The 144,179-nt window shown below is 29.9% G+C and overlaps 5 protein-coding genes across 9 annotated transcripts in view; 1 reads left to right on the forward strand and 4 right to left on the reverse strand.

Moving 5' to 3' along the window:
- Nucleotides 1-3,999: 3,999 nt before the first annotated feature.
- On the reverse strand, nt 4,000-67,637 carry Ret (Ret oncogene). Its single transcript, XM_065502071.1, has 8 exons — nt 67,227-67,637; nt 15,636-16,399; nt 8,306-8,471; nt 8,146-8,243; nt 7,684-8,069; nt 6,382-7,627; nt 4,722-5,053; nt 4,000-4,656 (listed from the first exon to the last, which is right to left on the reverse strand). The coding sequence occupies exons 1-8, from the start codon at nt 67,321-67,323 to the stop codon at nt 4,017-4,019; spliced, it is 3,729 nt and encodes a 1,242-aa protein (XP_065358143.1). The 5' UTR covers nt 67,324-67,637; the 3' UTR covers nt 4,000-4,016.
- Nucleotides 67,638-112,306: 44,669 nt separating this feature from the next.
- LOC135952543 (uncharacterized) lies at nt 112,307-112,994 on the reverse strand. Its single transcript, XM_065502545.1, has one exon. It carries the CDS (start codon nt 112,992-112,994, stop codon nt 112,344-112,346), a length of 651 nt encoding a protein of 216 aa, XP_065358617.1. The 3' UTR covers nt 112,307-112,343.
- A 7,526-nt stretch (nt 112,995-120,520) lies between these two features.
- On the forward strand, nt 120,521-121,399 carry LOC135950513 (uncharacterized). Its single transcript, XM_065500049.1, has one exon. The coding sequence runs from the start codon at nt 120,569-120,571 to the stop codon at nt 121,397-121,399; it is 831 nt and encodes a 276-aa protein (XP_065356121.1). The 5' UTR covers nt 120,521-120,568.
- Nucleotides 121,400-121,653: 254 nt separating this feature from the next.
- On the reverse strand, nt 121,654-131,078 carry Oscillin (glucosamine-6-phosphate isomerase Oscillin). 5 transcript variants are annotated; one of them, XM_065500519.1, is made up of 7 exons: nt 130,996-131,013; nt 130,696-130,758; nt 126,046-126,152; nt 125,853-125,980; nt 125,219-125,760; nt 122,154-122,245; nt 121,654-121,892 (listed from the first exon to the last, which is right to left on the reverse strand). In XM_065500519.1, the coding sequence occupies exons 3-6, from the start codon at nt 126,141-126,143 to the stop codon at nt 122,198-122,200; spliced, it is 816 nt and encodes a 271-aa protein (XP_065356591.1). In that variant the 5' UTR covers nt 126,144-126,152; nt 130,696-130,758; nt 130,996-131,013; the 3' UTR covers nt 121,654-121,892; nt 122,154-122,197. The 5 variants fall into 5 exon arrangements, with proteins under 5 accessions (XP_065356591.1, XP_065356592.1, XP_065356595.1 ...); XM_065500520.1 differs by having other exon boundaries at nt 122,150-122,245; XM_065500523.1 differs by lacking the exons at nt 130,696-130,758; nt 130,996-131,013 and adding an exon at nt 131,056-131,078.
- A 12,149-nt stretch (nt 131,079-143,227) lies between these two features.
- Lam (Lamin) overlaps nt 143,228-144,179 on the reverse strand; it is a 5,251-nt gene continuing 4,299 nt past the window's right edge. The window contains exon 3 of the mRNA XM_065499261.1: nt 143,228-144,179. This exon is cut by the window's right edge and continues 931 nt beyond it. The gene's annotated coding sequence lies outside the window, so the exon portion shown is untranslated.

Raw genomic sequence — 144,179 nt, forward strand, 5'->3', positions numbered from 1 at the left:
TACGCCTACGACAGTTTCGTACTAGATTAAAGAAACAGTTTGCATTTTATCTTTAATCTAGTACGAAACAGTCGTAGGCGTAAGACGTTTACGCCAACCACGATAAGGTTGAATATAGTTAGTTTTTAAGGTAAAATACGTCCGAAAAAACACAAAATTTATTCATTTCACTAAAATGTCAATCTCCAAGTCATAAGGTTTCCACCGATATCAAAAACTTATATAAAAAGTTTATATTTACTCTTCAGAAGCTCCACAAACCTTGCCCACTTTAAAAATTTTTGATTTTTTTTCATATCTTGCATCAAGCCGGTCTTGCGTGATCAAGATTGGATAAAGTGATGCGCCCGGATCATACCGATAATGATTTGCCCATTCTTCGTTATTCCAGCACAATAGAGAAGTATACACTCGAACATACATTTTTAACAAACAATTTTTGTTTTAGAGTCAAAAAATAGTAAAAAACTAAAATTTTTAAGCTACAAAGTGATTTTTGACAGCTATTTAGAATGCCTAGATTTTCAGAAACTTTGGGGGCCCATAAAAAAAATCGGTCACCAAAATGGACAAACTGAGTAAAGGGTTTTACTACCCTTTGGTAGCAGAGTTGGGGGTAGTGCACTAAATGTTGAGTGCAATCAACATTTCACTAGCACTAAATATTATTTTAAAAAATATAGTTTTAACTAATTTTCATCAGCTTTAGTGGTAGTGAAGCTTATATTTTTATCACTAATATTTTTTAGTGATAGTGATATTTTTTTAACTATAAATCAATTGAGTGGTAGTGTAGAAATAAGCACTAAACTCAAATAGTTAAAAAATTTAACAATAACTAAAAAAAAGCTTCAATAATTTTCTTTGCACTAATATATTCAAAATTAGTGATCGTGAAGTTATTCCAGTTTAAACTAGAATATTAAATATACAGATGTTTGTTGAGCAAGCTTCAAAGTGTTTTTCAGCATCCGAAGAAATAATAACACAAAAAAACACTGATAATGTAGGATTCTTAGATTTTGGGGAAATTGACAGTAAGTGAAAAAGTTATTGAAGAAATTACTTAGTTTATTAACATCTTCAATATTAGGACCTTCAACCTTTGTTCAGAAAGATGGCATAGTGAAATACGTGCATTCCTTTTAAGCTCGGACACTGATATTTGCAGTCTCAAAAAATATCCAATAATAAGGCAAATGTTTTTTAAATTTAACACGCCTTTGGCTTCTTCTGCTCCAGTAGAGCGTTTATTTTCTTTTAGTGGAATGGTGGATTCTCCTCCGAGAAATAAATTAAGTGATTCGAATTTCGAAAAGCTTGTTTTACTTAAAGCCAATAGTCGCTAATTATTTTATGTGTAATTGCTTATTTCTCTTTTTATTGTAATTTGTATATTTATATACCGCTTTTACGTTTTTTCCTTAAATATATTAACTTAAACTATGAATAGAGTAAAACATTTCGTTGTTGAAAAAAATAGTGCAGGAATATTTTTTTAACTAAAAATTTTAGTGTAGAAAAAATTATTTCATTAGGCTGCAAAAAAAATATTTTAACTATTTTCAAAATATTAGTTAAAAAATTTTAACTACACTATCACTATTATTGAGTGAGGCTTATATTTTTCAACTCATCACTAAACATTAAAAAAATTAGTGAAATATTTTACACTACCACTAACTATTAGTGATAGTTAAAAATTAGTGCACTACCCCCAACTATGTTTGGTAGTAGAGTCGAACCTATACTGTCATGATCTTGTGTTTTTCCAAAAGTCTTCATTTGTTGCATAGTGTACCAGGTGATTTTAAAGCCTTAAGATCTTTGATTGTCGTCTTCACGGTAGAGAACCGAGAGGTCCAGCGAAGGAATCACTAAAATAAATTCTCGTTTTATATTCTTGATTACAGCGAAGTCAATTAGATTTGGAATCTTATTGAGCTCTGTAGGCCAATAAGTAGGTTGGCATAGAGTCCTAAAATATTCGAGAAACTGCTCTCGATTAACATTATACTTAGGAGGACAATATATTGAAGATATTGTAACTCTACCATCAGGTATATTTATAGATGTGGCCAGGATGTGGTTCGTTTTATATTCTGGCATTGGGAAACGCCTAATATATTTTCTCACTAATATAGCTGTCCCCCCACATGCTCTATCTACCACTTGGATGTTTTGTGTCATAAGTATAGTATCTGTTAATTCTGAAACAGTTCTTTATGGTAAAGTGTGTACACTGTACATCAATTTCCTGAACCTGGAGAAATGGTTGTACTTCATTCTTATTGGCTAAGACCGTTAGCATTCCAAAAACAAATTCTTAGAGAATTCATATTTAACATTTCAGATACGCTTAAAGAAATTAGCGTATCTGAAATGTTAAATATGATTATATAAAAAGAATGATTAAAAAAAACAATAGTTCGTATATGTATGTACATAATTTTTATTTAAGCATAAATAAATACATATTTAATAGTTGTGTATATTTGATTAGATCTATAAATAAATGTATTTACATAGTTTGACTTAAATCTAAAAAAAACATTTGTTTTTGGCAAGCTAGAATTTGCAAAAGATATTTTTTTAATCATTTTGCTGAAATATAAAAATATAAAAAAATGTAAATATGATTCTAAAATGTTACTTAATATATAAAAACTAATATCTTAAATTAAAAATGAAAAATTTTATTATTTATTTAACTTCTTAGGTTTTAATTATAAATTAATATTATTATTTGTTATAATTTTTGGCAAATCTTTATAAAATATTCTCATATTTGAAAAATGGTTTTTATTAAGTAAAAGAGTATTTTTTTTTATTTGTGAAAAATAATTTAGTTTAAACAATAACAATAAACTAATACTAATCAACAGGTTTAAAACATACATAATGGCATACAACTAAATCATATAAATAAAACTAATAAATAAACTAAAAATATATTAAATTAAAAAACAGTCTTTTAAAACTTAAATTAAACATTTAGCATGAACTTGAATTCAATGAGATTTGAAGTTCGTTTTATATTCAAATACGGCATTGTTCTAATTATTTTACTAAGGATCACTTAATTTTACGTTAGATGTAATTATTTATATTTTTTTTAAGTTTCACAATCATTTTTAATTATTACAATATTTTGGACAATAAAAATGGACTTTATTGATTTTAAACTTTGTTTTTTGTTTTATTTTAGAAATTTTTTATTGGAATATTGCTGTTTTATGCTAAAGCTGAAGACAATCTCTACACAAATGGGGCAAAACTGCTTAAAACCTAAAAGCTTTTAAGATGTCAAACAAGTTGAAACCACAAGACGTAAGTACATTAGGGGATTTCATTTTTTAACTTTCAAGAGAAACTTAATTTTTGCGTTTTCCCGAAAATCATTAAGTTCAAATCGCAGTTACTGTAAAATTATGAGATTAATTATCCATATTATTTATTTGGATTTTATATTCGTATTTATTCTTATTAAAATCCTAAGAATTTGTTTAACAAATAATTAAAAAGTATGAAAATTGTTTATGGATCTTAGGACAGTGAAAATAGTTTTGCATTATAAAATTTTCCAAAAAATCAAAAACAATACATTAACTCATTTCTAAAATTTAGAGCCGATTAGACGAGCATTGACGAAAATTATAAAGAAAACGAAAGTTATTTTTATAAAATTAAATTTGGCACAAATAACTTTGATCTCCGTTTATGAGAAAACTAATAATAATATTTAGGTCTAGCTTAAATATTCTGAAATGTGTATGTATTTATTTCAATATTCAAATTTTATATATATATTCGAGAAAACTAAGTTTGTCTGGAGTGCCTAAGTTAATTACAATTTTTTTTTATGGTGACATCATCATTTAACTTAAAGCCAGCATTGTGATGAGAACGTTACAAATATGTATGTATATCTATTTCTAGAGCTGTCCAAACAAAAATCATTTTCATTAGAAAATTCTCCAAAAAAAGTTCTAAAAAAATTCTTGTTTTGAAAACATTTAAGCCATACTATCTTCTTGTTCGTTAAGATTCAAAAGACTTGAAAATCGAAATGAAATTGTCTTTGAAATATGCTTCTCGAAATCATCATTGTCCAAATTATCGCATAATAATGTTTTATTCGTCATGTCCATATACGAACGTCCTCGTTTTACGGGCATGGTATACGAAGCCAGAATATTCGCTGGCTCAGCCATAGATGATTTACGTATATTATAAGGAAATCTGAGATCATTTTCGTAACGTAATCGTTGTTCGGTAGTATGAGTCTCTAATAGAGGTCGGGGCATATCATAGCCTGGAGGTGGCTGAAAACTGCTAGAGAATGTTGATGTATCACGGCTATTGCAGCAATCTTGTAAATCATAACTTATTTTTGGTGGTCTCCAGAGATGATCCAGGGCATCTGGTTCACCCCATTGTAAATTAGTTGGTTTGCTTAAATCGGTTTCCTCTATATTGGAGGCTTCTTTAGTTACATCATCTTCAAGACAGTAGTTGGGATTGGAGAAAGCATTTGTTTCCAATTCTATATATTTGGCGTTATTGCCCAATAGTTTTTCAAACTCTGAGGCCAAGTACTTGAACGAAGGTCTGGCATTTGGCTCATCAGTCCAGCAGGATTTTACAAGATTATATCTATAATAGACCAAATTTTATTATTATTTATCATTATTACTATGTTTATTATTTAGAAAACTTACATTTCATCGGAACAATTTTCTGGCTTTTCCATGCGATAACCATTTTTAAGTAAATGATATAAATTTTGTGGTGGTATACCGGGATAGGGTGATGCTCCCAAAGTAATCAATTCCCAACAAAGTACACCAAATGCCCAAACATCCGATTTTGTGGTGTAAACATGATCAGCCAAAGATTCCGGGGCCATCCATTTAACTGGCACCCTATCTCTAGATTTTTTCATATAAGCATCATCCTCGTAGACATCACGTGTTAAACCAAAGTCGGATATTTTACATATTTTACCTTCGGCCAAGAGGACATTACGTGCAGCCAAATCACGGTGAACCAACTGTAATGTTAAAAAGAAAATTCAAATTTATTAAATTCCAGTAAACGTTGCATTTTATACCCTTCGTCATGAGTGGCAAGGGTATATATAAGTTAGTCATTCCGTTTGTAATTTCTACATTTTTCATTTGCGACCTCACAAAGTATATATATTCTGGATCGTTATAGATAGCGAAGTCGATATAGCCATGTCCGTCTGTCCGTCTGTATGTTGAAATCAACTTTCCGTAGCCCCTAAATAACTTACATACATGATTCATACAGCAATATGTCGGGAATCCTTCCGGCTCGGTTGCTATATAAAATCGACATAATCGGCTCACAAATGGCTGAGATATAATGGCTGATATACCGAGAAAACCTCGATTTTTGGCCTATTTTTGATCTATATCTGGATTACTAAGTCATTAATATAGACAATATGGATATTTAATGATAGATATTTTAAAGTCCAACGATGTATATAAAGCTATAGTAAGTTGGACCTACAATGGGTCAAAATCGGGAAAAATATTTTTAACCCGAATTTTGTTTTTCATCAAAAATTTTTTTTGTCATAAATTATTATTCCAAAAATAAAATTTTAAAAATTAAAAAAAATAAATAAAAAATTTAAAAAAAAACTTTTTTATAAAAAAATTTTGAAAAAACAAATTTAAATTTTGTTTACCTAAAAATATTTAAAAAAAAATTATTTTTATTTTTTTTTATAAAATAATTTCTAAAATATCTGGAACATTTGTTAATCCTCATTTAATTTAAACTATTCGGATTCAAAGTTAAAGTTCTTTTAACACTTGATATAATAACTCGAACAATTCTCAACCGATTTTTGGCTCTCATATCTTTATAGAATGATAATTCAGTGTAGATTGGGATTCCGTTATAACTATGTATATGCAAAAATTAAATCATTCATATCGGGGTTGGCGTAGGCGTTTTACGCCATCGACAGTTTCGTACTAGATTAAAGAAAAACATTGCATTTTATCTTTAGGAAACTGTGTGTTTTAAAGTACAGCTAGACCGTTTTAGAATCTTATGAGGACCCAGAATAGTATAAGAGATAATTCCACATATACTACAATATTCGGAATCCGGACAAAAGAAAAATTTTCCATTTTGCATTTACTCGAGGTTCTCTACTTGGGGCCTTGTGACTCCGACCCCCGTTATTCCTTAATATCCAATTTTAAAACTTCTATAGTCATGAGAAGTTTTATTAAAATCGCACTATCCATTTAGAAATTACACAGAACGTGTAATATTTCTTTTATAATAAGACTAAGAAAAGATAGATTTGAACACTTTGTTTTTTTAAAATCTTACCTTTATCTCCGTTAAATATATCATTCCTTTACATATTTGCAAAATGAAAGACAAAATATTGCGCACTGTCATTGGCTCAACTCCATCGGCAAACTCACAGCCGGCATTTTCGATTTTGCGACCCAGACGTAAATAACTGCGCAACGAACCATAACGAGCATATTCGATAATTATCATCGGGGCATCGCCTTTTGTACAGGCCCCCAATAGTTTTATAACATTTGGATGAGATACTTCTTGTAGCAGTTGAAATTCGGAGACCAAAGCCATGTATTCCACAGAATTTGCACCCTTCTTAAGCATCTTCACTGCCACTGTAGTAATGCCCGGACGTTGCGCTATATCAGTGGCATAACCTTTCATCACTTTACCAAATTCACCTTCGCCTAGAATACAGTCCAAGACCAATGACTCACGGGGAAACTCCCACTTGGTATCGGCAATGGTACTATCAAATTTGAAACTATTTTCCAATTGCATTAAGGGCAAATCACCATTTTTAACGTCACACTCTGATAAATGATCTTTTTTCTTATTTGTGGCACTCTCTTTGCTGAAGGCGCGTTTGTTGAAACTTCTTTTAGTTATAATCAAGCACACGATTAGTATAGTGAAAATCATGGGACAAGTAATCGCTATAATCACACATGTTGTGTCACATTCCCAGCCTGCTAAATTGAGCATTTCCTCAATTGAACCCTTATCAGTTTTGTCCGAATTTAAATTGTACATGGCACCCTCGAGTTTGTCAGCGTTTTCAGATCTGGTTTCGTTCTTACGCTTACGCTTCGGTTTGGGCTCCTCATCGTCTAAAGGAGCACACGAACATTTGCCATTATCTTCACATGTGCAAGTACCAGAGGCAGACAATATGCCCCTGCGATTTTCATTTGTGGAATGTGGTCCCATAATTTTATTGCTTGATGTGCAGTCTTGTGGACAAGCAGCGGCATTCAGTTCTTCCAGTGGATCACATATATTATCGGGACAAAATTCAGCATTTGGTACGCAAGACTTATAATTGCGGCCAAAAAATCCGGCATTTGAACCACGCCAAACGCAACTACCACCATTAGTGGCGAGACCACAGAATTTAGCACATTGCGAGGCATACTTGATTTGAGCACAAGTTTGTGATCTAGATTTGACTTTGTGCTCGCATGTGGCGTTGTCAGGACGTCCATTTACCAAATGGACATTTATCACAAACGAACGTTGATGTGTGTCATGCCAAGAAATATTTAGACTAGAAGATAGTAACTTGTTAATAAACGGTTGAACTTATTACCAACAAATACTTACAAATATACAGTTTCAGGAGCATTTTCCAAAGCTGTTGTATTCTTGACATAAATAATACCAGCTGCTGAAGTTATAGCAAAGGCTTTACTGCGATCCTCTGCTATAGTGTACCTTAATTCGGGCATTTTCATTAATTCCAAAAAATCTTTGGGTTGAGTCACGCGATACATTGCTTGGGCTGTACGATAAACATACGCATCTTTGGGATAGGTATTGAGTATACTCTGCGTAATGGTACGACCAAAACCTTCTGAATTCAGTATGGCCTCTTCCGAATTCATAACATTTGATTTGCGATGTTGCCGTGAACGTAAAGCCAACGCTTTTGGTCGATCGGCTTCGTGTATTTTACTAGGATCAGTCTTAATGCAAACATGGGCTTTGGCCTTAAAGGTAAGAATGGGAGTAAGAGTTATTAAGTTTTTTTTTATTACTTAAGGTGTCTTAATTATTTCAACTTACAGTATTAGAGATGTGGACATCAATTGTCTTATCGATGGCTTCCAATGTAAAACAATACGAAGGCTGGCTGAGAATTCCATTTCGAGCAAACACAATTTCTGAAATTAAATTTAAGATTTTTCAAGTTTACTATTTACAGTTGCACTTTAAATTAACTTACGACAACTTATTATTGAATTCCTTTTCCCAGTATGATCAGCTTCGTAGGCGTTACACATTGGTCGTATCAAATCATTTGTATCATTCAAAATTTTATACGTTTGATGAGCATTCGTTTCCATAGAGTCCTTGTCCACAAATATTATTTTTTCACCAATAGTGTTATTCTAAAGCAAAAGAAAGGAAGGATATTTAAACATTGTTTGTAGCTAATTAAATTACACATTGTTAAGAAGGCTTGTTGTACGAGACTATGCTTAATTAACAATTTTACAAATATTATTAAAAAAAAACCGTTGAGTCCTAAAGGAATACATTTATTCCCTCAACAGGTATTCAGCACCGCATGTTACATTGACCATTCAAGTATACGCACATATTACAAGGTCAATTTTTATTTAAATTTACATGTGGATTCGTTCATACGTCTATGTGTTTTCATTAAATAACTATGTTTAAAAAAAATACATTTGTACGCAGTAATTAACTGGGTTAAATTCTTTCCTCAAAGGAATGTCTTAACATCAAGTAATTTACTCAACGATTAAGTAATTAAGTAAAAGAAATTGTGATACATACAAATTTAATAATGTGTATGCAAACTTAATATTGAAATGTTTTATTTAATTACATGACATACCTACACGGCAGAGCTGTAAAAGATTAATTCATTTTGGAATCATTCATTTAATGAATCCAAAATATGATTCGTCATGAATTAAATTCTTCAATGCATTCTATTTACCAAAACAATGAATTGAATTAAAATATAAATGAATTCATCATAAATTCAAAAAATCTTGAATGCATTTAGTTTGAAAAAAATGTGAATCGAATTAAAATATGAATGTATTCATCATGAATTAAAATTATTAAATGCATTCGTTTATAAATTGGTATCGATATTGTAAAAAAAAAAACTGGAAATATGAAGTATAACTCGCTATATATAGGAGATAAATAGCACACGAGGGCTATTTGCACAAAATATAAATAGAATTAAAATATGAATGTATTCATCATGAATTAAAATTATTAAATGTATTAGTTTCATATAGCAAAAACATGAATAAAATAATAAAAGCGTCATGTAAAAAACTGGAAATATTAAAGAGTATAACTCGCTAAATATAGGAGATAAATAGCACACGACGGCTGGTCAATAAGTCCGTGACTTTTTTTGAATAAAAAAATCATTTTGGCTGACTTCATAAACGCATTTTGCAAAGCAAGACTGCAATGCATAGTGTTCATAAACGCAATTGATTTTGTTTTGGCAATGTCGCAAGTTCATTATTGTATGGAAATGCTTGTCCATGCGCAGCATCTGTCAAATTTGTGAACTGTTTTTATTTATGGTTCTTTACAAAACATTTATGCGTTCATGAATGTCAAAAAGTATTGCTTTGCCTTGTAATTGCTTTGCATTACTGCGTTTATGAAGTCGGCCTTTATTTTTCATCATAGTCTCCTTTGAGCTGTATATACATTGTCCAACATTTCTGCAATTTCTTTATCCCTTTCAAAAAATAAGATTTGTCTAGGTAATCAAAATAGGCATTTGTTTGTGAGAAGATTTAATCGTTGGAGTCAAATCTCTTTTCGCCGAGCTATTTCTTCAGGTTTGAAAACAAGAAATAGTGCCTCGGGTCTAAATTCGGTGAATAGGGTGGATAAGGAAGCAATTCGTAGCCTAATTCATGAATTTTTGTCATGGAGACCGCACATGTGTGCACCTGTGCATTGTCCTGGTGAACTAGAACTATTATTTTTGGCCAAATGCGGCCGTTTTTTCAAATCCTCATTAAATCAACCCAATGAGTTGGCATAATATTCGAAAATAGATTGTTTTACTCTTTTGAAGGTAGTCAATGTGCATTATATTTTTGGTGTTTTCTTTTCGGGCATAAATGATGCATTTATTCTGCCTTTTACCCTTCTTTGTGTTCTTTTCTGAAAAAAAATGTAGTTTGGTCGTGTTCTTTTCTAATAATGTTACCCTAAAACCCTGAATATATGCTACATGTTTCACACTCAATTTTATCAAAGGGTTAGAAATGCACCACTTTTTATTGTAAGCAAAAAGTATAGTTTTTTAATATTTAGAAGCTACATAAAAGAAAATTGCATAAATGCTAATGATTTTGTTCTATTGTGATCGTTAAAATGCAACACATTATGAGGGTATGGGTAACATTTAATAAATGGTACACAATATATAGACAACAAAAGAAAACAGCATTAGAGTTTTTATTTTCCTGCACTTTTTCATTTCCCGGGAAATCGGGATTCATTTTGAAATTTCCCGGGAATTCCCGCCTAGAACAAATTATTCAATTTTAAGAATGTAGACTTCGTTAAAAATCTAAAAATAAAAATTTAATATAAAGAGATAAACTGACATGATTTCTAATTTTGGTTATATACAAACTTGTCACCATTTGTCATTTGTATCGGAATGCCTGCAATCATAGAATAAACACATAGAACGGAAGGAGAGAGTAATATATATGGAAAAATTACTCTCTTTTCACACATACGGGTGATACAATAACAAAATACATGCAATACATTCTCATGAATTATCTAGTTGTTGTCTATGCCTGCAATTTCCATTAGATTTTGTTCCACCTTCGTTAGATTCCAATTATTTCTGTTAATTCGCAAAAAATAAATATTTTAATTTTTTTTCAATTTTGAATTGCATTTTTTTTACTTATTAAATCAAGAATTAAGTAAAGATGTTAATTAAAACTAGATGATAACCCAATAATATTAAACAAAATTCAATTCCACGGTTATTCCAAAAATTTTAGTTTTACTCTTTGTGAAAAAGCAAAATACTAAAATAATTACACTTTCGATCGGACAGAATTCTGTGACAGCCGTGAACATTCATGTGTTTTTGGAATAGGTATTTAGAATAATGAACTTGTTATTGGTCTATTTGGGTTAAATCTTTTTTCTTGTATAAATCTTCTGCATTTGTTTTGAAGCTTTAAGCTTCTTTTAGTGCAAAAAAATCTCATAAAACTAAGGAAATTAATTCCCGAGAAATTTCGCACAATTTTCCGGGATTGAAAATTTTGCGGAATTCCCGAGATTTCTCGTCCCGGAAATACCCGTGAAAAACTCTAATTATACTGCGTGCATCCCAAAAAACGGTCGCCATTACTTTATAGGCGGACAAACCCCACCTTGGCCTTCTTCGGCGCCGATTCACCCCGAGAAACCCACTGTTTTGACTGCTGTTTGGTCTCAGGTGTGTTGTGGTGGATTCACGTTTCGTCCTCCATGCGGTTGAACACCGCCAAACACTCTCTGCGAAGTTGTCACACGATTGCGTTTGTGGTCGATTGTGAGAAAACGCGATTGTGAGATCTTGCGGAAAACTTTCTCATACCCAAGTGATCATTCAAATTTGAAACCACTAAACCATGCCTATGGCTTCCACAATCTCTCGGACTTTCAATATCCGATCGGCCAAAACCACATTGTGAATTTGTTAAGTTGTTTCGGGTGTAGATACCTCAACTAGGCGTTCAGAACGTTCTTCATCTTCCATGCTTGTACGGTCACAATGAATTGCAGTAAACCACTTTTTTACCAATGAAATTGATGGTGCAGAGTTCCCTTAGTATCTATCAAGCCTTGGTTAGAGTGATAATAATGCTTAATGAGCAGAAGAAATTCACTTTTTTCCATTTTCTCCTCAAGTATCTATCAAGGAATCAAACACAAACTAAATGACACAGCTTGTTCAAATTTTAATAGGAGACAACTGACAGGTGCCAATTTACAGAAGCAGTGTTACCCTTTCAGTTAAGAGGCGGAAAATTTAAAATGTCACGGACTTATTGATCCGCCCTGCGAAGTTGTTACACGATTATGTTTGTGGTCGATTGTTAGCAAACGCTGCACCTATCTTACGATAAGTTTTCTCATACACAAGTTTAAGCCACTGAACCATGTGAGATGCCTATCGCTTCCACTATCTCTCGCACTTTCAATATCCGATCGGCCAATACCATATTTTGAATTTGTTGAATTGTTTCGGGTCCAGAACTTTCGTCATCTTCCGTGCTTGTACGGCCACAGCGAAATTCAGTAACCCACTTTTTTTCATTTAAATTGATTGTGAATTTATCAAGCTTAGCCTTGGTTTGAGTTTCTTTTTAATTTTCTCCTCACATCATGCTATCAATGGCTGACAAACACAAACTGAATGTCACAGCATGTTCAGCCTCTTGTCCTTTCAGTTAAGATGTGGGAAACACAGATTCGCGGAAGTTTAAAAATGTATGCCTGATATGCCCTATTTTGAAACCCCCTCTGCTGCTCTGTGTTATTATTGAAAAAGTGGTAGTTTTTATATTTAAAAATTTCCAAAAAAACCTCTTTGCATTAAAAGTGTGATAAAAGTTGGGATTAACCTTAAAAAAACGGGATAATCCATAATAGGCCCACACGTTTTAAAAATCCTATTGATCAGTGTTTTTGATACGAAATTCCATTTCAATATAAATAACCCTTAACGGAAATTTATGTGCATTAAACTTGCAATTTTATTTTATTAGGAAATGAAAAATACTCAACTTTAATATCGATTATGTTTTTATAAACTTGTGTGCGTTTTTTTTTTTGGGAATTTTCTTTGTCAAAGTCATGAGAATTCAAGGATTCGTTTTTATTTTAAAACTTATTATTTCTTTGTGCACCGCACCAAAGTCTGTTGATTCGAATGTAATTTTGGTTTATTTTTTTGTTTTCTTTTTTATTGATATCATGTCTAGGTTGATGTCTACAAACTTTTTTTTACCGTTTTTGGCTGCTTGGCTACCGCTTGTCTGCCAAATGTATTTTCCATTTTCATTGATATTTTACCCAACAAACGAAAACAACAAGAGCTAAAATTATAGTTTATATTTATGAAGAAAATTTTATATGTAATTTGTATGTAACTATGAATATAGTGTAGATTTCTCAACTACCCAACAACTAACAGCAATAATAAATGTTAACGCGTCACGCTACCGGTGTTTTTCTTTCGTCTATCGCCATTACCACTTGTTCCCACTCCATAGAGCAGTTAATAGTTTTTCTTTTAACAGAAAAAGAAGCAACACAAACAAAATCATTCTTATTTTTTTTACTCGTCAGCTGAAAACAAATTATAATTATATAGTCTACTACTTTGACCGCGGTTAATTCGTTTTCCACCATAACCTGTTAAAAATGGTCTATTGAAGGAAGTACTTGTATTTACGTACAATACGTAACGGAAAAATGTGTGGGTTGTAAAAATTTTTAGGTTAATTTTTTATTTTCTGGTTTTATCAGCATTTAAAAAACATTTTGCCTGGTATTATCATGTATTTGTGATTATTCTGTTTTAATAAAATGTTCTTAGAATGCTAGAAATTGGGTCAGGATAATTAAGGTTTGAACATGTTTAAAATAGAAAATAAAAACTGGAATGTAATTGAAACGTCAAAATGTTGTAATACACATAAACATTTTAATGGCTGAATGAATTAATGTTTGCTAAATGTTGGTAGTTTTTTTGTGTTCAAGTAAATCAAAAGACTAAACTTGAGATTAAAGACGAAACTTGCCCGACCTAAAACCTAACACCAGCACAAGTAAAAATAATAATTTATTGAACAAACTGTGTAAAGGAAACTTAATTTTGCTGAATTTTGTCTCGATAGCAAAATCAATAAGATTTTGTGACCGTTAGAGAGTGAGTCTTATTCTGGAGTTTAGGTCAAATAAGGACCTATCCTTACTATATGTAAGAAAACATTATCGGATGTGGGCTTATTTTATTTCAGGGGGGTTATTTACGCATCTCCAACCACAAAAGATAGGCGATGAATCGGAATGTTCCGGATCATATAATGATACAAAAACGATACAGATGAGCCAAACTTAGTACAAAAAAAAGAGAGCAGGTCAACAAAAAGGTAACCAACGGGATGCTCCATACCCATCTGTACTGAAAAGGTTAAGAGAGATCGTTCTCCGGAAGAGCACAACATGGTTGAAAAATCAAAAATGAAGAACAGCTCCCTGCTAATGTGTCTGGCAGTTCCCAACTATCGAAAGATCACTCTTCAGAGAATCAGATGGAAGAGCGTACCGAAGGCATCAACCTCTTAGCAAGCGAAGGAGAACTAAACTATAATTGAAAAATCGGCTAGGAAGCAGCCCACATTTGACAAAATGACGCGGAAAAATGTGGCAGAGGACGACTATTCTCCAATGGATAGTCAAGCGTTTATTAAAACCCTAGGAAACTATAATACTGAATTTCGGAACGTTTTACAATACAAGAATGAAATAAACTAAAACTATAATTGTGAAAATCTTAAGATAATATGGCATTGTCGGAAACAATTGGAATCGGCTGTCAATTTATCCATCATGGGATCCTGTATGAATAACGTAAATCTGTAAAATACATAACCTTTCACTAGGTTTAAGTACTAAGTAAAGGAGTGGAAAATAAACGAACAATACAGTCTTTTTTCCTTTGGGGAAACTTAAAGCTAAATAGAGCAAAGGAGATTCTGAACCTAAATAAGACAACACTCAGAAGACTACTGAAAACTGACCACAGAATGTTGATTGATCATCTGGCTGAAATTGGACTATTCGGCAATACGATTTGGAGTGTGATGAAACACTGGAACACTACCAGTGCCACTGTCTTGTATGTAGTCGAATGGGAGACGACAATTTTTTTGTCGGAATATTTTCGAAATTCTAATTGGAAAAACAAGGTTCTTCACCTTTTCGACCACGGTTTAGGGTCAAGGCAGCTCAAGATGCCGATATGGGCATATGTGTATACCAGAAATGGGTTCGCGCCATGTGACTGCTCCTCTACTACCCTGCCCGTAACCTTAGATTTAACTAATCTCTGTGCTATTTTATCTCGATATTATAATTTATCAGAATCAGAGAATTCAATTTCGAGATGTTGACCATTGATATCAAGTCTCCAACGTAATAGGGTCGAAAATCTTGTCAAAGTTGTTTTAGGGTTCTAGAATATAAAGGCGGGGAAATTAAATTGCTGACGAATGCAGCACTAAAGTATGACCAGGAATATTATAATAGGTATACTCACTGGGCTCTGTATTATTGAAAATAGATGTGTCGCTTGCTAGATTAAATAGTATTGGAAGGTTTACGTAATTTTAGAATTCCATCGCGATATTAATAGGATTTTGAAAACATAAGTCGTCTTACGTATGCAGTATCATACAATAGTTTACGTATGCAGTTAATAATTTCTAATCAAAAACAACAATAATAAAACTCACCTCTTTGAAATGTGGGTTGTCCAAATAAAAGTTGTAAATTTTTTTATTCTGCAACTCAGGACCATTGTCATTACGATCCACAATCTGAATATTAATATGTTTACGAAATTCTTTATATTTATTCGCTTCCACTTCCACGTGACAACTAACAGCAACCGATAGATTTGTTTGATGCGTTGAATTCAGCGACTCATAATCCAATGGAGCGCGTGTGAACAGTAGATTATTCTTTAGTATAAACATATCTGTGGCATTTAGAAGATTGTAGGTAATATTCATATACGGGCATAGGTATTTGGCTGCTCTGGGATTAAGAGAACCAATTTGTATGGGTTTGAAATTTCGTTGATCCTCCTTAACACTGACATTAACATCCTCCAGTATGGTGTAGTGTGCCGACGACCAAAAACATATATTCTCCATATTGGCACAATATTTTTGTTCTGTCATTGGTTTCAGTTCCAGTGACATGTGTGGTATTTTCGTAACATCTTCTGTACTCATGCTGAGGGCTGTTAAAATATATTTGGCTTTGTCTTTGATGGGCTTGTAATCATTTCGTATAAATACTTCTCCTGTTGTGACATTTATGTTCAGCAGATCGTTGTTTTCTAGGCTGTAGACGTAATCGGTGGCCACACTGTTATTACTGGCCGACAGGACTTGAAATTGTCCTATCGGTATTTTGGAGAATATACTTTGTGATTTTTCATTTAATGGCAGATTTAATTGAATGGCTGACATGGGAAAGTATACTTCAAATCCTGTAAAGAATAGAAATCAAAGGTTATATTGTGTTTCGGGATAGTTGAAATATAGTATCGGGTATAACATATGAAAGTTATGTGTTCTATTAATACGTAGGGTATAGCGACGCGAACATAGACATATAATTTAGGGATGAGAAATTAAGTAAATTCATGAATTAGTTGAATAGTTACCTTAATATAAGTAGAATGGCCCTAACTCGTGTTTTTTTTAAGTCGAGATTTTTGGCTAAATATGATATATGAGCGGACCATTTATCGAAATAAACGAAAATCTGGGCTTACAAAACAAACACGAGTTAGGACCTTTCTAAAAAGTCTTCTTGTCATAATATTAATTAATAATCAGGGCAAGGATTTCTATGTAAATGCATGTTTGTAATCAGTAACTCAAAATCACTTTTAACAATTTATCTTTTTGAATCGAAGAATTTGCAACAAAATGCCATCAATTTGTTGTTGCATATTTTGTTATAAATGCATATTTTGCATATTTTTCTTTAATATGCATATATTTAGCATATTTTTAAATTTTATTCCATTTTTAATTTTCTTTTGGATATATTTTTATAGCAGCAAATAGTCTAAAGGTATTTTATTCAAAACTTATTCATGTAACATGTTTAGCACATGGTTTACATCGAGTAGCCGAATAAATTAGATCTCAATTGGAAGATACAGATTTATTAATTTCGAATGGAAAAAAGTGGTTTTAAAGGCACCATCTCATGTTGCTAAATTTAAAGAAAGGTATCCAGAGATTCCTCTTCCACCTCAAATAGTAATTACTAAATGGGGAACCTGGTTAGATGCGGCTGACTTCTATAGAAAATATTTCGATGAAATTAAAAATATAATGCAAGAATTTGATAATAGCGATGCTCACTCAATTAAAAAAATTAAAAATATTTTATAAAAGAATAATATTAAAAGCCAATTAGCATTTCTGTGCTCAAATTACATCTTTATTTCTGATACTAACTATTACTAAACTACAGGGATTCAATGCGCTGAATGCACAAGTCAAATTAATAATAATTAAACGGAGAAATTTCTAACCAAATTAAAACAAAACTAAAGAATATGGCCCCTATTATGAGTTGCATTCGACAAACGATATTCGTTGGCTATCGAATATCGACTATCGAATGTAAAATTCGTATTATAAGTTAGCATCGCTGTCGAAAATTTCTTTGTGCATCGATTTTTTCAACGAACGCAATTTTGCTTTCGAAACTGCAATTTGTAATTGTATTTGTTTTTGGTGGACCAAATACCACTAACTGAAATATTTTCGTTAATTTTATGCAGGTCTAAGGTTGTAAGCAACGAATGTGCGCCATAATACCAAATGATAATTCGTTCGATCAGCTATTTCGACTACAGTACAGAAAATCGAATTTTGTTCATAATAGGCACCATAACAATAGGCACCTATTTTACAGAAAAATACTGGATTTCATATAATAAAAAAATGTTTGACACATTAGATAGCAATTCTCCAATTGAACTGGCTTCATTTAAATATGCACCTTTAATTTCTGTTCACGTTGAGCGTACATTTTCAATGTATATAAGCTTTTTTCGTCCGAACAGACAAAGTTTTCTTTTTGGAAATTTAAAAAAAAAATATTTGTTATACAAACAGAAATCTAAATTAAGTAATTTTATAATATGAAAATAAATAACGGACTGATTTTTTCGCCCATTTAAGCGACTAAAATTCACAAACAAATCGAATCTATGCAAGTATTTGTAAAGATCTTCCTATTTCTAAGTCAAGTCAAACAATGACCAATATTTTGAATAAATTTATGTTGTACAATTGTTTAAAAATAGAAGCTAAACATTTTAAAAAAATTCGCATTTTTAAGTCATATACTCAATACTTTTTATCTTTTTGCTTCATATCTGTCTATCAAATAATTTCTTTAATGTATAAGCTTTAGGCAAGACCAAAAGTGTGTTTTTTTCACAGAATTTCGATAAAAAATATACATTTTCTAGCAGTTGTTGATGCATCAGGATTTGAAGTCGTAGTAATTTGCTGTTTTTTATTTTCAGTGACGTTTTAGCGGTGAATAGTTTTGTTCCACTAGAACTGCTTACAATTCATCATACTTAAATAAAACAAGTTGAATGTTGCTAGTGTTGCATTTTTTCAGAAAATTCGAATTAAGGACATAATTTTTAGCAAGAAAATGAAATGCCATTATAAATCACAATTCGTTGGAATCTGTTCTCAATTGATGAATAATTTGAAACAAAATTTTCCTTATCTTCCCCTTAAATTGGCAATGATTGTTGAATGTTTGAATGAGATGATGAAAGAAAGAATGAGTGATAAAGTTACATCATTAATGAAATTGTATTAAATGGCAAACTTATCTAAATAAATATCCAACAAACAGTTGGATGATTATATTGGCCATTTACATCGTTTGTGAATGAATGAAGTTGACACACTTTTGGAGTTGGGCCGGTCACAAACCAATTTATTTTGAAAATCTCATAATGAACCACTTCTTTTTTTTTGTCACCCACTTATTTTCCTTATTTGATTTGATTTTATTATTAATAATAATAAATTTTTTGTTTAGATTAACAGCATGTGTGTGAGTGTGTGTTTGTTTTATTCTAATACATTGACAATCATTCGATATGATTATTTATACATACATATATACACACACACTTGTGTGAGTGTGTGCTCATCTGAATATAAATTAAAAAGAATGTGATGTTTATTCATGCTTGTGATTATTAAACTATCACAGCCATAGACGGACTTACATTAGGGAGGCCCCGAAACGATATGTCAATGTATCCAACTGGGTATTTCTTAAAGAATTTTCTGATTTATCTCATATTTCTTTCAAAGTTTCTTTACCCAACTTTGTTATAAATATCAGATTGAATAAAAAATTAATATAGAAAAATATAATAAATGACTTATAACTAGAAGAACTTTTTTCTGAACTATCCTAATGCATGAATGTAACATACACACACTCCCTTCAAACAATTCTATCGAACAAGCCTCCCAAATGTAAAATCTTGAAGTTGAAACTCTTCGAATATGATTACTATCAGAAGTAGCTTTATTCTAACTTCCAGAAGTAACATATGAGTTAGTTTTAGAAGAAACTTCTTCGACTATTCCAGAAGTGAAAAAATCCGTACGTTGAAACATTTTTGACACATCCAGAAGATTCGATTCGAAATATTCATTACATCTAGAATTCAGTAAAAAGTATCCCCATAGTTGTATGACTGTAGTTGTACACTTCATCCTGACTGGTGTTACTACAGGATCAGAAGACTTCATTCATTTCATTCGCAATAAATTTAAACATTAAGACGTTACGAGGCAGAAACTTCTACTATTGAAAATGCTGGCAGGGTAGTGTTTTGATAATTTAATCGAAATTTGGGTTAATCACCAATCGCTCCTCATAATTTATGATTTGATTTTTATCTAAATACAACGATTTTGTCAACTACGTAAAGAATGTGCACGACAAATATTTAACAATATTAGAAAATTTCTTAAGATCAGAAAGTGCAAATAAAATCCAGAGGACAACTCATCAATTGATTTAAATATCATATTTATACCCTACACCACCATAGTAGGGAGGGTATTATGCGTTTGTGCAGATGTTTGTAACCATAGTTGGGGGTAGTGCACTAAGGCCCTAATTTTATAAATCACGTCACCAAAGTGATATTTATGTGCAAACATTTCACACATTTTAAAAATTTGTTTTTGTTTTGTGTACACAATTTTCAAATTATGAAAGGCAAATCAACGCTTGAATTTTTGTGCGTTTGTTTGGTTCAGAATTTGTACATAAAACAAAAACAAATTTTTGAAATGTGTTATATGTTGTTTTTGCTTTGCAGATAAATATCACTTTGGTGAAGTGATTTACAAAATTATGTTGTAATGCAATGTTGATTGAAATCAGCATTGCACTATCACTTACTAAAATTGCAAAAAATTTAGTCTGCACTACTTTTTTATCAGCTTTAGTGATAATGCTTATTTCTTAACTAGCACAAAAAAAAATAGTGATAGTGATAATTTTTTAACTATCACTAAACAAAGATTTAGTGCAAAAATCTGCACTACAATTAATTAGTGCAATCAAAAAAAGCTGCATTAAACATACTATCAGCCCAATTATGAATAAAAATTCCACGGGAGTTTTTTCCCTTTTCTCATTTTTCCTATTCAATTTCAATGAGAAAAAACTCCCGCGGAATATTTTATTCATAATTGGGCTGTATAACTAAATTTTCAAAAATGAGTAGTCATGAAATTGTTCAATCCAAATTCGAAAAATAAAAACCATTTTGAACTTAAAATAAAAATATAGTGCACAATTTGAAGTTGCACTCAAATTAGTGCATACAAAAAAGTTGCAATAAACTGATGATTGAATTTTTTTAAATCAACTAATTTAATTTTGAGTGCAAAATTTTTTAACTCACTATCACTAATGTTTAGTGAGACTGATAATTTTCAACTCATCACTAAATATGAACAAAATTATTGAACTAATTTTGCACTATCACTAAGTATTAGTGCAAACTTCAAAATTAGTGCACTACCCCCATCTATGTTTGTAACGCCCAAAAATATTGGTCTAACACCCACCTTAATGTATACCGTCCGTCCGTCTGACTGGCTGGCTGTCCATGCAAACCTTGTGCGCAAAGTACAGGTCGCAATTTTGAAGATATTTCGATTTTTTCGGCCCAAGGTCCAAGCCTATTGAGACTGGCTGAAATCGGTCTATTATTTCACCTAGCCCCCATACAAATGTCCTCACGAAATTAGATTTTAACGTTCATAAATGTTTAATTTATATATGTATCTCCACAAATTTCGCCCCAAGTAAGTTTTATATATACAAAATTCATGTCACCAAATTTTGTTACGATCGGCCCATAATTAGTCATAGCTCCCATATAGACTCGCTTCCAAAAATCACTTTAACGTGCATAAATCTCTTAAAAAGTTTGATATACACATAAAATTCACCATAAATAACTTTCATATAGACATAAATCACACGACCTAATTTCATGGTGATCGGTCCATATTTGGTCATAGCTCCCATATAAGGCCTACTTCCGAAAATCACTCACGAATATAAATTATTGATATTTTAAAAGAAAAATGTTTTTACTCATTTACTTGGTGTAGGGTATTATATGGTCGGACTTGACCGAGCATACTTTCTTACTTGTTTTCAATTCATTTCAAATTCAAAGAGGAAACCCATATAGAATATCTTAATATTCGTATTAAAGTTATCTTCATAAACCATTCGAAGCCATTCTGAAAAGATTAATTCCTAATTCAATTTTCAAAATCGAATTAAATTTGATATCTTAAACATTTCCATTACAGAATTCATTACGAATTAATTCATAGACTTAATATCTTAGTACTTTAAATTAGTTCCTTTGAGATTCCATTCTTTATAGAGTTAATTTCATATTGAATCATTCAAGTCTTCTTTCTCATAATATAAAATTCAAAAGGTACCAGGTTGCATTTATGGATTCTAATTAATTTCGGATTTTAGATTCTAAATTATTCTGCACCATAGTTTAATTGCATGTTGCTAGGTGAATTATTAAAAAAAATTCAAAAAGTACCATTAGAGGAACGAAAAAGTAACATTTGTTCTCTTAATACCTTTAAGAACCATATCCATACTTCACTCTGAAGTATATCACCAATGTTTTGTGTCGATAAATTTAATAACTTAAAATATTAAAAAGGTACCATTAGAAAGTATCAATTTCTCTTTTCCCTTTTTCAGTTAAGTTTGAAATATGAAAATACTCCATTTTGGCGATTTATTTTGTAACACAGATATGTCTCAAACGCTTAAGAAAAACATGTTTTAAAAAGGTACCAAACTGTTTACCCGGGTTTAAACCAATCTGCGCTTTTATTATATTTATATTGAGGAATATGTACGTATCATATAAGTGAAAGGACTTTTTTGAATTTTCTCGAAAAAAGGGTCAAATTGACCCCAAAGAGAGGTGATATACAGTTAAGATCTTCCACAAAAATGATCAGACATTCTCTCAGACATTAACTTTTTTTCAGTTAGTATAATGCTCCCTTCAATCAAAAAATGAAAACTTTGACCCACTACAAAAAAAATTCAGACCAGCTGGACTATAAGTTTATTCTACAAAAATTATCTACTCAACATGCCCTTTCTATTCCAAAAATGCTGTTGGACTGTGGTATTTAACAATAGCAGAAAACTTCTTAAGAATATTACGAGAACTGACGAAAATCTAATCGTATACAATATAAATATTAACCAGTACATATTTGTTAAAAATATATTTTTAGGAAAGGTTTTCTTTTATGTGAATGTCAGAGCACATGCGGAGTCGTATTATGCATTAAATTAAAGCTTTCAGAGAAGCTTCCAAAGCCTCAAATCCTAACGGAATTAGATTATTTAATTTGAATTAGGGAGCGGAGTATTATATTATTTGTATCCAGGAAATATCAATTGTGTACCTAAATTTAGTAATATCCATACTTCACTCTGTAAATCAACACATTTTGCAGATACTAATTTTTCCTAAACTTTTATAAACAATTGGGGGATTCAAACGGTCTACTATTAGGTCGTATTGTCATAATGTTGTAAAATATTAATATTATGTTTATTGTTTTGTCATAAAATAACACTTTTTTTGTTTGCAGCTAAACAACAATTTGTTTAAACTGAAATAATATTTTACGACATTATGACAATACGACCTAATAGTAGACCGTTTGAATCCCCCAAATATATATCAAGCGATAAGAATATTTGTTAATAAACACTTCAGTTCTATTGACGTCTATTATATTTGTTTAGGTTAATTCAAATATAATGATTTATTGCAGTTCTAAATAAATGAACTCTTAGTAGTAGAGGAAAATTTCAAAATATTCATTAGAGATGTAACCTTTGTAGCGTACAAAATTAGGAAGAAAAGTTTCAGTGTTGATTTCATACATACATTTTTTAATAGCTCTTTTAATTAATTAGTGTAGCAAATGGGTTAATATTTCACCAAAATTCTATACTATACGCAAAAAGGAGGGCTTATTTAACAAGGAACATTTTTCCGTTTTGCACCCTAATTATGTTAATAATAAATGTATGAATTAAAAACAATTTTTTTTGGGATAGTTTTAAAAAAATCATTCCCTATGGAAAGTTTTGTTTCAAAATTATCCAAATAAGTGCTAAATTTGTTGTAATATAACACCTTTTAATAAAACCTTTTCCATAAAAAAAAACTACAAATTTTTAACCCCAAATTATTGTATATTTAAATAGTAGGTATGACAAAATTTGTTGATGTGTATGTTACACATTTTTAACCATCAAATTTTCACTTTTATTTAGTCTAATGAAAAATGCTAAATTGCTAGACGCCTGTTTAATGATGAAAATGTTTGCACTAAACAATTTAATTAATTCCCATTAACGAATTCCCAAAACGATGGATGATGCCTCCTTTGTTTTTGTAAAAATACATTGTACCACAAACAAACTCCTATAATTTTATCCAACAAACCCACACATACTTTCTCTTGTACACATTTTCATATTGAATAGAATTTCCCAGAGCTGTGTGGCTCAAAGTTAAACGAAAGATAAGTAAAATAATTATAATGAATAAGGCCTGACTGACGTAATTATTTAAATAAAACAACATAAAAAATTGTTTGCTAAAATAAACAATATTAAATATTTCATTGTCACTGTCTGCTGGTATTTGTGCTAGTAAAATATAAACTCAGTATTCGCATTAATAAAAAATAAACTTCCATTAAAAATATCAGAATTTTTAGTACTTACTGCCATTAAATAGAAAATATGTATATGAAAACCCAATTTATGTATATTGCTAAATACAATAAATTGTATGTTAATTTAATGGTTCCGATATTGTACCTTCTATAAATGTGATTTCAAAATTCTTATTGAAATCACTAACAATTTTTCTGTAATATGAATATAATTTCTGGAAAATTAAAATTTGTTTCGAAGCAGGGCCCGTTTTTATGATGATTTGTGTTAATTTTTACAATGTATTATAATACATACAAACTAAATTTGTCCTTCCGGTTGTAAAATATTTATCGCAGACCTATTGAATATATATTATGGGTCCTCATGAGATTCTATGATGATCCAAATATATCCGTTCGTCTGTTGAAAACACGATAATGCCCGTATGAAAATAGCTATCTTGCTGAAATTTTACACAAATACTCTCTGTTGATAAGACTTATTTGGTATTGAAAATGACCAATATCCTAGATTTCTCCAGGGCCCCATACAAATGTTCCCCTTGAATAATGTTACAAATAATTTGATTATGCGGCAATTTTGATTAAATTTTGCACAAATTAGTTCTAAGTACTATGAAATTAAACTGTAATAAAGTATGGCGAAAATCGGGTAACATTTATCCCTATTCCCCATACAAGGTCCCCTCAGAACATGACTTGAACATTCATAATTGTCTTATAATAATAATATCGCAGAGAAATGGGACATACACAAGATTTGTATGAACTGAAATCTTTCTACTAATTTTTGTGATTATTGGTGAAGCCAATAACCCTGTTTGATCAGCGACCAAAAACATGCCCAGTGCGGGCCATTAAGGCTCTTCCGAGCCATTTTACTCAACGCCATCATTGGGCATTCACACAGATCACGTGCTTAGTCTCATCCTGCATCTTCCAAAATTTGTACTGTTTTGTTTCAACATTACCTAAGGGAAATTGGTGGTATCAAAGACCGAGTTATAGCAAACTTTTGGTATCCTTGCCTGGACAGTAAAGAATTGTTGGGCCTAACTGATCTTAGATAAGTTACATCAATTGCGGGTCAATTTTGATTCAACCCAAAAACTACCAGCAGGAAGTCAAAGAAAGGTTCAGGCCTTTGAAAGCGCCAAACAATCAGTTCATTCGTTCCCAGCATGACCTTCATGACGAAGTACCCAGCACAATGACAGCTCATTGTACGCACTGAGTTCAGTCAAACATGTAACGCTGACCTTGATGACACCCAACCGTACCTCATAAGAAAATATGGCACCAATTGCTATCTGCCTATCCGCCATCATAACAATTTGAATGCCTCTCGATCCTCTTCTCAAACTTTCAACAGCTCAGACGAAGAAATATTGATGAATAAGCACGCAGTGGCAAACCCCTTTGAAATATGGGCAGATAAACACCGGCCCAGTGTCAACATTGAAAAGCTTGGAATCATCGGTGTATCACATATTCATGTCACCAAACCAGATTTTTCAGTAAACCCTTTCAGGTATAAGGACTCTAAAACTGCAACACCAAAGTCTGTAACATGTAGTTCGCTACTCAAATACTACTAGGGTCTTCCTTAAATATCCCTAGAATTCGAACGTGCCCAACCAGATCACGCGATTTCGCCTTGGATATACTTGGTGGCGTTGATGCAATCCTGTGGGCCTCTTCCATTACAGGTCCTCGGAAATGAGGCAGACGGAGTTTTATTTTGAGAACCAAAATATATATGGTAGACATTTTTGCATATTCTAAAAAATGTGGGAAAAATATTATGGGAAATATAATCCGAATAAGCATTTTTTGTGGGACATGAAGTGTTCTTGATGGGTGATTTGAAATTAAAAAATTAATAAAACATCAGAATATTATTAAATTTAGATGAAAGTATACATTTGCTTATTAATAGCATTTTATAAATGAGTAGGTAGATGCAAAACTCGTTCGATACAAAAATGAAAAAAATCGAGATAACCATTGATTCTGGCCGTCCTTTCGGAGCTTTATGGTAAGCAATATGGAGATTATATGGATGCATGTTCTTTTCTATATTTTTACATGATTTAAAATTGCAGTTAGCAGCAAAACTTGCTTGTTCCATTCATCAGTAATTTTCAAAACTCACTCATTACATATTCCGTAGCAAAAATCGCTCAATCTCAAAATTGAAAAGAAAAAGGATGATTATCAAGCCGCTTTGGGAAAAATTAAAGATGCTATAATGACCTACAATTTTATACTATGATCTTGGATAATAATAAAATTGATCATGATATGGTGGAAATTCATGTAGAATACAGTGAAGGTGAAGATTTCACCTTATCATTTTAAAAATTAAAATTTTTCTTTTCCAACACTTTAAACAATTTATTTTAATTACTGTTTTACTACTGTTACCATAACTTTAATAATTTAAAATAAATATCAAAATATAGAAAAGTAGAATGATAAAATTTCCTTGTGGAAAAAATCGTTCGATTATATATAATTTGTAGCAAAACTCGTTTGTTTTGAAAACTGGTTGCAAAACTCGTTCGTTCCAAACTTTTATCTATTATTTCTCCAAGTTGCATATTATTTAAATTTTTCAACTCTTGAGTTTTAGTCAAGAAATGAGTAACATCTAATAATTCAACTAATTTGGTCCATTAAATCAGCCGCTACATGTTTTTCGTTTTTTCCCCAAATAGCGAGTTTTGCATTTCACCTACTCAAATGTAATTATGGATTTAATTTGTGGAATGATTAAAAACACTTGCAACACAAAGCGTTGTTGTAGCCTGAGCATATCATCTTTGTACACTTTTCGATACCAAGTGAAGACCAATATGCACTACTGGCCCTCTGATATCAAAAAACTGGAGCAAGGTGGGTAAAAACGCATTTTTTTTCAGTTTTTGTAAAAATATTGCCATTAAATAATTACTTTTGCAATTTAATTTAAAATAATCGAAATGTGTACGTAATTGCCGTTCTAATAAGATATAAAAGATAAATCGCCAGGCCATTAACGTCTCTCAGGCCACTAGAACATGAAATGTAGGAACAAAATTAACATATTTTGAGAAATATTAAAATAAAAGCTTATTTTTACTTAAAATATATTCATATTTACTTGTATATGAGTTTTTGTCTTCTTAGGATACCGTTAACCTATTCGCAGGTATAACCAAAAAAAATATTTTTTTTAACGGCAGTTTCAAAACTCCAATTTCAAATTTTTAAAAATTTTGTTAAACAAATTTCAGAATTTTTTAATCATCACATGCGGATTTATTTACAACATAATAGGGAATAAAAATATGAAAAAAGTATGACAATACCTCCTATATTTTGTCCGTACCTGCGATTTAAATTTTGCAATTTTCGAGAAAATCTAATTTTTTGGCCATATTTTTCCGAATGTTAAGATTTTTAAGTGAAAGCTATTCAGAATATTATAGTCCAGGTAATTAAAATATAGTCTGAAAGTTTTACTAAAATCGGAAAAAGTTAACCCCTAAATCGTGAAGGTCAAAGGTCAAATTTTTCAATATTTCAAATTTCTCATGGAAAGATAGCGAAATGTTATATATTTTTGGGCCGATTTTGATGAAACTTAAGAAAAATATATAATATGACCCCAAACTTATAAAACCATTAAAAAATAGTCAATTTCAATAGTGCTGATGAATATTTGATTTTTATAGGAAACAAACTTCAAAATATTGTATGGTGTATTGGAAAATAGTATTACTAAGCCATTTGAAACATTTTCACATTTATGTTCAATTTTGACCACTTTAAAATCAGCAAAATGACTGAGATAAGAGGTAAAAACCTGGACGACCTCGATTTTTGAACTAAATATTTAAAAAAAAAAATTTTAAATAACAATTCGAAAAAAATTTTTTTTCTAAAATTAAAAAAACAACTTTGGAAAAAAAAAAAATTTTGTTTACCTAAAAATATTTAAAATTTGTATTTTGAAGTATAATTTGGTGAAGGGTATATAAGATTCCGCACAGCCGAATATAGCTCTCTTACTTGATTTTCCTATACCACTATGCTGTCGTCTTCCAAACTACTCAAATTTCAACAATGTTGCGAAATTCATTGTCAAGCTGCATGAATACGCTGACATGTACCATTATATTTTAATTCAAATATTACAATAAACTCTTAAATATGGTTTAGGGGTTATTTAGATAAAAAATTGCATTGAAAAAAAATACGAAAGTTTTAAAATAGCTGGAACGTATTATCCCAGTAGCCCTAGATCTAAGAATTATCTAATTCATTGAAACCTTTACTTTAAAGTTATAATTATGTTAAAGTTAATTAGAAGAACTATAAAACCACATGGTCAAACCATGAATCCCTGTAAGAATTATTCTTGCATATATACATTTTTTAGATCTAGTAATTATTTTCTGTTTCCAAACCCATGGGATAAATGGGATAAATAATGTTCAAAATCACATAATTCAGAATGAATAAACACAGTTTTGAATATTAAATATTTGTCTATAGTTGAAAGGACTAAATAAGTATGTATATCATTATTTAAATGAAGATTTTTTAAAAAGATTTACAGTTTAATAATGAATTTGTATAAATTTATGATGCATTTTTTAGATTAGTGAAAATACATATTGATTGTTAAAATAGTAAATGTAACACAATGATGATAGCGGCGACAAAGACTTTGTCAATATAATAAATAACAAAAATTCAAATCGTTAATTTACTTATTTATCAATGTGCTGTAATAAATAATAACGAAATAGAAATTGATTTTCAGTTGAAACAAAAAACCTCTCAGCCCTCCACTTAGTTTATGCATGTGCTGTTATTGAATCATATTAAGTATTAGTTCAAATACACTAGAAACAAAATATTCCCTTTGAATCTTGTTAGTCGATATCAAATTGAGTAGAAGGTTTTCAAATAATCAGATGATAAGTGAATGGAAAATAAATAATTAAACAAACATAACTGGAATTAACATAATCCTATGAAAATATACATAACTGTGTACTCGTATATTTAAGCAATGTTGGGCGTTTTTCTATTATTTTTCCACTAAACAATTTAAACATTTTGTTAATTTCATCAAATTCATATTTATTTTTGTGCTCATTTGCTGATTATAGTATTTTTATTTGATTCATATGGACCATCATACATTCATAGCTACATATGTATGTATGTACATTCATATGTACTCCTATGTATTTACCATTGTTTTTATTATGTAAGTTCTATATAAATCTAGCATTTCCGGTTCCGTTCACCCTCACTTTCTGGTTGTGTTTTTTTGTTTTATTATTTCTGCATGAAAAATAACGAATAAAACCAGCAAATAAGTTGCAATCTATTGGCGTCATATTGTCGTCATAAGTTTTTCAGTATTTATATTTGTTGTTATTGTTTTTGTTGTTGGTGTCTAAGATGTCATCAGGGATCAGAACTACCGCATTTTGTTTTTTGTTAAGTGTCTGTTCGTTCCATTTTGTGGCCAAGTGAAATACTAGTTTAAATAGAATTTGTTGAAAAGAATAGAAAAAAAAAATAAAATATCTTCACGCACATCACTCAAAATAACAACATAAATACTCATTCGTACTCGCATTTAAAACTCATCCTCGTTAGAAATACACACTCTACCATTTCCGCCCACCACCCATTTACACTTACATTGGCAATAATATTATGAAAAAACAAACTAAAATAAAATAAAAAGATGAAATTCATAATTGAATATTTACTAACTTTAACCACTCCAGCTGGGTTAGTATGGAGCGCCATAAACAACTCCCACTAATATTATGTCACATTCCAACATAAACACTTACAAACAATAAACACATACAGTTTACAGTGTGGAACAAATGAGGATAATCTGTCACTATTTCCGCATTCACTAGAGAAAATTATGTAGAGCCACAATGCTTCCAGTGGTGTTCAATCCGGTTTAAATTGTATGATATGTCAAATTTTGCACATGTCATCTGAAGAAAAGGATGAATGATAAATGATCAAATCAAAATGAGCATCAATACAAGTTTTTTGCTTAAAAAATAAAACCACCAAAAATTTATGGAATATTGATTATGTGGTTCCTTTAGTAACATATCAAAATACTGGTATAGGACCAATAGAATGAAATTCCAAGATGATGTCTGACCGGCGGCCCCTTAAATCTTAAAATCTTTATATAGCCTAAACGTGATGACCGATCAAAAATGTTTAAAATTAAAAATTGCAAAATCGGTTCTATAGGAATTCTTTAAAACTTTTTTTGTACACAGATTCAAAATTTCGATAATACGAAATCATTACATTTAATTTGTATAATAGTTTTAGTAGCCAAATGATAACACTATGCACGAAATTGACACTTTTTTTCTGTCAAGAGGGGCACCCAGCGGCTTAAACTTATTCGGATACACTGAATTCAATGGTGCTAACCGTATAAAAGTATTGAGATATACCGTTATTTCGAAAATGGAGGAGATCGCACAACATATATTCGCGTAACTCAAAAATGGTTTAGTTTATTGAATACGAAATTACCTTCAAGTAAAGCTTGACATGTTTTTTGGCAAACAAAAAAAAAATAAAAAATTTTATTTTAAAGTACCCCAAAAATTTAGCATTAGAAAAAATAGTTAAAATTTAACTAAAAATAACTAACATCTCTATTATTTTACCTTCGATACCAAATGAGGATAGTTAGGAAGTATTCATTAATTACATTTTTTAGCTCTAGGCAATTCCACTTCATTACCATACTTCCTATCCAAATTTGCTATCGAAGGTAAAATAATAGAGATATTAGTGATTTTTAGTTAAATTTGAACCATTTTTTTTTTCATGCTAGGCTCTCTTTTGTTATGTCTTATTTCTGACTTTCTGGTTGAATTTTCCATTTTGGTGTATTCAGGGACTTATAGTAAAATTTCACGGACAATATTTTTTAATGGTGTTTTTTGCTGTAAATACAATTATGTATACAAAAACTAAAAAAAAAGAAAATAGAAAATATACATTCGGTTTCAATAAACAATTTGACAATAGCAAAAAATAATCAGAGTCAAATTCATTTCATACTACAAGCAATTGGGAGCCTAGTTTTCGCCGCAATTTTAGCTTAAAACATACCTAAAACATTAAAAAATTAAATATAATCAGTTTAAACTATTATTTTTGTCTTTAAAATGTTGTAATATGATCTAAATACTTTCACATAGTAACATTTTATTATTTTTTTTTTCTCTTCAAATTATCTTGAAAAAAAGTTTCAAGGGTTTTTGTGTTTTCAGTCTTGGTAGCGATTCTCGTGGAATTGCCCATATATAAATTAAACATTTATGACCGATAAAGTCCAATTTCAGGAGGACATTTGTATTGGGGCGAAATAATGGACCGATTTCTGCCAGTTTCAATAGGCTCGAAAAAATTAAATGTACCAAATTTTATCAAAATACTAGTTGACCGCCCCGCCCCGGCTTCACCCGGTAGCATTTACTAATGTTAGTTCTTCAAGTTTCTCCAACCCACATAAACCTGCCTGTTCTTATTTGCAAATAAAATATCTAAATTTGTACTGCATACTTTAGGGAGCTTTTTTATTACAGTTGACTGGACTCAAAAAAAAAATCCGAGTTTTACCCGGAATTTTAGAATTTTTTTTCTTTACAAACCATCTCCTGAAAATTTAGAATCGAATAAAAACAAGTAAGAGTGCTATATTCGGCTATGCCGAATCTTATATACCCTTCACCTTTGTTGTGGATGCATTATTATTTTTTATAATTAGTATATATGTATGTATGTACATTGCCCACTTTCAGCGTACAGCATCCTAAATTTATCAAGAACACAAAAAACAACAACAACGCCAAACGAAACAAAACACCAAAAGAAAAAACAAAAACAAAATACGCAAGGCAATGAAACCAACACACATCCAAGCATACGTTTAATTGTATAAAAAACAACAACAACGCCAAAAGAAACAAAATACGCAAAGCATGCACATTCAAACATACGATTTGTTGTTTTTTTGTCAAAAAAAACAACACACAACCAAACTAAACTTTAGTTGTATAAAAAACAACAACAACGCCAAAAGAAACAAAACACAAAAAAAACAAAATACACAAAGCTTGCACATCCAAGCATACGTTTTGTTGTTTTTTTGTCAAAGCATGCAATACATTGTGTTTTTTGATGAAATTTTCAGAGGTTGTCTCGGATTTTTGCTCATATCTCCGTTATTTATGGACGGATTTTGCTGATTTTAAATAGCAAAATTCTCGAAAGTATGTCTGACAGAATTGTTGAAGATTTGGATCCCGGAGATATCTGGGGCCTTCAGAAAATTGATTTCAACAGACAGACGGACAGACAGACAGACAGACAGACAGACAGACAGACAGACAGACAGACAGACAGACAGACAGACAGACAGACAGACAGACAGACAGACAGACAGACAGACAGATAGACAGACAGACAGACAGACAGACAGACAGACAGACAGACAGACAGACAGACAGACAGACAGACAGACAGACAGACAGACAGACAGACAGACAGACAGACAGACAGACAGACAGACAGACAGACAGACAGACAGACAGACAGACAGACAGACAGACAGACAGACAGACAGACAGACAGACAGACAGACAGACAGACAGACAGACAGACAGACAGACAGACAGACAGACAGACAGACAGACAGACAGACAGACAGACAGACAGACAGACAGACAGACAGACAGACAGACAGACAGACAGACAGACAGACAGACAGACAGACAGACAGACAGACAGACAGACAGACAGACAGACAGACAGACAGACAGACAGACAGACAGACAGACAGACAGACAGACAGACAGACAGACAGACAGACAGACAGACAGACAGACAGACAGACAGACAGACAGACAGACAGACAGACAGACAGACAGACAGACAGACAGACAGACAGACAGACAGACAGACAGACAGACAGACAGACAGACAGACAGACAGACAGACAGACAGACAGACAGACAGACAGACAGACAGACAGACAGACGGACATGGCTTAATCGACTCCGCTATCTATAAGGATCCAGAATATATATACTTTATAGGGTCGGAAATGAAAAATGTAGAAATTACAAACGGAATGACAAACTTATATATACCCTTCTCACGAAGCTGAAGGGTATAAAAATCAGCCAAATCGCTCCAGCCGTTCTCACGTGATGCCATTACATACATGGACCATTTCATTTTTATATATATGTATATAGGTAGGCACATCCGAATATAGCTCTCTTACCCCCATTAACACGAAGTCTGGTTATGTTTTAACTAATAGTTATACTGACAGTTTTCATACAAAAATAATTTTAACCGACAGTATAACTATTAGTTAAGGCTTAACCAGACTTCGTGTTAATGGGGGTTACTTGTTTAATATTCATGTTAGATTTACTGGGAACTACAAATTCAATTTATTCTTTAGCGGGTGACAGTATTTATATTAGTATACAATAGTTATATATATATATATGTCACTCATATTCATTTGACCATAGACCAAATCTTTCGGAGTCTAGAATGAATATGGAAGGCTCGTTTAAACGTGAAATTATGAAAACATATTATTGAAATCATCCTATATTTGATGTGGCCAAAGATTCTTATATTATATATCGGATCGGCAAGGTCCAGTATGAAGTTATTGGACCGAGTTGAAATAAGGGCGGTGGATGTTATAGGGGACGAAAATGTTACTGCGAAAATTATTTCTAAGGCCTCTAATACACGGTTGTCATATCCTTGCAAAGATGTCAGAAAATGTTCAATAAATGGTTAACAACCATATGTTTCAACATCAAGTTCTCATGGCTGTGTTAACCACTTTCTGAGCATATTTCTGACAATCTGACAACCGTGTATACGTAGCTTAAGTGGCACCAATTTCCTGCCAATGTTTTCCTGGAGGAATATATAGTATTCACTAGCTTAAATTAAACTTCCACAAACACTACTCCCACTTTCCTCTCTATCACGCCTTTTTTTCCTACCATCAATATCTGAATATGAACGTGTAATTTTAATTACATATGTATGTGCTTTTAAGCAATTATAATGGAAACTTTTCGTTCTGTTTATCCAACAATACAAATGATTCTTATCTTAACTACATTTGAGCAACAAGTATTTTACCCAATAGTACCAATAAATTTGTATTTTTTAATAAACAGAAGAAACCTTATTTTAAATTATAAGCACCTTTTTTTAAATTATAAGGAAAACAATAGCAAAATTAACGCTTTTGCTCCTCACTGTCTGGATCTTGTATGTTCACAAGGGATGTTGATGTTGCTGCGGCTGCCATTGTACGGAAGTACTAAAGTTATTTATTATATACCGTTCGTTATTATCTCATATTCCATTCCATTCTATTCTTTTGAATTTCAGTTTGAATGTCTTTTATACAGCAGAGTGAAAAAAAGATTTTAGCTTTGATAAATTCAAATTTACTCGCATAATAAAATACAATTGCGAATAAAAACTGTATTTAAATAGTTAAGTTGTTTTTTATTTCATTTTAAATATGAATTTTTGTAAAGGACAACACATCCTTGCAGAAGTGTTTACATTAACAGTTGTGTAAATAATATGTTTATTATGGAGTATGTGTGCGTAGAATGAAGGAAGTATGAGTGAGATACTATATTGAATAATAACTGTTTATTTAAACATTATGAAATTGACTAAAATACAATGGATGTTTAAATATCTAAATACATATATGATGTAATTTAGAACTTTTGAATATGCGACTAGGATACAAAAACTTAATAACACAAGTTTATAAAAAATATTATTTTGTTCATTGAATGAAGCATATATTTTTCTGTTTCTCAAATATTCGTACGTCACAATTTTTAGAAAAATAGGTTTTTATTTTTTAATCATATTTCTTTTTTTGTATTTAAAAACTCTTAAAAAATCTCCGTTTAAGGTATTGCAATTATTTTTGAAATCTATAAAGATTTGTTAGGATTTTAATGAATAATAAAAATATTTGGTGTGTGACTTAAAAATGCGGGATTTACAAATGATAGATATATGTCATTTTGAAGAGTACGTATCTGTCATTTATTCCCAATTAGTCAGGGTGCACTAAGTAAGGTGAAATCAACAACACAGCTGATTTTTATTTATCTATTTTGAAAGTGCTTGAATTTTGTCAAACTTTAATAAATTTTATTTTCAAAGAAAAAAAATTTTAAATCAAAAAACATGAATGAAAATGTGAATAAAAAGATTTCATATAATGAAATTTGGATAAAGCACTATTTAACCGTTGTTCTTTTTCAAATATAATTTAAATTTAACGTCCGTTTTTTAGTTAATATGCAAAAATAACAAAAGTTTTGTGTTTAAATTGGTAACGGTTTTGTCAATGATTATTTACACTGTGTGTTGACATAAAAAAATAATAAATTTAAAAATTCTAACAAAAATTAAAATCTCTTTAATTTTGCTAAAATCAACGTTAATAAAAGTAATAAATAAAAGATACAAAATAATTAGGTGAGTATCAATAAAATTGAACTTAAAAAATAAACATCCCATTAAAAAATCTAAAAGATGCCAAAATAAAATTTGTTTATTTTTTATTTGACAAATTCAATTTTGACAAAACCTATGCACTTGTGAGCAAGAAATATTGTGTTTATTGTCGAAACGCTCTCTCCTTACTTATTACATCATGCAATTAGTTATTGATTATCGATAATGACGAATTTTATGCCAACAAAGCGTCATATGCTGGATGTTTTGCTTTACTTCTTTAATTTGAAAAAAGTGCCGCTGAAGCACATCGATTGCTAAGCGAAGCTGATGGTGAATGTGTTCCATCGGTTTCAACGTGCGAGAGATGTAGTTCAGAAGTGGTGATTTTGACACGGAAGACAAAGATCGCCCAGGCCAGCCAAAAAAGTTTGAAGACCAAGAAAAAATCATTGGGAGCTTCTCAAGCAAAAATTTCAAAACGTTTGCGAGCAGCAAAACATACGAATTGAAGCCGATAGAGCTTGAAAGATGATTTCGCATATCCGAAATGATGCTTGAGCGCTATAAAAGAAAATAATTTTTGCACTGAATCATTTTTTGCGATGAAAAATGGATCCATTCAGCCGAATCGATACCAAAGCCTAATATCCATGGCGCTAACGTAATGCTTTGTATTTGGTTTATTATTAGCTGTTGATTTGTTATGAGCTGTTGAAATCTGTCTAGACCATCACAGGTAACCTATACCGAACGCAACAGATTCGTTGCGAGAAAAACGCTCAGAATATGCGGCCAGACATGAAATAGTAATATTCCATCATGACAACGCTCGGCCACATGTTGCAATTACTGTTAAAAAGTATTTAGAGTGAAGTGGTTGGGAAGTTTTCTTCACACGCTTTATAGTCCAGACCATGTCTAACCCGACTACTATTTGTTTCGATCGAGACAGAACGCTCTCTCTCTGGGATACGCTCAACTTCAGAACAGAGTATCCGAATCTTGCATGATTCGTTCTTGCCTCAAAAGAGAAAGATGGGAAAAAGACATAGCTAATAATAAACAATACTTTGAATAAATTTATATTGTACATATCGCTCATTTGCTGCAACAACGTCATAACTCAAAATCAGGGTATTTTGAACTGAGTAATACAAAATATGCGCCGTTCTTTCATATAGTTTTATCAGTTTTTAAAAAAAGTCAATTATTTTGTGTATGAGAGTGTTTTTTTGTTGTAAACGTCAAAATGAAAATTCATGTTTCCTCGTATATTTGACAAGTAAAAATTTGGGTTAAATACAGATAAGAAAGATATTTGTATCTACTATTTAAATCAGGTTTTAGTTCAGAAATCGCATGATTTGTTGAAAATTTATTTAAGAAATAGTAAAATGTCATAAAACATTCAAATTATTATGTCATAAAACATTTTAATTATGACGTTGTTGCAGCAAATGAGCGATATGTGTGTATCTATTTAAAAATTTTATAATTTGACATTTGTGTTGCTAGTTCTTATTAATATTAAAATTTTTTAAATCTGAAGTTTTAAAAATTTTGTCTAAATGTATGCATTCACCTTCATTCATAGTTTTTCCACCGAGTTTTTTCTCCAACAATTCCTACTGGGACTCTCAGCTGCAATCTTTTGGTCAATTTTAACTTTCCACCATTACAAAACTTTCATTTTTTTATGCAACACAAATCATTTATAACAAACAAAAAGAATATGAAGAAGTAGAAATAGAAATAGAAAAAACTTCTTAATTTCCGCACAAATTAAATATTTATTTGCAGACAAAGGAGCGAACAAAAGAAAAAGAATTGTGTCGGAAATACATAGAACACACAATACAATACAGCACATTACAAACAATCACAATTGTTCTCATAAATAGTTAGTTGTTACTCGTTCAAACAACATCAAATAAGGGATTTTGTTTGTTTTGATTATGAATGAAAATAATAACAAAATCATACAAATACAAATATGATCTGATGAATTTTTGACACATCTAAGAGTTTTTCTAAAGATTAATTTTCAAATTCAATCACACTAACGGGGAAAGTGCAATAAAAATCGATTACTTTTCAACGAGTATTCTCATATTACATATGTATGTGTGTAGAAGAGAATATGAACATTCAATAATGTACATAAAGTGGAACCAAACATGTACATAATGATTTAAATAAAATTAAAAATATTTATAAATTCATTTGGCTTTTAAAGCACTTTCTTTTTACATAACAATACCAAGTAGCATCCCCGAGTTATTACGACTTGTGTATTAATATGCCGAAAGAACAATGTAACCGAATTCATAATGAATTATGAATATTTTACATGATTGTGGTAACCATAATACGGTTAATTTACGATTCTCATGATTGTATCAACCATATATGTATATGGTTATAGTAAGAAAGTATATGTTTGTGACAACCATTTTAATGATAAATGTTGCTCTCGGCTTATGGATATCATAATCTGAGAACAACATATTATGATATAATGATTCATCGTAAAAATGGTTGTCACAAACATGTACTTGCTTACTGTAACCATATACATCAGCGAGCATAAAAAATGCAACGATATGCTATGTGATTTTCAACAGCACTGATCAAAAAGGTATCAAATTGTCCACATCTGCTGTTTTTATATTCTTATTGATCATAGGCAATTATTGTATGACATTTTGTCCAATATTTTTTTACGTAAGGATAATTATAAATTTTTTAGTAAAAACAGCGGTAAAATTGTGCGAGCAAAAAAAATGCAACAATCATGTGAATCGTAAATTAACCATATTATGGTTACCACAATCATGTAAATAGTTATGATGACTATAAAATTGTTAATGTTGTTCTCTTTCGCAAAGAATTACGCAATTTTAATTAATAATTAAGAATTTAAGAAGTATTACTGGGTTTTGGCTTAATTTATAAAACGTTTTAAAAAGATCGCCTCATTGACGAATGGCAAATGTTTCTATCATCTATAAAATAATATACATTGAAAGTTTGACATAGAAAGTCATTAAGAAATAATGTAGGAGAAAGAACGCAACCTAACTTTGAACTGCTCTGATGAGATCCTATACATAACAACTTATATATATAAGTATAGAATAAAGTTATCGGAGACACCAACCGCAATAAGTTACGTAAAGATCACCATGGCAGGTGGTGAATAAAACGACATCATCTTTGTGATAAGAAGGCCAGAAAATCTCCCGTAGGAACTCCCCTACGAACGTCATACTGGCGGTCGTTAAGTAAATTGTTTGACTCCAAATATTCAACAAGATGATAATTTACCAAAAGTAGCTTTAACTTTAGAATGTGCTGAGCAAATCTATTGGGCGCCCTTTCGCTTTTTAGTCATTTGCCTTCCAACATATAGGAAATTCACCTGCACGATATAAAATGCAAAATAGGTTAGCTAATGTACGTGCTAGCGTCGAATGCTACGATATGACTGTAAGCCAGCATCCAGGCGCATTCTTCTTGCTGTACTACGACTGGTTTTAAATTTTTTGGCGCGATCATTATCAGATAAACCAGGATTTTGTTTAATACAACTCACTATTTTCGTTGCAAGGTCTTGGTCTCGTCTGCTAACTTTTTTGGTTTATTTTTTCTTACGATCCGTGCTTAAGGTCGGTCTGTAGCGTTTTATATCATCAATCACAGTACTCTTTGGAACCTTCAGTTTTGTTGCTATCATTGCCTTTTTTTCCTAGTTTGATTTTCCATTGCTCGCCAACTGTACAAGAATTAATATACTAATTTGAAATCTTGACAGAATAACGGTAAGTTTGTTTGGAAAGTCATGCCAAAAAAAAAAAAAAAAAATGTTGCCACTAGTTTCTTGTAAAAAGCTTCTACAGTGCGACCGGATTTTATGTGAACAATGTTTTGTTTCCAAACTTTAGACCTGATGTGGCATAACATAACACGCTAACAGTCCACAGCTCATATATGAGGCATATGTGGACTGTTCGTCCAAACTATTTTCAAACCCTCATGTGGTCTGTGAACTCTGAAAGTTCATTTTAAAAAATGCGGACTTGTGTGACAATTCTCAGTCGCTGCCTTGGACTGTTAACTTTCATACAAATTTAATGTTCATACAAAAAAACACTACCCTAATTATATATAGTAGATAATCTGTACTAATAATAATTTTCAACAAATGAATTAAATCTGATTCAAACAATTGCATAAAATTCTATACATAAATATTTATCCGTATAGTAATATAGTATGTAAATATGTATATTTATAATCCGACTTAAAGTTAATTGTTCCCTAGTCAAGGATTTCCGTAAAAACAAGACAACTTTTAGTTTTATTTGTAAAAGATTACGCCAACTAGTTTTCATTTTATTTGTTCACAATGCAAAAAAAAAATAATTGTTGTGCTGAAGGCATCAGACTCGTACTCTCCTACTTGAACTACATTTCACTTAAACACTCCTCGTACTTGTTCCATGTTCAATTTGCATTAAAGTGTTTTTTTGGTGTTGTCTTATTTTTTTTTCTTGTAGGAATACTCGAATATAAACTGGCTGACAAAGGTCAAGACGTAAAATTTTTATTATGTATTTGTATGGAAATTGTTTTTGTTTTTTTTTGGCTTTTTGGAAAGTAGAAGTAAAAGTTGTAGACAAACATTCTGATAAATTCAATTGAACGAGACGACTAAAAGGAATTTCCCAAATGTAAAAACAAAAAGCAAGTATGCACTTTTGAAATAATAATTGTGGGTATAAGCAAACTTAGGGACAACACTATAACGATGTTAGTCAAACAATTATTGATTTTTGCTTAAGATATCAACATATGCAAAAAATATGTTAAGAAAATAAAAATTAATGAAAAGTCATATTTTTGTTTCATAAAACCTTTTATCTTTTACAAATTGTAAAAGAAATGGAGGAATATACATGATAAGTTGAATATTTAACTATAATATTGCGATAAGCTAAACAAAATTGGAAAATTTTGTCTTTTACATGCAAAATTTTTTTTCAACAGGATTCCAAAATTTTAAGTAGGTTAGATTAGGTTGAAAGGATGATGTATTTACAGAACTACATACACTTAAGCCACATTGGGCCTGTTGTGCGCCCAAGCCATAGATGTTTTTATCATCGATCGACATTTAAAAACTCGGTTTCTTCAACAACATTTCCAGTCAAAGTTGCCGAGGAGCTTAAATCCGGTATCAGATACCGCATGAGGTGAGCCGATCTGAATCCGGCCAAAGCAGGGCAGCCGCTGAGAAAATATTCGAAGGTTTCTTTATCTTTTCCACATGCCCTACATTCATTCGATTCTGCAAAGCCAATTTGATATAGCTGTACACTTAAACCAGACTGCCCTGTCAAAATGGACTGGCTCAGTTTGAGAAGGTCCCTCGTCATATATCCCCAATTTTGTCAAATCCGCTCTTGTTGCCTTGAACGGTTTCGAATTGTTTATATACGTCTCAATGAGTTTCCTACCTCTGATGGTGAGGTCGTTAGTTTGTTTATTGTCCACTATACCAGAATGGCCCGGCACCCACATGATACGTAGCCTAGAATGTTGTTCTCGATTTAATCTTAACGATCATTATCGCCTTGATTGTTTTTCGACTGTCGCACAGTGGGGCAGAATCGAAATTTTTTGGAAATAAATCTGGCATTTCTAAACGGCTGGACCGATCGGGATAAAATTTGAATTGGGCGTAGCCAATGAGTATTCGAGTTATTAAAATGGGCCCTACAAATAATCCAGGGGCGGCGCTATGGGGGCTCAAAGTAGGGCTGGTGATACAATAACAAAATACATGCAATACATTCTCATGAATTAGGTTTTTGACAACAGACTTAGGTTTTTGGCTTTCAGTTACCTATCTAGTTGTTGTCTATGCAGTAAACAATTTAAGCACATACAAATTGTTGGACCTTCCATACATTAAAAAAATGTCATAACTAATATAGAAAGAGAAAATGGACGTTATTTGAATAAAAATTGTTAATAAATATGTTAATGTTTCACGCGCGCGTCCGGGCGTTTAAAAAATCATATATAGGGTTAAAGAGAATACTTTTAACTTTATCTGGGCGATGTATTGACGTAAATATAGTACTTTAACAAATATTTTATAACACATGCCATGTAGTATACCGTTTTCAAAGACTACAATCCAACCAATTTAGAAAGAATAATTCAGTTCATTATCGATAATAATTTAGCTATGATCATTTTTTTCTGATCAAATATAGAAAATTAACTTTTGTCCAAAATTAAATATTTATGTTTACATATTTTGGCTACCTTAGTTTTGATATGTTTACTAACTAATGGCAAAATTTATGTTTTTGCCAATGAAAATCATTTTTGTCCGGCGGCGTGTATAAGTTTTAGAATATTTTTTTTTCTGCATTGAGAGACATATTTGCCATATATTCACTTATCAAAATATTCTCCATCGAAGTTATCACAAAGGATTACTTTATACATAATTTGTCTTTCATATAAAAAAATTTGCCTAATTAAATAATTAAAAATTTTAGCCCTTTTTTAGCCACTTTTTAGCCCTTTTGTTCACCATGAATTGGCAACACTGGTCGTTTGTGTATATCCATCCAGTGTTTCGAGTATACACTGATGACGTGATCTGTAACTCATTTTTGTCAGTTTACCCAGAGCTATTATGCATTCTGCAGTGAGTATCGCCTCATATTTGACATTAATTTCTATTGGGAGGATATCCAGTAGGGTTTCCAAGGCCCTGTTAGATATGGTTCTCAGTGTCCTACTTATTTCCAAGCAGCATGTGCGCTGAACTCCCTGTAATAACAGTATGATAAATTTTCTGTACATATGAGTCCACCAGATTATAGCTGCATTGGTCAGAATTGGTCTAACCACGCTTCATTAAATCCAGTCTGTCATTTTAGGAATTAGGCACCATTTTGAGCCTATGGTTCTCCTACATTGTGCCCAGCACCGGTGTGCCTTGTAAGCACGTTTGGCTACCGTTACCTTTAAAATACCCTTTCATTTCAACTACCGTTAACGCTAAGCTACCGTTACCGATATAATCGTAAATACCGATATCTTTTTATTTTAATAGGGGCATTTACGTTATGACTTAAAGCCATTGATTCCTGTTTTTTGATATACATACTGCTTTGAGCTCTTTTCTTATTGGTTGTTTATGATGAAAAAAAGCAAACTAGGTTGAAAAAAGGTATTGTATAAATGCAAGGGCATTTTCGTAGGGGTTTTAAAAGAGAAACAAAAAAAAAGACATGACTTTAAATCAACATGTAAATGTCGTCATAATGGAGTTTATTGAAAAAATAAATTATCAAAGTTTTTGTAATTTTATCATTAAATTACCGTTACCGAAATAATCCAAAGTTACCGTTACCTTTTTAACGTTTTGAATAGGTAGCCTAGCTTGTATGTAACAAAAATATTTTTTGTATTTACAAATTCGGTTTTTAATTAAAAACTTTATTGTATTGACGAATATAATAATTAATATGACAATTGATTTGTTGTAATTTTTTTTTTAAACTTGATTTATAAACGTGTTTGTAAACTCTTGTTCAAAAAAACGTGTTAACATGCAATATTATAATAAATTTACTTGTTCCTTTGACATTTCAATCATCACGTAATGTAGAGTATTTACTGTCAAGAAAAAAGTTGTTCTTTTAGATAGAACAACTAAATAAAAAACCATTGAAAAATGAATGTAAAAACACAACATGACAGTACAGTTATATGACTCATATGAATGGATGCTGGCTGCTTTAGTTAAAACAAAAAATATTCCTTTAAACGACAAAAAAAATAAAACAGATTAAGACCAATAAATCTAAAAAATTTCTATGGTTTTCCACAAATTTCACCAAGAACACAGTCATTTGAATTCTCTCAAATTGAAAACTCTAACGTCAACTTAATGATGCAATACATAGTTTATAAAAACGTGTAATTAGTGGCAATTTCTCATTCACGTACTCGTATTACAACAACAGGTCACCACTTTATATTCCTTGTCATGGTGAAAATCTCGAAATAAAAAACTAATGAAGATTAATTAAAAGCCGCCATTAATTAGTATCCTAATAACTAACTCACTACATACATACATCCATACATACATGTGTATCTATGTATTTGATAGTTTTTATATGTATAAGTGTATTTGAATATGAAATTTTCTTTTGAATACCACACCTGTATGATGGAGTAGAACGACATTCAACCTGTTTGCTTAAGACACAAACAAAGATACATAAATATTTACTACATTCTTTTTGTTTGCCTTTATTGTATCTAACGATAAAAAGCCTTTAATGCCAAACATCAAACCAGTCCAGCGACCAAAATGAACTTTTCCTTCCTCCTTGATTCTTGCTTGTGCATCAAGTTCAGGAACAAAACTATAAACATGATATAAAACATTTTTATTGTATGTCTATGAGACAAAACATTAGGTGGCTGCATAGTTATACTGGTCAAACATTATCCTTATAAATTAAAAATAATCCTTTGGTGAATTTTTTATTTGAAATTGACCCAATTTCTAATCCGTGATATACATACAGTGGTGATCAAAACATATGCAACCAGCAACAGAATTTTATAAAAGTGGTTTAAACTAGTTTAAGATGTAAACAAAAATATTCATTTGCTTATAATATTTTTTAATTAATGCTTTAAAAATAAGAATATGAAATTTAATTCAGAATTTTTTGCATTGAAAAGAAAAAAAATTAAAAAAAACTACGTATGGGTTGATATTTCAATGGTCAAAACATATGCAACTAATTGCTTCGAAAACATTTATGTCTATAAAACTTAATATTTCGTGGCAAATCCAATATTTGCAATGACGGCCTTACATCGGCAAGGCTGTGAAGCTATCAAATTGGCAATAAAATTTGCAGGAATAGCGTTCCAAGCATCTACCAGTCCTTGAAACATAATATCTGAATTAGTGCAATTTTCGGTGTCGATTCTTTGATTAACGATTTCCCAAATGTTCTCAATGGGATTTAGATCAGGTAATTGTGGTGGCCATTCCATTACCGAAACTCTTTCTTGTGCTAACCACGATTTAACAACATGTGAAGAGTGCTTGGGGTCGTTATCGTGCTGAATAACTCATCGAAGAGGATTATTATCCTCAGAATTTGGAAGCATTACTCTTTCCAAGATGTCTGTATAGATAAATCCATCCATTATTTCATTAATTTAGAGCGATGGGCCAACTCCAGCAGCAGAAAAACAACCCCCATAATATTACGTTGCATCCTGCATGCTTCACCGACGATATCCCTACGCGCAAAAACCGCTTATATCAAAACGTAATCAAAAGAAACGTTTGAAGTTTGCTATGGAGTATTTAAATTGGCCAGAAAACAAATGGACGACTGTCCTATTTAGCGACGAATCCGAATTTAATATCATCGGAAGTGATTTTATGTGTTACGTAAGCCGACCACTTAACACGCGGCTTCAAGCACGATACTGCAAAAAGACACTGAAACATGGAGGATGCAACGTAATGGTATGGGGGCAGTTTTTCTGCTGCTGGAGTTGGCCCATCGCTCTAAATTAATGAAATAATGGATGGATTTATCTATACAGAGTAATGCTTCCAAATTCTGAGGATAATAATCCTCTTCGATGAGTTATTCAGCACGATAACGACCCCAAGCACTCTTCACATGTTGTTAAATCGTGGTTAGCACAAGAAAGAGTTTCGGTAATGGAATGGCCACCACAATTACCTGATCTAAATCCCATTGAGAACATTTGGGAAATCGTTAATCAATGAATCGACCCCGAAAATTGCACTAGTTCAGATATTATGTTTCAAGGACTGGTAGATGCTTGGAACGCTATTCCTGCAAATTTTATTGCCAATTTGATAGCTTCACAGCCTTGCCGATGTAAGGCCGTCATTGAAAATATTGGATTTGCCACGAAATATTAAGTTTTATAGACAGAAATGTTTTAAAAGCAATTAGTTGCATATGTTTTGGCCAATGAAATATCAACCCATACGTAGTTTTTTAAATTTTTTTTCTTTTCAATGCAAAAAATTCTGAATTAAATTTCATATTCTTATTTTTAAAGCATTAATTAAAAAATATTATAAGCAAATGAATATTTTTATTTACATCTTAAAGTAGTTTAAACCACTTTTGTAAAATTCTGTTGCTGGTTGCATATGTTTTGACCACCACTGTATATTGCTGGGTAGCCCTTTCAATAGTTATGCATATTGTGCCAAATTTTACCGAAATATCTTCAAAATTACGTCATTTACTTTGCTCAAAAAGTGATTCCGAGTCGATCGGTCGGTGTTGGACTAATATTTCTATAAAAAATAGCTTTTTAGGGTTCAAAATTTTGAGCACAAATGTGTTATTTGCCATATTTTTCGATTCCAATATCATATCTAAACCTAGGGAAATAATTTTTTGAAGTTTAATCAAAATTCACCAGTAAATAATGAAAAAAGTGAAATATTCATAAAATGTTTTAAAAAGGAGCTACGATAAACTAAAAACAGATCATTCCAAAAAAACAGAATAATGATTTCGATTGATAAGAAAATTACTTTTAAGCTATTTCATATCAATTAAACCCGGAATCGGTTCAATATTTTGAAAGTGTGAGTTTAGCTTATATACATCGTGTGTGGGGTGAATTCCCAGCAGTTAAGCAAATCGTCACTCCAATTTATATATTTTGGGTCATTAGACATGTATGTATGTGTACTTAGTAGTGCAGAGAGAAGTCAATTGGTTATTTTATACATCCCAGGTAATCTAGCCACAAGACAATTGTCACTTAAGTGTATCTGAGTAAGTAGTCTAGTTACTATAAACGTTTATTTTGCTATGCACTTTTTGTGAGTATATCTAACATACTGGTTTTATACAAATTGTGTTGATATATGTACATTAGACCGTCTCACTTTTAATTTTTTTTTTGAAATTCCTTCAGGCACATCGACTTTCTTAATATACTCTAAAAACCAAGAATTTTGGTGTATAACACTTAAATATTGGTGAACGGGAAGTGGTCTCTCAAATCGTTTTTTCGTTTTTTTTCCAAAAAATTAAAAAAACTTGCTTTAGTAATTTGCCTCTAACTCAAACGGTTCTTAACGGATTTAAACCTAATTACTTGCATTAGGAAGCTAATTAAATTTCCTAAATGTTTCTTAAAGCAACATTGCCATTTTATTGGATGGTTTTTTATTCATAGCATTACAAATTCAGATTTTCAAATACGAACTTATAATTTTTTTTTAATTTTTGCTTACCTTTTCTTATATAAAAATTGAACGAGGCAAAATGTTTATATTCTGTAAATTCAGTTTGGTAGGAAATTTTAAAATAAAGATTTTGGTGTAAATAACAGTAGCATTCTGTTAAGAAAAACTGCAGTTTTAGTTGAAATGGTGAAATGACTTAAGTTTTCATTTGTAAATTTGCTTCAATTTCATAAATACATTAATATAAAGTAAAAAGAGATTCTACCTTTGTTGGACGAAATGGCATCCGCTTTAAACGTGCAAATTTTTAAAGGACGGTCAAAGGTAATCCCGCAATTCCTAAAAATTGGAGCGAAAATCCCAAAAATAGTATTTTTTACAATTTTTCCATCGGGGCTGAGAAAATGCTTTATGATTAAATAAGGTACACATCGAAGTTTCCAAAGATGCTTTCCGTTTTCTGATCCGAGCTTTGGGATTTTAGAACATGTGGCCCAAAGTTGAAATTTTGATAAAAAAAATTGTCAAATTCCAAAGGTCGTAGGGGCGGCATATTTGAAAAATAGGACATGTTTTTTATACCAAAATGTTCTCCGTAAATATACTTTAGAGAAAGTCATAAAATTGTTATATGTTCTTAAAGAAAGTTTTTTTTTAACAAAGAAAGAGTAAAGTCACCTTTTCGCCCAAAAAAAACAGCAAAAATCTACTATTTTTTAAACTGAAAATCTTTTATTTTTGGATCCACAATTGATATTGCTCTAACATCTTTTGTATGTTATTGGCGATTTAGTTGTCTAAGTAACGCAAAAAAATTCGGTCCAAAAGTACGACCTATATATTTAAAAAAGCGGACCAAGGTATGGCAAAAATTTAAATTTTGAAATGCCTATAACTCGGAAATTATAAGCGACAAATAGAACACGTAAGCACGTTTTTCAAGACCTAGCCAAGCGCTTTGCAAAAATCAGATGGGAAACAAGAAATGGAACGTGTTTAAAAATTTTACATGTCGATGGTAACCTACTTTGAGACCCCATAGCGCCGTCCCTGGAGCATTTGTAGTGCGCATTTTAAAAAATTAATCTTGAATACTCCTTGGCTACCCTCATGTCAAATTTTATCCCAATCGGACCAGCCGTTTAGAAATGCCAGATTTATCTCCAACAAATTTTGATTCTGTCCCATTGTGAAGTGATGAAAAACAGTGAGCAAAATGATTTGATTCAAGTCTTTTTAGCATTTTCCCAAAATGCACCCAAACTGCAACAAAAGTACAATTTGAAGAAATTTGAAAAAATAAAAAACCAACATCAACTTTTATATTAATGTATTTATGAAATTGATGAAAATTTACTAATAAACAACTTTAGTCATTTCATCATTTCAACTAAAACTGCAGATTTTCTTAACAGAATGCTACTGTTATTTACATCAAGATCTTCATTTTAAAATTTCCTACCATACTGCATTTACAGAATAGAAAAAATTTACCTCGTTCAATATTTATATAAGAAAAGGTAAGCAAAAATTAGAAAAAATTATAAATTTGTATTTGAAAATCTGAATTTGTAATGCTATGAATAAAAAACCATCGAAAATGGCAATGTTGCTTTAAGAAACATTTAGGAAATTTAATTAGCTTTCTAATGCATGTAATTAGGTTCAAATCTGTTAAGAAGTGCTTGAGTTAGAAGCAAATTACTAAAGAATATTTTAATTTTTTGGAAAAAATGCATTTTGCCTAAAAAACGAAAAAGCGATTTGAGAGACCACTTCCCGTTCATCCATATTTAAGTGTTATACACCAAAATTCTTGGTTTTTAGAGTAGATTCAGAAAATCGATGTGCCTGAAGGAATTTCGAAGAAAGTGTAAAAACTAATACGGTCTAATGTACATATAATTCTTATTCTTTTTTGCTTAAGTATACTGACATTCCATGCAACATATTGAAGTGAAATTAATTGTCACTTTAGTGTATCTAAGTAAGATTGTACTCACTTTAAAGGCGTATTTTATACTACACTATAGAAAGTAGTTACCCACCAGAAGTAATCTGTTGGAGAGTTGTCGGATGAAGATTTGTTTACAAGCGATGGGTTATTGGACTGTCTATGAGATATTTTTTTAACTGACTATTTGTTTCAATTAGCACCCGTAAATGTTAAAAATAACTAGTTATGTAGCTGATCAAGTAGCGAGTTAAGTAGCTAGTAAGGTAACTGACTCTATGTAACCGATATGGGTCAGTTGACACACTACTTAGGACATGTACTTGTTAAAATAACTGGTCACGTAGCTAGTTATGTAACTAGTTGTCATGATAGGTAAAATCACTAGTTTAGTCCGGAGGTACAGTCCGGATTGTCTAGGGTCTAGTCACTGCTGGGTTTTGTGTGGATGCCTATATATTGAAGATATTTATGAGATATTAACTATATTCAAATAGGGCAGTTGTTTAGGAATAGGAGAAAAAATGGACCGATGCTTACCAAATTTAATAGCTTGTGTAGATTGATTACAAGGTTTACATGGACAGACGGACATCGCTTAATCGACTCAGAAAGTGATCCTGTAAAGATTGGTATATTGTCATACCAATTTATAGATTTGATATAAGCAACAGCATAAACTAATTCAATATTGAACATGTTATTAACAAAAATAGCGTTTTCCGAAAATCTTTGAACTTCAAATCATAGGTACAGCAAAATTAAAAGCGGTATTGACCTAATTCTTTTTGGCTGTTATTCTTACAATAAACCTAGCCTGAATCCTAATTATTTGTTGAACTCAAAGATAGCTACCGATTCCAAACAATATAAAAATAACGGTAACTATAATTTGATTTAGCCATATTTTAGCTTATTTTAAATGATTAAAAAAGTTTACACAAATTTTGTTGAAATCGAAATGTTTAAAATCCATTACAAGCCTTTTTAGATCACCCTATTAAATATTTTCACATCTCCCTAATGTCTCGCTGTAATATGAACAATTTTGTTTTCCTTATGTCATCAAACTCGTTTTGTTTACACCCAAACCCTTTCCTTAATGATGGAGTTCTTTGTAGACGTTTTTTGTGTGTGTTTTTTTTCTATTTGTTCTTTTGCATTTCTAATGTATTTTATGTGAAATGGAAAAAAGAAACATTTCACTCGTTCTAGTAAGTATTCACTTAAGTTTCATCATTTAAATAAAATTCAATATTATTCCATAATGACATTGTTCTTCTTCTTCTCAGCAAACAATGTTGCCACACAAAACAATAAATGTTGGTTGATAATGTGTGGTTTTGTTATATTTTCGTTTCAGTTACAGTTTGTCCGTCCGTCTAATTGTCTTTCTGTTTGTTTGTTTGTCTGTCAGTTGATGTCCAACATTAAAGTTCTTAATAGCTGGTTTTTGCTGGTAAAGAAAGGACATGGTAGCACATTGTAGTTTTTTCATAATTCCACAGGTTGTCTGGGAAGTTTTCTATAAAAAGTACCTTTTATGTTGATTAAGGAAAGTTAATGGGAAAAAATTAAATGCTGTTAATAATTTGACTATTTTTACAAAATCTTCTTTATTGTCAAAGTTTTTTTACAATTTGTACAAAAATTTAAAAAACCCAGTTTTTTTCTTTAATGATAATAAGAAATTTTTAAATTGATATAAAACGGAATTATCAAGGTTTTGGGACCAGCTAGAAGATAAAGAGTGAGTTAAAAAACTTATACACTCTATTCCAGCCAAAACTTATTCTTGGTCCAACAAAAAAATAATTAAAATTAAAAATAAAAACAATATCGACTTTCAAAAAAATAGCAAAAGGTTTGAAGGTTCATCGTCACACTGTTTACAAACCCATTAAACAGTATAAGGAAGACTTGAACATTGAAAGAAAACCTGGTTCAGGAAGAAAAAAAGGTCAACTCTTTGCAGTTGTGGCAAAAGAAGCCAATCATTTCCCAACAGTTCTAGGAGACAGTCCCGAACTAGAGATATTACCCATCATTTAGGGTGGGAACTAGTTACTTCAATAGCTACGTGACTATTTATTTTATCACGTGCTTGTCCTAAGCAGGGGGTCAATTGACCCTTTTTGATTACAATGAGAGTGTGTAATAGCTGGTCCAAAGTATTCAATGCATTGGATTCACATACTGGTTGCATAGCGTCAGTTACCTTACTAGCTAGCTATCAAACTGGTTACTTCATCAGCTACATAACTAGTTATTTTAACATGTTCGGGTGCTAATTGACCTCAAATAGTCTGCTAAAACGACATATCATAGACAGTCTAATAAAGGATTGCTTGTAAACAAACCTTAGTCCGACAACTCCCCAATGGATTGCTTTCTAAAGTGCAATACAAAATAAACTTTTAAAGTGACTTCACTATAGGTTACTAAGAGACACTAAACTTACTATTAACTATGTTACATGGGATATCAGTATACTTAAGCAAAAATAAAAATAAACTGTATGAGAATTATATCAACACAATTTGTATAAAACCAGTTTGTACGAATTACTCACAAAATATTTAAAGTGGCTACACTCCAGATTACTTAGAGACACTTAAGTGACAATTGTCTTCACGCTAGATTACTTGGGATGTATAAAGATCCAATTGTCTTCTCTCTGCACTACAAAGAGCACACACAGTGTGAAATGACCAAAATATATAAATTGGAGTCAGCCAAGTAATAAGACATTTGTGACAATTAATCAGCCCTATCATGAATAAAATATTCCCCGGGAATTTTTTCCCATTGAATTTGAATAGGAAAAATGAGAAAAGGGAAAAAACTCCCGGGGAATTTTTATTCATGATTGGGCTGAATGTCTTTAAGGGATACATTGACTACTTGCTTAACTGATGGGTTGTGACATGAGACACGATAAAGACACACAGAAAAAACAGATTCGTGATAGCAACCGAATTCGTTGCCAATCAAATGATTCTAACTTAGTGACCGAATTTTACAGTTGTGGCTACAAAATTTTAAAAGAGGTAACAAAAGTTTGGTTGCTTTAACCGAAATTCTTCTTTGTCAACCGACTTTCTGTTGATAGAACCTATTCTATGTGTGCAACCGAATCATTCGGTTGGTATCACTAATCTGTCTTCTCTGTGCAGAAATATATTATGGAGTGTCTACAAAAATGGCTTTTTCCTTTCTTAAAACAACACAGAGTGCCCTCATATTTCTGGACCGATTTGGCATCATGCCACTATGAAAAAAGGCCCTTGAGTGGTATTCAAACAATAATGTAAAATTTGTACCACTGGATGAGGAGGGATTCAAATCCACCCAACTTACCAGACCTTCTGGTCTGTGGAAAGTATTGGGCTCTATAAAAAAACAATTAAAACCTCGTCTAAAACTAAAAAATCTTTAATGGGAGGATTTCCGGAAAATATTTTAATGTTTAATGAATTTGTATAATATTTGAATAAATTTACGTATTTTTGAGAATTTTTATATTGAACGGTTTAAGTTTTATTTAACTTAATACAAGTATAAGTTTTTTTTTGGCTCACTCTCAAAAGTTTGATGTCCTCTATTGTTTTCAATATTTTAGACGACCTAAAATAACAAACCCATTTATGTTTCAGATCATGAACAAAACCCATGAAAACTAGTGTAATTATTTAGAAGATATTTCACAGATTCAAAGCAGTTTATTTTTCTACAGAAGTTGAGGTCTTTTAAGGCTGTTGAAGAAAAATATACTATTGGAGAAAAATTTAAATACCCATGATGATGTGGTTATTACCTAATAATTGTTTATTCTATAAAAAGATCTGAACAAAAATTAAGTAAAAATATAAGGAAATGTACTCAAACGACCTGCGTACATATTCGTATCATATTGTTTATGTCATTTACACAATATTTATTATTACTCAACCCTTTCATCCATTTGCTTATCATTTCAACTCGTTTAATGTCAGTTAATGAGTGATTTCTATATAATTGACATTTTGTTTCCCCTGATGTTTAAACAGTGAATCCTGTTAATCTTTTTTGGTTTTAATGAATTCACTATACAAAGCACAATATAAAAGAAAAGATAAATTGTATACATAACACATAGACGGACCGAACAACAGACAAACAGACAGACTAATGTGTGGTAATGTGAATTACCATGAATACCACAATATGAGTTGTCTAATAAAATGTTAGTAAATAGAAAATTCTAAATGCCAATTTCAGTTTCTTTATCTTTTATTTGTTCTTCACTAATTCCAAGCACCTTTTTTTCATATTTTTGTTTACAAAACTCTCGTCCAATTATGCTTTAAAATTTCAATAAAGCTCATAAAACCCGCGCACAAGATAATAACACATTATAAACTAATTAATATCGAAAGCAATTAAACTTTTTAAAGCAGGGCCAATTAGTTTTATTGGCCCTCAAAATGATTAGTTGTTCTAAGGTAAATAAACATACGCTCGCTCATTGACTTTAACAGTGGTCGACGGACGACTTACTAGACAAATAAAAATATATTTAATAGCTAAATAAATTGATAAGATACTTGTGCTTTGTCTGACGAGTAATTGTGCTTCTTCATTAGAGAATTATTAATTGAATATTTAAAAGAAAATCATTGAAAAAAATCTTTAGTAAACTTAGGGTCCAATTTTATAAAACGAAGCGACAAACGTTAAAATAAAATTCTATCGTAATTATTCAAGTTTTAAAGCTATTTCCCAGTATTCTTCATACATATTGCTTACGCTTCCAAACCTTTCGGTTTACAAAATGAGGTCCTTAAACTTTAAACAATACATAACTAAATTCGAAACCGATCTTAAAATTTATTTTCAATTTATTTTTCAACTAGATATTTCTATCAATATAAATTCCTTTATATGTTTTATTTATTTATAAACTAGACCCTACATTTACCTTATTTTCTTAGGTCTAATAAGTATTAAAATCGTATAAGACAAGAGCGAGAAGTCTTGCAAGCGAGTTCGGGTGGCTTTGTAACATTCCTGAACTCGTCATTAACTAATGCTACTTGTAAGTCAATGCGTGTGTTCCCATTTCTTATATAAGATAGTGCACTTGTCATGATCCTAAGAATTTTCCATTGAACTCTCTGTATAATATCAATACTGAAATTGCTGGCCGTTCCCCATAATTGGTTCCTATATTTTGGTTTTATACATGATAATTTTATATCGAGACTAAACATTGATTGGTTACCGATTTACCAGTGAAGAATAGAAACTTTTAACTTCATGGGAGTCTCACGGCTTCTATCTGACGAAGTTAAATAAGTCGTCTAGCTAAATAAGTGCCAAGGTAAAAGTATTTATCTGTGGAATGTTTATGTTATTCAGTGTGATAGGTGTGATAACAAAAAACCTTAAGAACAGAGAGTATTTGTGGGAAATTTTAGACAGCTAACTCCTTTTGTTTGGGCCCTATTGTGTTGTTTGACAGACAAACAGACTGACGGACATAGCTAAATAGTTTTAGAATCTTATGAGAACCAAGGTTATATATTAGGGTGGGTAAATTTTTTTGACTACTAAGCGTATAGCAAATTCCTAATCTACGGAAAATTCTAAGAACTTTTCCAGAAGAAACCATGGTTCTAAAATCAAAATCGAGCTTCCGGTTTTTTACGAGAAGATTTGGAGCTCAAGACCTCTTTTGCTAGGAGACCTCGGGTATGTTCAATTTTAAAAATAATAATATTTCTTCGTTTGTGTTCCGATTTCAAAAAAACCACGTTTTTTGGGCTCGAACAAATTGACCCACCCTATTATATATACTTATTGGTTTTACTTCAAATATTTCGATGTGTTACAAACGGAATGACAATATCAATATACCCCCATCTTTTTTGATTGTGGGTAAAATATTAATTGTAGAAAATCGGTAACTTTATTTTAGAGATAACGGTAATCGAACTGAAATGATATTTTTGGGTAGCTTAGCGGTAACGATAGCCAACCTTGATCAGATTCCGTGTAATTTATTCATTCCAAAAAAATTTAATAATTCTGTATTTCTGATTTTAATTTTAACAGGGTTTTTTAAATTAAAGCTAAAGTGAAGTTTTTGCTACAGAAACTGATTCAAAATTTTAGAAAAACTAATAATTACAAAGAAATGTCAATTCCACTTTGAAACTTGAAAGTGGTTTCATTCCGTAAGAAATTTTCATTTTACTTTTTCAGAAGAAGCAAAAAACGGAATTAATTAATCATAGTGTCTGGAAATCCCGAATATATTTCCTTACTAGTTGTACCCACCACCACCATGTTTGTAATACATCGAAATATTGGTGGTGGACCCTCAAAAGTTATATTCTGGGTTCTTATAAAATTCTTAAACAATCTACCTATATCCGTCCATCTGCCTAGATGGACTAACCTAGGGGGATGAAATTTACGATACGTTTGGTATTGAAAATGGGCAACCAACCAAATGTGTCCAAAAGTGAACCGTTAAAAAGTTATACATATTTGTTCCCTTATACAAAAATTACAAAATAAATAGACAGTATTGTGCCATCACATAATCTGTTATATGCATTTGGGTTATCTTCAAATTAGGCAAGGAAATTTTAATGAATGACATTTCTTTAATAAATTAATTAAATGAAATACAAAAATTTTAATTGATGGACGCGAGGGAATCATAAAACACTCAAGCTCCAAATAAATAATTTACTATCAAGTGTATCTGTGTTGAATTCGCTCAATGATTAGCATATGTTTTCCCACTTAAGGTTTTTTTCTTTTTTTTTCGGAGGTAATAAATTGATATCTATGCGTACGTGTATCTACATAAGTCAAAATGTTTGTCTGTACGAAATTATATTGACACACTAACACCTGGTTCAATCAACAGCCGGGCTAAAATATTGTATCAAACATATTTGTGGCATACATATGTACTTAATTCTAAATGTTTGAACTCATATGAGTGTGGAAAACATAATTGATTTATTTACGAATGAATGCTAATATATTCAATTCAAATTATGTTTTCTGCCAGTCAAAAAATACATATTAAATACATATTTTAAGAGATATTTGGGAGTAGTCCCCGAAAAAACAACCAAACAAAAACAAGTAAAAGTGTTATGTTCGGCCGTGCCGAATCTTGTATACCCACCATCAATATGTGACAATAAAATATTTTTCTGCTGTAGGGGTTATATGGGGGTTAGGGGTAATTATGGTTTGATCCTCACAAAAGTTGGTAGAATGATTTAGGTTCATATAAAACTTGCTTATGTGCAATTTCCTGACGATATTAATTATTATAAGACAATTATGAATGTTCAAGTCATTTTCTGGAAGGGGCCTTATATGGGGACTAGAGACGAATGTTGCCCGAATTTCACCATACAGTATATTATTATTATTATTGTTATTTATTTTCAGCAACCTAGTACAAAATTTTATCAGGATTGCCGCATAATCATTTCGTTTAGGCCCTATCGTGTTTTCAACAGACAGACTGACAGATGGACGGATATAGCTAGATCGTCTTACAATCTTATGAGCACCCAGAATATACATTCTAATGTGGGTGTGCGACAAATATTTTGATGTGTTACAAACGTAATGAAAAAATCAATATATTACCCATCTTTTTATAAAAACAGCAGTATTGGGTGAGAACAAACAATTTAAACATTTTAAATAAATATTGTACTTTTCCAATACACATTTCATACCTCTTTTACGCTGTTAATAATCGTAGATCGTCAGTTCGTATACTCAATATAGAAAACATATGATGTGTGAGTCAAATAAAGATTTAAACTCGGAATAGAGGATTGAGTCCTCAAAGTTGGAAGAAACTCTTGATTATCTAAAAATTTTATTAAAATGGAATACAGTATTTCAAAATTATAATACAAATAAATCTCCGATACTTTTAAGAATTAGGAGAAATCGCAAATAGAGTATAAGAGAAACTTTTCCATCGGCTGTACCGAATCATATATACCCACCACTAATATAATACGGGCACCGATTTTTATACATTTTGATTAAAAACATCTGGTTCACCTGATTTGGTTAATTTTATACTTTCTATAACTAAAAAATATCAGTACTCATATATTTTGATCCAAAATTTTTTTTATTGGTTTAACCTTTTTTTTATTTTTGCCAGTATTTGCACGTTTCTGTTCAAGGTCTTCACTAGGGTATTCGAATTATTCGATTTTTCTCTTGTTCTAATAAAACGAATAATTCGAATAAGAGATATTAACTTGTTCGAATAATTCGATCACACGTTTAAAATTAATCGATTTATTCGAATAATTTAAGTTTTTTTAAAAAAGTAAAGAATGAAGTTTTGATGTCGGTTTTTTAATATTTTATTGCTAAAGAAAAACAAAAAATAATGTTAAAGTTAACAATTCAAGTATTGATAATGTTAAAAAACATTCGAAAAAAAAGTGATCAGATTAACTCCCGAACAATCTACAAAAGAATTGACTAGCAAACCCCATAGTCCGTTTTGGAGCTATACTTTAAAAAATTTGAGATAATTGGACTTGATCCTGAATTCAAATTCAATATAAACGTATTAAGGACTTTTTTAGGTTGTTCATTAATTCGGGTTTTAAATTGAGTGACTAATTCTTTAGTAAATTAATTATTCACTATTTCTAAATTATTTATAACAAATTGTATTATACATCAAGCTCTATCAACGTTGCCGAATTTTTGTGGACTTGGGGAATTACACAATAAAGGGAATCTGTCCATAGTTTGATGATATCATTGTCAGTGAACGTGGCTAATTTGAAGTCAGGCAGTGCATGATTAATGCATTTACAAATACGCAAAAAGTTTATTATCATGGTATATCAAAAACGCGAATATACACAAAGATCTTAACGTGCCCATTGTAAAAACTGAAATCCCGAAAAATGTACAAAAATATTTAAAAAAAACTTGATGTTCACACAAACCCGCTGGCCCGCAACAGATTAGATAACCGTGGCCACACTCGATTAAGAAGGAGGGACACAGCAGACCTAATCTAGAAGGAAGAATGCAAATTTAACCAAAACAACCATGAATACAAAATTTTTTCGTCCGGCACTGGCTGGACTAATTAAATAATAATCATTAGATATAAGATTTGAACCACTTATTGTTAGTTCATTAAATAATGAAGATACAATAAATAAATGATGAAAAAAAAATGTTAGACAAAGATGTTCAAAATCATGTAAAAGACGAACTCCATGTTTTTCTTGCAACAAAAATTAGTTTGCAATATTTGTGTTTATCATTGGATTTATTAAATACTAGCATAACCCGGTGCACTTCGCTACCCCTACCCTAGTAAAATTAAAAAAATATGAATTGAAATACGAAAATAACACATACTAAATTTGAGAATCTCTCAATTACAATTCACTTGATATTCGAAAATAACTAACTAATTTTGTATGGGAGATACTGCTCCACTGCTCCCACCCATTTTTAAACCTTTTTTGCAAATATCAAGCTTTACTTTAACTTTCCTTTATAAGGGGGGTCATTCCTACTAAGCCAACCATGCTTACCTAAACTTCGAACAGGGAACAGGAATAAATTCGTTTTTAGCTAACCTCCGTAGAATGGTAATAAATTGATTGATACAGAGTTTAAATTCTTTTAGAATTATAGTTCTCCAGATATTCAAAATTAATTATTTACTTGTGCCACAACCACTAATGCAAGCCCGACCATTTTCAGCCAATCTGTGTAAAATGGTAAGAGAGCTATGCGTACAACGTTTGAAGAACTTTGCAATTATTATTTTGTATGGGAGGTGACTCACTTCCTTTTCCGACCCCTCCCATTTTGGGTGCTATGCCCTCTAATCTAATTCCGTCTATATTCAGCTAAACTCCGCACAGTAATAAGAAATTAATTCGCTATAAGTTTAAACACTTTTACAATACAGTTCTAGAGATATTCGAAATTAATTATATACTTTGTATAGGGTGTGTCACGCCCACTATTCCAATCCCGAACAATTTCAGCGAAACTATGCAAAATTATAAAAGAGACATTTAGACTAATTTGAAGAATCTTGCAATTATATTTCACAAAATATTTAGAAATAACTATTTACTTTGTATGGGAGGCGACTCACCATTTTTTCCGGCCCGTCCCATTTTTGATTAAACTTCATGCAGTGATAAGTAATTGATTCGTATGAAGTTTGAAAACCGTCACAATTATAGTTCTGCATATATTATAAAATAAGTATTTGCTTATATATGTACAATTACATATTTACCCCCATATGCATAAACAGTTTTTAAATTTGTCAAAGGTTTATAAAACAAATTTTGAATGGAAATTTTGTTTTATAAACCTTTGATAAATTTAAAAATTGTTTATGATATGGGAGTTAGAAAACAAAAAAAAAATAAAAAACACCTTCAAAATATAGTTTTTTAATTGACTTTGAATTACTAAAGTCTTCTTCTTTGTTTTCTATAACAACTCTCACTTAAAGCAGAGCGAAATCAATACTGTTTATTTGTTTCTCTTATATATTTACAACAACATATTGGACAAACACGCATTGCTTTGTTTACATTTTAGCTTAAGGTTCACATGTACACGTTTTTGCATATGTGTTAGTAACATCTTTAAATGCTTATAACTCCTAAAAAACTGAACCGATTTCAATAAAATATATATTCTGCACTTCTGTGAATAAATCCCTTTAAAATGGCATATTTCTTGCCCAAATTGAATGTATAATGTGAGCGTAAAAGGGGTCTAAAGAAATCGACTTGCCTATTAATATTAAGATTTTGCAACACTTACGTACGCGGTTAATAACATCACTTATATACATATATTTTAAGATCATGGCCTTCATCTATTTCAATGTAATCATTATAAATGTCATCCTCAATATCACTTTCGACGACCGTTTCATTAAATATTTTGCAACACTTACGTACGCGGTTAATAACATCACTTATATACATATATTTTAAGATCATGGCCTTCATCTATTTCAATGTAATCATTATAAATGTCATCCTCAATATCACTTTCGACGACCGTTTCAAAATCACATTTTCCATTATTACTCCACTTTAATCTAAGTTAATATTTTGATTATTAATTGCGATTCTTCTAATATTTCGCCAGTTAAATAACAATTATTTTATTCCGTACCTTTTATTTTCATTGGTTCAATTCCTAAGTTAAAAACTTTGAAAGATTTGTTTTTAGAATTGTAATTTATTGTAGTAATATTTATATATTTATAGAAGTAGCTATCGGAACACTCATCTACAGTGATCGAAAGTTCCTTTGTCCTTAGTTATTTGTCGAATTTCAGAAACAATACAATTTTTGTGAGTCATTATTACTTAATTAAATTTGGAATTATGAGAAATTTTAAGTAAGCAATTTAATAAATTTAAATATATATGAACATTTATTCGTTTTATACGATTATTCTACATAAAATTGTACGAATTATTCGTTATTCGAAAATGGCCATTTTTAAATTGTTCGAATAATTATTCGTAAGAAATTATTCGATTAATCGAACGATCATTAGTCGAATGAATACCCTAGTCTTCACCTTACATGATGGAATTAAGAAAAAGTCCACTATCAGGCCTGTCACATAATTCCATTCTGATCGAAAGTGGAATTAATTCCGCATTTCGCTTTTTCAGAAAAAGTAAATTTTCAGTTGAATTGATATTTCTTTGTAATTATGTATTTGTTTTTCTCAAATGTTTAATCAATTTCTGTAGAAAAAACTGCACCTTTGTTTTAATATAATAAACACTGTCAAATTAAAATCAGAAATACAGAATTAATAAATATTTTTGGAATTAATAAATTACACGGAATCTGAAGAACCTAAAACGAAATCGATGGATTAAAAACTACGGAATTGAAACCATTCCGAAGAAAATGTATAACAGGCCTGTATATAAAAAAAGAGCAGAATACATAAAAAAATTAGCTCGAACATTCTCTAAAATTATATACATAATTAAATTAAATCAGAAATTTACAGTTTCTTGAAAAAATTTCAGATTAGTCCGAATATTGATTTTTTGCCCGTATATTAGGTTTGATCTGGTTTCGGCCTGAAAAAATTCGATTTCGTTTTGACTCTAATACTATAATTGAAGAGTTTATTAGACTTGGTAAACGCATGCGCGAATTTCAATTAAAGAAAATACAATCTCGTAAAAACAGTATTTAGTGTATTCATATGCAGGCAAAATTTGAAGTTAAAATAAGAAAAATAAAATTATAAAAGTAAGTAAACACACATTTTTTTGGATAGTCGATATTCTTTTAATGGAAGGTCATTCATGCCAAATGGTCAACCCCCCGACAAATAAATAAAACCAAAATATAATATGCACACTTGCATATTCAAGTGTGTGAATAGAGAGATGTACATATGTATGTATGAATATGAATATATCAGAATGTGTGCATGACTCTGGTGTATTTTAACTTCAAAAATTGGTGGTAACAATGATAAGCAGAAACAACAAAAATAAAAGACAAATTTCAAACTCATACCCGTATTAAAAATATAACCTACTCAAAAAAACAAACAAACTACAATTTTAAGGTGTGTTTTGTCGTACGATTTTGTTAGATAAATAAGAAAAACAACAAAAAAATCCAAAAACTATGCGTAGTTGTTTTTTGTGGCTCATCATTTCGATGTTTATGAGAAAATGACTAAAAATTTCAACAAAAAAAAAAACGCGCCTCCTTCCGTTTTTGGTCAAACACACACTCACACACTTAAATATGTACGTATGTGCATTGATTGTATGAATATTTGTGTATTTTATGTACAAAGGTGGTTTGCCGGTGGTACATTTTCACTATTTATTCATTCGCCTGCACCTTAACATGTCAACACATGTCTATTAACAGACTGACGGACGGACCGACATTCGAATAAGTATTACAACGTATTTTCGTGTCTATATATTTGCTAAAAAAGTCAAAACAAACAACTACAACATAATTTTTCATACAGTGTTGCTCATAATTTATATTTTTTTTTTTGGGTCATTTGACATGTAGGTACATATGTACGTGCAGAAGTCAATTAGTTACTTTATACATCCCATGTAATCTAGCGTAAAGATAATTGTCACTTAACTATCTCTAAGTAATCTATAGTGTAGTCGTTTTAAACATGTGTATTGCATTTGTCTCTAAGTAATCCAAATGGTCACTGGTAACTAGACACGTAGCTAGTTGCCACCCTAAATGATTGGTAAAATCTCCAGTTGAGGACATAGAACTGCTGGGAAATGACTGTCAGGAGAGGTAACTGTATATGTGAAGTTACAAAATCTTTCGTTTAAGCTACCGATATGTAAATTCCGTTTGTTATTTCTACAATATTCATTTATGACGCCATTATGCGAATCCTATAAGTTATAGTCATGAGAATTTTGATATTGAAAATCAACTAACTGTATGTATCTATAGTTGGCTAAAATATATGCCAAAACTTTTGCTATCAATAATAAAAGAATTACTGAAAAATGGGCCGCGCAAAGCATTGCACAGAAGAAGAAAGAGAAGTTATTAAAAAACTAGTAAGAGAGCTATATTCGGCTGTAATTTGGTGAAGGGTATATAATCCTTCACCAAATTATACTTCAAAATAAAAATTTTAAATATTTTTAGGTAAACAAAATTTATTTTGTTTCCAAAGTTGTTTTTTTCAATTTTTGGAAAAAAAATTTTTCGAATTGTTATTTGAAAATTTGATTTTGTTTAAATTTTTTTTTAAATTTTAAAAAAATTTTTTAATTTTTTTGTAAAAAAAAAAATTCGGGTTAAAAAATATTTTTTTCCGATTTTGAGCCATTGTAAATCCAACTTATTATGGTCTTATATACGTCGTTGCAAAGGTCTTTGAAATATCTATCATATTGTCTATATTAATGACTTAGCAATCCAGATATAGGTCAAAAATCGAGGTTGTTCTGGTTTTTTCCTCATATCTCAGCCATTTGTGGACCGATTTTGCTGATTTTAAATAGGAAACTTCTCGAAAGCATGTCTGACAGAATTATTGAAGATTTATCAAAAAGATATCTTCAAAAAATTGATTTCAACAGACAGACGGACGGACATGGCTTAATCGACTACGCTATCTATAAGGATCCAGAATATATGTATATACTTTATGAATTGTTATTTTGTCGATACGAGATACATTTAAGTCCGCTATCGCCATCCGGAAAGAAGTTTGTTTGTCAGGTGACCACAAGAACTATTCAAAGAAGATTGGTAGATGCTGATCTTCATGGCAGAACATCAAGAAAAGTCTCCATGCTCAATAAAAAGCATGTAGCTGCAAGAAAGAAATTTGCTAAAGATCATAAAAGACCAGAAAATATAAAAAAATGGCGCAATTTGTTATGTCAGAAATTAATTTGATTCTTAGTGATGGTAAGACATGGGTTAGACGTCCAAATAATGCCCAATTAAATCCACGATAACCACAAAAACGTTATAATAAAAAAATATAAAAATCTTTGAAATCGGATGGGAAACAAAAAAATTTAACGTGATTAAAAATTTTACATGTCGAAGGTACCCTACTTTGAGCCCCTATAGCATTTTAATAACTTAAACTCGAATACTCCTTGTGTAGCCTTTTAGAAATGCCAGATTTATTTCCAAAACATTTTGATTCTGCCCTACTGTGCGGCGTTGGTCCAATTGTACAAAAATATTTTGGAGAATGTTACGAAGCCACATGTAGATAGGAATATGCCATTAAAATGGATCTTCCAGCTATATAATGACCCTTGCCAACAAATGTTTTTTAGATAACAAAATTGATGTTATGGAATGGCCGTCGCAATCACCTGACTTAAATCCAATCGAAAACCTATGGAAAACAGTAAAAGACTAACTCGGACCAGAAAAATTTAAAAACAAGGAAGAACTTTGGCAGAAAATTCAGAAAATATGGTATGCAATTCTCCGATCTACATGCGAACGTTTGGCAAATTCTATGCCCAAAAGATGTGATGCTGTTATAAAAAATAATGAAATGCAACAAAATATTAAAAAAAAAACTATTTTTTAATAATTTTAAGACTGGTTGATTCGCATATTTTATTTAGTATTTTTAACATAAGAATGAGTTATTTATTTTTTGTTTACATTATGAGCATTAATATATAACGAAACACTTTTAAATTTTGAAATCATATTTTTTAGTTTGTATCGCTTTAATCGAATTCATGTGTAGTGATTCTATTAAATTGTCCGTTACTGTATATAATATTCGGTACAGCCGAATATAGCACTCTGACTTGTTTGCTCTTACAAATATTTGACTATTTTACCTACATATGTACAATATATTTGTACAATATTACAAAATACGTTGACAGACTTTGTTTAATTTTGTATAAGTTTAACGTAAACTAGGATTAGTTAACACTACCATATAATTAATAATTGGAGAATTTATCACATAACCAGTTGTTCACTGACGCTTTTAATTATCACAAACAAATTGTACAATGATATTTAAATTCATAAATAAATATAGTGTTGTCAATAAAAATTTAAAAATATATGTAGATTTACAAAATTAATTACTACTATGTGTATAAGAATTAAATTTAAAGTAATTAGTTTAAATTAATAAGTCATATAATTAGAGCGATACAGAGTTTTGAATTTTTCGAAATTCATTCTAGTTCAAATTTTATTTGAATTTTTGTAGATCTATTTCTTCTCGATTTCGATTAGCTATGTAAATGATGCAAGTATTTTAGTTAAACTAAAATGTTTGTCCTGCTCAACAAATACTGACCCCAGGACAACGATTTTGAGAAGTGGTCTGCTCAAACAAACTAAACTTTAATTTTAGTTGGGAACATACAAACGGTGCCACCTTAATGTACATTTATTTTTTGAAATTACGGTCATGATTTAAATTATGTACTTCCAAATTCATAATAACATATTTTGCTGGGAAATTGCCATAAACAATGTTATATACTCGAAAAAGGCGGAATATCTATTTTAAACTAGACAGTAAATCTAATGCCCAAAGCTCTTAGTTGACACCACCTGTAATTAACTTATTTTAAGTAATACGCAAACACATTTAAATACCATTTTATTAGACACTGTAAACAACAACTATGAACATAAACTGTATAGTCGTGTTTCCCAAAAAAAGCTTACTTACTTATCTCTGACAGAGATAAAATCATAAATGTTTTTCATTTTTAATATTTATAGAGATATGTAAGTACTAAATACATTTGTATGTACATCAATTTTATGCTATTTACAATATTAATGACCCCTTTCATAAAACTTTTTTAAGTACGCAAACATTAACATTAACTAACATTTGTATTACTGTCTGTATGTCGGTCTGTCTGTCCGTCTGCATGTCTGTAACTTTAAACTCTATCTTAAATCATTTATGAATAGAAACCCTCCCACCCAATATAATTTATACATCAATGTCTTTTGCTGTTGCTCTGTCTGTTACTTTGTCATTTTCTTAAATGTACATTAACAATTGCAATGCATCTTTTGACAAAGTTTTTTGTATATTAGAGAAAAACCAAGGGTTTAGAGACGAGATCTAAAAAAGTTAAGAAATATTTTAAGCCTCGCCTAAAATTTTTATTTTTATTTATTGTGAGTTGTGTCATGAAAATAATATTTATAATGTCAAAAATATTTATGGTTTTCAAAATGGCTTTCAAAAATCGATAATATAATAGCCATAGCGAATTTTTCAAAATCATATTTTTTTTGAAAGTCAATATTCTAAAATTCCAAAATTAGTTCAGCTATCCCACTAATAGTGCATCTTTAGAGACCTCTAGGACTACCAAACCTATATAGTGTGTTACGTGTACCATTCCAAAAATGGCCATTTTTACCTATGTCCTCTAAAGATTTTTTTAAAAAATCATATATTTTTGAATGTTAATTTTCTCAAATCCCAAAATTAGTTCAGCTATCCCACTAATAGTGCATCTTTAGAGACCTCTTGTACTACCAAACCTATATAGTGTGTTAGTGTGTGGCCACTTTTACCAAAGATCCTCTAAAGAATTTGTTTTCGAAATAGACATTATTTCATTATTATAGACATCATGGAGTACCACTTCAATATAGTTTTGGTCATGGACTTGGTTCCATTCTCCTGTACTAACGTCCTAAATATACTACCATTTATATACTAACCCCCATTTTCTCAATATCTGATTATCGTTTTTCGTAACGATAAACATCCAATTAACATTTTTTTTGTATGAGAACTGTCAGTTTATCGTCACGATAAAAAATAATCAGAGATTGAGAAAATGGGGGTAACTCTGTTAAATGCATAACAGTGCACTGTTAACTGCAAAATAACCTCTGTTACAAAATTTGGTTTGTATCTCTACTAGTTAAATACGAATTTATCTTCACACACATGTTTAAATTTTTTTAATATAACCGTAAGCACAATCTTTTCGTGCGCACTCCTTCACCATAATTGAACCTAAAAGCATATATATTTCGAATCTTTACAGATAGCGAATTTATTCATCAATAATCCAATACCCAAGAGATCTTATCAATATATCAATAAGGTTCCCTTCAAAATGGTAAGGTCACATACTTTTCGTTCTGTTTATCCAGAAATACAAATCGTATTGATTGGTACTATTGGGTAAAATACTTGTGACCTTATCATTATGACTAGTGACCTTCCTATATTTTGTGTTTTTGAAAAATCTTTCAAATCGGCACATAAAATTTAAAATTTGTATTTTGAAGTATATTTTGGTGAAGATTCGGCACAGCCGAATATAGCTCTCTTACTTGTTTTAAAAACTCTGGTTGTCATTTATTAAAAAGTACATTCTGAAAAAAGGTAGAAAAGTACTAAGCTTTCCCTGTCTAAATACAAGTAAATTTTTCGTATGACTACAAAATATATGAAAGAAAATAAACATGTTTTTTGTTGTTGATGCTAGTAACTTACCATTGCAGGTGTGTTTGTTGTTGTTGCTGCCACTTTCATAAGTGACAAATACAATGATGGCAATTAACAGTTTTAATCCGCAACATGTGGTTGACATCTTTGTTGTTGTATGTTGCTGCTGATGTAGAGTCTAGTAAATGATGCTGTTGCCTTTAGACAACAATTTGTTGTTGTTTTGTTTGTTTATTTATTGGTTTGTTAGTTGTGTTGGTTGTTACTTTGACACTTTTAAACTCTTTGTTTTGCTGTTGTTTCTTCTTTATTATCATAGGTTCACTATTGTTGTTGTTGTTAAGACAATTGTTTACACTGTTGTTCACTGTACTTTAACAGCAACAACAAACAAATTTAAAAGTTGAATGAATGATTGAATTAATGTTCTAGTTGTTGTTGGTGAGTGTCACTTAGTTATTTGTTATTTGTTTACGTTTATGTTTATTTGTTTACAATTATTATTATGATTATTTGTCAATTATTATAATTTGTTTATATTTGCTTTTCTCATTTATTAGTTAGTTGGTTGTAGGTACTTGTATTGTTTTTATAGTTGTCACACAAAGTTTGTTGAACATCATATCTGGCTGTTATTGTTGTTATTATCTTGTATTTGTTGTTTTTGTTATTATATGTTGTGTCAAACATAAGTACACATGTCATAAACATGGATGACTGTTTGTTTGGCTGGTTTCTGGTTCATCACTATTTATGTTCTTTGAGGTTTTTTTTACTATTTTTTTAATAAATTATTTTTGTTAATTGTCTTTTTATTATTTTTAGACGCCTCCTCACTTTAATGTTTTGTTATCGTTCACATGTTTTTTTTTTAGGTTTTTTGTTATGTCATAAAGATCTATTTGATTCAATAAAAAAAAACACAAATTAAACAAAAATATAAGAAATAATAAATATCATTGTAATTTTTACAATTAATAGAATTGTATTCGTAGACAAATTCATTTGTTGGTGTCATGGACAAAATGTTTTAATTCCAGCACGTGATTGTTTTATTTAATGAATTTTTGTATATGAATTATGAGAATCAAGACTTAAGAACACAGATCTTAGAACATCATACTCATTGGCATCATGCTGTTTTAAAAAGTGTTCAATATTTTTTATCTCCTTTATATCGACATGAGAAAACTTTAAACAGACAAACATTTAAATAATTCATAATAGTAGAACAGTTAGCAAAGTTATTATAACTTAAAAAAAGTTGATTACAAGTTTGATAGCGGATTTGAAAGAAAATATGAATGATTACGGAATGTTCGCACAGTGGGATAATTACAAAAAAAAAATGAAAGTAAAACTGTAATTTCTAAATAGATAATCTGATTTTAATAAAACTTTTCATGACTACAGAATATGCATAGATCAATTAGGGGCGAGGTCACAAGACCTCATTTCTGGTATTTGCTAATTGAAAACGATGCTAAACTATAATTTCTAAACGGATAGTCCGATAAAATTTAATTTGAACATTAAGCCAAATTCTATTTTTGAGATTTGTTTAAAGAGTTTTGGGAATTGTGGAATTTTCAATAATAAATCTCAACTAACTTAAGTATTCCGAACTAAACATTCTATAAAACTGCAAAATTTCATTTATAAACATTTCCATAAAAACTCAGCTGAAATCTTGTTTAACTAGTTTTTGCTAAAAGTTTTGGATGTTTCAATTATTAAAAATTGTATACACTTCTGTAAAGAAGGCACAATATCCTATGTTTTGATATTTAATACGTTTACCGTATATAATACACTCGAGATTTTAATGATCTTATCAATAAGCTGCCCTTCAAAATTATAAAGTCACATACTTTTCGTTCTATTTATCCATAAATACAAATCGTATTGATTGGTACTTTTGGGTAAAATACTTGTGACCTTATTATTTTGACTTGTGACCTTCCTCAATTTTGTGTTTTGAAAAATCTTTCAAATTGATCTATAAATGATAGAGATATAAGCGCAACCCGGTTTTTTGATTCTAATGAAATACTTCATATCGAAATCGATATCAAAATGTTACCACTCAGAAAGTCAATAATTACGAATATGTGTGGCTTTAATTTTGGAAATATATTTTACTATATTTCGGATACTATGCTAGATACCAAATATATATCAAATCAAAGAAATTTTACAGTCAATTCCAACGAAACAGGAATTTTGTAAAAAAATCTGTAAATCTCACATTTATAGGTCATTGCTTTAATTTACTGCATAATATTAATTTATGTGTATTCAAATTCGGGAGACATTGACCGGTTTTTCCAAAAAAAAATTGAGATTTATTTCAATTTCATTTGGAAAACTGAAACTGCAGATAAATATTCCAAATATAGTATTCATCTGGATCATAATATTATGAACACAATATAAATTATTGCAAGAAATACGATTCAAATTGCATAAACGAAAATATGAGAGGTATTAATCAGTGGATAACTTGGGCTATAACTGGAATATTTTAAAACGCATTTTGTAAATCTTTTTTTTTTTGTTAAACGTTAGTGCTTAAAAACGCGTAAATTAACTGTAATAGAAAACTTAGTAAATTTTAATTTATCTTAGAAATATACATACATAGTTATTTGGTTATTTAATTTTTTTTTTTTAATTTAAAATTTTTTTTAGTTTTTCCAATTTTTTTAATATTTAGCGAAAAAAAAAACTTTTGGTGAAAAAAAATTCGGATTAAAAAATATTTTTTCCGATTTTGACCCATTGTAGGTCCAACTTACTATGTTCTTTATCGTCGTTGCAAAGGTCTTTGAAATATCTATCATAAGATATCCATATTGTCTATATTAATGACTTATGACCAGTTTTTGACTTCGTATTTAAATACGTATTTAGTTAATTTTTACTTAAATTTACAGTTTGAGTTTTCAGTGCTACATACATAATTTGTCTTATTTAAATAAGATAAAAGTATGGTAGCACTACTGAATATCAAAAATTTATCGATAGTTTTGCTTAAAACAGCTGTTCAACCAAAACAAAAATTGATATATTTTGCCCAATAATAAATAAAAGTTTGTTAAACAATAAATTATTGGTAGGAAAATGCGCAAAACAAGCTTCAATTGGCTCGCATTGGAATTCTAGTTTTTGCAAGACGCTGATTTTAGCAAGACGCTGTTGTTTGGTTTTTTTCACTATAATAGAGTGACAAAAAAACCAAACAACAAAAGTCAGCTGTCAAAAACATATGGTAGTTTATGAAATTTAAATAGAATTTAAATGACCAACGTTGGCCATTTAAGTATCATTTAAAAAAGCACTGAGAAACACATTTTCGTATTTAAATAGAACTTAAAAATAATTCATATTTAAATACGATCTCAAAAAATGGCCCTTAGTAATCCCGATATAGGTCAAAAATCGATGTTGTCCTGGTTTTTTCCTTATATGTATCTCAGCCATTTGTGGCCCGATTTTCTCGATTTTAAATAGGGACTTCGAAAAGTTGATTTCAACAGACAGACGCTATCTATAAGGATCCAGTGGGGTTACTCTGTATTGCGATGCGAAAACAAGTTCGATACGAAAGGTAAATAGTGGTACCACAAAATAAACAATAGCGGAATGAAATGTCAAAACTTGTAAATAAAAATATTTTAAACACATTTGTTTGCGATGCGAAAACGGAGTAGAGGGTACCAATTGTTCAGTTTTTCTTTCGCATCGCAATAGAGAGTAACCCCCCAGAATATATATACTTTATAGGGTCGGAAAATTATATTGTGGAAATTACAAACGGAATGACAAACTTATAAAAAGGAAAAAAAGAATACATTTATTTTCCCCCAAAATGGTAGGTCCGTACCTGAGAGCATATTTTTATTCAAGGAAACATTTTGGCAGTCTTTTGAACTTATGAGATAAATATATTTTAACTTTTAGATGGTCTGTTAGTAGAAATTAAGTTACTAAGATAATTGTCTAAGATTATACAGCCCAATTATGAATAAAAATTCTATTCAAAAAAGGAAATTTTTGTATTCAAATTCAATGGGAAAAAACTCCCGGGGAACAAACTCCCGTGGAATTTTTTATTCATAATTGGGCTGATAATCTTTTTAGACCCTTCATGAGTGGTATATACCTTTGTAGGGCCGGAAAAAATATTAAGGTACATGCCGTAACCCCTTTCCCCCTAGAACTGTTCTACGGAGTGTAGAATTTTTGGAAATGCATTTACAAGATGAAATATGCATTTTTTTCAGTTTTTGCAACATTTTTTTCGTTAAATAATTATTTTTGCATTTTTATGTGTAAAAGAAATTCCAAATATGTATTGCAAAATTTTATCTTTAATATTTAAGGGTTAATGTTTTCCAATTTTAGTAAAACTTTCGGGATATATTTAAAATTATCTTGACTATAATAATGTGAAAAGGTTTTATTTAAAATTGATATCTGTAAAGAAAATGTGACAAACAAATTAGTTTTTACCGAAAAGCGCAATATTTAAATCACAGGTACAAAAAAACTGTGGTAAATATTAACAAAATGTTTTTACATTTTTATTTATTCTCTTATATCGTTACCTTAATATAGGAAGGCCCTAACTAGTGTTTTTTTTTTTGTATGCCCAGATTTCATTTATTTCTGTAAATGGTGCGCTCATATATCATATTTAGCCAAAAAATCTCGACTTAATAAAAAACACGTGTTAGGGCCTTTCTATATTAAGGTAACGATATATCCTCAATAAATCCCAATAATTATAAACATTTTTTTTTCTTCCAAAAATGTGTTAGACATACATTTTTGTAAGTTTTAGCAATCTAACTTGTTTTATTTAATACTTTTAACAGTATTAAAATATGTATATCAAAAGGTTTTCAAAAAGCTTGTATAAAATCTAGAGTTTGCATACAAAATTTTGTCCAACTAAATTGTATATTTCTTCAATATGCGTAAACCTTTCTATACGCAGACCACTTCAGATAATGCGAAACGATTTAACATTCTTTAACTGTAAGCCGAACAGCATTTATGCAGGTTGTTAGATATTTGCATTAACTTTTGACATCGAATACAATTTGTCTCGTGCAAAGTAGACATTTGAAAATGCAACAATACGTATGGATATTCATTAGTTAGAGAAACAGATTGTATCACAAAACCGCATGCACATTGAATACGGCAGGCACATTTCAGCAGCCAGAGAGGTGAACAAAAATATAAAATACAAAAAATACTGTGAGTATAATAAAAAAAAGTACGCGTATGTAAAAAAATGCATACTTGAAATTTTTGTTCACACTTTTATGCACAATAACAACCGAACTACACTCAAAACGGCAGCAACATAAAAAAGGTGACAAAACGACAACAACAACAACATCAAAACTACTTTGTACTTGTGTACTGCAACAACGCTGTTCAAAAAAGAAAAAAACAAAATCTTTACAATAATCACTGCAGCAACTATTTAATCATGTACATGCATGCTGGCATTCATAAAGTTCCCATAGAGAAGCAGCCAGAGAGGTGTATGAAAAAAGAAAAAGTCACTTGTAAATCACACACACACTCGCAAATGCACTTACACAAACAAGATTTTTGTTAATTCAAACCAATTTACAACAAGAGGAGGATTTATCCCCATGCATTTAGTTTTATTTGCGTTTTTATTTAAGTTATTTATATTTTTTTTTTTGCACTCTCGACTTCTTATAAATTAAACACAAAATATTAACAAAAACAACAGTTGCAGCAACAACACTTGTTACAAATAAATGAATGAAAAACACGGAAATAACATACTTTTTTTTAGTTTGTCATACAAATGTATGAGAGTTGTTTTGTTTGTTTATATTTTTTTTATTTTTGTAGCTTTTCACTAGTAATTGGCAACATTAATTATAACGTTGTTGTTTTTTTTTTTGTATTTTTGTCTTGTCTTAAATTTAACATTCACAAGCTTAAATTCACATTTAATGTTTTACTCATACACATCCATACATATTTTCTATCATTGAAACAAGTTTAAATTTTAATATCCGTTTTTAATTTTTTTTTTGTTAAATATGTTTGTATTTAAATATGTATTACACTTGTTTCCTTTAATGCAATAAATTATCTATCGCTTTTCTAAAAATGTAAACATAACCGCCATGTAACCGTTATTTTATTTCCATTGATGTTAAACGTCTGTTTTCCGCGAAAGTCTAAGTTAAACTAAACTAAACTGTTTGAATGTTTGAGGGAAAATTGAGATAAACATGCTTTTTTACTACGTTTAGTTGTTGTTGTTATTATTGTTGTTTTCTTGTTCTACGTATCGCACACACAAACACTCACATACACTAACCACCAAAAAGGATGACTTCGTTCGTTATCGTTACGAAGTTATTTTGGGTGCGTACGAGAGAGCCAGTAAATAAATGTACGTGTGTTAGTGAGTGTAAACATGGCTGTGTGTGATAACTGTGTGATGTTACCGTTATGTTGAGGCAGTTGGCCACCATGTTTATACGCATGATTTTATTGGGCTTTTTATCAAATGGTATGATAGTGCGTATAAGCAATATTTTTTATTTTTATATGGAAATTTTAAGCATGACGCATTCTTCTTCTTTGTAAATAAATTATAATTTTTTACAACTACAACGATTTTCACAGAATATGTTTTATTACATTAACAATTAGTTGCCATATTTTATTTAGAAAATCAATTAAGATTTTCTAGGTTTTAAGGATTTGTTTAAATTAATTTAATTTTATTAAATTGAGGATGTGTGAATACATTTTTGATAACTACTAGGGAATTCATTAGAATAATGATCGTTCAATTAATCGAATAATTTCTTACGAATAATTATTCGAAAAACTTAAACTATAACGAATAATTCGAACAATTGTATGTAGAATAATCGAATAAAACGAATAAATGTACATACATACACTGAATCAATTAAGTCTCCGTACAGACATACTCATAATATAAACTAGCTATTTATGGTAAATTTTCAATATATATTTAAACCTTTTTTTAATTCATTTTATAAAAAATCTTATAAACTAGAAATCAACATAAAAAACTACAAACATTTTCATTAAAAACATAAAAATTTACATAAATTCAATAATTGTACGAAAAGTATCACCAAAAAAGTCTCCGTACAGTTAACCGTTTTAAGGCAAGGAATCCCAATATTAATCTTAATTGAATTTAATATGTGATAGGTCCTCCTTTCTGAGCAATTGCAGCATTTTTATGGCTGTGCATGGAATGGACCAGCTTTGTTGTTGTCAGGGAATCTATTTTATACCACTCTTCCATTATAACGGCTTTTAGCTGATCTTTACTCGTTATATTGTGCTGCCAAATTTTTCTTTCCAAGTGATCCGATAGATGTTCAATCGGGTTGAGATCAGGTGACTGAGCTGAGCGATTTAAGTGCTTAGGAACATTATAAATAAGACATTCCTTTACTAATCTAGAGGTGTGTTTGGGATCGTTGTCTTGTTGGAAGCAATACAAACGTCCCAAGCCTAATTTTTCAGAACTTTGTTTTAAGGTTTCTTTTAATATATTAAGGTATGCATATTTATCCATCGCGTTTTCAACAAAAATAAGATATCCCACACCAGATGAAGCCATGTAACCCCAAACAATAACGTTACCTCCTCCATGCTTTACGGTTAGCGTCAAATGCTTCGGATTCATTTCAGTATTTGGCTTTCTTCATAACATTTCTCTTCCATCAGAACCAAAAACATTCAATTTACTTTCATCGGTAAAAATAACTCGATCCCAAAAGAAAAAAATCTTTATCAATATGCTCGTTAGCGTAATCCAATCTATTTTTCATGTTCAGTTTTCGAACAAGGGGCTTCTTAGGGCTTACTTGACCATTGTATCTATTTAGTTTAAGAGCGTTTCTTACAGTTTGGGGGTTTACCGTTAATTCATCACTAGTTTTCAAGTTTCCCGCAATTACACATGCGTTAATTTTTGGATTACCTTATACAAATCGTACAATTCTTCTCTCTAAGTGGTGGTCTATTTTTCTTGGATGATCAGTTCAATGTTCCGGTTTTTTTGAACTGTTGAATAACGTACTGAATGGAAGAGCGTGGTCTTTTTATAATATCCTTGATTTCGGTTAGATTTTTTCCTTCATTTTGCAAGTTAATAATAATTTTCTTTGTATCCATTAAAATTTGCTTATTTTAGGATTCCCTGACAACAACAAAGCTGGTCCATTCTATGCACAGCCATTAAAATGAAGCAATTGAAAATGTTTGTAGTTTTTTTTATGTTGATTTCTAGTTTATACGATTTTTTATAAAATGAATTAAAAAAAGGTTTAAATATGTATTGAAAAGTGACAATAAATTGCTAGTTTATATTATGAGTATGTCTGTACGGATACTTAATTGATTCAGTGTATATATTTAAATTTATTACATTGCTTAAAATTTTTCATAATTCAAAATTTTAATAAGTAATAATAACTTACAAAAATTTTATTGTTTCCGAAATTCGACAAATAACTAATGATAAAGGGAGTCTTTCGATCACTGTAGATGAGTGGCCGATAGCTCCTTCTATAAATATATAAATATTACTGCAAGATGTTAAAATTCTAAAAACAAGTCTTTCAAAGTGTTTAATTTAGGACTTGATCCAATGAAAATAAAAGGTACGAAATAAAATATTTTTTATTTATTAAAAAAAGGCTAAATGATTTGAAAATTGATTTCGAAACAGAAATTTTTGCGTCTAAACATGAACATATGCTGGCGAAATATTAGCAGAATCGCAATTAATAATCGAAATATTAACTAAGATTAAAGTGGTGTTGAAAGAGGTGGCGAATGTGATTTTGAAACGGCCGTCGAAAGCGATATTGAGGATGTCATTTATAATGATTACGTTGAAATAGACGAAGGCCATCGTTGGACATCTTTATCTAACATGGTAATAAACTTTTGCGTATTTATAAATAAGTCAAACATGTACTGTCTGACTTCAAATTAGCCACCTTCACTGACAATGATATCAAACTTTGGACAGATTTGATAATTCCCTAAGACTACTTGATTAAGCAAAGATTCGGCAACGTTGATAGAGCTTGAGGGTATAATACAATTTGTTATAAATAATTTAGAAAAAGTGAATAATTCATTTACTAAAGAATTAGTTACTCATTTTAAAATCCGTATTAATGAAAAAAGTTCTTAATAAGTTTATATTGTACTTGAATTGAGGATCATGTCCAACTAGCTCAAAACCGGAAACTAAAGACTTTGCTAGTCAATTGTTTTGTAGATTGTTCGGGAGGTAATCTGATCAGAATTTTTCTGATGAAAATTTAATGATGGACTTAGTTTTCGAATGTTTTTTAACATTATCAATACCTAAATTGTTAACTTTAAGGTTATTTTTTTGTTTTTTTAACAATCAAATATTAAAAACCTACATCAAAACTTTATTCTTCACTTTTTTAAAAATATGAAAATATTCGAATAATTCGATTAATTTTAAACGTGTGATCGAATTATTCGAACAAGTCTCTTATACGAACAAGAGAAAAATCGAATAATTTGAATATTATAATAACTACCCAGTAAACATTATTTGCCGACGTATCTGATGTCAGAATTTTGTGATATAATTCTGAAACTTTATAAGAAAATGAACCGAGTTGCATAAATTTCTGAAAGTTAAATTGGAATTTCATACTTTTCTGGGAATTTATTTTTTATTTTATTTTACTTTCTCAGTTAGACGTTTGGGAATTTATTTTTTATTTCATTTTACTTTCTCAGTTAGACGTTTGGTGAAAAGTCTAACTGAGAAAGTAAAATGATTTTTTTTTTAAATTGACCATTTTATCCGCTTGGGATCATAATTGGACGAAATTTGTTTTCTTATTATTCTGGTCCTAAGGGCAAAAAATTTTAGTATCCACATTTTTCGCTTCAAATTTAATTTCTTAATGAAGTTAGATATTTGTCTGAAGTTTCATCAAAACATACCGACAAATACATATCAATTCAGATATTTTAATGAAGGATCCTTATTATTTTTTTAATTATTCCTAATTTCTGTAAAATCCTCTGTGCAAATATTCGGAATTTGTTGTATTAATACTAGAAAAAATAATATTTGTTATTGCAGTTAGGCCAAAATTATGAGAGCTTTTAATATAATTATTTATTGAATTCCTAATTTTTTAGAATTCTATTAACAAAAGAGCTTTTATGAATCTTAGGAAGGTGAAAATAGTATTGAATTATAAACGCGTTACTTTTTAATTGCATTTTTCATTACATATAGCCTGGATAACATGGTCGAGGGAATTTCTAATAACTCGAAAATTATAAATTTTTTATATTTATATCATTTTAAGAAGATAATTCTGAAATATTACGATTACACGTTAAAGTGAGCTAGAAATGTCCCCTATACAGGAGTAATCAATAGAGGAATTGTACATATTATTCAAGTGGTTTGAAGAACTTAAAGGTCGCGGGAATTTGTACTAACTTTCAACCGATTTGCTGTCGATATCAAGATATGACGTTATAAAACAAATATTTAAAATCTAAATTTCTTCAAAAACATCTTCAAACTTTCAGAGCTTTAGGGTGTCTCTTAAGCATTTGCAGATTTATTATTTAGCATTTGGTTGGACTATTCTTTTTTTTTGTAACAGTATCTCTAAAATTTTATTTAAGTTATTTACTTTTATCATTATTATTTACGATTTGAATACAACTAGAATCGATAACTTTTTTTTTTTGTTTATATTTTTATATCTATTTATGTTATAGATAATAAGTCGAAGGTCAATTTAATTGTTTTTGTTTTTATTTATGATATTTGTGGTATTTTTTTAATTAATTTAATTTATCATTTCACCTTATTTAAGTAAATTTTAATAAATAATTTATTTTGTTAAAATAACGAACGAAATTTATTTAATTATTTTTTTTTAAAATTGTTAATAACCGTAAAATGTTACACGACGACACGTCTGTTCTTAACCGTTAGTAAAAGTAGAATCTAACTGAATTGAATTGAATGATAATGAAATCACAAACATGTAAAGTTCAACTACTCGTGCCGTTGCTGGCTGTGAAAGAGAGAATCGTTAGAAAATTCTTACGATGTGATGGCGATGATGACGATGATGATGGCAAAAAATATTCGTAAGATAAGAAGAGTAATGAGCACCAAATTGTTTTGTTATTGTTATTGTCGTTGCTGTTGTTGCTTAAAAACCAACTGTCAACAATGTTAGCGAGTTGGTTGTTATTAACTTGTCACTTAAATATATTGATATATACTCACTCGCACGTAGTCACATTCATTCAAACATTTGCATGTTGTTTGTTTGTCTATTTATCTATGTTTGATGAGTTTAACCACCCTCGTATAAAAAGTAATGTAATGTACTATGTTGGAGACAAGGCTGCCATTAGTTTTAGTTTATCATTATTTTAAACGATTTTTATGACTTCATATTGATAAATTTTATTTAAACTACCCCATATACCTATTTTAAATGAATTACTAAACTTCTAAATAAATGCATTACTTACCTTATGTTAGTTTGTAAATGGAAATGTTTATTAATATGTAAATAGCTATTGTCAGTTAAAATGCTAACCAACTATTTTTGAATACGAGTGAGTATAAGAGTTTTTAATGAAATATTGTGAGACTATATTCAATATCCTCTATCTTAGATTTCTATGAAAATAAGTTTTTGATGGAAAAATATTCAGCAATCAATTTATAATTTTCAAAGACAAATTCTTATTTTTTGTACAGTTTTGCAATTCCTTTAAAAAAAATAATATTTTTGAATGCAAAATTATCTATTTTTTTTAAATAATTGCTATTTAATTTTATCAATTATTTTGTATAATTTCTAATTACAAAATAAGTTTTCTTTACTAATCTGGACATATTTCATGATGAAACTGATCAAATATTTTAAATCGTTTTCGATAAATATATAAAAATTTGATCAGGAATAGATTCTATATAAACCTTAAAATTTAATTAAAATTATCATTACATACTTTTATATCTTCCAAGTGGTAACAAATGTAAAAAGTTCATTTTGATATATTACGTTGAATTCCATTATATTCTGGTATATTTCCTATAAATGAAAGAGTACAAATATGTTTACGATAACTTGAATTCAGGAAAGCTTAACTAAATTTAAAATAACTATTTTACTATATTAATGCTCTCTATACTACATCTTGGTAGATCTCTTTTTCATGATCTGGACTTTCTCAGAGATGTGTCACTAATAAATGTGATCACTGATCAGATTTAATAGAAGTACCGGTTAGTTCTAACAGGGACCACATGAGTCATTGAAATTAGGGAGGGAAACAATTATATTTTCATGTTTGATTTTTAACATACGAGGCAAACGTTTTTCTAAGGGTAACACAATGGGCCACAGGTGAACTCGCTATATTGCAAGCAACCCACGTAACCTAAAGCTCTATATATATAATGAGTGTATGTTATTTATAATATAATACCTAATGATTTGTACAATGCAAACCCTTCTATCTATACGTTTTATTTATACAAAATTAATACTTCTGTATAAAAACTCTCTATCTTTAATAAAAAAGAATTGGTTTTTGCTATCCTGTTTTCCAAGATAGAGGGTGTTGAATATTGGCCCTCGATATGCAATTAATAATTTTGTACAACTTGAAACATAAGGTTTATTGTTAACTAGCCGATGTTTCTCTCGATATTTTGACAGCGGAGTTGTGAAAATCATGTTTGAATGCCATTCTACTATCGTTACCGAATTAATCGTAAATATCTTTAGCGCTATTTTATATATAATTTATAATTATTAAAATACATATTTTTGTTATCCATAACATAGGTTAGGTTCCCGGTAGGCGTCCAAATCCTTTCGTGTGGTACAGCTCACGTTGGATGCATTGTTTGTTCCCTTGTTGTGTTACCTAAGGGAGAGAAAATAAAGTAGAAAATTAAAAGAAGAGGGAAAGCTTAAGCTAAGTGAGAGTAGAGTTAACAAAAGAAAATATAGATAAAAATTAGAGTAGAGAAGAATTCAAAGACTATCATGCGACAGATAAGGTGCCACTATGATGGACATTGCTTTTCCTAATAAAGGCGTCAGTCTATGCACCTTAATTCCTTCCCAGATAATTTGGAGAAATTGCTAAAGGATCGTTCTCCTGGTCAATTGCAAAAGAAGTGTTAGATGGTCTCTTCCTTCTCCCCATTTTGACAACTCCTGCAGAAGCCGTGGTGAGGCAGCCCAAATCTTGCAGCATGAGTACCGCATTGAGGAATGTAGACACATATCGTCACCTAAAATGCAAAATAACGTAACATCACTTTTCATAAGTTTATAGGAGAAGCAAAAAACGATATAAAATGAAAACTACTTGAGATATTGAAACAAAATTTTCAAATCTGAATTACAATGACTCTAGAAATATATTTTATGAAAAAAAAACAAATTTTTTCAAAGCACAATTTAAGATATGTGGCTTATGTTTTTTTGAATTGTTATTTTCTGAAACAAAAAAACGTATCATCAATATTAATTTTTATGAAAAAATAAAAACTTAAATAAAAATATTTTTTTATTTTAAATAAAAGCAGTTTATATATACATTTTTAATTTTATTATGTTTTTTTATTTTAATTGCTAACAACTACTTTTTTAAACTATAAAAGGTTCTTCATTAAATTTTCATTAAGACTGCAAAATATATTCAATTGCAACAATTTTATTTAAAAAAAATAAGGATATAACCTAAAATAAGTTAAAAACGATTTATTAATTAATTACTCAAAGCCTATGCGTTATTTTGTTTAAGAAAATCATATACTTGATGATACTTTAGTTTCAATTTTGGTTATAACTTGGTTATTTTTGATAGTAAAAGTTTAAAATTCTGTACACATATGTACTATGATGTAGTGAATCGTAATCAATAATAAAATCAATTTCGAATTTTTTGATGATACGTTGTTTTGCATTTTAGGTGGCGATATGTAGTTTATTGAAATCGACAGAAGTTAAAATGATATACAAAACCATATTTTCAACTTATCTATTATTTTTATTTAATGGTTGAGAATACAATTTAAACTTTTCCAAATATGTAAGTAATAGATAAAAATAAAAAAAAAAATCTGATGAAATTTGTCTTTTTTCAGTATTTTATTAATATACATACATATACTTTTATTTTATAATTAAAATATATTTCAATCCAAAACTTTTTAACAATTCAACTTATTTTTCGATACATAAGTTAGCTATTAGCAATAACTAATTGTAGCAAATTTCGGGTTTTTAGGTCTTTTAGGTATTTAAATTGTTCTTAAACGTCGGACGGACATTTTGTTCTAAAATATTTGTAGTGGGTAGAATTTTCCCATTTTTGACTGATCAACAAAGAATATTTTCGGGAGAAATCATGTTACCATCTTCAACAGATTATCTGCAGTATATTTAAAGAAAATAGCAAAACATTTCTTAAAAATATCAACTTTTGTGGAGGTTGTCTCACATTTTGGTTCCTAACTCTGATTCCACTAGACTGATCAACAAAAAAATTTTCATTCTATCTCCTATATGCCCTATCGTGGCTTCAACAGACAGACGGAGATGGCTTAATCGTCTTAAAATTGTAAAAAGACCCAGAATATATTGTTACGAAATTGTACTTGAATTCAAATATAACGATTTTAAGGGCTGATTTAAAAGTAGCATAATGCTTTCAAATAACAGTGCTGTAATAGCAAAATGTAACATATCTGTGGGCATTATTAAATAAAAGCTTTCAGTTGATTTGATCGTAAGTTGGCTACGCTGTATTCGAATTCGAATATTCAGTTAAAGAACATTGTAGAAAGTACACCACAGATGGCGTATGTATTAGTAAGATCTAGAATATTCGAATTTTGACAGTTAAAGAGCAATCTAGAGTGCAGATGGCAGTGTTATAAATAGTGGCAGAGGTTGCAGTCGTGAGGGAGTTTATCAGATACGCTATTCGAATAAACATCAACTGAGTGCCTTAAAGTGTGCTGTATTTTTCAAGTGAATTCGTGTACAAAGTGTCTGTATTTCTGAGAATTTATAAACGTGTATAAAAAACATTGAGTGACTTTTTAATTCTGTTGTTGTACATTTTAAATAAATAAAGAGTTGTTACGGCTTTTATTTGCAATCAAAAGTATCCGGTTTATTTAAAGGAAATAAACCAACGTTTTGAAAAGGTTAAAACGTAACAATATGTATGTACTTCTGTGGATCTGGGTAATACATATGAAAAGGTCTATGCCTTTTCGTATATAAGATTCGGCACAGCCGAACATAACACTCTTACTTGCTTTTATTTTCAAAGTCAATTTTTAAAATCCCGCATTTTTTTAGTAATAAAACTGGAAGCCCTAGGTGTGTAGCTGAGAGTAGATTACATTCCATATTTAATCCAAATGTTCAAAATCTATATACTCTGTCGAATATAATCCAACAAACCAATATTTAAATGCTAAGATTGTATTCAAAACAATCGTTCAATTAAAAGGTACTACGTACATAAATATCTTTAATATAAGTACATGTTTTGAATAATAATAGGTGAAATGATTTGAATTTAATTAGTCTTTAAAAATGTACTACGAGTATATGCTGTTTATAAATATAAAATTTAAACAAATTGTTTTTTAATAAGCTTATTTATTATTGGCCTAACAAAGTAAATAATAAATTATTTATGTCTTCATTATTAGTGGTCATTTATTATTCGCATAGAGCTGTAGTGAAATATTTATTTAGTTCCTTATATTTCAAATATTTCAACGATATTCCCACAAAAACAAATAATACGGCATCACCCTCATAACTGTATGACGCGTCATACCAGTTGCCTGTTTTTGTTGCTCTCTGTGTTCCTGTGATTGTTGCTGATGCCGGCCTGCTTATCACATCTTCGGGACTTGTTTGTTGTTTTGTACGTAACTGTTTTTTACCCTACACAACCATAGTGGCGAGGGTATTATGCGTTTGTGCTGATGTTTGTTACGCCCAAAGTATACCGATCTACTGAGAATCACTTCCTGAGTCGATTTGAAACTGTGCGCATAAATCTCATAAAAATGTTGGTACCGAAAATCACTTTAACGAGCATAAATCTGTTAAAAATGTTGGTAAGCTAATAAAATAAAACAGAAAGAGGTTTCATAATTGTTCTAATAAGGCCCACTTCCGAAAATCACTCACGAAAACAGAAAGAGGTTTCATAATTGTTCTAATAAGGCCCACTTCCGAAAATCACTCACGAATTATTGAAATTTTAAAATTTACTCAGTGTAGGGTATCATATGATCGGACTTGACAAACTATACTTTCTTACTTATTTGCTATTGTTGTTGTTACCTTTGTTGTCGTGTGTTTCGTTATTGTAGTTTTTGTTTCTGTTTTATGACTTTGTTTTGATTTTGAACCTGTAGTTTATCTATTGATTACAACAAATTTTGTTTTTGCCGGCTTTTGTCATGTTTTTGTTTTGATTTTGTTGGTTTGCTTTGGTTTTCCACAACAGATTTCATACCTAAATTGTTTTTATACTAGATATTTTGCTATTGTTGTGTTTTTCTGTGCGTCACTGCCTCATTTCAATAAGAAAGGATTATTTATAACCTTTAATTTTGTTTTTCTTTTTCCACTTTTCATATTTTCATAAATGTGTGTTTTTTGTTGTGGTTGGTATATGTGGGTGTGCGAGTATTAATTTTTTTTTTTAAAAAAAACATCCCTTTTCCCTTATCTGTAGACAAATGAAGAATACAAAGATATCATGTTTTTGAAAATGTAGTTTTCCTTTTACTTACTATTGATATAGATGAAATTACTTTATCATTCTTTTATTTTTATAAAAAAAATACCAAAAAGACTTTTTGCCATTGACCTTGTTATTCTGACTAATGCTTGGAAACTAATGATGAAAGGATGCCAAACAATAAAATTGTTTATAAACTTCCAAATATTAAAATATGACGTTCGATATTTTTTGAGCAAAATTTATTTTGTTTGATGTTTCGCAAAGTTTAGTAACGATTTGAAACGGTAAACAGGAAACGAGTATTTTAATGATAACGGTAGTTTCGGTCAGACTTAATAAAATTTAAAAACATTTTAAATAATTTAACTAACAAATGTAACCAAATGTCGCAATCACCTAACATTTAGAATTATTTATAATTTATAAAATTTCCTCGATTATTCGAATATATAACGTGTACAATCTATTATTGGAATAATAATATAAACAGAGCAAGTTGTTCAAGCTTTTAGCTTGAAAAATAAGTTTTTGAATATTTCAGACGTTTTAAGAAACCTTCGACAATAATTTCTTTATAGAAAATATTACTTTTAAAACCCATAACTTGTTTGGCTCATATACTACTTTATAACCATTTTTTTTATTAGAAAAAAATTGATTAAAAGCTTTATGGGCCCATTTTACAAAACACAACGACAAACGTAAACAAATTTTGTATGGAAAATATTCAAGTTTAAAACCTTTTTCCCAGTATTCTTGCTATGATATTAAAATATAGTTAAAACAGAAAATCTACAAAAATTAGTTTGTTAAGAATAATAAAAAGATACTTTCAATTATACCAAAAAAAATTTTCAAATCACTGTTTATTAATCGTTTTTAAAATATAATTTCAAAACTATAAGGATCTCTGTTAATATTTAAAGGGTATACTCATGGCGAAAATACAATATATTATTAATTCTGTCAAAATTGTTTATAATTAATTGCAAAATTATTTCATTAATATTATTGCAGACACTTCATCCTTTACTATGTGTTTATTAGTCACAAGGTTTACGTATTTCTGCGATTTTAATCTTATTGGAATTTTGGTGTCTTAATCAAAAATCTATTGAAGAAATACATATAGGTATTTCTAGCAAAATTTTCAATGTTAAAATTTGCTTAACATTGTTAATAAATAGTTTTATTTCTTTAAGATATTTTTCTTCAATAGTTTTCTTTATATAAACTATTTTATACTATTTTAGTTTGGAAATAAACTTATTACCCCCAGTAACACGAAGTCTGGTTATGTGTTAACTAATAGTTAAACTGACAGTTTTCATACAAAAATAATTTTAACCGACAGTATAACTATTAGTTAACGCATAACCAGGCGTCGTGTTAATGGGGGTTAGAGTATTCGATTATTCTAAGTACAATTATTGATTGTAATAATTTTTTATTCCAAAACGAAAAATGTTATTCATTCGAATAAAAAAATTTTCTTTACTCGATTATTCGAATGACAACCTTGGTGCTAGCCAAACTTCAGCGAAAATTAATTTATTAGCCAAATAGTAATATTATTTGAAGATATCTACAAAAATACTCTTATATGTGTGTCTCTTTTAGTTCAAGAGATATTAAGGTAGAAACATTTGTTCAACTACGAAATCGAGCAAATGCAAATCAACCCAGAACACCTCAACTTTGACTGTGAAAAATTTCATTAATATATACTCAATGCTTCACGATCAATCGAAATATTTCAAAAATAAAATCTTTCTAAGCTTTTTGAGTTAATCTTTATTTATTTACCAAAAAAAAAAAAAATATAAATTGAATGAACAAAATATTTATGCATTGAAAGTAGCAACTAAATAAAAAACCATTGATTGCTTAAATAAGTATTTGTGGAAATAATGAATTTGAATATTTATTTGGGGATGGGTTGAATTAAAACACACCTTCCTTTCAATTATTAAGTACATTTTATAACAAGAACAAAATAATGATGAAAGACATCATACATATTTCAATATAAGTCAATAAAAAGGGTTAAACATATTTTCACTTTTGGAATACGTGCACGAAAATATGTATATTCCAAAGGGTTGATTTTATTAGTGTACTTAGAACATTTTTGAAGAATCATGACAAATACAATTGGTCAATTCGTAAGGTCTCCTATCAGTCGTATTGTCATAATATCCTAATATTTCACAATATGACAAGATAGGAGACCTTGTGAATTGGCCAAATATGCAATGTATTTGTCGTAATTCTTCAAAAATGATATAAGCAATTGGGGGATTCATACTATCTGAAGGTTTAGAAGGTTCCTTGCATGCATACATATCATGGCATACTACTTTATCAGATGTTATTATTGAAATACAAATACATATTATAGGTATTATCTATATATATAAAACGTTACTGACTGACTGATTCATCATCGCACATCCCAAACGGCTGAAGCTAGAATCACGAAATTTTGGAAATTCGAACGTTTAGGGGGTAAAAACGGGTAAATTCGGTAACCTTATATCTTCAAAACTAATAAAGATACAAAAAAACTTAAAATAGCATGTTACTCCATTTAAAAAATAAGCTGAAATTCGAAACTTTTAGGGGAGAAAACGGGTAAAAACAGTATTTTGGTACTTTTTTTGCACCCTATGTATCTTTTAAACTAATAAACATAGAAACAAATTTTAAATCGTATTCTTTAATTAACAAAAAATAAAAAATATAAGTTTGGTACTTTTTGGAAATTCGAACCCTTAAGGGATAGAAATTGTGTTTATTTTTGGTACTTTTTCATAAAATATGTTTTTCTATAATTTGACATAGACATACGAATATTTTATTATGAGCTCCCACCACGATACAAAAATTTATTTGAATTAAATTTTACCAAAGTAATGGGGATAAAAAAGGTACCAAAAAGGGGATAAAATCGGGAAAATACATTTTATTTAAATTATTAAGCCAATTTTGATCATTTTTTAACATTGGTTCCTGATTCGTACAAAAATTAACTAACAGGGTGTTATATATTGGGCCAAATCCGGGTAAACAGTTTGGTACTTTATTTAAAACATATTTTTTCTTGGGCACATTAACACAGATTTTAATATTTTGAGACATGTCTGTAGCATAAACAATTTTGGCAAAATGGAATATATTTAAATTTCAAACTTGAGGGGTGTTCAAGGAAGAAAAGGGAAATTGGTACTTTTCTCCTAATGGTAGTTTTTAGACATTTTAAATTATTTCAGTTATCGACATTAAAGTTAGCTGATATGTATCTGAGTGAAGTTAGTGTTAGGAATAGGGGATAATATTTAGGTACCAAAATGTGAGAACTGAACTACAGGTACTTTTTATTGTTCTAATGGTACTTTTTGAATTTTCTATAACAATGGACTCAGAAACATGAAATTAAGCATATATGGTCCTAAGTGAGTGGGAATTCTAGGAAGAGACTTTTTGGTACTTTTTCTTTATTCGAATTGTACTTTTTGTAATTTCTTCACCAGTTATCCTAAAAACATGAAAAACTTTTTGAATTTTCTGCAATAATGGACATAGAAATATTAAATTAGGTCCCAATTGAGTGAAAATTCAAGGCCGTACTTCTTGGTACTTTTTCTTTGTTCTCATAGGTACTTTTTTGAATTTACTATAATAACGGACCTAGAGTTTCCAAAAAACCGAAGATTCATATTTTTAAATATGAATTGTTATAGAAACAAAATTAGTTGATAATATAGGAAAGGCTATACAAATTTAAAATTCAAACTTGACGGGTTATGGTTTAGTGAGTGCGAATTCAAAAGTGATAATCAATGATACTATTTGTTTATTGCAATTGTACTTTTTGAATATTTTATAATAATAAACCTAAAAATTTTAAATTAGGCACACATGATTCTGAATGAATTTGAATTCACAAAAGGTGACTTTAGTGGTAACTTCCTTTTGCATTTTCTATAATAATGGACCCAGAAATATGAAATTAGACATTTACAATCAGATTCACAAAGGGAGACTTAATAGTACTATTTCACTCCTCTAATTGGGGTGGCGAAGCGCACCGTGTCAGCTAGTGAAATATAAAAAAATTAAAGAATCTTTGTTCATTGAATTATGAAAATTTTCAATTACTGTTTGTTACTTGTTTCAAAGCATGAAAATATATCTAATTGCTAGAGTACAATTAGGCGAATGTTGTGAATTAATTTCCAGATCTAAAATCGTTTTGTTCTTTGTTAAGTCTGCTTTTTCTATCCAACTAGATGAAAATTAACTTAATACTAGTTATTGTTTGTTTTCCAGTACAAAATGTTTAATTTTTATGTTAAAAATAGTTCAAACAGTAAACAACCGAGGTTTCGGTTAAAACCGAACATGAAACTCTACCTTTAACAATGTGCTTAATAATATTTGTTTAATAAAAACTGCATTAAGTTTTCTAATTTTTAAGGACTTATATTTTAGAACCTTTAAATTCAAAAGTTTATTTTTCCATGTAACGAAATCAGTTCAAATTCTTTTAACTATATATAGTCCAACAATTTAACATTCATTTTATTTATTTTGTTTAACCTCATTCGCATTTAGCACGAAAACATACAGTGGGCTTCGACATGTTTGTACGGTAATAAAATTTTTAAATTGTTGTGCATCTTTTTCTTTATCTTATATATAAATAGGCCACACGTTTTTTTGTGGTACACTTTTAAGTATGTTATTGTACACCAATATTGATGAAACATATATGGTTTAAAATGTTATTTCCACTAGATATGCAGAATATAAAAATTGTTTAAAATTTCTTTCCATAAAAGTGGTAAAAAGCGTCTTAAAAGTGGTCGATTTTCGGCCACCGGACAATCCTAGTATATATGATTCCTTCTTAACGGCTGGGCCGATTTCGATGAAATTTTTTGTGTGTGTTTGAGTGAGTCCCTGGATGGGTTAGATTCAGAATTGACCTATATAGGGACAATGGGCGGATCACATCCCATACGAACTAAAAATTTATTAATTGCTACCTAGCGTAGCCGGAACGGTCAGCTAGTTTTGTATAAAAACGTTTAGCTGGTTCTCCCGATTTGGTTAATTTTATATTTTATATTACAAGAAAATATCTGTGGTAAATTTAACTTTGATAATAAATGTTTTCGATATCAAAATATATGTAGTGGTCCGAAAACTTATTAACGGGGTTGTCTAACACTTCTGTTCATAACTTTGATTTTACTTGACTGATTTTGCCCATTTTCATTTCTGATCAATAAAGAATATTATGTTACAAACAGAATGAAAAAATCGATATAAACGAATCCAAACGAGGCACAAGTTCTGTAATTTTTCCTTATTACTATATTTTGAACCATCTTAGCTCTACAACGAAATTACCAAACAGTTCTTGATAAAAGTCCACATAAATGTTAGGAAAATAAGAAGAATATTGAAAAGTTCTCAAACTATCTGTGATAGAAAAAGTTTCCGAATAGCCATGTGCTATAACAACTTGAAGTGAAATGTACAAACGACAATGAAACTAGAGATCGTATATAGTAAAACTGCGTTCTCAGTTTTTCATTTTCTGTTCTTTTTTAAAGGACTTCAAAGTTTTAATTATAAAGAAATATCTAAAAATGTTTATTTATTGTAAATATTTCCATTACTCATTACTTTTTGTCCATATGGGTATCTAATGAAAAAGGACAATCTCTAGAAATGGAAAAAATGTTTCGTTCTCATTTTTCGGGACCAAAAATTGTAAATAATGTCCTTTGAACATCTTATCATTTCATATCCTTTAGAATTTATAATTTTTATTTTGAACTATCAGGATGAAAGTCCTTTAAAATTTTAATATTTCATATCCCTGAAAATTTCCAATATATTTTTCTCGATATTCGTCCTACTTTTGTTACACTCAGCCGAATACCGTAGACTGAAGAATCAAGATAGAGAAAAAATCGTTTATCATTCATGTGATTCAGTGAAGCCAGCTGTACTAAGTTCAACGTCAAATCCTAAGGCTATAACTCTTACATCATTTAAACTTCTACTGCTATTTCTTTCAATAGGTAATATAATACGGAGCGGTGGAAGTATTATTTTATTTTTTTTATAAAACAAACACAAACTAAGAAGCGTTTTGCTTGTCTGCAGATACACCCAGAGTCTCTGGCGGGAATCGAACCCGCAACCCTCAAATTAATAGTTCAGCACACTATCGACTGGTCTATCGGTGACCGCACGAGCGGAACATTCTCAATGCTATCATGCCCAAGCTGATGACCGATATGAGTCTTCCATTAGTGAAAGATTTTTGAGCCGACCATCCCAAAGAAACAAAAAACATTGGTGTTTGGCGAACCCCTTTTAATTTGGATCATAATAGCTTATGGCTTCGAAAAATGTTTCAATATCTTTCGCTTAAGTGATGGCAGTTTGGTCATCCACTTTGAAATAGGCATCGACTGATTTCTCGTTTGAATTCTTTCGGGATGATGTTGCATCATAGTCCACCTGGGTTATAAAATGCTGCGGTGCGTCGCCCAGCTCAATTTGTGTTGGTTAAAATTTCGAAATAATTTCCGATACTCAGCGATTCCACAAAAAAATCACTTGGTGGGATTGTGTTGATGGAGTCTAGGATTTGATATTGAACATAGGCTTCACTGAATTATGATGTTACTTTAACCTTAGGTTTATTAAAAAAAATGTTCACACATGTCTACGTTTTGCCTTGTAATATCCTTTTAAGTCATTTAAAAGATCATGAAATGAAAAACTGAGATGGCAGTTCTACTAAATACGATCTCTAGTTTCGTGTGTATATGGTCAAGTTCAAGTTGAATAAGTATCTTCTTTCGCACGGTGTTATAGTTCGTGCCATGGAGAACATAGAGCGAAAAACTCGAAAAAAACTCAAACAAAAAAATGACTCAAAAAAGTTACACATACGAGTGTTGTTTTTGTTTTCACATAGTTTTTTTTACTAATATATTTTCACCACTTGGGTTTTTGACAACTGAGTTAAGTATTTGACAGGAGAGTTGCCGCTCTATGTGTTTTCTCTATGGTTCGTGCAGGACAAGATTTTAAATATTCCTAATAGGAATATGTTTCTTTATAAAACAAGTAAAAATATTTTTCTTTCAAAATATCAATAATTCATATTCGTGAGTGATTTTCGGAAGTGGGCCTTATATGGGTGCTATGACCAATTATGGACCGATCACCATAAAATTAGGTTGTGTCATTTATGTCTATATGAAAGTTATTTATGTTGAATTTTGTGTATATACCAACATTTTTAAGTGATTTAACCTTCGCTTTACCAATACCCGGGTGACCACATAGTTTTTATTGGTTTAATATTTTTTTAATTTTGTTTCGATTTAAATGAAATTTATACTCACTGAACAAATTTTAAGGTTCTATAGAATTTAATAGAAACATTTTAAACTTTTTATAAGGTTTTTAAAATTTCATTCGTCGCATATATTTATAAAAGTGTAGTGTCACCCGGGTGGGTATTGGTAAACCATGTACATAAAAAAACCTTTGGTAAAGCGAAGGTTAAGCACGTTAAAGTGATTTTCGGAAGCGGGTCTATATGGGAGCTATGACTAATTATGGACCGATCGTAACAAAAATTGGTGACATGAAATTTGTGTAGATACATATGTAAATTAAACATTTATGACCGATAAAGTTCAATTTCGAGAGGACATTTGTATGGGAGCTAGGTGAAATAATGGACCGATTTCAGCTAGTTTCAATAGGCTTCGTCCTTGGGCTGAAAAAATTATATGTACCAAATTTAATCGAAATATCTTCAAAATTGCGACCTGTACTCTGCGCACAAGGTTTACATGGACAGCCAGCCAGACAGACGGACGGACGGGCGGACATCGTTTAATCGACTCAGAAAGTGATTCTAAGTTGATCGGTATACTTTAAGGTGGGTGTTAGACCAATATTTTTGGGCATTACACACATCTGCACAAACGCATAATACCCTCCCCACTATGGTGGTGTAGGGTATAATTATAAAGAAATTAAATGTTTTAAAAGAAGATTTTCAATTTTCCTAGGCTTGCCTTGGAATCTTGTCAGTACAAATCTCTTGGATGATATAAGAAAAAATAATTTTTTTTCATCAATATTAGCAAAATCTCCAAACTGATCGGATAGTTTCATGATTTTTTTGAAGAATATAATAATTGGGGTACCTGGAGTAAAATAAAATAGTGGGACATGGCATTTAAAAATTTGGCAAGCATTGTCCCGGGGGAATGGAACCGTGACAGAACTAATCACGTGCTAGCCTCCTCGAGGATAGTTGCCGGTTTTAGTTCTAACACTTCATGTGAAAGGAACCTATAACTTTATACTACTAGTACCATTTGTAATTGTGTGAAAGTTCCACAGTGCATCACAGAAAAATTCCACATGTACCATCATTTGCAAAAAGACAATTATGATTCATTTGGTTGGAACATTTTACAATTTACTCATAAACGCGTACAAGTGCTATTTACCACCATCTGCATGTGTCTGTTTATGTGTTTGTGTTAAAAGGACATTTCTGTTCAAGATTTTCGATATTAGATCCAGCAAGTGTTTGTGGATGGGATGTTTGGAAATATGAACAAATTCATACACATATAAATACATAGACATGGTTGGTGGAATGGTATGGCAGGATAACCACTTTAACTGTTATTCACATGAAAGGGAATTTGTGTCACCATCACCATCATCTCACGCTTATTACACACATACGCATATCTATGGATGTATGTAGTATGAATGTTTCTTTGCCTTTCTGTGTGAAAATAACAACAAAAGGAACAGAACGGAATAAGAGTGTGTACGGATAATTGTATTTGTAATAAGTACGTAAATTTTTTAAAAATAAAAGGAATGTTGGTGGCATTTGACTCGAGTGTCATAATTGTGAATTTATTTTATTTTTTCGTTTTGTAAAATTATTTATACATATGCATGTACGAATAAAAGTGGAATACATACTTATGTACTGGATGTATGTTTGTCTACAGAACAAGCAAAGAATTTGATTTGGAAAATGAAATCACACTTTATTTTAAATCTTAAACGAAACTTTTTTTAAATTAAACTTTAAACAAGTGATAAATTTATCTCAGACCTGATTCCCGCATAGCCATAAGATAAACACCAGGATGATAAAAAATATATTTCCAATTAAATTTAAAAAAACTATCCAAGTTACAATTTGTAAGCTTAGTTTGCAAACGTCATAAGTCCCTTTTCAAACATTTTACAGGAGACACAAAAAACGTAACATGCTTTGTTTTAAATATTCACAAATTATGTGCAGTTTCAGGGCGACATTTCTTCTATAAAAAATATTTACTAAAATACCCGTGTCTTCCAGTTTTACCCAAAGACATGCACTTTTTTATGGGCCCCCAAAGATTTGGGGCCTCGGTGTCATTTTTGCAAAAAAGTGATCATTTTCTCAGGCTCATATTTTGCAAACAGTTCGGAATTTTGATTTACTCTCTGAGGCAAAGTTGTAGCCTTTATCATAAAGAACAGAAATTATGAACATATAAAATCTTCAAGATCAAAATCGCAAAAAACTTTAAAGAAATTTTTCTTTCCTTTTTTCCCCTGTTCAGGTCCATAGGTAGCAAACCGTTCAAAATTCAAGGAAACAATCAGAACATATCGAGTCATAACTGCAAAAAAGACGTAAGCGCCAAAAACCAAATTTTACAGGGGAAGGGTTTTTTTAAATATCCTTTGTTGAAGTCTAAGTATTACCGTGAAATTGAGTATGTATGTATGCACAGTTACTTCTTAACTATATATTGCATTTATTTTCATATATTTCCAAGATAACGGGTATTTATGTCGCTTACGTCTTTTTCGCTGGCAGTTACACCCTTCCAATTTTATTAAAAACTCAACTTAACGATTAAATTTGTTTATATTGTTCAAATTATATTCATTTACACAAATTCAAATTAACGTTTTTAACATTAAAAGACTAATATTAATTAATTTGTTAAAACTAATAAGACGTAAGCGCCACTTCTTGTTCACAAAATATGTAGAAAAAACAATAAATTGTACTTACGTCTAAATTGTTTTAGCTGTAAAATCATAACGGTACATTATACAGCGATGGTATTTTATGAGATGATGGGAATGATCGAGAACTATCGATATTTATCAAAAAACGAAAATTGATAATCATGGCGCTTACGTCTTTTTGGCGGTTATGGCTCGATATGAACTTCCTAGGAATGATTCTTAAGACCGTTTAGGTAGGTCAATATAAGTTAATAAGAATAAACTAAAGAAATTAAGTGTTTTGGGCCATAAACTATTAAATTAATATAAACTAAAGCATTCTTTTATTTATTTCGAATTTTTTAAAGTTTTTTGCGATTTTGATCTTGAAGATGAAGTTTTTTTATTTTATATGTTGACAATTTTTGTTCTCTCAGAGAGTAAATCAATGCATGACTTTGGGCATAACTGGGTGACACGGGTCTTTATTTTTTTTGGTCCGGATCTGGATCTGCTGCAGGGTCCGGAATGCGCAACATAGCTAATCTTTTGATAATGCCTATACCTCTTCGGTATCCAATGACCGTCCATCCTACACGAGGTGTCTCTGTGCTTAAATCAGAACATGGCAGATCTAGAGCTGACGCTCGAAAAATGCCCGTAAATGTACCGTGTCCATGGAATGAATAGCACTACGTTATTGTGTCTCCTAACGGTGGCCTCCGGACAAGGGCATTGACCAGTTGTATTTTTGTCCATCAGCAACAAGGGGCTCTGTTGCATGATGTTCTGTTCTCTCCCCATTAATTATATTTTCGTTTCAGATGGACAATAAATTAACCCTAACTATAAACTTAGATAAATCATAACAGGTCAGTATGGATCTAACTGAACCCGTTAAAGTATCTCATGTCCCTAACACTCTAATTGAAGAAATGGATGATACCTTGGTGTTGGGGAACTCATGTCCCGAATCAACTGGGAAGAAGAAGATGCGTTACTGGATCCAACGGCAAACACGCAACCCTCTACAACCGCAGATACCGCTGCTACAGAGCACCAGACAAAAAGTGTAAACAATAGACCAACAATATGGGGGGCTGCGTGAAAACGTCTAAGGCTATATATTGAGCAAGGCATATACATCGAGGAGGCAAGAATAATATGCCTAAAGCCGATTAAGAAAATCGTAATGAGCTGTGTGATCCACAAGAAGAGAGGTAGGTCAGCCGGATAAACTCCGGAAAAACCAAGCCCCCTACACATCCTACCAAAAGCACGATTATAACTCCTCTACCTTCGTATAATGATGTGACTCAAATTGTACGGCTGGGGGTAATACCATCCGACTTCCCGAATAAGATATGGTTCGATGACAAGTTGGAGCTAATACCAGCAGCAGTCCTGGATAAAATTGAGGGGCTTAAAAAGGGCTCTATTAAAACGCAATTTGCTGGCTACACTATTAAACCTGGCTGGCTTGAATTTAACTGCAAAGGCAACAATTCAGCAATATGGATCAAAGAACATGTTACCACGCTGAAACCTTGGTAAGATCCTACGATAAAGGTTGTATCGGAAGATGAGGTGCCTAGAACTGAAATATTTGTAGGATTTTTTCCATAAGCGCCTGAGACACTTAACCGCAGTAATCTATCGCTTGTTGAAGGCCAGAATGATGTCCTAACGGTTGAGTTCTGGAAGGTCCTGAATCGGGTCAGCAAGGGCAGTATTGCTGAAATTACCTTTGTAATTGACCCCAAATCGGCCTCCAAACTGAAGGAAAAGGACCATCATATTGCCTATGGGTATGGCACAGAGCACATAAGGCCTACAAATCATGTAGCAAACGAGGACAGGTAGTGTGTTGCATGGAGGACAGCAAGTGTACTACATTGCAAACAGACCAACCTTCGTGCTCTGGTACAAGCACCAAGTCCGTAACGCATAAGAATATCGTTCCCAATTCAACGGGTGCGGTTCGTCAGGACCAAGTGGACAACACTGCCCACAAAAGGCCTTCTGTTGAGCCCACCTTTTCGAAGAAAAGTATTAATTCCTCAGAGAAAAAGCCAAGCTTCGAAACTAAGAAGAGCGGCCAACGTGGCGTAGCTACTGCAAGAACATTAATAATTTCCCGGAAGGTATTCGGCTACAAAAGCCCTTATCTCGGGATCATACCAATGGTCTCTGTATTCTGAAATATCCACATGGTACGTACACTGTTTTGCGAATTTCCACATTTTCTATTAGTTACTTTTGTATTTTCTTATACAATTTTTACTCTATTTATTTATGTATAAAAAATAAATTTTATAATTGATTTAGTTACAGATTTTTACAGGGTTTGTCCTTTTAAAACGTTATACAGTTGGAGCCTCCCCCAATCCGAGGTATGTCAGGATCCATTGGATCTAGAGTATTTATTCATTTAAAAAAATAAGATTTGTCGAGGTCATCAAAATAGGTATTTGTTTGTGAGATGATTTCATCGTTGGAGTCAAGAAATATTCACTCAAGGCTTAATCCGGAGAATAGAGTGGATGTGGGAGCAATTTGTAGCCTAATTTATGGATTTTTGCCATAAAAACAGCACATGTGTGCAGCCATTGCCCTGGTGAAAAATAATAAAACTCATTAAATCGACCCAATAAATTAGCATAATTAATATTCGCCATAAATTGTGTTACTCTTTTAAGGATAATCAGTGTGAATCATAACGCGTGCATTAGAGTGTCCCAAAATTTTTTTTTTTAAATTTTGGAACGTATATATATAAAACTATAGTTAAATTTGAAATTTTGTCTTTCTATCATGATTGCAACCCGTGCCGACTTGCGATTAAGTTTTGAGGTGCATTTAGGGGAAAAAATGTAATTTTTTCAGTTTTTGTAAAAATTTTGCCATTAAATAATTACTTTTGCAATTTAATTTAAAAGGATCGAAATGTGTACATAATTTTCATTCTAATAAGATATAAAACACAAAAATTTGTTAAAAAATGTTAAAGTTATTAAAAAATCGCCAGGCCATTAACGTGTCTCAGGCCACTAGAACAAGAAATGTAGGAACAAAATTAACATATTTTGAGTTTTTGTCTTCGTAGGATACCGTTGACCTATTCGCAGGTATGACCAAAAAAAAATATTTTTTTAACGGCATGCCGCGGCAGTTAAACAAATTTTTAAAAATTTTGTAGGACACTCTAGCGTGCATACCAAAAAACTGTCGCCATTAATTTATTGGCTGATCCACCTAGGTCTTTTTTGGAGCCGATTCAAACCGAGAAACTCGCTGTTTTGACATATTTTTGGTCTCTTGTGTGTTGTGGTGAATCCACGTTTCGTCCACTGTAATGAAACGAAAAAAAACGAAATAAAAAAAATCTCTTCCGTAAACCACTTTTTTACCATTGAAATTGATAGTAGTATTTATCAAGTGATGTTTTTTTTTTGTAAAAAGTAGTGCTTAATGAGCACACGAAATTAACTTTTTCATATTTTCTCCTCAAGTCACTCGGTAGTCTGATATCGATGGCCGTCAAACACAAACTAAATGACTCAGCTTGTTCAAATTTTGACAGCAGCCAACTGACAGATTCCTGTTGACAAGAGCAGTGTTGCGCTTTCAGTTATTTTATGGACCGATTATTACAATTTTCATTAAAGTTTGACATTATTTCTATGACTGACGTGTGCATAATTTGAAAAAACATCATCATTTTTGGACGAAGTCCACGCAAATCGATGTGAAAAAATGTATGTATATGTTTTTTATGAACTTTTCAGGAGATCAAAGAGAAAATTATTTTTTATACCTATAAAACATTTAGAATCAATGGGCATATTTTAAAATACACAAGTAAATGGACTCTCAACATTTTAATACGACATACATATTTCTTTTTAATTATTAAAGAATAAATACATTCCTTTTAATCCTGCATACATAATAGAAGAACAAATATTTTAACAAATTACACTCCAACTTAAAGCTTTTGCTATCAACAGGAGCTCTTAAGCATCAGTGGCTCAAGGAATAAAAACGCCATCGGCAAAAGGACACCCCCAATAATTAATATTGTACAATTTGTTCCTTTTCGTTGTGCTTTGGAAATTGTGGCCTTAAAAAGTCATTAAATAATAAAAATTTGAAAAATTTAATGCAAGGAAATTAAGAATCATAACTGATGTTAATTACTCAAACAAAGCAGAAGGATAAAGGAAACAACCTACATTTTTGTGCGAGTATGTACTGCAAATATTTTTATTACATCCATTTAGCATGAGAATGCGAAAACTAGAATTTTGTTTTTTGCTAAAAAAAAATATCAAATCGCTTATTTCCATGCAGTGCATAAACACTAACATCCTGTTTATAGAACACAATCGAGTAAGTTTGACGAACATTTTACATGTGTTTTGTTATTGTAACAATAACAAAATACATGTAAAATTTTCGTTCATGTAATTGGTTTGCATTCTATACTCAGGCTGTAAGATGAAAAATTGTTCTTATTTTGATCTTATATGAATTTGTAAAATATTTCTGATTTTTTATTACAACAAATAAGGAACATTCTTTGTAAATATATTTCGGAATAATATTAGAGTAGCACAATCGAATTCCTGGGACCAAATTACCGCATTCGTGATCGAATGAGCTATCGTATCGAAAAATAATTTCGATTTCAAAAATTTCTTGCCATTATTTTAAATAAGATAATGGCATGGGCCGTCATAAGATTCTAAGACGATCTAGCTATGTACGTCTGTCTGTTGAAAACACGATAACGCCCAATCGAAAGGAGCTAGCTAGCTGAAATTTTTAACAATTTCGACTATGTTTAATCTGGAAGAGTTTTCCAGGAAAACATGCGTAGTTTGCTTCGAAAGAGACAAATCAGATTGTTTATAAACAAATTTAAACCACTATTATTGTTAATATTTTCTGTAAATATAAATATCCATAAATTAAAATGACCTCAAACTGTAAAAAACATAAAAAACCTTGTCAATTTCAATAGGCTGATCAAAATTTGATTTTTAAAGACAGCAAACTTAAAAATATTGTATTGTGAATTAATTTTTCACAATTTTGATCAATTTTGACCACACATTTTTTAAACGGCAAAATATTGTATTTATACCTGATTTTTGCATTAATAACGTAATTAATATTTTATTGGGCATTTTGAAGAATAAAATTGATTTTAACCCTTTAGTGAACTTTTGATTTATTCATTGTAGAATAAGCAAGGTACAATTATTAGAAAGTATATTCTCAATTATACATTCCCTATAACGTCAAACAAAAGAAAATTAAAAAATATAAAAAGGAAATGCCAAAAAAATAATTGAATTAAAATTTTTATTACAAAAATTTACTAACAATTGAAGAAAAACTATATTTTTTTTAATAAGTGTTTATAATTTCAGTTAAAACGTAACTAATTTAAAAAATATCGCGGTAAAAAATTAAAAAAAGTTAAGTGATTAAATACATAGTTTGACGTTTTAGGGGTGAACATTGGAAACTCTCTCTAATAATTGTACCTGGTAACTGATTGTACCATGGATTTATTAAATTTCAAAAAAAAACTTTTATGGTTCAGTTTTTTTTAATTATAAAAAACATTAAAATTGGCACCATTGATATTAACTGTATTTTTTCGTGATTTTAAATTTGTATTGTCATTTTAACCCAAAGTGCTATTAGGAGTTAATTTCCATTTTTGTGTTGTTATTATAAATATAAGACTTCAGTTATATTTTTCTTAAGTTTCATCAAAGTCGGCACAAAAATAAATAACTTTCGCTATCTTTAAATTAGAAATTCACAAATATTTAAAAATTTGACCTTTGACTTTCACGATTTAAGGATTAACATCTTCCAATTTTAGTAAAACTTTCAGAGTATATTCAGAATTATCTGGACTATAATATTCTGAATAGATTTTACTTAAAATTCATAACAGTAAAGAAATAGAGCTCATTCGCCAAAAAAATTGCCAAATAATTGGTTTTTCTCGAAAATTTCAAAATTTAAATCTCAGGTACGGAAAAACTATATTTTCACAATTTTTTCATATTTTAATTGCCTATTATATTATCAATAAATGAGATGATCAAAAACTTCTTAAATTTGTTTAACAAAATTTTTAAAAATTAGAAAAAAATATTTTTTTGGTCATACGAAGACAAAAACTCATATACAAGTAAATATGGATATATTTTAAGTAAAATTAAGCTTTTATTTTAATATTTCTCAAAATATCATTTTGAAAAAGTTATTTTTTAATGGCAAAATTTTTACAAAAACTGAAAAAGATTAATTTTTTCTCCTTGTAAATGCATCTCAAAACTTCAGAGGGCTTGAGACACGTCTTAACCACAACCGATTTACCTAAAATTTTTTCAGGATGATTTTTTTTTTACAAATGTTCACCAAACTGGGGGGTGAGACTGTCAAAAATACAACTTTCGTTTATTAAGGGCCACCCCAATGTATATAGTACATGTGAGTTTTTTTTGGGATTTAAGGGAGATCTTCTGAAATAATCTTTTACAAAATAATATTATTTAAATGCTTTCCTTTCAAACTATTTTGGTTTTAATAAAACTTGACTTGAAAAAACTCTTTCACTGATGGTAGATGTTGGAGAAATCGAGTGTAAGGCATGTAAAATATATCCAATTGTTCAGTTCTTTTTTTTTAGTTTTTTCTAAGCATATAAAATCCTTGTTTTGTTGGTTACTTTAATAGTTTCGTTAAGTTCTGATAAAAGACTAATTTCAGTAATGTCTTCAGTTTAATCTATTATCATGTCGTCCTCCGACTCATTAGGACAAAGTTCATCATAGAACATTGTAGAAAAAAGGTCATTACCAAATTCCTTAGTTTCAGTTTTCGTACTATACTTCAAAAAAACTATTGCTAGAAGGGAATAAAATGTGTGTGTTTTAAACTATATTTGTATATAAAGTGCAAAAAAAAAATTTTAATTATTCGAACAGTTAACAAACCAAAAATAATCGGTTAATAGATTGAATACTATAATAAATACCCACATATTGGTGGGTATTAGGATATTCAATCGGTTAAACGTTAATCGGTTAACCAATTAATTTTGGTCGGTTAAATGTTCAAATAATTCAAAATCTCTGATTTTCAAATAACAAATAAACCGATTAAATTGTATCGATTAACCGATAACCGAAATTCCTTTTTTTTGTATTTTAAAATATTTGTTTTGTATTTATTTTTGCATTTTAATTCAAATACAAATATCAAAGTAAAATTAACATGTTTTTTCGAACAAGAAACAAGTTTAGTGAGTATAACAACTGACATTTTTAATTTACACGTATTTGTCGGATGAGAACATGATAATAGACGAAACTGGAGACTCTACTGAAACGAGTTTTATCAGAACTTATTGATTACACAGTGCAACAGTGAAAAAAACACACGATCATGACTATATAGGTTCGACTCTACTACCAAAGGGTAGTAAAACCCTATACTCAGTTTGTCCATTTTGGTGACCTTTTTTTATGGGCACCCAAAGTTTCTGAAAATCAGTTGGGCCTCTAAAAAAGGTGTCGTTTTTGGTTAACATCTAATTCAGACTTTGTGATACGGCTTAACTTTATATGGCAATAATATAGCTAAGATTCCGCCAAATAAATTTTTTTACAATTTTTTTCCAAAAAATAGCTTTTTCGTGCATTTTTGTTGAAAAAATATAGGAAGAAAAAATTTTTTTTTTACTTTTTTTAGAATAACTTCCAGGGTCTCCTAATTTTTCACTAACAATATTTAGCAAAGTTGTAGCTACGGTAAAGTTGAACAACTCTTGAGAACATATCAATGCATTCTGAACGTGTCTAGTCACTCTAAATAGCACATAAAGATCACTTTGTACCTTAACAATTTTCGGTTTTACTATTTTTTGACGCTAAAACAAAAAATTGTTTTGCTAAAATAGTATGATCAAGTACACACTTCTATGTTGTGTTGTATTATTTACTCGGTTGATGTGTTCGGAATGGGGATCAGTGAGTGGACCCTCAATGTCACACATTTAAAAAAAAAATCGCCAAAAAAACATTTATGATCCGAATGAGCACAGAAAAAATTATGACTAAAATATTTTCAAACAAATGCATGTTTGAAATCAGATTTGTATTTTATTATTTATTTTATTTGGTTTCATAAATATTTTAGTTGGTTTTAAATTTGATGGTTAACAATGCTAACAACTTTTTTTAATAATGAGAAACGTCTATTTGTTTTGTAAATATTTTAACATAATGTACTTAAAATCAAGCACGTTTTCATTTTGTGATACATTTTTATAATATTCAAAATAATAGACAACACTTGTCATAACAAAATATTTTCTTTATTAAAATTTTGTTTGAATTTTTTTATAAACTCAAACAATTTTTTAAATTATTGAAAAAATGTTTGTTTACTTTGAAACAAAAACAAATTTATAGTGAATTTTGACAAACAGCTGTAAAATAAAAATAAATTATACATATATTTTGAAAAAAAATATTTACATATGTACACAATTTTTAAGTTTTGGTCGTCATGAAACAGACTAGGAGTTCAAGGGCTCAATAACTCCTCACGTTTCAAGATTGGTAAGTATGTATGAACTTAAAATTCTTTATTATATCATTGTTAAACATTCCGGTATAATTGCAGACGTTGTTAGCTTCCTATGACAGAAATTTGGGAGAATACGACATAATTGGTAAGACGATTGATTTTCATTAAGATGAATGTGAAAACTGGTTTATCTTCCCACAGGTGAACAATATCCATATAACTTGGATTCCCGTTTGCTGGATAGTCCGTAAGTGGGAGAAACTAGTTCATATTTTATATGACAGTATTTTCTATAGAAAATATTGTGTATAACAGTATTTTCTTTAGAAACTATTATATATAACAGTATTTTCTTTAGAAAATATTGTATATAACAGTATTTTCTTTAGAAAATATTGTGTATAACAGTATTTTTATATAGAAAATATTGTCTATAGCAGTATTTTATATAGAAAATATTGTGTATAATAGTATTTTCTTTAGAAAATATTGTGTATAAAGTATTTTCTTTATAAACTATTGTGTATAAAGTATTTTCTTTATAAACTATTGTGTATAACAGTGTTTTTCTATAGAAAATATTGTGTATAACAGTATTTTATATAGAAAATATTGTGTATAACAGTATTTTCTTTAGAAACTATTGTGTAAAACAGTATTTTCTTTAGAAAATATTGTGTATATCAGTAGTTTATATAGAAAATATTGTTTATAATATTATATTATAATATATAATTAAAATATTTATTGATTTTGAATTTAAATGTTATTAATATTTTAATTGATTTAATAAAAAATATTGTTTGAATATCTAGTCAAAACCAATTATTTGTTTCTATGGTTTTATTAAAAATATTGTTTGATTTTATGTGGAATTTCATATAAATGTTTCATTGATAGTTAAAATATTTTAATAAGAAAAAAATTTTTTTTTTTCAATAAAATATTTACAAATTTTGTTGTTTGATTTTGTGATTTTTGTGATAGGTCCCATTTCAATAAAATATTCAATTGACTTTATGAATTTTGTGATTGGATTTGAATTTTTGTTTTTTCTGTGAGCTGAAATTTAAAATGTATATAGTCCTTGAGAAGTTCTACAAAAATATGCTTTTATCTGCAGGTATCTCTTTTAGTTCAAGAGATATTTACGTTCTATATATGATGGGCCTACGAAAGGTCGAAATTTGTTTTTTATATACGACGTATATTTGCGATAAAATTCTAAAGAAAATAAAATAAACCTGATAACAATTATTTCGTCCCTATAAAAAGTTACACGCATCCAAAGTTGAAACATCTTTTTATATATTTCAACTTTGTATGCGTGTGTTTTTTAAGTTTTTTCCCAAAAAAAGTCCCCATATTTTTTCTTTTATAACAAACTAATTTTCTTCGTGGCTATATACATTTTTTTATGACCTGGAAAGAGAACTTAATGCAGAAACGTATAAAGTAAAAAAGCCCTATCCAAACTTGTCCAATTTTGAAACAAAATTTTAGGTTTGAGTAAAAAATTCTAAAAATGCAAAGCACCGATCCTCAAAATCTCGACATATTTGTATAGCCCTATATATTGTTTATATACACAGAAAAAACTAAAATTCGTATTCCATCACAAAATTTATAAAATCAAATATTTTTTTTATTGAAATAGGACTTATCACAGAATTTGTAAAATCAAATACTAAAATTCGTAAATTTTTTATTGAAATTTTTTTTATTTTTTTTTTATTAAAATATTATCAGTATTAATGAATCAAAATATTTGAAAATGTATGAAAAATTCAAACAATTTTTTTAATAAAATCAATAATTTTTTTTGATTGGTTATGAGCAGATATCCAAACATCTTTTATTTTTGATACTATAAAAATATTAATAAAAAATACTGTTTATAATTAATATATAAGATTATTGTTCATCTTTATTTATATTAAAAAGCGTTTACATATATTTAATTACAGTTAATTACTTATAAATATGTTAATATAAGAATTTTACAATAATGTAGTGCAATATTAGTGTAATGCAAGTATAATATAAAGGTGTAGTGTTAGTGAAAACAAACGTTTGTATAAAAACATTAAACTTGAAATAAAAGATTAAAGTTTGTTATGATACCATTTCTCAACAATTGTATCTGGCCTAGCCATTGATGAGCTGCATTAGAGAATAAAAAGGTCCTCTTTTAGTTCTTTTTAGATTTAGGGCTTTTTCGGACAGCAACTAGGACTTATACTAGGATAGCAATATTGAGAAATGGTGACATAAAATTAAGTAGTGTTTCAATTTAGTTGCGTATATTATATAGGACAGTGGCTATGATCTACATTTCATAATCAACCCAATTATGAATAAAAATTCCCCGGTAGTTTTTTCCCTTTTCTTTTTTTTAACATTGCATTTGAATAGGAAAAGGGAAAAAACTCTCTTGGAATTTTTATTCATAATTGGACTGCATGTCAATTAAGGTGATTGGAAAACCTTAATTTCATTCCAACTTTGATATGTATATGGAAATGTATGTACCTTGGTATTGAGAATATATGTGAATGCTAGCGTCTGTTTTTGAACCAAATAAAACTTAAAGCTATAAATAACTCTTAAGAACTAGGGACTTGCATTGGATTTGCTTGAATTGCTCCACAGGTACAGGATATGCAAAATATGTAATTGATAGATGTCTTCAAACACTGTGGAATGACACAACAAAACATAATGTTCAAAATAAGCAGTGGTGTGGACAATCAATATACATGTATGTATGTTCAATAGTGCTTACCCGAAATAAACCCCGAAGTTCTAATCATCAGAATCGTTAAGTCCTGCAGCAACCCTTTCTTATCAACGGGGAAATCTATAAATAGTCCTAAAAGCTTAAGAAAACTACACAGAATGATAATCTTATACTTACCGGTGAGACCGGATTTTAATGGGCAATTTATAATTGGATAAATAGTCGCTTAAAAGTGGATTTATGAAAAAAATTGTGTAAAATACAAAATTTCTTTCATATGTTTATTTATTTTTTTAGATATTTGACATATATTACTTTTTTTAACTTAAAACAATTTTTTTTTACTCGTAGATTTAAAAATTGTTTTTGCTATATATAAGTTTTCAGAGTTTTTAAAAACAAATAAAAAGAATAATAAAACCAATAAAAAATATTAATTAATTTTAATTTAAAATCAAATAACAATTTAGTTGAAAAAAAATAAGTCATAATTTTTTCTGTGTACATACAAAACGTTTTTACTATCGTACTGTAAATAACGTCAAAGTGGGCTATTTTCTAAAAAAAAATCAGTTTTTGGAACACATTTTCCCGTTTTAGGAATTTTGATGTTTGAAAACAATGAATGGCAACTTTAGTGATGCCATTGACTTAAGAATATTTAGATCTATATTACTTCCAAATTTTATTGTGATGTCTGTAACTGTTAAAATTTTACATTAATTCAAAGTTTTTATTTTTCTTGATGGAAAATCACCATTTTATAATATAGTTAGTTTTTAAGGTAAAATACGTCCGAAAAAACACAAAATTTATTCATTTCACTAAAATGTCAATCTTCAAGTCAGAAGGTTTCGACCGATATCAAAAACTTATATAAAAAGCTTATATTTACTCTTCAGAAGCTCCACAAACCTTGCCCACTTTTAAAAATTTTGATGTTTTTTCATATCTTGCATCAAGTCGGTCTTGCGTGATCAAGATTGGATAAAGTGATGCGCCCGGATCATACCGATAATGATTTGCCCATTCTTCGTTATTCCAGCACAATAGAGAAGTATACACTCGAACATACATTTTTAACAAAAAATTTTTGTTTTAGAGTCAAAAAATAGTAAAAAAACAACCATTTTTAAGCTACAAAGTGATTTTTGACAGCTATTTAGAATGCCTAGATATGTTCGGATTGCATTGATATGTTCACAAGAGTTATTCAGATTTACCGTAGCTATAACTTTGCAATATATTGTTATTGAAAAATTAGGAGTCCCTGGAAGTTATTCTAAAAAAAATAAAAAAAAATTTTTCTTCCTATATTTTTTCAACAAAAGTTTTTTAACAAAATTTATTTGGCGGACTCTTAGCTATATTATTGCCATATAAAGTTAAGCCGTATCACAAAGTCTGAATTAGCTGTTAACCAAAAACTGATGACACCTTTTTTAGAGGCCCCACTGATTTTCCGAAACTTTGGGGGCCCATAAAAAAAAATCGGTCACCAAAATGGACAAACTGAGTATAGGGTTTTACTACCCTTTGGTAGTAGAGTCGAACCTATACTGTCATGATCTTGTGTTTTTCCAAAAGTCTTCATTTGTTGCATAATGTTATTATTAAAAGTATTTAAAATCTAAAAAAACCAAAAAGGACTCCAATGGTATAATGGAGGATTTTATATGCTTAGAAAAAATTAATAAAAATAACTGAGATATTGGATATTCTTTACCATGCCTTACTTTCGATTTCTCCAATATCTACAATCAGCGAGAGAGTTTTTTCCAAGTCGAGTTTTATTAAAACTAAAGAAAATTATTTACTTTTTGGTTGAATTTAAAATTAACCGATTATAAACCGATTAAATCTAAACCCCGATTAATTATTTGCTCAATTAACCGATTAAACCAGCAACCCGATTAATTGAATACACTAGTAAGTATATAAGAATCGGCACAGCCGAATATAATACTCTTACTTATTTTAAATAAAATAGTAAAATAATAAAAAAAAAATAATCGGTAACACTAATAACTATGGTTGGTTTATTCGCTTGCAAATACTATGAATGGATCGTAAAAGGTTTCGTTAATTCAGTATTATTGTGAATGATTTACATACACGTACTTATTGAAGCCACAAACCAATATATACCCACATATTGGTGCGTATATAAGATACGACACAGCCGAATATAATACACTTACTTGTTTCAAATAAAATAGTAAAATAATAAAAAAAATTGGTACACTAGTAATTATGGTTGGTTTATTCGCTTACAAATAATATGTGTGGATCGTAAAAGGTTTCGTTAATTATGTGTTATTGTGAATGATTTACATGCATGTACTTATTGAAGCCACAACCCAGTTTAACCATTCGCTTTGTGGAATGCATTTGTGCGCACACTACCTGTAATATTTTTAAAGAAAAAATTGTGTTTATTGCCTCATTTTATAAAACGAAGCGTTCAAAAACGTAAGCAATTTATATGAAGAATACTGGGAAAAAGGTTTTAAACTTGAATTTTTTCCATACAAAATTGGTTTAACGTTTGTCGTTGTTGCGTTTTATAAAATTAGGACCATAATATTGTTTTAAAAAAATCATTTATCGGTATTTAAAAAATTTAACAAACATATCATACGTACAATCCTACGATTCGAAAACAATCGTTAACATAAAAATCTATTTTTAATATGAAAATTAAATGATTAAAGTGGTAAATAGTGGTCCAAATGGAAGGTCGACAATATGTGATCAGTTATATTTTCAATATAAAATCCATTATATGAAAATTAAATAAGACATAAAAGCGGCTATAACTCGGTAAATAGGGGTGCAAATGGAAAAAGCACGACAATCTGTGATCAGTTATATTTTCAACCCAAAATCCATTATTCATATGACAATTAAATAATACATAAATCCACATATAGCGGTGTCCAAACGGAAAAGGATGACAATCTGTGATCACTGATATTTTCAACCAATTTTTATTTTTGAAAATTTTATATTTAGTACATAAAAATACGATTTTTTAATACATTTAAGTTTTGCTACATTCATTCGAGTTTTAAATTGAAGTATTTAAATTAAAAAAGAATATTTTATTCAAATAAAAATAGCATTATTAATGTTTTGCAATAAAAAAACGTTCTGTAGCCATGCTGTCCATATTTTTCGAAACATACAACTTTTTACTTTTATATATCCACATTTTATTCGATTTCATCGCTAATGTTGTGATTTTTTTTTTGTGACACATTTTTATATCGTCATTGTTTACTAAACAGTTCAATGTTCCCACAGATTGTAAATGAGTCAATAATGTCAGTGACTATGTATTTTTTGTTTTCTTTATTGGTTTGCCATTTCACCTGATTGAAAAATAAAAGAAAAAACAGTATCCTTTGCTTTGTTACAGGGATATCAATAATTAAAGACCCCATCAAATGGTAAAGTTTAATGAATTTCCATCCATCAAACGTAGCCATGATTCAATTAATTACTCTTTTATGCGCGTCTCTTTTTTCACCTGTTTGGAAGCGCATCTTTGTGTCATTGACCGATACAAATTGAATTGACCCAGTGGCTGATATTGAATGGTTGGGAAAATCTGTAAATAAAAAAACAAATGTTAATGTTTTCTGTGGATCTTAAAATCATTTATCATTATGTTAAATTGTGGGTAAGAGAAACTAAGTAAATCACAACAATTTTAGTTGCCAATGCATATTTTTAATTTGAAATTCGATAAAAGTAGCTATATACAGTGTCAAAAAAACACATAATGATAAATATTTTTAAATGCATAAAACAGAAAATACAAAACTTAGCGAACAATTCCTCGTCCATACATGAATTTGTCTCGTGTTATACAAGGTGGAAGTACGAAGAAATCAGGCGAATTCGTTTATTATTTTTATATCCACCATCAAAAAAGATGGGGGTATATTGAATTTGTCATTTCGTTTGTAATACATCGAAATATTGGTCGTAGAACCAAACATTATATATAGTGGATTCTCATAAGATTCTAAGATGATCTAGCTATATAAGTTCGTCTGTTGAAAACACGATTGGACCCAAACGAAAAGAGCTAGCTTCCTGAAATTTTCCACAAATACTTTGTTTGGTATTGAAAATTTGCAATATCGTTTTATGACTACTGTTTGAGCTGTCTTAAATATATTGATTATGCAGCAATCCTGGTAAAATTGTGCACAAATCGGGCAATATAAGTCATTAAAAGTTTAAAGAAATGAATCACTCTATCAAATTCTGCATAGTTCGGACCATAACAGATTCATATGTCCCCATATTGATTGTGGGTATACAAGATTCGGCATACCCTAATATAACACTCTTAAAGAGTGAGACTTATACTCACTTATCCATGGTCCAAAAAATTATTATTTTTTAATCAGTTAGCTTTTAAAAATATTGCACATGTTATCATTTCTAAATCATTAATTTTCAACTTTTATAAAATATTTTAACATTTCCAAAAAAATCTAATGGACTTTCAAAAAAAAAGCAAAAGATCTGAAGCTTCATTGTCACACTGTTTCACAGTATAAAGAAGACTTGAACATTGAAAGGAAACCTGGATCAGAAAGAAAAAAGGTCTTACAGATATTGGTAATGCAAAAGAAGTCGAACAATTCTTTCGAAGAGCACCGAACACTTCTATCAGAAAAGCAGCTCGTAAAGTAAAATGCTCCGATTCTTTTGTGCGCAGAGCCAAAGCTAATGATAGGTTGAAGTCGTATAAAGTTTATAATGTTCCACATCGCAAAGCTGTAAAGAACTTGGAAGCAAAATAATGAGGGAAAAAATTGAGGTCAAATCCAAATACGATGGATGATAAAACTGTATGTACTGGCAGACTTTTCACAACTTCCGGGTCAAGATTTGTATGTGGCTGATGGACGTTCAAGAACAATACTTGACAAAAAACTAACAAATTTGCAATTGAGGCAAAAGAAGCCAAACATTTGTGACATCAGGCACGATAAACACAGAAATATACATATATCTGTGAACTTTTGACAAAACAACTTAAATGGAATTTTCAAATTTCTGGAGAGCGCAAAAACGGTTGAATTATCGATCAATATTTCATTATTTGTTCTTGAAGAATTTTATTATTTGTCGCATAGAATTATACAAAGGATAAATAAAATAATTATAGATAAATTCAACAGTTATTGCGAATTTTGTCAAAACAACTCCAAATAAGTTGATTTGTTTTTTTTTGTGATATCTCAGAATCTAATATTCGTAAGAAGAAGCAGATTAGTGTAAACGAAGCGTTTTGAAAAGTTAGTTTTATTATAAAAAAACTAAGATATTTTCTTATCTCGAATTGAGATGCTTTGTCCAAACTCCACAGATATTACGGTGTGTTTACAAAAATTGCTTTTACCCTTCTTAAAACAGCAGTGTGTCCTCATATTTCTGGCCCGATTTGGCATCATGACAGTATGGAAAAAGAGACCTTGAGTGGTATTCAAACAATAATTTCAATTTTGTACCACGGGAGGCAAATCCATCCAACTGTCCATAAATTCGGCCTGTGGAAAGATATTGGGCTCTTATAAAAATAAAGAATTAATAAACACAATAGTGGTATTCCAGGACATGTCCGATTTTAAGCGTAAGTGGACCACCTTGTCCAAAAAGGTAATGGAAACAACTATAAAATCTTTAATGGGAGGATTTTTGGAAACAGTGGATAAATTTATAAATACCGAGTAATATGCCAATATTTTAATATTTAATGAATTTGTACAATATTTGAATAAATTTACGTGGTTTTTAATTGGCTGGTTTTTAATTGATCGTTACCCCACGTCTTGACAAGCCATGGCGGTCTTTTTGTTTGTGAAAACTACATTCTGACAACATCGACAAGTGTTGTCCACACGAGATAAATTCATGTTCGAACAAGAAATTGTTCGCTGCCTGAACAAATTCATGTCTTTGCAAGACTAAGGTTAGCTTTTTATGAGAGAAACAAGTTCATCAAATCTTTGCTCATATTTTTGTTTAATAATTTTCAATTATTTAAATAATTATAGTTCATTTGTTTTAGCACATAGAAACCAATACTTCAACGCTAATATAGACATTGAAATTAACTGTTAATAAATATATATTTTTTTGTTTTATTGGTACTTACCTTTATCCTGTTTTAGTCCTATTATGTTGACTCTCAAATAAGAAATATAAAAAAAGTATTATATTATAGCCAAACAAATTACCACCGAAGAATGACTAATTACTCTGCTTATCTTTTAAGGCAGCGTATATAGGGAGTGTGTCTCTAAAAAACAGCGTCCCAACACATTCATCCTTTTATTTTAATTCCAATTTTAAGAGAAAAGGTTTTGAAGAAAATGTACTAGAAAAGAATTTCACTGATGATAACAATATTTTTTAAACTGCATATTTACTTTTTGATTAATCATTAATTTGATTTTGTATTCCAAATTTTGCCAGTCACTTATCACAGTTATAAGTTATTTAGGGTATAAAGATAAATTCTAATATTGAATTTTTTATATCGAGACTTTACTGTAGATTTGAATTTAAAACCATAGTGTTTCGGTGGCATTTTATGTTTCAAGATTCAATAATCTTGTAGTTCTTCTAATTAATTTTAAAAAATACTATAATTATAAAATTATACTTATTACCTGTGATAAATTACCAATTAAAAAAAACTCCAATGCTTTTAAATCTCGTTTTCTTTATTTCCATATTAAATATAGTCTTTCATTATGATCTTAATAAATTCCATTTATTTAAAATCAGTAGTTCTTATCTTTTAAAGGCGATCTTTTTACAAGTTTATCGCGGTTTGTGTTTGTTTCTAGTTTTGGAGAATCCGACATATCCGAATCATCTTCGTTATGATTCGTATTTTTATTATTGTAATTACATTTATGCGACAGTAGTTTTCGACGCTTCAAACGTTTACCTTTTTTAAGTTTTTGCGATTTTGATTTATTGCTTAAAGACAAATGACCAATAAGTTCCACCAGTTCTGTGCGGTATTGTTGCAATGTAGACAACTGGGTATCTATTGATAACTCCTCTTCCATTTCGTCGTCGGTTAGATAATCGGTATCTGGTTCCAAGTATGAACATGGTTGCTGCAAATTAGCTGTGCGTAACTGATTTGTTCTAATCAACTCCTCAGTAAGGGCCAATTTGGCCGATGCCCATTTGTAGACTTGACGCTTTTTGCAAGGCATATATTGTTTGTAAGAGAATATATGAAAATTTAAACTTTCACCAGCTTCCTGAGCCACTTCAATGCTGGTCGTGCTGATCGCGCTGGTGCTAGGAGACAACGAAAGACGATCTGCCAAATCTGAGACTTCTAAGGAGTCTGTGCGTACATTAGTATTCTCATCATCATCAAATGTGTGTGTGCCTTTGTCTATATAATTGCCCATTTCAACTCCTGTTTTAATTGAGATTAGCTAGATCTTTACAGCTTGGCTGTTAATGCAAAATTAAATGATCTATGGAAAATGTTGCCAATTTTATATACTTAATAATTTCTGTTTGAAAATATGTTTTAATGCCAATTGATTGTTTTTATTTGCAGCCATTTTGAAATGTGTTTAACGCCGCCATAAAATTTCAATATTAATACCTTTAATTACCTGAAAAATTTATTTCGCGTTTATCAGGTAAAACTAAATCGGGAAAAACCAACATACGTTGTTTGTTTTAAAAACATATGTATGTGGGATATTCAAATCTTAATTATGGTCTGAGGATACTAAGAACATATTTAATAGCTGTCTGTTTTTAGAAAAGTAAAAATAATTTGGTTTCGAAAATGTGTACGGAAAATAACGTTAAACATAAAACCATAAAACTGTTTGAAACTGTTTGAAACTAATGCATTTTAGATCGTATAAAACAGGCAGTAAATAAATAAAAGTGTAAAATGGTTATGATTAGAATTTTAAAGAAATATAAATTTTAATATTTTAGACTCATTTAGGACGTAGCACTTTTCAAGTTTGTTTTGGTATTTTTGTAGCATATTTTAGTTATTTGTAGATTTAAAATTAGCAGTTTTTAAATGATTATATAAACGCACAAATAACGTGACCTTAATATAGAAAGGCTCTAACTCGTGTTTTTTCAAGTCGAGATTTTTGAGATTGAGAAAATTCGAATTGAAATTGAGAAATTCAAATTAAAATTTAGAAAATTCCAAATGAAATTGAGAAAATTCTAAATAAACTTGTGAAACATTATATATGTACATGTTTTTATATTAAAAAAACAAAATTAACGATTATATCAGATGTGGAAAGATGTGGTGGTCTGGATAGAGAGACCAATTTTAATTTATTTTGTCGTAGAAAACATGGTTGTTCTCGTGTTGGATCCCGAACAGTTCGATACCTTCTTCCCGTGGCCTAATAGGTGTAATTGGTACCGCAGGCATTATTCAAATGGATAGTCGCAGAGGTTCGTTCACTGCCGAAAGCGCAAACGAGTGGGTCAAAAGAGTTCTTGATAGATGACAAGAGTTGGGCAATCCGTTATCTTAACTCGTTCTGGCATGTGACAATGCCCCTTGCCACAGTCGTCTACGTGAAATTTTCACCAATGCTTAACCTCATTGAAATAATTTGGTCCAAAATCAAAAGTATCCTGAAGTCAAGGATGAATATACCATCCCTAAATCCTCCCAATGTAGGAAAGCAGAGGATTTTCTATCTTAAAGAATTAATTAACGGTTCCAAGTCCTGTATAACTACTAGAGATTACAGTAGAGCTATACAACATACAACATCATTCCAACAAAGCGTTTTGGAATTGCAAGATATGCCTGTTGGTCAATAACATTACATATTTTTGTTATTTGTTTCATATTTGTTTAATGTACTATATTATTTATGTAGAGTAAAATAATATTTTCACAATTTCATTTGGAATTTTCTTAATTACAATTGGGATTTCTCAATTTCATTTGGAAATTTCTCAATTTAAAATGGAAATTCTCAATTTCAATTGGAATTTTCGGAATCTAAAATGGAAATTCTCAATTTCATTTGAATGTCATGTATAATGTATTCAGTTAATGTTGTCATTTTCAATATTTCTGATCATTAAAGAAAATATATAATTTTTAATTTGGCCATAAAAATAGCAAAATGAAAATAAAAATGGCTAAATAAAATTGAAAAATGCTAAATTTAGCCATAAAATTGCTAAATTGGTAACACTGGTGGAGCACTTTTTATGCAAATTGTGATTTTTATACAAAGCTTTTGAATAAGTAGGAATATACTGTGAGTAAACAAAGTTTTCAATTATTTCGTTTAATCGACTCAGAAAGTGATCCTGAGCAGATTACTTTAAGATGGGAATTGGGGCAATAATTTTTCAAGTTACAAACATACACAAAACAAATAAAATTATCAATTTTCATTCACAACCATCTCAAATCTACTTTAGATTTGAAGTTAAATTCGCTATTTTAGTTCGAGAAAGACTTGAGAATTAAGTTTGACATTGAAATATATTAATATACATTTTTAAATGTATGAACTTTTGTTTGTTGGGTTAAAAATTAAATACACACAGCCTCAAAAGTGAGATCAAGGCGAATTTATACAAGGTGGAGTCAGTCAATCAGCTGATTTTCGCTTGTTTGGTTCTAAGACCTGTCAAAGCTTGTTTTTATACTTCAATATCTATATATTCTAAGTTAATTAACAAAATATTTATATTTTGCATAAATAAGTAAAGCCCTCACTATTCAATTATCTACACTATAGTTTTAATACATATTTGTTTAATTTTTAATTTCTGTTTTTTGACATTTGTTAAGACCATTTGTTGTTTTTGTAGAATTACCACCACTTTGTATAAATTCGACTTGAGTGAGATCATGGAAATCATTATAGTCCGACTTAATTTTTTTCAGAACCGAATCTATTATTCATCACAATCTCCAACAAACCGAAACTTTTAAATTTTAATTGATGGATAGATTTTAGGATTTTCATTATCTTAAAATAAATCAAATAATTTGTGGTGTTAACTGAGTGTTCATTAGTGTTTGTCGGATCACCGAAAATTGAATGTAAATCAATTTTTTAATTAAATATTTTATAATTTTGAAATTTATTATCGCCTCGACTTTCTGATATGAAACAGAAAATGTTACAAGTCTCAAAAAAGGACCTATATGATGCAAACGCACTTCTTATTAGCTGTGTTTATTTGTCATTATAAATCATACCTAATATGTAAGTAATAAAACTCCATTATCAGATTTCATAAATATATCAAATCATGGATTTTAGAACGTTTTTTGTCTATCCTGTAATATTTCTGAAAATGACTTTGTACACTAAGCTAACGAAATGATTAATAAAATAAAATTTTAAGAACAAAACGTACTAATGAAGTCAAATTGATTGAAAGAAAAAAAAAATTTAAATCATCACTAAGTTTAAAATGAATCATTATTCAGATGCGGAATTTAATTTTTAATAGTTTCATAATGTGTAATTTATTCTGCAAAAGTTTTTAATAAACTCATCTTCCTCTACTTTTTAGAATCATTGTAATTCATAAAAATATCAATCTAAATAGGTTTGCATTCAGTTTAGATTTCAAGTCAGACCAATAATGTGTGTACAATGAATATAAAAAATGCACAAAACCATGAGATTTCTTAATTTTAGACCTAAATATTAAAAACCGGATAACCGAGTGATAAAAACCGGATAAACCGGTTAACCGAAAATCAACATATTAAAATAACCGGTTCGCAAAAACCGAGATTTCGAAGAAAAACCGGTTTTTCGGTTAACCGGTTTATAAACACTAGTGTATAAATACATAATAAACACACACCTCAGATATATCGTTCAGTATATGTCCGTCCAGACTCAATGGAACAAACTTGTACCATCCCGATGTAATTTTATAAATATTTCATGGCAATGGAAATAACACCCATTTTAATACCCATATTGTGTATAGCTAACATCAGATCGGGGAGAATAAGTTATGAAAAATTCGAACGTTCAAAGTTCACTCACTGAAAAAGCACTGTTTTATTTCGTTTTCGTACCATTATTTGTTATACTGTGATATGTTTTTTTTTATCAAAGATGCACAATTATTATTTCAGTCAAAATTTTTATAATTAAATCCGAAATAAGTAATGGAAAATATACCAAATCAACAAAATCTGCAATAACAGATTTAAAAAAACATCGGATTTAGAATATTTTTTTAATTCTCCAGTAAATTTTAAAAAAATTACCTTTCTATACTTTGATTCAGCTCATCGAATACATACTGGCACCACTTTTTTTTAAAGTCGACTTTTCGAAGTTGTCCTAATTTTTAAACCCTACACCACCATAGTGGGGAGGGTACAATGCGTTTGTGCAGATGTTTGTATTGTGCTGAATTGGGGCCCAATAAAGTAATTGTCCCAATCAAATTCTCTGCAGTCACATGATTGCCTCATTTTATACAAATTGGCGCAAAGCGATTTAGTGGCAATAATTGTCGCATTCCAGTCACACGATTGTTCTAGTTTACGGCAACTCAGAGAAACAGCTGTTGTTCTAGATGCTAAATTTTGTTTTGTTTACATAAATGTAAAAAAAAATCTATTTGTTAAATAAAAAAAGAAAATTGCGTCGTCCTTAATTATCACAAAAAGAATATTTCATTTACAAAAATTAATATTGGCGCTAATTGTCTTCTTTGATTGTCGGACTAGAACACGATAAATATTGGTGTATTTTAACTATTTTATTGGAGCATGTTGCCTATCAAGCATTCACATGATTGCCGCACCATGGTTGCATTTGATTGGATTGACATATGAGCCAATAAGTTGTGAAATCACACGATTGACGTATAAAATAGACCAATAATTGGTGCATTGCGGCAATCGTGTGATCCTACCTTTAGAATCACTTTCTCAGTCGATTAAACGATGTCCGTCCGTCTGGCTGGTCGGCTGGCTGTCCATATGAACTTTGTACGCAGAGTACAGGTCGCAATTTTGAAGATATTTCGATCAAATTTGGTCAAGGACCAAGCCTATTGAAACTGGCTGAAATCGGTCCATTATTTCACCTAGCCCCCATACAAATGTCCTTTATCGGTCATAAATGTTTAATTTATATATGCATCTCCACAAATTCCGCTCCAAATAAGTTTTATATATACAAAATTCATGTCACCAAATTTTGTTACGATCGGTCCATAATTAGTCATAGCTCCCATATAGACCCGGTTCCGAAAATCACTTTAACGTTCATAAATCGCTTAAAAATGTTGGTATACACACAAAATTCAACATAGTTAACTTTCATATAGACATAAATCACACGATTCAATTTTATGGTGATCGGTCCATAATCGGTCATAGCTCCCACCTTCGAAAATCACTCAAAAATATAAATTATTGAAATTTTAAAAGAAACCAGTTTTTGCTCTTTTATTTAGTGTAGGGTATTATATGGCCGACCATACTTTCTTACTTGTTTTTATTGATTAAAAAAAACACATTTTACAAACTTGTTTACTTCCAAAAGGTTAAAGGTCAATATTCGGAGTACATATATATGTATTTCAATGTAAAAAATATCAAAGATCGCGGTGTTAAAAATTCAAAAAGAACATGGTATGAGGACACCTAAACTCTCTACTATATTCGTGCAAAATAATTTTGGTGGAGACTCGATTAGTTCAGGAGTTATAAAGAAAAACGTCATTAAAGCCCTTCCGAGCCACTTCAATCTGTACAACCCCTTATATCAGAAGTGGTTATGATCCCAAGTAAACTCTGGCTATCCGACATCACAATGATCACCAAACTCCTCAATCTTCCCCCACAAACACTCAACAACTCAAATTAGGATTGAATTATTAAATTAAAAATGCAATTATTTCTTACCAAAAAGTTCCTCCAAATATAATAATTTCAAATCGAGTCCCACGTTAACCCAAAATAAATACAACCGATTTTTATATCCTACACATCCATAGTGGGGAGGGTATATTGTCATATATGTAGGCCTTATACTATTAACTTTTTCATCTTTTAATTTTATACATATTTTTATTTTAATAAAATATACATACATACATATCGATGAACAGTGGGTTCGATGGTACCCAAAGTGGCGATTAATTCATAGAAGCCGTAGTTTTAAAATATAATATTTTTTTATTGATGAGTTATTATAAATCCATAAAAACACAGCACTTTAGAAAAAAAAAGTTTAAAAAAAAATTTTAACCCGTTAAGTGCATTGATGTTTTTTGGAAAAAAAAATACCTTAGCTCACAATTATAACTTTGGAATGGAAAGCGATAAATTAATAAATAAAATTGGAAATTAAAGTATACTTAATGTCCTATTAAAAAATTCAAATAATAAAACCTGTTAGGCGTTTTTTGTTTTTCGGAAAAATATGATTTTCGCTGTAACATTGAAATCAAAATAAATTTAAAGAATAAGTTAATATTCCTATATGTATTCCTATTATTATAAATTTGTATCCAGTTTTTCTTTCACAAAATTCAGCAAATGTAAACATTAATCTGATAAAATAAAAACATTTAAAAGTTTTGGGGAAATCTTTGGTTTCGTTTTACCTTCTTAATAAAAAATATATTAAAATATTTATATTATTCTGCATTCTCAAATTCACCACAAATATCCCAATTATCATAAGCTTCATTATCATCATCACTAGCTTCATCGTTGTAATCATTTACCGGTCTTGTTAAATAAATGACAACCAGAGTTTTTACACAAAAATTAAAATAAAAAAGGGCCGGGCATTGTCTGGACTTTTTTTCTTAAATATAAGCTGATATCTTATACTATTCTAAAATCTATAAAACTAATTTCCACTATTACTAACTTAATACTTGTGGCCCATTAAATGCGGAAATTATCCCAATTTTTGACCTTCTTTAAAAAAATTATTAAAAATATATACACATAATTTTTATAAAAAAAAAAAATTACTATATACTTTAATACCTGATGTTGAAGGTTCCATTATAAAAGATTTACTTTTAATAGATTTAATACTAACAATAATCGCTAGAATTGTAAAAACCTCCAATTTTTCACATTTTTTTAAAAACAGCAATAATTTGCTAACTTTGACCGCTCAATGAAAAGAAAGTAAACAACTTAGCTGATTTATTTTTACAGCTAGTGATGTAGAATTATATCTACTTTTACCCTATACCAAAATTTATTATAAAAACTTTATTTCTAAATTTCAATTAATCCCCACTTTTATACCATTTGATTATAAAAAAGCCCTAACTCATTTAAAAAATCGTTTGAAAGATAAACCCTTAACGCATATTTTTTGGTTTATATTAAAACAAACAACTTTTCTAAAAATATTTTTTGATATATTACAAATTTTTAGTTTTTTTTTTTCAATTTCACTTCTGATATTATTGAGTTTTTTCCTTCTCCTGTAAAGTAACTAAAAGTTGAGATACGATCTTTCTATATTAAGCCATCGATATGTACATCCTCGTTAACCGTTGAACAAGCAAAGAGCTGCGAAAAAGTCCAACGATAGATACTTACTTTTCAGCATAAATTTCCAACGAATTTGTACCGCCATAAAACATATGTAGAATATTTTTTAATCCGCCAAATTCTGTTAATTATTGCTTTTAGGGAGTTTCTCTTACTTAATGTTTCTTCATTATTCTATATAACATGCACCACGCAGGTAATTTAAAGGAGTTCTGCGAATTAACAGGACTTTCCCACTAAAGGACTATCATAAACGGATAAAAAGAACATTAAGGATTGTTGAGGGACACAGACTACCTGTAATGACAAAATCAATGCACACTTTGAAACACTCATATAAAAGGATGGGTAAAATTGCAAACGAGTATTATTCTTGAGTTGGAATTCGAAACGCACAGACGAGCGACAATTTGTATCTGTTTTATTTTTTTTTCGTGCTGATAAGAAATGGAACAAGCTTATATTTTACGTAAAGAATTTGCGAACAACAGAGATCCTCATGGTTATTACAATTTCGACCGGCTAGAGGCAAATTATAAAAGTCCCTCGAAAAGATCATTCCTTACCGAATGCATACGCCAAATTTATATTATGAATGGCATAACCATGCCACTCATTTCGATGCCCGTTGAATACAATAAAGCTGTCATCTGGCACAGAATGAATAATTTAATGAGGCCAGCTAGAATTACAGTTGAGCAGGCAGCCATGCAGAAAGTTAAACGCCGTTTATTTCGAGAAACCAAGCCGAGACCACGTAAATGTCCCAACCCTCAATATAAACAAACTAAATTGACAGAGTGTTTGCAATTTAGAACATCGCGCTATGAATGGGGTGTAAGAAAAATACGTCGTAATTATTTGGATCAAGCTCGCAAAGACGTTGAAGCTGAGTTACGCCAACAACTTAAACGTAAGCACTCGGATCAAGATGATGATGATGATGAGAGCGACATCGACGAGAGCTCAGTACAATTCAATAACAACGATGATGTATTCCAAGTGTCTCAACAGGACATCAACGAAATCAGCAGTCCTGAACATCCACAGACAATACGATCTATTGTGGAACAACTTCAACAGGAACGCACTACCGAAGCCTATCGTCTCAGTAGAAGAGCCAAAAAAATGGAAGAAATGCTTATCGATCAACAACATTATAAACGTTCAAAGGCCAATGATAAAGTATTAGAATCATCCATACGTTCCATATTATATATAAAGACACTAATGAGTCTGATGGTTGGCGAGCAAGAGAATCACAATCGTTGTGCTTAAAACAAACAAAAAAAACACTTAAAAATAAATCATTAAACTAATCATTTCTAATCTACAAAGGTGTGCATAATCTTTATATGCTAAATGCATATAAAACATTTATGAAATATCATCTTTTATCGTAGTCTAGACTCTAAACAATATGGAGAACTTAAATTTATATACATATTTTATAATAGTTTATAATATATGTATGTATTACATTGCTACTACTACTACTAATCCTTATACTTTGTAAATAAAAATCAATAATATTTCTTTTATATATAAAAAATATATCAAATATATTTTTATTACGACAATTTTACAAAACCATTTAGAAAGAATTATATGTATTTAGAATGTGTGTAATTAATAATAAAAATAAAAAATATACTACTTTACTTTTAGGAAAAAAACAAAAATAATGGTCTTTTTTGAAATTTCAATATTATTTAGTTGCAGTTGAAGCTTACATTCCGTCAATAAGTTTCATATGAACATCCATTAGGCACTGTAAAAGAAAAACAAACAATTAAATAATTTATAATACATTTCAGTTAAGAAATTATACAAACATTGGCTAAATATTCCTAATTCGATATTACAACCAGTTAACAATTTCGTTATTAACACTACTTTGAAGATTTTTCAAAACATAGTTCCTATTCTATATAGCCGATATTTGATTATTTTATAAATTGTTAACTGGCTATGCTAATAATAATAACAAATGGTTTAATTAATTAGTAATAGACTTGATAGACATACTAACGAATAATGGATTTATTGATGTTTATAACTTGGAACAATTTGAATTTATTCAGTTTCTCCATATTCAGCTGCATAGAGGTCTCTTTGAATGCCCTAAATTTTAACAAAATAAAATATTTTCATTAAACTCATTTCAAACTTCCATATGAATACGAAGCAGATTTTAAAACAGAAATACTCAATAGAATAGAATTTAATATGTATTTACAAACAAATTATATAGAATTAGAAAATCTACAAAGCAGTAGTGAAAGTTATGGCGGTTCTCACGCTTGATAGAATATTGTAAAAATATTACTCTTAACTACATCACAGCAGCAAAATGTATTAACCTATTATTTACTAGGCAGCTTCGGAAATAAGTACTACGCTAAAAGCATTAGTAAGTTTTGCAAAAATCATTTCGTAATATTTTTTTTTGTTAATTACTATACATATGTATTTAATTTTCCGAATCTGATATATACCCATCACCTTAATATAAAAAATGTCTCTAATATCTCCGGAATTTTAGCACATTTGTGGTCGTATTATTCATAAAATTATACCTTAATTTCTTGTTGTACAGTAGGATTCTGTATGTTGATTGTTCAAAGAATCGAATAAAGTCGAACAATCGATAACGTTATCCAAAAAAGTCGATTAACTAAAAAAAGTCGAATACACTCAGGTCTCGTTTTATGCGATAGATGCGTTCCAAAAAAAATCGCATAAAACGATACTCTAGCGTCATATAAAAACTAATGATTCATTCCAAAATTCTGAAAAACCGCATAAATTCAAATTTTAATTAAAAATCCAAAGCAAAATCGCATAAAAAAATCAACAAAAATATATTTATTTCATTAACTTAAACAGTAAAAACAAAAACCCTTTAAAAAAATAAACGAAAATATAATATTAATTCACTAATAACAGAAAAAACAGAAAATGATCCAAAAAATAAGCTAAAACATTTAAGGAAATTCTGTAAATATGTATGATTAATCTGAATGACTGAATAATTGTCGGCATAGTTTAGGAATTGGTTCAACGTCACTTTCATCACTAGATGATATAATCAATCATATCATCATATTGTAAAATATCATTTTCATCACTAGAATTTAAAAAAAAAAACTTCTAAAATTTTAAAATCTGTTAAAATTCAAAAAAAAAATCGTTAATTTAAAAACCGCATAAATTTGAATCCGCATAAAACGAGACCTGAGTGTATGTAGTTATAAAAATTTCATAAATCTAACACACATACATATATTTTTACATTAAAATATGATGAAGAGTGCCGGGTGGAATATTATGACACTAGGTCTAAAAGTTAAATGCTGAAAATTTGAGCCAAATCGGACAACGATTTCTGCACCCGTATCGAGGTCAAAGTTCAGATATGCAAAATTTTACTATTTATATGGAATAAATATGTAACTTTCTGCATTGTTTTCTAGAAATATGTAGATTTATTTATATTAATGAATACTACATTAAATCAAAATGACCCAAAAACTGTATTATGGCCAAAATTCGGAAAAAATGCAATTAAATGCAAAATAATCGAAATGAGATATAAATGACAAAATTTGGTTAAAAAATGTTAAAGTTATTACAAATTCGCCAGATCGTGTTTCAGGCCACTTGAACAAAAAATTTAGGAAAAAAAAATAATATATTTCGAGAAAAATTAAAATAAAAGCTAATTTTTATTTAAAATATATTCGTATTTACTTGTGTATGAGTTTATGTCTTCGTAAGATACCGTTAACCTATTCGCAGATATGGCCAAAAAAAAATATTTTTTTTATTTTATTGAGATCATAATAGGGAATAAAAATATGAAAAAGTTATGTCAATACCTCTTACAGTTTTTCCGTACCTGCGATTTAAATTTTGCGATTTTCAAGAAAAACTAATTTGTTGTCCATATTTTGGCGAATGAGCTCAATTTCCTTACTGTTATAAATTTTGAGTAAAACCTATTCATAATATTATAGTCCTGGTAATTTTAAATATGGTCTGAAAGTTTTACTAAAATCGGAAAACGTTAACATTTAAATCGTGAAGGTCAAAGGTAAAATTTTTCAATATTTGAAATTTCGAATGAAAAGATAGCGAAATGTTATATATTTTTGGGCCGATTTTAATGAAACTTGAGGTCATTTTGACCCATACAGGGTTACTTTCCAAAAAAAAAATTAATGTAATATTCATTAATATAAATAAATCTACATATTTCTAGAAAACAATGCAGAAAGTTAACGAGTTTCACCTATTTATTCCATATAAATAGTAAAATTTTGCATATATCTCAACTTTGACCTCGATGCGCGTCCAGAAATCGTTGTCCAATTTGGCTCAAATTTTCAGCACTTAACTTTTAGACCTAGTATCACAATATTCCACCCGGCACTCTTTGAAATCAAAAAAAAAATCGGCGTCACTCTAATGTACATTAATATGAAAAAAAAAATATTATAAAACCCCTCCATTAATAAATAATATTTAGCGTAGTAGCACACGCCGAGTATCCGCTAGTTCAATATAAACTAGGATCGCCTAGTGAGCAAAAATTTGACTTTTGAGTATACACAAAAATATATTTCGTTTGTGTACAAATACACGTGTATTTAGATGTGTATAAACATGTTGTTGTTGTTTTTCAAGCAAATTTAAAACGCTTTTTACCACTTTTATAAAAAGAATTATTTAAAAATAAATTATATTGTGCACATCTAGAGAAAATAACCTTTTAAACCATATATGTTTCATCAATATCGGTGGACAATAACATACTTAAAAGTGTACCACAAAAAAACGTGATGTACGGTGGAATGAATGATAAATTATAATTTTAAATAATAGAATAGCTGTAAGTAAACATGAATTATCTATTTAATTATTCCCAACACCATTATTATTGGCAAATGTACAAAGATATTAAGAATAAATTACAAGATACACCAAGTTACCAGATACAAACAACCATTACCGAAAGTAGAATACAAATTAATAATAGTTGATCAAGTCCATTCAACAATATAATATTCGCAAATACATAAATTACACACTTACCTTGAAATATTTAACAGTCTTAACACGTAATTCTAGGGTGGCATCTTCGTCGCAAATCATCAGCGTATTGGGATGCTGTTGGAAAGCACTTACAGTCCACATATGATTGATTCCCTCCTCTATGGCTTTGTACAAAGCAAACGCCTTGTGAGCTCCCGTTATTAGGATCATAACTTCTTTCGAATCCATAACAGTACCCACGCCCACGGTCAAAGCTTTATTGGGCACTTTACTAATATCATTATCGAAAAATCTAGCGTTTGCTTCTAATGTATCTTGAGCCAGCGTCTTGACACGTGTACGTGAGACTAACGAGGAACCGGGTTCATTAAAAGCAATATGACCATCTGGACCAATGCCGCCTATAAATAGCTCTACACCGCCAGCTTCCTTAATCATGTCTTCGAATTTATTGCACTCGGCCACTAAATCACTAGCATTGCCATCGAGTATATGGACATTGGCCGGATTGATATTGATGTGTTTGAAAAAGTTTTGCCACATAAAGTAGTGATAACTTTCGGGATGATCGCGAGGTAAACCTTTAAACAAAACCATTTAAATAGTAAAGTAATGACGTATTTCATGTAAATATTGTATATTTTTATAATCGTTAAGTACATATTAAACTTACCCACATATTCATCCATGTTAAAAGTTTTCACATATTCAAAAGATACTTTGCCTTCTTTGTGGAATTGTATTAGATTTCTATACATACTCAATGGTGTGCTACCAGTTGGTAAGCCCAGAACAAAATATCTGCAATAAAAGGAAATTGCTTTTTAGTTTTACTTACATACATATAAATATTATTAGCTTTTTACCTGTCTGGACCTGGTTTGAAGTCATTTATTCTCTTGGTAACATATTTGGCAGCCCATAATCCAACTGACTCGGATGTATCCAAAATAACTAATCTCATATTGATTTACTGTAAATGAACATTAAAATTAACATAAATAATAGGAAAAAATATGTATATCTATAGCTAATTAAAATACTGTAAATTAATTTTATAAATTGTGATTAGAGTTTTTCTTTTCCCGCCTAGAACAAATTATTCAATTTTAAGAATGTAGACTTCGTTAAAAATCTAAAAAAAAATCTTCGGTTTTAAAATGTAATTGGATACAAATAAAAAATCCAATAAAAACTTAATATAAAGAGATAAACTGACTCGATTTATAATTTGGTTATATATAAATCTGTCACAATTTGTCATTTGTATCCGATTGGCTTCAATTTCCATTAGATTTTGTTCTACTTCGTTAGATTCCAATTAATTCAGTTAATTCGCAAAAAATTAATATTTTATTTTTATTAATTTTGAATTGGCAATGTTTTGCTTGTTAAAACTTAAAGAAAACCCAATAATATTTCAAAAATGTTCGTTTTACTCTTTGTGTAAAAGCAAAAAAATACTAAAATAATTCTACTTTCGATAGGAATAGAATTCTGCGACAGCCGTGAACATTCACGAGTTTTTGGATTATTTTGAAGAATGAACTTATTGGTCTATTTGGGTTAAATATTTTTTCTTGTATAAATCTTCTGCATTTGTATTGGAGCTTTAAGCATCTTTTAGAAAAAGTCAGGTTCAAAAAACATCACATTAAACTAAGGAAAATAATTCCCGGGAATTCTTACACAATTTCCCGGGTTTTTGGGGTTGAAAATTTTGCGGAATTCCCGTGAAAAACTCTAATTGTGATATATGGAAATATGATTTGTATCAGGGTGTCCGCCGGGAAGGTCGTGGCAGTCGTGAAGTAGACACATGGCAAATTTATTATGGAAAAATATTCGATAAACCAACGTGTTTTAATCGTTTAAACATTTTATCAAAATCAATCATTGATTACTGTGACGATGAGAAAGTTACGTCAAATTTTTAAATGGTGATGTTGATTTGACTGCTCCGGACTTCATTTTGTGTCTATGTCTGAAAAGCAAGGAAAAGCAGTCAAATCAGGCGACCGTGGAGGCAAATCAAAGATTTTAATGTATTCTTTATAATCGATTTTTAATTTAAGAATTAAAAAAATTTTGAATTTTTATATTATTCTTTTCGTTAATGTTTTTGATTTTAGACACATCATAATCAAATTAGCAAGCGTTTAAAAATATTGCATGTCTGAGGTTCTTCCCTACTTTGAGACCCCACAACGCCGCTATTGAAGGGTCAGTCTTGAAAAAATAAACTCGAATGATCCTTTGCTAAACCTATCTGCAAGTTAGAAATTACAGATTAAGTTACAAAATATTTTGACCAGAACTTTTGTTTTTACTCTACTTTTCGCGATATTTTAAATAATTTTGCACCACACCACATGATTTTCTTGGTATTTATGTTCAGTCTAACCCTTTTCAAGTTAAGACAAATATATTTCCTCTCACATTGTGTCTCAAATTGAACAAAATAAAATTTTACAATAAATGTTTTACAAAAATAACAATGATCTAGAAATGATTGCAGATTTACTATCACTGACCTTATAATTTTGAAATTTTAAAAAGCTCATTTATGATATTTTGGTTTATAAATAGAACTAATAGTAATCAAATGAGTGCAAATTATTCTTATCTGAACAATGTTTGTATTTTAGCCAATAGTACCAATCAATACTACATATTTATATTTTTGCGTAAACAGAATGAAAATTATGTGACCTTGTCGGTTTCAATTGCACATTATAATGGTAAGTAAGTTCGAGCTAAATTTTTCACATACATATTTTGATTTCAAATTTTGTTAATTTCTAGACACATAATATAACTATTAGCAATAACTATTTGTGATTAATTTATCATTTGTTTTCTACGTCTCCTCATTTGGGCCCTATCGTGCTTTATTTGTGTGTAAACTTGGGACATTTTGTTCTAAATTTGTATTTCCTTAGACTTATTTTGCTCGTTTCAGTACCAAAAATGTCTGACCAACAGAGAATATTTGGGTAATCTCATCCTCATGTGTCGTTTACTATAGACAACATCGTGACTTCAACATAAAGACGAAAGGAATATAAAAATATTTATACCTATGTGGGCCTACGTCCAATATTTCAATATGTTACAAAATGCACGACAAAATCAATAAAATAATTGGTGGTGGTTGTTGCAGCCGGCAACAACTTTTTCAAAAAAGTTACTAAAATGCAAAAAAAATAACCAAAAAATATATTCCAAACACTATTTTTTTAATAGTTTTTTAAATATGCACAAAATAATGGAATTTAAATTTTTTTGTTACTGCATTCTGAATAACTTTTTTACACTTTAAGATACATTTTAGGTAAACATTTGATCATGTCGCTTTTTGAAAAATCAAGCTAAATAAAAGTTTGTCCTATTAAAGTGAAAATTAACACGTATGTACATATGTATATCGAGGTTATGTTCAACTTTGGATTTTCATGAGATATTTGCGCATTATCTGTACTTGGTAAACCTATTAAATTTCAAGAGATTAAGTAAACGATCCTAATTATGTATTTGCATTAAAAAACGAAAATCGAATATATTGTTGGTTAAGATATTTTCACTGTTAGGGGTAAATATTAGAATCATTTAAAAAAATTTAACCCTTTGTCGACCGACAATACTTATAAGTACCATAACAATAATAAGCTTACAAAATGAAACCAAAACTTATTTTGACCCTTTTTGCCCAAAAGTACAGGGTGACCGCCGGGAAGTATACTACTTTGTTTTGCCGCCATTTTGGTAAACATTAGTCTTGACATTTCATATTTGGCAGTCGTGAAGACACGTGGCAAATTTATTATGGAAAAATATTCGATAAACCAACGTGTTTTAATCGTTAAAACATTTTATCAAAATCAATCATCGATTTTCAAAGAAGTAAGGTCAAATGATTCCTCCTGACCACACCAGACTGTCACTTTTAATGGATGCAAAGGTGACTGATGAATAATTTGAGGGTTTTCCATTGCGCAGAACATCGTCACCCATTATGATTTTTTCATGAAAATCGGGTTTGTCATGGGCGAGCTGTAACATCCTATTGGCATATGTACGGAGGCGTAAATGGTCTTGTGGAAGAAGCTCTTGTGTCAACCGAATCTTAAATGGAAACAAATGCAAATCCTTGTGCAAAATTGTGGCCAAAGTAGTTCTTTGAATACCAAGCTCCTGAATTGAGGTTGATGGATTGTTTTGAACACTTCCTTGAGCAGCAGTAATGTTTTCAGCCGATCTTACAGTATGTTGTGGTCCATGCTTGGGCCTATCACCTACAGACCCTCTTTCTTCGAAATCATTCATAAATAGTGCATTTTGTTGGCATGTTGTTTCTCCCAAAAATTTCACGTAACTTTCTTATCGTCACAGTAATCGATGATTGATTTTGATAAAATGTTTTAACTATTAAAACACCTTGGTTTATCGAATATGTTTCCATAATAAATTTGCCACGTGTCTACGACTGCCAAATATGAACTGTCAAGACTAATGTTTACCAAAATGGCGGCAAAACAAAGTAGTATACCTTCCCGGCGGACACCCGTACTTTGAAGTACACTATCATCTTTGGAATGATATATTTTTTTGCCTATTAGGAAACTCGCTTAGCCAGAATAACGGTGAATTATTTCTTGTTCTCATTGTGGTGTTTATTTATGTTGTAATGATAAAAAAAATACTGTTTCGTAAAATACCATAAAATGGACTCGTAATAGAAAATGTTATAAAAGTTACAAAACTGACCCAACGGTATCAGGTCCCTTTCAAATCTTTGCAGGTCCCCCACAATATTTCATAAAAAAAATAAAACTTTTTCAACGATTTGAAACCTTGGTCAACAAGGGGTTAACACATACTAAGACTCTGCATGTGCTCAAATTCCGGATATATTTGACGATTTTTCACAAAAAAACATAAAATCGGAGTCACGAATCTTTAAGATATATTTTTTATTTACAAATACGTACTATTTTTTCTATTAAGGTGTATGCTAAATAAGATTCGGCTCTGCCGAATAATGCACTATAACTTATTTTGCTAATATTTTCAGATTTTGGAGAGTTGGAGAATTTTTATTTGTAAATGGATTTAGTTACAAAATTTTAGTAGTTTTTTTTATTATCAAAATGTTGATGGATGGCAACAATGATGCACTAAATTGAAATTCTCTTCAATTGTCAAGCAGTAAAGAGCAAATTAGCACAACTATGTAATTAAATCTCTTAAAAATCGTAAATATTTTATGAGAATAAACTTGTTAAAGTAAAAAAGTAATTTTGTGTATTAATTGGTCTCACTTGTAGCAGTATGTATGTACTATTGACAATCTGTTGACATTGATAAAATGTTAAACTTGAATAATGACAATAATAGCAATTAAAATTCTCAAAAAGTTTCAATTGAAATTAACAATACACAAAATCAAAAAATTAAATAAAAAAAATTTACTTAAAAACTCAACCTAATGGTTAGCTCGTCGTATAAAAACTTACCTTAAATAATTTATTTGAGGTAGATGGATTGATGAATGGATGGATGGCTGGATAAATTTGTATCTGTGGGTAGAGAGACAGGCCGAGGAATAAAAAAATTCTGTTAAACAAATGAATTCTTTTTTTTTCGTTTAAATTGTCTTTCTTTGTACTTTTACAAATTTAAATGTGAATACAATGGTTTAAAATCAATTTGTACTTGATAACAATACGAGTAGAGTGTAAACAATTATTAAACATATAAAAACAACAACAACAATTTAAGAATATACCACAACAAAAATAACAAAAAATACAGACTTGTTTATGTCAATGAACTGAATAACGAGAAACCCCAACCACGAACCAAATACTTACTACTACTGCACAGTATTTATAAAATTAAACAAAACTAAAAGCAATTCACTTCGTTGCTTCCACTCACAACAAATATAAAAAGTATTCTGAGACTGTTTTTTTAAATCCTGTGCATTTTATTTTTTTTATTACTACACGACTTTATGATTGTTATAGGGGTGCCATCAGTAAGTTAATTTTATACACATTTTCCCCACTGTAGTATGTATTCTCAAACAGCAAAAATTAAAATGTACATTCAATTACGAAAATCACTTCTCAACTACTTTTTATACCTAACATCAACAAATATGGGGTTATATTGATTTTGTCATTCCGTTTGTAACCCCTGTCTATACCTGATAAATTTGTATCATGATAAACGTCAAAATTGTTATCAAGATTAAAAATTATCAGGTATAGTCTCCATTTATTAATATTATTGCTTTGTTATGATAAAATTGTTAGTGTTTTTGCTTGACAACAAACGTCAACAATTGTTATGATAAATATTTGTCAAGTATAGACAGGGGGTAACACATCAAAACATTTGTCGCAGACCCGCATTAGTAATATACATATCTGGGTCCTCATAAGATTCTGTCCATTCGATCCATGATTTCAGCTATCCTCCATGCAAATGTCCCCCAGTTCAGTAATAAATATGTTGATTATGCGACAATCCTGATACAATTTTTATCTAGTATGTACTCTGAAATTATACTGTAAAGTATGGGGAAAATCGGACCACATTTGTCCCTAGTCTCCATGCATGGTACCCCACAGAAATTCCTTGAACATTCATAATTGTCTTATAATAATTAATATCGTGATGAAATTGGACATAAACACGTTTTATATGAAACTTAATCTTTCTACGAAATTTTGTGAGGATCGGTCTATAATTGACCCTACCCCCATATAACCCATATATCAGAAAAACCAGTGCACATGTTATATTCGGCACAGACGAATATAACCCTTTCTTACTTGTTTTATTTTATTGTTGTCTTAATTTACAGGACCTATGGAGAATAAAATTTTAATTTTATGTACCCATTCATTCACGAAAGACCTAATTTTCAGTTAGTTTACAATGGATAAGCTATAAATTCTGTTTTGAAGAAAAACATCCTAGAAGATATACAAAATGGAGTTTCGTACCGATTAATTACCAAATAAATACATAGTTTCTATCGGACTTATCAATAAAATAAAAAATAAACTAATTTATCGGACCAACCGAAGCTATCTTCGGCTGATGCTCGAATATCAAGACGCTTAATCTTTTCAGGAGCCACAAATACTGCAGTTTCCACTGCAATTAGATTAATTAAGTTCTTAGAGAGGCCCATGGAGTCAATGTCAGTGACAAAACAATTCGAAGATGTCTTAAAAATAACGGACTTAAAGTAAGAGCGATCATAAAAAACTATTTTTAAGTCAAAGCATAGTAAAGCTCGATAAAAGTTCGTTAAATCGTACGAAAACTTCTCCTTTGACGATTGGAAACAAGTTACTTGGTCTGATGAAACTAAACTTAATCGGGTAGTGTCAGATGGACACACATGGATATGGGTTGATAAACGCGTTGTGGTACAAGATCGCAACATATGTCAAACTATAAAATTTAGTGGTAGATCAATACTGGTTTGGGGATGTTTTCGTGACAATGAACTCGGTCTAGTGTAAGGTTTCCAATTGGCACTTTTCAAACTGCTGGGCAGTTCTCTCCGTTCTATGTATTTATTCTATGTACATATCATAGAGAAATACCTACACATAGAGCGGAAACTATAAAAAACTAGTTTTATTAACCATCCGTTAGTGGCGACTAACGGAGGGTTAATTACCTTCATAAGTCTGAATTTTTGATAGCGAGAACGATATTGACGATATGTATGGAATTGACGATATATACATACATATGTATGTAAAATATGGAATATAAATAAAACTGTATTGGGAATCTTATATTTTGGTTATGGCAACTATTTTTTGTTTACAAACATTTAAGAGAACATTGAGATAACGATTTATTTAATAACCAGACATGGATTTTTAAGTAATGACAAAATTACTTATATTGATAATAAGTAATATTTTAAATGGTATTAATATCAATAACAACTAAATAATAAAATTGGAATTACTAAAGCATGGGAACTATTGCAAAAAAAAAACGTAAGAAAAAGGTTAAAATACAAATTAAATTTATTTAAATGAATAGATAAATAATAAAAAATCATTAGGGAACTAACAAATGTTCTTATCCATTTGCTTCTATTTTTCGAATTCGCTTTTGCATTTCCTAACACATGCAAATAATAAATTAAAGCAAACTTTTTAAGAAAATGTAAGTTTCGAAACTTTTTGCAAAAGAAACATCGCAATTTGTTTGTGTTGCATTTATATATGATTTTACATAAAAATATAAATTTTATATTAATCATTTAAAATCTCCCAACCCTGGAATGTAAATAACAAAAGAGCGGATAATTGCATTTAAGAGAGCAAATTGAAAGCAATAATGAGATAAAAACTTGTACTTACTCGTACTAATGGGGAGGTCAGTTTTGAAGTTTTATTTAAATAATTTGATTATTGCTGTGAACAATTTATTTTATTTTACTCGCTTAATAAAAGTCACTTCATATTATGAAAAGATTATTTTAAAAAACAATAACATTCAATTGTATTTTTAACACGCATTGATAACGATAAGAAGTGTGCTCTACTTTTTTGAAAATGCATCCAAAAAAATTTAACAGTCACTCACACACTTTCACTCACACACATGTATGAATTTATTAAAAAAAAATTTAAACGTTTTATAATTTCGAATGCAATTTTTCAGGTTTTGTTTACGGAATTGAGAATGTTTGGTTATTTTTGGTTGAATGAACTTTTCTGCCGGTAAATATGAAATGTAAAGGCAACAAGAACAACGAAGATGTATTGTGTGTGATAGTTAAACATGAATTTATATAACATATAGGGTCTTTCAAAAATAATATTTTTTTTATTTTTATAGGACTAATGTGGAGTCAATTCACTTAAATCCGAATTTTTATTTTACACGCGTTTACGTTAAATTTTCTTTTAAAGAAATAAAATGAAGAACTTTTTGGAAAAATACATAAAAAAGTGACCTATATTAGATGTTCCGAATTTAGATCCGTGTAATTTTTTATAGGGACCAGATAACTGTTTGGAACTAGCTTATAAAAACAAAAAAAAAGTACAATAAATATCTCTTCAACTAAAAGAGAATTACTATCTGTATATAAAACCATATTTCATATATTAAAAAGCTTTAAAATATGAACTGCTTAGATCACTAAGTTCATATTTTAGATTACCCTATGGAAGTAAAAAGTGTTCATATTTTGGAGTGTTCATAATATCGCGAGTGCACTGTATTCGAATTCTAGAGCTTTCAATGTTAATACATAGTAGTGTTCGCGTACTTGATAATTTGTAATAATTTGTACAAATTATTACTGGCTGTTACGGAATTCCGTTCGTTTACTTTTAAAAACTTGTCTTGAGAGTTAAAAGTGACAGTTCGTAGCAAGGCGAATTCATACAAGGTGGTGTCAGTTCTACAAAAACAACGATTGGTCTCAACAAATGTCAAAAAACCAAAATGAAAAATTAAACAAATAAGTATTAAAACTTAATAAAGTGTAGATAATTGAATAGTGAGGGTTTTACTTATTTATGTAAACAATAAATATTTTGTTAATATGAGAACATGATATTTTTTACTGGACAAAAAATGTCAACATAAAAATATGTTTAAAACATATGGTTGCAAATACAAACAAAACTAAAATGATGAAAATTAATACAATTTACAAGTTTGAAAAGAAAAGATGTAAAATAACACAAAACAAACGTTTTGAATTGATTTATAATGAAATACAACATATTTTTACAAATTATTGTTCGCGTACTTTTTTTGTAATTTTTCAGATTGGGAGTAATTTATTTTTACTCTCTAAAATAAAGTTACTGGATATTTTTACTGGAAAGTACGCGAACACACCTAATATTAGCATCTTTAACATTTTGTGTTGCCATACATACAAATAAACCTAAAACAGCGTACTTATCAATCAACTTTGTTTATGGGAATCTTGTATGGGAGTTGTTTTACGAGTTCTTCCTCCCAAATTTAGAATTTTTATAGTAAATATATACTTGTCTGCCGATTTTTTATTATTTTTGAAACTGAATACATAGTTTTATGCTTCAATCCAGCATCAAAAGCGTTTATTATTTTGATTTTTAAATTTTCCCATATCTTCATTCTAACAACTTATTATCAAAAAAATAGCTTTTATTTTTGGGAACACAAAACTTATCTTTTATTATTGTTCGATAAAAATTACAAACATTACACTATGAGACAAAAAAAAACTAAAGTAGAAATGCCTGGAAAGTAATACTATTTTTCTGATAGGCTTCATCGAGTACAATAAGAATATGTTTTTGAAACTAGTAAAACAGCTCCAAAATCTTGAGTTACGGGTAAAGGTATGTAAAAAACCGGTTTTTCATACCTTTAAGCACTGATAAGCCATTAACTAAGCTGATTCTCCTTTATAAAATACTATGTAAAATCTTCCTCAAAGTTGGAAAATGGTGAAAAAATAAAAACAAAAATATGTTTGATGATGAAATGCACACAAATTGTGTCAAAATACTTAAATAATATATATACCATTGGAAAGGCAGGCACAGTTTCTTCTTTTTAAATCTATTTAAAAAATTAAAATCGATTGAGAATCAGCTTAGTTAATGGCTTATAAGTGCTTAAAGTATGAAAAACCGGTTTTGGAGGTGTTTTGATAATTTCAAAGACAGATTCTTGTTATACTCGACAGCACCTTCCAGAAAAATTTTATCACTTTCCAGGTATTATTTTTTGTCGCATAGTGTTATTTATCAAAATAAATATTGAAATTAAAAACTGATAATTACAGATATGCAACTAATGACAGTTGTCAAAAAAGTTTTCAATGGTTGTGATTTGCGAAAGAAAAAAATTAAAATTTAAAAAAAAAAAATAAAAAGAAGACTTTTTTCATATCACTGTATCTAATACATAATTGGGGTATTCACACGGTCAGCTATTAGTCATATTGTCATAATGTCCTAATATATTATAATAGTTGTTGTTGTGTTTTAAACAAAAAAAAAGTATTATTTTATGACAAAACAATAAACATAGTTCAAATAGTGTTATTAGCTTAGAACTTTTTTGTTTGAAACACAACAAAATTTTTATTAAACTATCATAATATATTAGGATATTATGACAATATGACCAAATAGTAGACCGTGTGAATACCCCAAATATGTATTTGTATCTAATAAACAAATATGTTCACAACATCAAAACTTGTATTTAAACATCCATGTGGTTACCAGACAAATTCTTACGACAAAATATTCAATTCAAAATATTTCAACATCGATCACTAATGAATACGTTGCATAAATATATGTATGTTTATGTATGTACATTAGAGTGACAGCCGATTTTTTTTTTTTAGATTTCAAAGAGTGCCGGGTGGAATATTGTGACACTAGGCCTAAATGTTAAGTGCTGAAAATTTGAGCCAAATCGGGCAACGATTTCTGGACGCGCATCGAGGTCAAAGTTCAGATATATGCAAAATTTTACTGTTAATATGGAATAAATAGGTGAAACTCGTTAACTTTCTGCATTGTTTTCTAGAAATGTGTAGATTTATTTATATTAATGAATATTACGTTAAAAAAAATTTTGGAAATTAACCCTGTATCTCCTTTGGTTCAAAATGACCCAAAAACTGTATTATCGCCAAAATTAGAGAAAAAGGCAATTTTTTCAGTTTTTGAAAAAATTTTGCTACTAAATAAATACTTTTGCAATTGAATGCAAAAGAATCGAAATATGTACGTAATTATCGTTGTAATGAGATATAAATGACAAAATTTGATTAAAAAATTTTAAAGTTATTACAAATTCGCCAGACCATTAACGTGTTTCAGGCCAATTGAACAAAAAATTTAGGAAAAAAATTAAGATATTTCGAGAAAAATTAAAATAAAAGCTCATTTTTACTTAAAATATGTCCACATTTACTTGTATATGAGTTTTTGTCTTCGTAGGATACCGTTAACCTATACGCAGGTAAGGCCAAAAAAAATAATTTTTTTTAACGGCTGTTTCAAAACTCCATTTTCAATTTTTTTAAAATTTTGTTTAACAAATTTCAGATTTTTTCGATCATCACATTGGGGTTTATTGAGATCAAAATAGGGAATAAAAATATGAAAAAATTATGTCAATACCTCTTACAGTTTTTCCGTACCTGCGATTTAAATTTTGCGTTTTTCAAGAAAAACTAATTTTTTGTCCATATTTAGGCGAATGAGTCCAATTTCCATACTGTTATAAATTTTAAGTAAAACCTATTCACAATATTATAGTCCTTGTAATTTTAAATATGTTCTGAAAGTTTTACTAAAATCGGAAAACGATAACCTTTAAATCGTGAAGGTCAAAGGTCAAATTTTTCAATATTTGGAATTTCTAATGAAAAGATAACGAAATGTTATATATTTTTGGGCCGATTTTAATGCAACTTAAGGAAAATATAACATAAAGTCCAGAATTTAAAATAACAGCACAAAAATGGAAATTAACCCTTAGCAGCACTTGGGGTTCAAATTACCCTCAACTTTTAAAATCACGAAAAACACAACCATTTTGACCCCAAGTCCTCTTAAAGGTTAAAATCCATTTTTGCACTGTTGTTGTAAATGCTAGACACCAATATATATTTTCCTCAAGTTTCATGAAAATCGGCCCAAAAATATATAACATTTCGCTATCTCTCCATGAAAAATTCCAAATATTGAAAAATTTGACCTTTGACCTTCACGATTCAAAGGTTATCGTTTTCCGATTTTAGTAAAACTTTCAGAACATATTTAAAATTACAAGGACTATAATATTATGAATAGGTTTTACTTAAAATTTATAACAGTAAGGAAATTGGACTCATTCGCCTAAATATGGACAAAAAATTATTTTTTCTTGAAAAACGTAAAATTTAAATCGCAGGTACGGAAAAACTGTAAGAGGTATTGACATAATTTTTTCATATTTTTATTCCCTATTTTGATCTCAATAAACCCCAATGTGATGATCGAAAAAATCTGAAATTTGTTTAACCAAATTTTTAAAAATTTGAAAATGGAGTTTTGAAACAGCCGTTAAAAAAAATTATTTTTTTTGGCCTTACCTGCGAATAGGTTAACGATATCCTACGAAGACAAAAACTCATATACAAGTAAATATGGACATATTTTAAGTAAAAATGAGCTTTTATTTTAATTTTTCTCGAAATATCTTAATTTTTTTCCTAAATTTTTTGTTCAATTGGCCTGAAACACGTTAATGGTCTGGCGAATTTGTAATAACTTTGAAATTTTTTAATCAAATTTTGTCATTTATATCTCATTACAACGATAATTACGTACATATTTCGATTATTTTACATTCAATTGCAAAAGTATTTATTTAGTAGCAAAATTTTTTCAAAAACTGAAAAATTTGCATTTTTCTCTAATTTTGGCGATAATACAGTTTTTGGGTCATTTTGAACCAAAGGAGATACAGGGCTAATTTCCAAAAAATTTTTTTAATGTAATATTCATTAATATAAATAAATCTACACATTTCTAGAAAACAATGCAGAAAGTTAACGAGTTTCACCTATTTATTCCATATTAACAGTAAAATTTTGCATATATCTGAACTTTGACCTCGATGCGCGTCCAGAAATCGTTGCCCGATTTGGCTCAAATTTTCAGCACTTAACATTTAGGCCTAGTGTCACAATATTCCACCCGGCACTCTTCAAAATTTTAACAAAAATTTTTTTCCATACAACTGATTGTCACTCTAATGTACATAACATGTGTATTAGAGTGCTCCAAGATTGTATGGACGAAAAAAACTTTCTAGGTACAGGCCGTCCCCCCCTCTGGAATTGTTCTATGTATTGTAGAAACACGTTGTGTAAAATATTAGGATGATAGGATAACGTTAACTGGTGGCGCAACGACGCTGAAGTTTTGAGGTGCATTTACAAGGGGAAAATATGCAATTTTTTCAGTTTTTGTAAAAATTTTGCCATTAAATAATGACTTTTACAATTTAATTTAAAAGAATCGAAATGTGTACGTAATTGTCGTTATAATAAGATATAAAAGACAAAAATTGGTGAAAAAATGTTAAAGTAATTAAAAAATCGCCAGGCCATTAACATGTCTCAGGCCACTAGAACAAGAAATTTATGAACAAAATTAACATATTTTGAGAAATATTAAAATAAAAGCTTATTTTTACTTAAAATATATCCATATTTACTTGTATATGAGTTTTTGTCCTCGTAGGATACCGTTAACCTATTCGCAGGTATGACCAAAAAAATTAAATTTTTTTAACGGCAGTTTCAAAACTCCAATTTCAAAATTTTAAAAATTTTGTTAAACAAATTTCAGAATTTTTTGATCATCACATGGGGATTTATTGACAACATAATAGGGAATAAAAATGTGAAAAAAGTATGTCAATACCTCCTATAGTTTTTCCGTACCTGCGATATAAATTTTGCGATTTTCGAGAAAAACTAATTTTTTGGCCATATTTTGGGGAATGACCAGAATTTCCTTACTGTAATGATTTTTAAGTAAAACCCATTCAGAATAATAAAGTCCAGGTAATTTTAAATATAGTCTGAAAGTTTTACTAAAATCGGAAAACTTTAACCCTTAAATCGTGAAGGACAAAGGTAAATTTTTTCAATATTTGGAATTTCTCATGGAAAGATAGCGAAATATTATATATTTTTGGGCCGATTTTGATGAAACTTAAGAAAAATATAAAATGAAGTCTAGTATTCACAATAACAGTACAAAAATGGAAATTAACCCTTAAGAGTACTTGGGGTCAAAATGAATGTGTTTTTCGTGATTTTAAAAGTTGAGGGTCATTTGGACCCCAAGTGCTATTAAGGGTTAATTTCCATTTTTGTACTGTTATTGTGAATACTAGACTTCATTTTATATTTTTCTTAAGTTTCATCAAAATCGGCCCAAAAATATATAATATTTCGCTATCTTTCCATGAGAAATTCCAAATATTGAAAAAATTTACCTTTGTCCTTCACGATTTAAGGGTTAAAGTTTTCCGATTTTAGTAAAACTTTCAGACTATATTTAAAATTACCTGGACTATATTATTCTGAATGGGTTTTACTTAAAAATCATTACAGTAAGGAAATTCTCTTCATTCCCCAAAATATGGCCAAAAAATTAGTTTTTCTCGAAAATCGCAAAATTTATATCGCAGGTACGGAAAAACTATAGAGGTATTGACATACTTTTTTCACATTTTTATTCCCTATTATGTTGTCAATAAATCCCCATGTGATGATCAAAAAATTCTGAAATTTGTTTAACAAAATTTTTAAAATTTTGAAATTGGAGTTTTGAAACTGCCGTTAAAAAAATTTAATTTTTTTGGTCATACCTGCGAATAGGTTAACGGTATCCTACGAGGACAAAAACTCATATACAAGTAAATATGGATATATTTTAAGTAAAAATAAGCTTTTATTTTAATATTTCTCAAAATATGTTAATTTTGTTCATAAATTTCTTGTTCTAGTGGCCTGAGACATGTTAATGGCCTGGCGATTTTTTAATTACTTTAACATTTTTTCACCAATTTTTGTCTTTTATATCTTATTATAACGACAATTACGTACACATTTCGATTCTTTTAAATTAAATTGTAAAAGTCATTATTTAATGGCAAAATTTTTACAAAAACTGAAAAAATTGCATATTTTCCCCTTGTAAATGCACCTCAAAACTTCAGCGTCGTTGCGCCACCAGTTAACGTTATCCTATCATCCTAATATTTTACACAATGTGTTTCTACAATACATAGAACAATTCTAGTGGGGGGGACGGTCAAAATTCCCAATTTTATTTTTTTGGAGCACTCTAATGTGTATGTAGGTATGTATGAATGTACAAACATATGTATATGTACTACATAAATATACATATGTATGTACTACTCGTATTTACATATGAAGTATACATAATTATGTATGTTATTAACATTTATTTATATACCTATATAAACATATATACATATATGTATTTATGTTCACAAACAAACATGTGCATATATATGTATGTATGTACTTCTGCGAGGGCAATTTTTATTAATTAAAAACTTTGTTATTTGTTCAGTATGTATGTATTTTAATTTGAAGAAATTTCCGTTATTTACTTTAGAGCTTAACAGGGTATTCAAAATCAAGAATACATACATAAGTATGTAAATATTTTTAATAGTTTAGAAATCAATTAAAGGCAGAAGGAAATTGTTTTACGTTTTAAAGAATTTGGTAAACAATTTATGGTTTTTTCTTGTTTTTAATAAATAATATTTTGGGTTGGTTTTTCAGTTTTGAAAAAAAAATTTTAAATAACACTTCGAAAGCTATTTTCTTTTTTTGGCTTGAGAACTTTGTTATTTTAAAGTCTCTTGCACAGATATACATTAGTGTGTCCCAAAATAAGTTTGTTTTCTTATTTTCATGGGTGCTCAAGCATAATTTAAAAGCTTACAGGTAGGGTATTTTCGAGATTTTTTTTCAGATATTTCAAATCTAGTTTTTACCAAAAATCGGGTTTGTCGGCCTCTTAATGAGCGAACTAATTGCAATTTTTCTTTTAACCTGTGTCATCAAAAGTAATGAAAATCGTGGGCTTGACAAATTTATGAAGAAAACTTCAAAAAAGGCCGACAAACCCTATTTTTGACAAAAACTCGACTTGAGCGACCTCTAACCTGTTCCGAAAAATCTGAAAAAAAAAAATCTAAAAAATACTTTACTTTATAAGCTTTCAAATTATGTTTGAGCCCCGCTAATATACATATGTAATATGTAATATACATATGTATGTAGGTCAAAAATCGAGAATTTAAATAGCATTATTGCCATTAGCGAATATATTGATGTATCAATCATGTAGGTCGAATTTGGATTGCAACTTCAGTTGCGTTGTCAGAGGGCAACCACATATTTCTGGTTGTCAATACATCGTTTAATCGACTCAGAAAGTGATTCTAAGTCGATCGGTATACTGTTAGACCAATATTTTTGGGCGTTACAAACATATGCACAAACGCATTATACCCTCCCAACTATGGTGGTGTAAGATATAATGATTGCTGCAAGTTGCCATCAGTAATACCATATTGGAAAATTACAACGCAACTTTATTTCGGTTTTCATCGATAATAGGAGCCATAAGTTATTTGATGGTTTCGGAAAATTGATTTCAACACACAGACTGACATGACTATATCTACTCTGCTATCTATAATGATCCACAATATACATATATCTTCACCTTAAATGCACACGGACGTAACTACACTTTTATTTTTTTTTTACAGGATACGCAAAACACTTCATGCAATCAATAGTAATGAACATGTAGTTTTATAAAAAGAACCATAATCAATCATAATCTCGATTTTGAAGTTTTTTGTAGTTACGTCCGTTTGCATTTAAGGTGGTGATTTACTTTATGGAGTCGCAAATGTTACCATTCATGCTGAAGGATGCATGAGTAAATATGTACCATTTGTTTTCACCTTAAGGATTTGCATCAATTTAAACCTTCTGCAGAAAATCAAATAGGATATATTGGACCAAAAGCTTTTAAAGGTTTTGCCGCTTACAGAATAGATAATAAATGATCCACTCAGCATTGTTTAGTTCTGACAAAAACAAAGAATAACTAGAAAAACATGAAGATAAGATCGTAATAAAATTTATTATTTCTAAATAAACACACAACAAATCAATGCAAAATTTATAGCGCTTGATAAAAATAAGATATGTATGCATGTGTGCGTCTATTTACTTATTGATTTAACCAGTCGCTAGTTCTTGAGTAAACAAACACATGACGGACGACAGATCAAGCATTTATCAGTTATTTAAAACATGTCAATTACAAACAAACACATTTACTCAACAAAGGTTGTTCGGATGTGATGAAACCTCTCCATTTTCTAACTACGTTTTAATTAAACATATTTATAATTTTTGTAAAATATTTAATGTTTGCTTTTATTTTTCTTTTATATGTATTCTGAAAGGTTACAAACTTTTTTTAGTTATATAAAATCTTTTGTTTTTTTTTTTGGAAAATGAAAACATCCTTGTTTTAATGTAAAAAAATAATAAGACAAAAAACTTAAATTTATAAAATTAAATATATATTCTGTAATTTGTATATTTTATGGTTTATTTTTGTTTAAAAAAAAATGTATTTATAGTTTATGTATAAGTATGTTTGTATGTATAGTATTGGACAAAAAAAGTTTGTTAGCGAAACATAAAATTTAGAACAAATTGTTAATAATGAAACATAAATTTGTACATTTTTGAATTGGTTAGTTTTTGCTCTTTATCTCTCTATTTCTTTCATCCCATTTAAGAATCTTGTTCAACTGGCAAAATATTTATTTTAAGAATAGTTTACATACTTAACTATGAAATTTATAAAAAGAAAAAGTAAGCAGAAAGAGTTCATGTTTGTTAGAATAAAAATAAAAGACGATTTTTATTTATTGCTCTTTATGTCTGTATGTTATTTGTTGTTAATAAGCAAATACATTAGGACTTATGACAAGATTTTATATAGTGTTTTTCTATTTTAAAATGTTGAGAAACAAAGCATAGGTATGTTTTTAGTTTTTTTTTTTATTATTCTGATGGAAGAGAAACATTTACTTGTTAAGGGTCTTAAAATGATTATTAGTTTGATGTAAAAAAGAGAAAGAGTTTGGAAGACTTAAATGAAAATAAATTCAAGTCTACCAAATGAAATCTTAATACTAAAATTAGAAGAAACTATTGTATTTGTAGGTTGTATTTGTAGGGTTGGTTGATAAGTATTTTTTGTTTGTTGGTTTGTTTTTAATGTTGGCTTCGGCGATTTAAATTCAAAATATAAAATTAATCATAATATAAATTAAATAAAGA

This window comes from Calliphora vicina, chromosome 2 (genome assembly GCF_958450345.1).
Source record: "Calliphora vicina chromosome 2, idCalVici1.1, whole genome shotgun sequence".
Classification (NCBI taxonomy): Eukaryota; Metazoa; Arthropoda; class Insecta; order Diptera; family Calliphoridae; genus Calliphora; species Calliphora vicina.

What these genes read in the sequence shown, in the direction of transcription:
- Ret (XM_065502071.1), bottom strand. Translation starts at nt 67,323, where the DNA reads ATGTCAACCACATGTTGCGGATTAAAACTGTTAATTGCCATCATTGTA. An exon ending in ATGTCCACATCTCTAATACT is followed by an intron (nt 8,070 to 8,145) that starts GTAAGTTGAAAT and finishes CTTACCTTTAAG; the next exon opens with GCCAAAGCCCATGTTTGCAT. An exon ending in TATATTTAACGGAGATAAAG is followed by an intron (nt 5,054 to 6,381) that starts GTAAGATTTTAA and finishes TTAACATTACAG; the next exon opens with TTGGTTCACCGTGATTTGGC.
- LOC135952543 (XM_065502545.1), bottom strand. Translation starts at nt 112,994, where the DNA reads ATGGGCAATTATATAGACAAAGGCACACACACATTTGATGATGATGAG.
- LOC135950513 (XM_065500049.1), top strand. Translation starts at nt 120,569, where the DNA reads ATGGAACAAGCTTATATTTTACGTAAAGAATTTGCGAACAACAGAGAT.
- Oscillin (XM_065500523.1), bottom strand. Translation starts at nt 126,143, where the DNA reads ATGAGATTAGTTATTTTGGATACATCCGAGTCAGTTGGATTATGGGCT. An exon ending in TTCAAACCAGGTCCAGACAG is followed by an intron (nt 125,981 to 126,045) that starts GTAAAAAGCTAA and finishes CTTTTATTGCAG; the next exon opens with ATATTTTGTTCTGGGCTTAC. An exon ending in AGACTGTTAAATATTTCAAG is followed by an intron (nt 122,246 to 125,218) that starts GTAAGTGTGTAA and finishes GTTAAAATTTAG; the next exon opens with GGCATTCAAAGAGACCTCTA.